The sequence below is a fragment of the Buteo buteo genome, chromosome 8 (genome assembly GCF_964188355.1).
Source record: "Buteo buteo chromosome 8, bButBut1.hap1.1, whole genome shotgun sequence".
NCBI classification, from domain to species: domain Eukaryota; kingdom Metazoa; phylum Chordata; class Aves; order Accipitriformes; family Accipitridae; genus Buteo; species Buteo buteo.
The window spans coordinates 36,320,913-36,464,150 of record NC_134178.1 but is presented as its reverse complement, the minus strand read 5'-3'; the positions used below and the strand labels follow the sequence as shown (position 1 = coordinate 36,464,150).

The 143,238-nt window shown below is 42.2% G+C and overlaps 4 protein-coding genes across 15 annotated transcripts; 1 reads left to right on the top strand and 3 right to left on the bottom strand.

Moving 5' to 3' along the window:
- Nucleotides 1-19,879: 19,879 nt before the first annotated feature.
- Nucleotides 19,880-44,221, bottom strand: CD47 (CD47 molecule). Of its 7 annotated transcripts, XM_075034123.1 has the most exons (12): nt 44,089-44,221; nt 40,069-40,419; nt 38,674-38,721; nt 35,706-35,795; nt 32,347-32,448; nt 31,869-31,961; nt 31,221-31,316; nt 29,343-29,435; nt 27,866-27,897; nt 25,600-25,624; nt 24,905-24,932; nt 19,880-22,280 (listed from the first exon to the last, which is right to left on the bottom strand). In XM_075034123.1, the coding sequence occupies exons 1-11, from the start codon at nt 44,132-44,134 to the stop codon at nt 24,907-24,909; spliced, it is 1,002 nt and encodes a 333-aa protein (XP_074890224.1). In that variant the 5' UTR covers nt 44,135-44,221; the 3' UTR covers nt 19,880-22,280; nt 24,905-24,906. The 7 variants fall into 7 exon arrangements, with proteins under 7 accessions (XP_074890224.1, XP_074890223.1, XP_074890228.1 ...); XM_075034122.1 differs by lacking the exon at nt 24,905-24,932; XM_075034127.1 differs by lacking the exon at nt 25,600-25,624.
- Nucleotides 44,222-60,936: 16,715 nt separating this feature from the next.
- Nucleotides 60,937-80,416, bottom strand: IFT57 (intraflagellar transport 57). Of its 2 annotated transcripts, none has more exons than XM_075034120.1 (11): nt 80,184-80,416; nt 77,489-77,651; nt 76,270-76,388; nt 75,233-75,323; nt 71,885-71,953; nt 71,218-71,340; nt 66,831-66,902; nt 66,100-66,231; nt 65,101-65,163; nt 63,260-63,326; nt 60,937-62,025 (listed from the first exon to the last, which is right to left on the bottom strand). In XM_075034120.1, the coding sequence occupies exons 1-11, from the start codon at nt 80,414-80,416 to the stop codon at nt 61,847-61,849; spliced, it is 1,311 nt and encodes a 436-aa protein (XP_074890221.1). In that variant the 3' UTR covers nt 60,937-61,846. The 2 variants fall into 2 exon arrangements, with proteins under 2 accessions (XP_074890221.1, XP_074890222.1); XM_075034121.1 differs by lacking the exon at nt 80,184-80,416 and adding an exon at nt 78,790-80,146 and having other exon boundaries at nt 60,939-62,025.
- Nucleotides 80,417-80,739: 323 nt separating this feature from the next.
- HHLA2 (HHLA2 member of B7 family) lies at nt 80,740-94,285 on the top strand. Of its 5 annotated transcripts, XM_075034115.1 has the most exons (8): nt 81,958-82,102; nt 82,941-83,105; nt 84,484-84,580; nt 85,737-86,057; nt 86,537-86,797; nt 88,260-88,550; nt 91,161-91,246; nt 92,561-94,285. In XM_075034115.1, the coding sequence occupies exons 3-8, from the start codon at nt 84,517-84,519 to the stop codon at nt 92,588-92,590; spliced, it is 1,053 nt and encodes a 350-aa protein (XP_074890216.1). In that variant the 5' UTR covers nt 81,958-82,102; nt 82,941-83,105; nt 84,484-84,516; the 3' UTR covers nt 92,591-94,285. The 5 variants fall into 5 exon arrangements, with proteins under 5 accessions (XP_074890215.1, XP_074890219.1, XP_074890218.1 ...); XM_075034114.1 differs by lacking the exons at nt 81,958-82,102; nt 82,941-83,105 and adding an exon at nt 80,740-81,084; XM_075034117.1 differs by lacking the exon at nt 82,941-83,105 and having other exon boundaries at nt 81,942-82,102.
- On the bottom strand, nt 93,445-142,365 carry MYH15 (myosin heavy chain 15). Its single transcript, XM_075034110.1, has 43 exons — nt 142,343-142,365; nt 139,317-139,462; nt 138,123-138,226; nt 137,446-137,589; nt 135,557-135,713; nt 134,104-134,131; nt 133,131-133,224; nt 131,723-131,743; nt 131,041-131,133; nt 129,671-129,734; nt 129,478-129,576; nt 127,436-127,539; nt 126,863-127,001; nt 126,154-126,272; nt 124,933-125,082; nt 123,753-123,923; nt 122,517-122,696; nt 121,102-121,234; nt 119,190-119,257; nt 117,664-117,751; nt 117,317-117,434; nt 116,904-117,027; nt 116,090-116,226; nt 115,458-115,713; nt 114,797-115,039; nt 114,010-114,186; nt 113,381-113,526; nt 112,697-112,787; nt 111,315-111,704; nt 110,205-110,331; nt 108,985-109,103; nt 108,315-108,511; nt 106,952-107,301; nt 106,252-106,376; nt 103,823-103,938; nt 101,611-101,803; nt 100,702-100,905; nt 99,540-99,665; nt 97,962-98,132; nt 97,357-97,461; nt 96,122-96,217; nt 95,489-95,626; nt 93,445-93,578 (listed from the first exon to the last, which is right to left on the bottom strand). The coding sequence occupies exons 2-43, from the start codon at nt 139,405-139,407 to the stop codon at nt 93,561-93,563; spliced, it is 5,814 nt and encodes a 1,937-aa protein (XP_074890211.1). The 5' UTR covers nt 139,408-139,462; nt 142,343-142,365; the 3' UTR covers nt 93,445-93,560.
- Between the last annotated feature and the right edge of the window lie 873 nt (nt 142,366-143,238).

The following is a 143,238-nucleotide window of genomic DNA, read 5'->3' as shown; positions in this document are numbered from 1 at the left end:
ACCTGCTGCACGGGGGCTGGGTTGGACAAGACCCTTGAGCCACGAACCCACACCTGGGGCTCATTTCCAACCCGTGGCCACGCTGGCCAGGCCTCCTTTGAGCAGCAAAAAACACCGGCAGTGGTTGGTGGTGAAACGCTTGCACCAAACTCGTTGGTGGTTTCTCCTCCTTAATGGAAGGTCGCTACCGGCACCGGGAGCTCGTTTTCTGGCATGCAAGTGCTACCTTGCGTTGGACTTGCTCTGCGAAAAGCAAACGGCTTCCTTGTTGTCTGATAACCGAAGGGAACCTTTGGTTGTGGGTCACTGAGCAGCGGTGATAACCTCTGATTTAAAAATTAAATAAAAAATAAAGCTAGGCACTGCAAGCCATTTGGGGCAGAAATCCTCCTCCTCCTCCCCCCCCTTACTGCATCTCATCAGCTTCCTATTGTTCACTCAGGTAGATTTGAGGGCACACTTGGGCTGGCACTTAATTGCTTGTCTTAGGGACCAGAGTCTTTAATTAAAAGCCTGATATTGCAAGGCATGGAGAAGAATCCTAAGTGGCAGCAGCGCTCATGGATGTAAAATCTTAATGGCAGTGCTCCACCTTTCCTGGTCTTTTCTCCCTAGCTAAACGAGAATGGATTTTTTTCACTAATATGTCTCACTCCTTAAACTTTCTTGAGCTTTCTATGCTATAAATGGTTGATATCTAGTCTCCTTTTCTCCTGATGGCACACCATGAGATTTAAAATACCATGGATGCTTGGGAAAGGAAATTTGCCTGCAAACTTTCAGCAATTCTTTTTTATTCAGATAGAGTTGGGGAAGGGGAAACCAAACGCAAATATTGTCAGTGCCAGCCATCCCTTTGGAAGGGAAATCTCTAATTGTACCAGCCTGGGAAGAGGGGTTTTCTCCCAGGGTCTCCAGCAGTTATGAGCAGCAGGAGAGGGGGGACGGGCTCTGAAAATGCCCTACTGCGCTTTTGCTGCTTTTAGTTACTAAGTGAGATTTAAGTGTGCCAACCTCCCAGGACATGTAATGAGGAGGCACATTAGGCAGACCCGGGGTGCAGACCACAAGGAAGCAAACCTGGTACTCGGGCCTCTGGTTATAACCTTTTTTGCCCCCTATATGGCAGACAAAAAGAAGAAGTAGATCTGCGTAAGCTGAGTCGCTTGGGTTTGAAGCGATGTGAAAATCTTCTGTTTCTGAGGCATTTGTGATGCCGAACACTTAATTCCTTCTCTGGAAAGAGGTGGTCAGGAGGAGTTGCCGCTATAGACATGGAGGGCTGGTTTCCCAAAACCAGCTGTCGCAGGCTGAGGGGTGGCAAAGAGCTCCGATGGTAGAGGGGTGTCACCAGGGCTGGAGGAGAAAGCAGGTGTCAGAGTCCCTCGAAAGCGGGGTCCCCCAAAATCAGCTTTCTGAAAGGGCTGTAGGCTGGGAAGCAAAGCAAGCAGAGGGCCGCAGTAACCCACCAAAGTCTCTTTCAGATAACGGTAATAAAGCATCAGCTGTCAGAGGCTGGTGCAGGGTTGGTTATTTTTTTTTAGGATGTTGCAGAAGAAAGCTCAGTGTCTGGATTACCCCCGCTCTCGCTAACTGCTGTTCTCCAGAGCTTGGCAAACGCAGAGGCTTGGTCTTCGCGTTTGCATTTTCTGTGGCAGGGAGCTAGAAGCCAGCCCTCCCTCCGGACCACTCATACACACACGTGCACACACGCTGGTGCACACACACACACGTGCACACACGCAGCCTGGTACCGCTGCCCCGGCTCCCGGCAGCAATCCCGTCCACCGCGGCCGCTGCCTCATGGCCCGGGCCTTGCGGACATGCTCCCTCCTTTCCCAGCCTCCTCATGTGGAGCCTCGAGCGCCTTCAGGCCTCCCCTCGGCGGCGGTGGGCCTCCATCTCAGGAGCTTCCTGCATCCCCCTCTGCCGAAAAGCCCGCGGGCCGCTGGCCGGCGTTTCCCCGCAGGGCCGTGCCGTGGAGCCGGGCAAGGCCGGGTTTTCGCCAAGGCTGCCGCTGCTCCGGAGGGATATCGGGGCAGCCGGTGCCCCTCCCGGGAGGTGACAGGTCGTGGGGTGGACGTGTCCAGCGTGGGCCGGTCCTTCAGAGGACACGAGCCCCGTTTCCTTCCTGCAGCTCACCTTCTTGACGCTAATCGTTTAGAGCACTCAAACGAGGAGGCGAGGGTGGGTAACTCCCTTAGAGCGCCGTCGCTTTCAGGGGTTAGTTTTGGGAGAACTGCAAGGAGAGCTCAGCCTGCAAGACACAGGATTCAAAGTGAACTGAAAAGCCGAATCGCCTTGTCCTGGCGGTGTGCGCGTCTCTCCTTCGGTGGTGGTACGCTGTCAAGTGGTGCGTGGTCCAACGCCTCGATGGAGAAGGTCCGCAGCTGGTCACGGAGAGGGGGGCATGGCCGGCGGGAGCGCGGGCGCTGCCGCGGGTTAGCCTGGGGGGCGAGACGGTGAACCGGTGTGCCAGCTCCGGTGGAAAGATCGGTTTATCTCTACCAGCTTTGTTTATGGAGCATTTTTACCAGACGCGTTGCTACATAGAAATGTTGTCTCTTTTTTAGCTCCTTCCCATGAGTTGTTTGATTTGGCAGGCCACCAAGCCTCAGTAGCTGCTCTGCTTGTCCTTCCCAGTCTGGAGTTTGTCTGGGCATTTTAGCAAACAAGCAGCCTCCCGTCACTTACTTGCCATCTGTATTCAAGATGAGGAACTGCTGTGCCAAATGCTGGCGTCTCAGCAGCCCTGGTAAAAACAGTGTCACGGCACGGCGGCAGCAGCATGCAGGTGCTCATCTTTCCTTTCGGCTCTTCTGGTTTCCCTGTTTCTCACAAGGCAGTTTTGGAATCCACCATGTTCGCCATCATCCACCCCAGAGATGGTTGCCTTTGATCTGCCGTTTGCACAGGGCCGGCAGAACAGAGCTGCTTTCGATCTGGAGCCCATAAATCACTTGGCCGGGGGAATCTGGAGCCCCCCTACATGAAAACAGGGATATAGAAACCCAGACCTCTGTCAGTAGCCCTGTATTTATCGCCTGAATGTTTCATTGTCCGATGATGTGTCTCTGGTCGCTTCATTAGCTGTTGGGTCCTTTCAACAGGTGCCGTTAACGGTGATGGCAGGTTTGATGTAAAAGCTACAGCCACATGGCAGGAAGGCAGCACACCAGGCGGCTGTTGGAGGGGATTTAGTTTTCCCCAGTATTTTCTCATTCCTTTTGTTCCTGGGGGGGATGCTTTCACTGCCGTGCCCTAAATGCACTCACAGTCAGTGAGGTTTCGCCACATGAGAAACTGGCCTGGCCTGTACCCCAGTTTTGGTTTCTAAATCTCCAGATTATTTGTATAATTGAGTGACATCCAGGCAAGATCTTTTTAAAACCAGGTCCTTTAAAGGCTAATGGAAAATATTCATGTGTATTTATGTGTAACGTAATTATTCCCTTGTTTTGCATGTTACTGAAAGAAGTGGTGTATTCATAACACATGGACTTTTAAGGCAAATTTTAGTGCTAGAAAAGTCTGGATTAGTGATATATTTGTTTCATCCTTTGGGGGCTGGAGTATGGTTGATTCATCACTACAGCTTTAGCCAGGTGTTTAATGTCCTTTTCCTTTTCTTTTTCCCCCAGCTGGCTGGATGTCTAGTTCCTGTTTATTTTAATAGGAATTAGACATGCTTATCCCTCTGACATTTTTGCAAAATATCAACTTCAATATTTTTCTTAAATAAGCATGCAGAGCACAGGCATGCAGAGGCTCACAGTCAGCGGCTGCCCCACTGCTGCTGCCCCCCAGGGCACACAGCCACTACTACCACCCATTTCCAATGTGCTTTGCTTTCTTCTTCTTCTTCTTCTTCTGAAAGCACCGGGGCTGCCTACAACAGCTCTGGAAAAGCACCAGTGATGAAAATGATTTAAAGAATAAACTTGGAGGTAGGGGCAGATGCCCTGCAGCACAGCTGGGGATGTCTGCATGGGAGAAAAAAGGAAAAGGGAAGGGGAAAGGGGAAAATCACCGGTGGGAGTTGAGTAATCCTGCTGGAAGGTTTATGCCTTCAAAGGCCAGGACTGCAGAGCTGCAATGGGTGTGAATTCACATCCCTGCAGTGTGCCACCACCCCTCCTGCCTGCCCCCACTCCAACTCCTAGTCCCATTTTCTGCATGTTGGTGTTAGCACCGGCAAGGTTCGTCATCATGTAGAGCAGGACTCATCTCCTGATCGAGCCACTTACTTAATAGGGTATGAAAGACAACGCTGCTTCCTTTTTCCTGCTCCTTAGGTGATGCACTTGACGCCACAATTTTCTCCTAGGCCTTGTCAAAAAAGGTTCTGTGATGGAAAAGGTACTCTGATGGAACGCTCTTCTGCTTTGCTGTGCTACGCAAGTTTAATTCAATTTACATGGGCTGAGGAACCACATCCGCTACATGGAGCAACAAGTATATTCATGGTCTAACAAAGCCTTGCCAGTCTAATCGAAATAAAACCCAACAGGTTCTATTAATTCAGTTACCATGTTACTGAAATTCATAATCCCAATTATCTAACGACTGCTAATTTTTTATTATTTTACCCTTTCAGTGCATTGGTATGGCATTCTACATTCCTGTTTCTGTGCCAGGAGAAGGACATCGATGATGGGGTTTCTTCCTCCTTGGCCAAGAGCCCATTGGAGGCTATTTTTTTACACGTTTTAAGCAGTCTGGTTGAGCAGTCTTTCCTTTTTTTTTTTTTTTTTTCATTTGTTTGCATGTGTAGTTACGGAATGATCACTTGCATGGTAAGGGTCTGACAAATCCTTGCTGTCATTTCCTTGCACAAAGCAAAGCTAAAGCTAAAAGCAAGTTAGGCAACAGTCAGGCAATTTTCTCTTACAGCAAAACACAAGCTGAAATAATGTCAAGACTGCCCAAAACAAGTTTGTCCAAGGTGCCAGGCCTCGTGGCACTGAGCTACCGCCTGCTTGTGGGTGTATCTTATTGCAGAGATTTACCCCAGGACCTGGCTCTGTCCCTGCAGTCGGCTCTAGCTCCCCAAAATGTTTGACTTCAAGAGTGCCTCCAATGGCTCCTCTTTGTTAAGCAAAGTGTTTCTCAAAAGATATTTGATTCTGAGGCAGCTTTTCCTTTTATTTTTCCTTTTTATAACCAGCCACTGAAGGTAAACCACCTTCCATTACCCAGAGCGCTGGGGTGGGGAGCGTCCTTCCCACGTCAGTTTAAATTGCTGCAAGCCTGGGGAGATGCCGGATATTCTCAGGTCTCACCAGTGTTGCTCCAATTCTTGAGAGCTGTCAAACTGGCACCGCTCATTTTCATGTAAACCAGTTTATTTCACCCTCTTCTCTATTCCCCATACTTGTTTCAGCCAATGACGTGATCCAGGCTGAACATGAAAAGGCTTTGGCTGGCTGGTACAGGCATAGTTCAGCTACAGCGTTTGATGATAATGCAAATAATTACCAGCAGCCCTATGGAGGGAGCTGTGGCCCGCGTGGAGCCTCTCCCAAGTAAAATGCTCGAGGTGTAAGTGCGGCATAAAGAGGCCAAGCTCTTAGGCTTAGCTGTAGTTTCATTGGGTTTTGATGCGCAATTGAGATTTAGGGGTCATGCTTCTGAGAGCAGCATCAAACATCAGGTGTTACACTCCTAGAAGTACCGCAGAGTTGCTGGGAGAGGAAAGTGCTATTGAGCACCTTCCAGACGAGACTAAAATCAGCACAGAATCATTAAAAATTATGCAGCCCAATCCAAAGCTTTCTATTAATTTTAGTTATTTAGCAAATTCAATGGTTCTCAGACTCTCCGGAGACCCAGTGTGCCCATAGATCATCGGGCTCCTGCAGACCCAGGCAAGCACCAGTGCTTTTCAAGTAGTACATACTTGGATGAGTACACTCACATCGTGATTTCAGATCTGCTTACATCCATACAGTTTACACTGATGAGGTGCTGTTTCAAGCTAAGCCACAACAAGGCACTGTTAAATCTATGTAGTACAAAACTGAAACATAAACAAGCCCAGTCCAGATGTCCACACTAACAATTTTCAGGTTATCATAGGCAAGCACAGTGGAACCTGTCCAAAATACCCAGTAAGGGTGGGTTAATCCCACCCAAACCCAAGGGACCCTGCGCAACCACCAAGTCGCGCCAGATTTGCTGTTAAACTGGTGCACTCCCTAGTGCTTTGGCTCAATTCATCTCCTCCTGGGTCTGCTGGTTTGGAGGAGTTGTGTGATGTTGGATCAGCTGCTGTCGTGACCCCCTCCTCTGCTGCAAAGGGGGGGGGTGACAGTGATGCATGTGCATTAATTTTCTTCTGTCATTTAATAACCTGGCAGGTCTGGGCCAGGCATGCCAAACGCAAGATACGGGATCCTCCTTTGGACAGCTTCCAGCCACGCGTGCGCTGGGGATCTTCAGTGCATGGGCATGGGGACAGACAGACAGACTACACCTAGTTGTATGTAAACACCTTGAAATTTCAATACAGCATCAGCGACTCAGCTGTCTTATCTAGTCCATTGCAGCAAATTACTTGCTAATGAGTCATTTGAAAAATGACTTACCCACGACTGACCTCATTGCGCTGCTTCGCCTTGCTGGCTACCGGGGAGGGAGAGGAACCCTGGGGAGAGCCCGCCTCGGCTCAGGCACCCATCCCGGAGCACTGCTAAGCCACCAGAGCAGTGTCACCCACCTGTGGGTGCGAAGGAGAGCAAGTGCAGGTGAAAGTCCAACCTCACACACCTCAGCGGGGTGCGCATGTCCCTGGTTTTAAGTGCAGGCTGTGCTGCAGAAAGGGGAAGAAAAACACATCACGCAGAGCCAGCTTTGAGCTGTGTGGAAACCGGGGGCAAATGCTGGCCCATGACAAAAAAAACCCAGCATTTTCTCTGGCTTCTTCCCAGGAGCCTCACGCCTCCACGTGCCGGGGGCCGGTGGCTGGTGTGCAAGCGGGGAGCGAGGCACCGGCGGCTGGGGCTGCGTGCCCCGGGTAACGTGGGTTGAGCGAGAGCAGCGGTGGTGGTGTCTCTGCTAGGACCACGTCACTACAGGGTCTTCAGCTGCAAGTTTGCACTCTTTTCCTTCTGCATCCACGTGGCATTAACACACACAGGGGCTCAAGCACTGCTAAGGCAATATATGCGTAAGTCTCTGAAACAGATGCTTTTCCTTCAGCGGGTCTATTGCTTTGCAAAGAAAATGTTATTTCTAGCTAAAACTGCTTTATGCTCCTGTGGAAAGTTTTTATCAGATCAAATAGTTTTATCGGATCGAATATTTGCTATTCTGGTGCTGTGTGAGAATGGCAGGGGTGGTGGTGGAGACACAATGTGTACCACCACCACTAACCAGCACCAGTGGATTTTTTTTAAAAAACATCCTATTAAACAATATCCCAAGGCTGTAAAGGCCTGTAACCAGGCTGGCCACCATGGCGTGCCACATCCCAGGGACTGCTGGTCTCTGACACGTGCTGGGCATGGGCATGGCTATGGGTGACAAGAGGTTACCAACAGAAACCCTGTGTGCCCCAGCTTCCCCACCGGCCTTGGCCAAAACTGCTGCCAGGACCCTGGGCATTAGCCTGGCTCTGCAGCAAGTTTGGGGCTAGGAGCCCAGTTGGGCTGAGACCACCCACCCTACACGGCCATGTGTGGAGGGACACCAGGAAGGTGGCCAGCCCGGCGGCACCAGTCTTGCTTGCAGCGTGGTATGGGAGAGGATGCTGCCAAAAGTCTCACGCTGCCAACCACGAGGGGAAGCCACCCCGACACGTGCACTGTGGAGGCTGTTTCACTTGGGGTTTGATGGACGGGCAGAAAGGAGAAGGGGAAGGAACACCACCGATAGTGGGAACCAAGGGAAGGAGTTGAGGCTGAAGCCACCCAAACCCCTTGCAAGGAGGGGAGGAACTTGCCGTACTGAGGAAACATTGGTTGTGAATCTTGAACGATGTCCAAGTGCTGCAGGGAGCAGGCATGGGTCAATGTTTTGAGGAACCCACATCTCCACATGGTGTTCTTATACCCCGAGCAATCTGTAGGGAACTAAAGAGAAGTTGTTTGCAACTGCCCAGCAAGCCAAAAATGTTTCTTTTTAAACTTTAATCCATAGTTCTAATCCAGCTTGAAAATCTGTTCACAGACCATTTTAATATTTGGTGGTGCTGAACTTGGGTGAGGCACATGGTTTAATGCCAGCAGGTGCTCATGGAGGGAGGGTGAGCGAGCCAGCAAGAGGCCACCCTGCCTTCTTCTTCGTGTAATTAATCCTTAAACAGGAGAATAAAGAAATTGTATAACTATAAGGGAGAGATCATTCACTAAAATACTTGTCTAAAACAGATGGCTCTGGTGACTCAGATAAAATACTCCCCCTGCTACAAGCTAGCTGAAAAGCAACCATGGTTTGCCATTTACAAAAAAAAAAAATTACACACTGTGATGATGAGCCTATCAAGGAAAAATGGAGGAAAAAAGAGCACTCACAGATCCCATTTAAAAGATAAAAAAGGTTTATATCTGGACCACTTCTCTGGTCTAGCACCAGCTTGGTGGTACGCGTGCGCAAGGATGGGGTGTGGGACATGTCAGGAACTGATTTGTTACTTGCCCTTTTTCGGGATGGAGTTACATCATTTACAAACTCCCAGGGCACAGGGATTTCCATAAATACCTTCAGCTTCTTGGTTTTGGTCACTTCTGTGGCATCGTTGGTCTTTCCTTCATTTGGGGGAAGCTATAGGATATGGTTATTTTTGCCATAGCTTTTGTGCTTTAATTCCCCTCTTCTACCCTTGCAAATTCACCAAATTCTTTCCTTTTGTTGCTTTTGGCTTCTGGCCAGCCCCAAGCCTGTGCTGCTTCTGTTCCGCTGGCTACCTTTACAAATACCTGCTGCTCTGCCCTCTTCTTCTGAGACTTGATGCTTTCACACCTCTTAGAAAAGCTTATGTTATTCTGCAGCATTCACATTCTGCTGGAATCCTTCAAAATGTCGGTGTACCTTCCTTGCAGCTTACCAAACACGGTGTAGCTGCAGCAATATTAGGTAGACTTTGACTTAAATAAAATATAACTTACATCTACAGATACACTTTTAATTTACCAGTTTCAAGTAACTGCTTGCCCTTCATAGTGTAATTTTTACAGCTAACAGGGAGTAGCTACGGCTGGGGTGGCAGCGCAGATACTCCTCCCTCGCCCAAGCCTTTGCAGTACAGCTGCCAAGTAAGCCGGCACCGCGCGACTGCTGCAGGCATCCCACCTGGGCATCCCTCTTTGGGCCCACACCGGAGGTCGGGGAAACCCAAAACCACGTGTGCTGCCGGTGGGGTGATGCCAGCTCGTGCTGCCCAGCCTGCAAGCCCCTGGCCCTGATGGCAGGAAGCCTGGCTGATGCTCTAGACCCTGGCGGAGGAGGGCTTTCCACCTTTCCATGATGGCCAAGGAAAGCTCTCTGTATAGCTTGTTGTAGGTAGAAGCTCTCCTGGGGTGGAAACCACGGGTTTGGCCCTTAAAATATCTGGTTGGGCTGTTGAGTTTGCTTTCTCGGTTTCTGCTGAAGGTTTCCCCTCAGGACCACGCATTAGGGGCTTCTCAGCCTTTAGCGGAGTGGAGAGAAGGATTAGGCTTTTAATAAAGTCCATTAATAAAGCCTGCAAGCTGTTGGAGTGAAGCCAATGTACAGTGAAAAAGAAAAGATCTGATTAACCATCTCTTTACATGTTTTCCAAGCTGATGTACCATTGCTGGTTGCAAAATAAGGCTACCCTTGCCTGTATTCAGAGTATGGTGCATTCACCACTCCTGTATGGTGTAATGTACATAGTATACACATACATGTATTTATGTATGTATGTGCCTGTATCTAATAACCTACTTTATATACCACAGTACAATGGTATAAGTCCCTTTATCTCCTTATACTGGGGTAACTACTAGTCGCCATACAGAAACTCAGGAATGAGTACCGGGATCCTTGTGTCTGTGTGGCTAGAGCTGCAATTGGGGCTACACCACTGCCAGCGCATTGCTGAAGAAAAATAAAAGAGAAAAGCAGCTTTGAATCCTCCCAGCTCGAGTCCCGCAGGGCTGGGCTGGGAGCGGGCAGCCGTGGTGTGTTCTCAGCTGCGTCACCCTTGAGCAAGGGAGGAACACGCCAGCCTGCGGCGAGCGGTGCCGATGCCCTGGTGTGGTCAGAGCCAGTAACCCCGCTCCCTGCCGTGTTTCGCTGCTCTGAAACCTCCTGAAAACCGTGGTGTGGGGAGAGGGCTCAAGGTAGCATTAACATGTACATCAAGGCCGTCTTTCTACCTGCTGTACCCTAATAATGGTGCTGCGTAAGAGAGAGCACTGCATTTCCTGCACTTCAGCTCTCGGGTGAGTGAACAGGACTTATTTCGGTGTGTTTCGCTACTGGGTAAGGGAAAAATAAACTTTTAGTAATATTAATTCTTTTTCAATTTGTCAGTAGCACACCAGCAGGTAAAATGCCACCAGCATCCCCTGGCCCTAGGGAATAAAGATGAAGGTTTTCCTAGCACATGGCCCTTGGTAGGCTGGGAAAGCCATGTGTGGTGCTAAAGGCTGTTGTGGTCCTCGGTCTTACCTGGTTTGTGCTTGGCTGGGCCAAAGCAGGACCTATAAGCCTTCAACATCATTTTTCTCTTGTGTAAAAGCCAAAGACACACTTCAAGAAAGGTAGACATTGCCTTCTGCTAACTTTCCCATCCCACCTCCCAGCCCCAAAGTCTACATTATTTGGCAAAGTCATGAGATTTCAAAGCAGTTTAAGGACCTGCATATTTGTTAAAACAGCCTGTCCAAAAGCTGGTTTTTCTTTGCTTTAATAAGTTTAGAGGTTACAATACACCAGAACTTTTAAGCAGGTATTTTTAAACTGCATATTTTAATCAGCTCAATTTAAATTTTGGCTCTATTTTTCTGCTTCCCTAAAGAAAAGTTGGTATTTCAAAAGCTCAGGGCTTCGGTTCAAGTGATTCACCCTGCTGCAGATACCATCTGAATCAAAACATAGCATGGATCCAACAACCACACTCACTAAGAGAGAATTAAGTCACTAAAAACATTTTTTTAATTGGCCTTTATGAATAATCATGACATATTTCCCCAACTGCTCTCTTTTAGCGTTGTTTTAGTAGATATAATCCCCTGCGTAAGAGAACCCCTGCCAGTTTGAAAAGCATTATCCTCAAAGAAAACAGCCTCTGGAGGCCCCACCCTCCAAAACGCGTGGACCGGTTATTAAAATGTAATGCTGGCCGTCCTCCTCCTCACAGGAGGATGGCTGTGTGCCTTTTTGGCACAGGACATACACATGATTTCAGAGGTATTCCCAGGGAACAACAGTGGTTTGCTTCTCTTTTTGTGAATCCTGCAGGCTGTTCCCCAAAAAAGGAGCTGCTACAAACCACTGTCCTCATGATCCCTCATGATCCAGAACCCTAGTTGGCCTCACGCATGAATCCTCAAGTCCCCAGTCTTTTTCCCGTCAAATGCACACCTTGCCCATCCCAGGAATCACAAGTGGTTTTCTCTCTTTCCATGAAATTTCTTAGTTTCAGACCCTCCACTGTGTCCTTTCTCACATGCTTCTTTTCCCCAGCTGTAGTCACGTCTGTCCCGTCTTGACAGGAGGTCTTGCCTGCAGGTCTAGCTCTCACAACAGCAACAATCATCCTCGCAACCCGATCACTATTTTTACAGATCTCTCTGATCTCCTAGAGGCTGAGGTAAAGCAGTGGGGCTGTAGCGTGGCTTTGCAAAATGGAGAAGTCAATCAGTTCAGCTCCAAGTCCTCTGTCACCAGAGGTGTACACGTGTAGGGGACCATTCTGCTGCGTCGATGCATTGTTTGAGGAGCTCAGTCCGTCCAAACCTTCTGCTTTCATCTTAGACCTTTTCACCATAACAACCCTTGAAATGCAACCTCAGAGATTATGTGCTGGGTCAGCCAAAACTCATTAAGTGTCTTTAAAAATAACTACACTGGGATACTGCCTAGCTGGTGTGAGTGCGTATGTGCACATATATATGTTCTTGGTAAACAGGAGGTTGACATTTTCAAGTATTCAATGGCCAGGAGGGAAAACTTTTAACGAAAGCAGATTCCCATGTAGCTATGAGATACCAGGAACTGAGCCATTAAGATCACATCGCCAGCAAAAAGGCTCATGATTAAATTAAGAGTGGCTGTTCCTCTTTTGGGACATTCAGCTAGTGGCTGTCCCTGACAGTGGCAATCACCTGGCCTGGCCTTGTCCTTCCAAAAGGTAATCATCTATGTCTCGGCTATGAACATCAAAGACAAATTTGCCCGAGGGCGATTCATCCCCATCCCAAAACAAGTGATGGATCTTGCCTTGTAGATGTTCTTTTTCTCTTTTTTTGGCCATTGAGGAAGCGTAGGTGAGTGGCTGCACTCAGCTGTTCAGCTGCTAGATGACCTTGTGGGATGAAGTAAGTCCTCTCTCCCCCCATCAGATGTAATCTGGTAGAAGAGCAAGGGCTCTCCTCTGTGAAATGTGAATGGGGATGACCCTAGGCATCACACATGCCATATGACATCAGGAACAGTTAGAAACTGAGCGTTGTTAAAATTTAGGAAGAGGTTAAATAGTTGCACTACACTCAGTCTTGATAACCGGTTTTCCTTTTGCAAGGAAGAACGATAAGTAAGGTAGAGTAAATACAAAGAGCACACAGTTCCCATTATCACAAGCCTTGAGTTTTCAAAGATACCTGAGATTGGAATAAAAAAAAAAGAGAGAAAAAAGGTGTAAGTTATTTTAGTGTGTAGATTTTGCAGCATTTGATTTTCCCAGCCGTGGCCACGGGGGCTGCAGACCTACGGCTGTTACTGTTGGTCTGGGAGGGAAGACCGGGATTCCCATGTGTACTGGTTTTGGCTGGGATGGGGTTAATTTTCTTCATAGCAGCTTGCATGGGGCTACATTTTGGATTTGAGACCAAAACAGTGTTGATAACACAGGGATATTTTAGTTCTCACTGAGCAGTGCTTACCTTTTCTGCTTCTCACCGTACCCCACCAGCGAGCAGGCTGGGGGGGAGCACAAGAGGTTGGGAGGGGACACAGCTGGGACAGCTGACCCAAACTGGCCAAAGGGATATTCCAGACCATAGGACGTGACGCTCAGCATATAAATCTGTGGGAAGAAGAAGGAAGGGGGAGACATTCGGAGGGATGGCGTTTGTCTTCCCAAGTCACCGTTAACGCGTGATGGAGCCCTGCTCTCCTGGAGATGGCTGAACACCTGCCTGCCCATGGGAAGTGGTGAATGAATTCTTTGTTTTGCTTTGCTTGCGTGCATGGCTTTTGCTTTACCTGTTGGACTGTCTTTATCTCAGCCAACGAGTTTTCACACTTTTACCCTTCCGATTTTCTCCCCCATCCCACTGGGGGGAGTGAGCGAGCGGCTGGGGGGAGCTTAGCTGCCCGCTGGGGCTCACCCACAGCACCATGCAAACTCAGAGTCAGCACGTCCTTGGTGTGTCTGATGGGAGAACAAGCAGTATGGATTTCTGCCAGTCTCCTCGCCAGCTCTCCAAAAATCAACCACTTCATCAATCAGACAGGGTAATTTTTTAGAAGTTGGACAAATATTTAAAATTTGCTTCCCTGAGGCGCTGCTTCACTGATCTCACAAGTGGCTGTAGAGGAAATAACAGATAAAGACATATTGCCTCATTTTTTTCATCACTTTGAATCCTTCACACTCTGCAAGAACAGCAGTTCCCAACCATTATTTTTAAACAGTGTCACCAGTGCCGCTTTCCCCTCCCGTCGTTCCCACCACGTGCTCTTGCCGTGCCCGGCTCGGCGAGCCCACGGGTCCCGTCGGTGTGCGCTCCCGGCGCTGTACGTGGCAGCAGCTCCCCACTGGGACGGCTGGGAAGGAACCACCACGACAGGCAATTTTTTTCCTCAGTTGCTCTTTCTGAGCTATTAAAACATAAACATTAGCATTGGTGAAAGGTAGCTTTAAAATCATCCCGCCTGCCTCTGCGTCCCAGTGCGGAGCCAGCTTTTTGTCCTCTCTGCAAAGTGATTATTGCCCCTTTCGTCCCTTGTGTTGTCACGCCTTGCCACAGACTGGTTTTTTTTTTTAAACAACCTGTTAGTTCCAATCCTTCCACTAAGGCCATGTTCTTCTAGGCTTAAGGTCATTTTTCCCCTGGGCTCCCCCGGATCCCCTCCAACAGAGCCACAGCTCCCAAAATCCAGCTGGGGCCCTGATGCCTCTGAGCTGAAGGGAAGAGTGACAAGCGTCTTTTAGGCCATCCTCGTCTCCCTCCAGCCCAACACGACGCGTTTCTCAACAGCAGCGCAAGGTGACTTGTGATTCAATCAAATTCTTCGAATGCTACAGAGACACCTCTCCATTTGCACCATCTGGATTTTGGTGTGCAACCACTTGCTGTGGCACATCCCTTTTTGATCCTTTCCCTCCGTGTCCTCTGCTATAGCTACAGATGATCATTTCCAGGTGGTGGCACTTGTGCCGCTGTTTCCAGCCCGCTGAAGCTGGCCGTGTGTCGTCCATCTCCTCCTCCTGATTGGGAATGCACGGAAAATACTTATGTGGTTGTATATGTACCCAAACATGGACATGCATGTAGGTGTAGGCTCAGGTTAAATAATTTAACAGCTTCCGAGTTATTTATTTTACATTGATGTTCTGACACGTTGCTCTAAGAGCAGCTTCCAACTTGGTCTGCATTCTTATTCATTGCTTGTGGCTTCTCTCTCTCTCTCACCTATGGACTACACAATTCCTTTGAGACTCAAAAGCGCTGACAGGTCCCAAAATGGGAATCGGTTTAGGACTACAGCACTGGAAGGGACTACAGGTTCCCAGGCAGACAACCTACATTTCTTACCATAGCAAGCCCAAGCCTAAAATCAGTTATGTTTTTTTTTTTTTCCCCTCTTTATTTGCTTTTACACCAAAGTAAAAGTAACCTTCTGGTTTTGTTGGCACGGGCAATTTCAGTTTATCCATGCAGTGCCAACAGAGGCAGGCCTGCTATTAAATCGAAACCTGGTACTGGTGCCCTGTTCTAGGAGTTGGGGCTGGTTTAACCGGCACTTCAGAGGCTGTACCTCGCAGAATCCGGCCACCTTGGCCGAGGAACGGGGAAGCGGCTCCGTGCTGGCAGCGTTTGCCCCGTGAGCAGCCTACGGGGACCTGAGGGCTCCAGCAGCAGCTGCTCTGCGGGAGGATTAAAAGTGAGGAGACAAAATCTCAACCAGGAACCTGATCCGCCAGCCACCCTTCAGAGGCTTACGAGCATGTGCACGGGCCCCCAGGGGAAGTGGGGAAGCACACACACCCCCCCACACCCGAGCTATTTTAGGCTAGAATACAGGGAAATCTACTGAGGAGTAACTCTGCAGTAATGGAGCGTTTCGCACAGCACAGCTCTCAGAGTGAGTTTGGGTTTCCAGGCTGCCCGTACTTTGGTAAACTGTACTGCTAATTACAGCAGCTTCATGCTGATGTTAACCCCATTTCAAACCCCCAACCGGCTTGACATGGAAAAGATGCAGCTAAAGCCTCCCCCACCTCCTCCCTTTCGCCGGCGTCTGTTCTGTTCTTCAAGCCTTGTGAGCTCCCAGCGCTTCCTCTTTGCTGCTCACATGGGGCCAGATTTTGGACTGACAGACCCTGCTATGTACCGAGAAGGTAATTTTGTTCAGGTTTCCCAGCCTGAGGCTGCAATCTGGATTAAGAGCAGATTCAGGCACAGATCAGTCCCTCACCAAGTGCGTGTGATGAAGAGGTTTATTTACCAACAGTACAAAAACAAGTAGTGTCCTCTACCTTTTGGTGCAGGGCTTTTCTCTTGTGCTGCTTGTTTTTATTACCTTTTCCCTCCTGGCTTTTTTGACATGCATCATGCTATTAATTCACCTGCAGAGCCTGTCAAGAGCTCACACTGTCTCCACTGAAGTGTATGTAGTTCATTTAGCCGGCCCTGGGGGACAGGAACCACCTTCTCCTCCATCACCCTCCCTGTGACTGGCATAGTCATGACGTATCTCATCAAACATTAATCATACTTCCTTACTGATGCTATAGTGAGCTTCATTTCACGCTCAGTATGACATTTAAAGCTGTTGATGTTTTTGTGCTCTGGTGTACTGTCATTGCAAATACCAAAAGCAGCCTTGTGGTCCAGAATTATTTGGCAATTTTTTTTTTTTTTCCCCGATTGCCCATTACTATTTGGTTTATATCATTCGCTGGAGAGCTGGTATGAGGAAAAAAGGGTAGCGTAAAGGGCAACCTACCAAGGCTATGGTAGTAATCAAGGCATCACCTTTATTAAACACAGCTGTAAAGGTGATAGGGTAGCACATCTATGAGGCAAATCTCACACCTTGCTCCAAACAAACAAGGTGCACATCCACCCCTAGGAGCTCCCTTCCCCACCTCTTGCAGGCAGGGGAGGACGAGCTGTATTTCCACCTCTCCCCCCCAGCCTGAGAGAGGACCAGCCATGCCGCCGCTCTGGAAGCGGTGGAGGAGGCACCGGGGAGGTCAGACCAGGAGGGGGAAGGCAGCAGGGGCCCAGCACCCCCTGCCCAATCTTGTTCTCCTGGGATGAAGCTCTCCAGCGACTGCAGTATCAGATGAAAGGCCAGAGAAGGGGTACTGAAGAGAAAAAGCAATTGCCCTCCTCCTCTCAACTTATTTTATCCAAATTTCTCCACGCCATTTCATTAAATAGCAATATCACGGTTCTGTTCAGCTTTCTCAGTCTATCAAAAAAACAACTTGTTTTTTCCTACCTACATACCAGGTGAGGGAGGAGGAAGCAGGAGGGACATTTTAGGTTCCTACAGTTGTACCTGCTTATCTGTTTCTATGCCAGCTGAAACCTCACAGGCGTCCTAGAATAGAAACTGCCTCGCTCTGTCAAAGCCTGATTTAAGAATGCAAATGGTGCATCAAGTACATGTAACTCCAGCTATAGAGGGATTGTTTCCAAAAACCTCACTGTGCAGTGCAGGGTACAGAGGCATCTGCTTCCACGCTGTGCTCCTTTAATTTGTATCATTTCATTATAACCCTTAAATTCTCAGTGTTCTTTGATGCGGGACAAATCAAAGCTTCCAAGTTCTACCTAGGCTGACTCCCAGTACCTGCAGAGGTCTGTACACCACACAGCGCTTTTACTTCCGCTTCATGTTTAATAAGGCGAATTTTCTCTTTTCCACAGAGCTCAACTCGTAAGAGATGTCAGAGAATCCTAAATCACCTTTTGCTTCAGTGAAACTCTGTATTGACTGGTTACGCTTGAACTTAAATGAAATTAATTGTAATGGATAGACCTTAAAGATCCCTATTCTCCTTACTGTCGTCTTTTGAACTTTTCATTGTTTGTGCTTAGATGAACATTCTGGTCAACAGCAGAGTGAATTTCTGCTGTTTTTTCTGCATACACCTAATTTATTAAAGAATACAGCTTTCTTACACAGACACCCTCCCCCCCCAAACCCCCACAATACAACCAACTGCTCTTGCTCTGAAAGCAATTCCCGCTGCATTTATGAAAGAAAAAGAGGAAAGTTAAAGGAATGTAACCAAATAAAACTACCATTAAGCTGACCCTAAGGTAGAAGTTCTGAAAAATGTTGCCATCCTTCATTTTTTCCACAGGACTGGTAATCATTCTGAGTTTAACCTGTACCTATTTGTGCAGTCTTAAAAGAAAGGGGCGGGGGGGAATACTAACTAGCTAGAGCAATCAGTTTCAAAATCTTTCATTATCTGCAAGTACATAAATTGTGAATGACAGGTAAAATTCAGTACGTTAAACAGTTTCTAATTCAAGTTGAAGGTGCGCCAGGCCTCACTCTGCACCAGTTAGTTACTATGCCCAAGGGACATCACGGAGGCAGCATGCCGAGTTCATGTAACAACTGTATGTCCCCAAGCACCTCCGCTCGGTCAGCAGGTTGGTAACACGCAGAAGCTAGCACTATATAAATCGTCTTACAACTCCTGAAGGGTCCCAAACGTACCACTGTTAGAGTCAAGCTGGAGAAACTGTTCACACTCTTCCAGCAAATCTGCAGTTCCTAAGCTCTTTAAAAAACTTCTCCCACCAAACGTGTATTCATGACAGAATCTCTTTTCCCTTCATTGCACCCACTCTCCAGCCCAATAATTTCAAAAGCCTTTCTGTAGTCTTCAAAAACAAGCAAACAAGCACAAGAACAGAAGGAAACCAAAACTTGTTTCAACACTGCAGTTCTCCTCCCCCAAAGCAGATGATCCCCATCTCCATGCTACTTACGTTTGTGTATTAAAGTTTCTTGCCAATTCATGGATCCACTGAAGTATTGCCTGGTTCTGCCCTTTTCTCATACTCTGTGACTATGCCTTCCCCTTATGGTATATCCCAGCTGCGGCAGACGAGGGGCCCCGCGAGAGCTAATCCTCTGCTGATACACAGGTGCAGGCACCGCAGCGCCTTGTGCAGGGTTTGGCATGCACCCCCCCGGCCACGCCGTACCCTCACCAGGTTGCAGGAGCACGGAATGGCAGGCAACCAACAAAACAGGAGACACAGCCCGGCTCACGCGCTTCTTTCATCATGGAAGTTTTGCAGGAGTCCTTGAGAACACGGGAATGAAGATGTACTTAACTCCGGGATAGTACTGGCTGTATCTATGACAAAGGCACAGAACACTAAGCACAAAAGAATTACTGGAGAAAAAAAATTAAATTCTTCTGTGAAGCGGAAAGAACTAGAGGATGTCCACTCTGCTATTAGGCAGGTAACTACAGTAGTAAACATTCAACTATGGAGCTCTGATAAAGCACTGAAGCTCTTCCAGAAGGCTTCTGGAGTGGACAGGTCAGGTTTGGGTTGTTTTTCCTGGTTTACCTGATTGGAACAGTCTGAATTACAGGTATTGGATGCGATTGCATTGAGATACTCTCCAACCACTTACATTTAGATTAGCACCATTTTTCTCACCCCAAAGTTCAAGCACGCAGTTTTCCTGAGCTTTAGGACCAGGATCACTGTGAGCTTACAGTTCACCTGCAGTTAGGTCCCTGCACAGCAAAATCTAAAACTTTCACGTTTCATAGCTCAAACTGTGGTTCATGGCTCTTTAGAGAGGAAAGTGTGTGTGTAGGGAAACCACAAAAGATTTCAGAAGAGATCTTGAAGGAACAGCCATGGTTCAAATCACCCTGAACAAGCAGAGAACTGCTAATAATTGTAACTGTTCCCATCAGCTCAGCTCCACTGAAGGGGATGTGCGAGCACAAACAGTTCCGGACAGGACTTACAACCTTCTCCCGTTTCTCTACTCTCAAACAAATGTCAAACACAACTTCAGAAAAACTGGGACTTAGCAGTAGTGCTTTAGCAGTAACACACAGAAATGTCATTTCAGCGCTGCGAAGACTGACTGAAGTATGCGCTGCTCTGCTGTGCTTTTAAAGTTACATTAGGAGCTTGTTATTCCTCAAATCATATTGCCTCCCACAGCATACCTGGGTGACAACATTCGATGGCTGAAGTCGTCCAGCCCAATTCAAGTTGTTAGAGGGCAATCCACGTACTTTCTTCCCCAACTAGATGACTTTTTTAAGGAGAAACACCAAGATCTCCCAACCAAAACCATCTGCAGCAGCCTAAGCAACAGAGCTTGTTCCTGTATATCCAGTAAGTAATCTGGGGGGAGACAGAGGGTGTAAAAGCAGGGAGAAGAGCTTATGACTATGAATTTATGGAAGGAGTTACAGAAGTTCAATGTGATAGCGACAAGAAAAACCTCTCACAAAAACAACTTAAAATGACTTTATTTTTTAAGTATATTAGCACAATATTTACAAAATTGTTTCATGTTTCATAAATAAAAACATTTTCTTGGGTAAAGACTATAGATCTATAGATATTTAAAATGTCTATATATTTATATACACACACACACGTAAACACACAAATGGAAGCATACAGTTATGAACAACTTTGGTTTTAAATTACTGGTGGGAAAGGGCTGCGTGTATCAATGACTTTTTAAAGTCTTGCTTTTAAATTTGTACCCACAAGAAATCCAGAGCAGAGCCCGTAACACAACAACAGGAGGGTGGGTTTCTCCCATTTCTGGGAAATTGCTTCTGAAGCCTGTACAGGGCCACCGAGCTCCTCAGGTTTCAGCAATGCCTAGTAACAGCTCAGCCTCATCCCACAGTGACACAAACGGGTTCTACTGCAGTTTGCTTTACAGAAGTTAACATAAAGCTATCATACATAATGGTTTTTATAAGGCAGAATACCTCAAGAGAATTCCCATTGGTTTGTTTTTTATTCCTCAAGTGCTCAACTTTCAACTTGCCAGAGGGAATCACTAGTTATAAATAGTGAGTTCTGCATGGTACTTAAATCAGGTAAATTCTTACACTGAATTGTTAATGGAGAGTAATCTCCTATCTTTAGGTAGAGATTGCTGTGATTACAGAAAAACCTGTATCAAAAGATTCATATCAAATATTATATGAATACTGCCACTGACAAACTTTAAGGTATGAAAGTAAATGTAAACCATACATGCTTCTTAAATGCTTTATCACATGAATAACCCTCTTCATTGTGGCCAGTTCCACTGATTTTAGTGAGGGCTGGACCATGGGTTGCTTTAAGTGGTTCAATCCTGCAGCCCTAGCAAGAGGACTGTTTATGAGAGTAAATATTGTAAAATCGGATACCTCAATTATATTTTGTTGAATTCTTGATGCAAGGTGTCTGCATCAAGGCTTGGAGCTCAACATGCAGAGACCTGAATCTCTGCAACATGCACCCACAACACGGATATGAACTCTAGTTTACAACATCCAACTCTGAGACTTGCCAAATGACTCGGAATCTTTAAAAACATGGATTTTATTACATTACTGTTTGGCAACAGCTTTCCAAACAAAGTTTTAAATTGTTACAAGGAGAAAACCATGTGTGCCTTTGAAATACATTACCTTAGTATGAATAGGAGACAGTGTCAAGATTTCTACAAAGTATACATAAAAGTCCAAGAGAAGCCAACTATATTGGACCAACTCTCAAAACAGTTGTAAAACGTGGTAAAATCTCATGGAATGTGCAAGTCCTAGAAAATTGATTTTTAACTGTACCACTTATATATATACACAGAAACAGAGCCTCCTCGCTTCTCATCAGCTCCTCCTACTTACTTTCTATTTTATGTATTTGTGATGTAATGGCAGCATCACAAACTCGGGTCAGAAATTAAATAGCTCCTTCTTCCATTCAAGAAAACAGATTTTAAAACTCTGTCAAAAATACACTAAATAGGACAGCTCCTATTTTTATGAAGCATCCATGAGTTTTACAAATTCACTGAGTTAAGAAAACCTGAAATTGCTTCCAGTACCACACACTGTACAACATGAACATACAAAAGAACCACATTCAGCATGAAAATTACTAGCTGCTGTGCTCCAGAATTCCAGTGCTGAATTAGGCTCCAACAGCTAAGCAGTTTCTCATTAAAGAATATGGAAGAGGCATGGAGAGCTTGCTCACTGGACTAAAATATCAGCCACCAGAGCATACATGGCTCCTGCCCATGGAGAGGAATAGTACTGTTTCATGGAATTAGGAGAACTCGATTAATAACTCAAGGAGAGCTGGGAGTAAACTTTGTACTTATGCAACTTCGTGTATAAGCATTTTTTTTTTATAAAAGTTTTGCTGAATGTCAGAAAAGATGTATTTGTACAATCTCTACTTCCTGCTTGTATCATAGACATATGACCATACCTTGCCCATGCACACAAATAACGAAAACAACTCTGAATGGTATTGCAATCTTTGGGCTGAGCAGGCCCATTATCGAAGCAGTGACTAATGATAGTTTTTGAAAATAATACCACTAAGGATTACTGCAGGGAGACCCTGTAGTGGGCAAACAGTGCTTTTTATATTCTCACCCTCAACCATCCCATATATACCATAACAGAAGAAAATAAAGATCATATGTGGGCAAACACACATGTTCCTCGCTACAGCTGCTGTGACTATAAAATTACATCATTTATATCAAAAGCACTTTTGCCACACATGCAAAACAACTAGTTTCCTGAATTTCTTCTCGTTGAGTAGTGCATCTTCAAGGCCACGGTGTATCAACAACGGTGTACTTTTCACACATCACATAGCTCTGCAGGTCTGGGAATTAAAAAAAAAAAAAAAAAAGAAAAAGAAGAAAAGATTGTTTGGGAAGAGCAGCCTACCTAAGTTACAGCTTAAAAAAATGACTTTTTTTTTTTTATTTCAAACTTTGAAAGCATGCTTAGTGCTGAACTAACTGAAAAGAGCAGTACTAGCAGCAAGCGATGTTTCAGCCTCTCCGCAACAGAAAAGTTGTGTCTTGGAGCTCCAGCTCATGAATTGGAATAAGCTGTAGCAGCTCCCAGACTTAGCTGTCTGACCCATCCTGCCTTTAGTTCTAATGCTGGTTTACTTTCACATGCTACGTTGTAAGCTGGTGTGCTTCAGCCTGACTCATCCCCCCTTCAGTGTGTGTGTGTGAACTTTCAAGGTGCTTTGGGTTTGTGTGGCAGGGTTTTGGTAGCAGGGGATGGGCTGCAGGGGTGGCTTCTGTGAGAAGCTGCTAGAAGCTTCCCCAGCTCCAATTTGGACCTGCCTCTAGCCAAGGCCAACCCCTATCAGCGATGGTGGTTGTGCCTCTGCGATGACATATTTAAGATAAGGTAGAAAGCAGGTAGAGCTCAAATGGTTCCTGCCTCCAGCTTGCAAGTCGGAGCCCTTGCTTTCGATCTGTAAAACCTTCTGTTATTTTTAGGAGCCATCTTTCAGGACAGAAAAAGCAGACAGACTTCTAACCCTACCCTAAAAGTCAAAATGAAATGGGTAATTAGCAGTTTCTGTGCTTTTGGAAGCTCGACCTCAGCATTAGAAGAGGTAGGTTTTTGTAAGCCTAAATGAGACCCAAGGAAACAGTCAACTTATTTAAAATTGGATCTCGAAGCAAAACTCTTGCTGGTTCTTCAGCAGTATGTGGTAACTGTATTGATCCCATCCTTATCTCCCTTCTGGTCGGTTCTGAATGCAACAGACTGGCAAATATCTGTTTGTTTCCTGATCTCAAACCACTGCCTTTGAAGAACAAGCAACAGCCACTTCTGAAGCAGGACCTACCTTCCACTCCTCCTACTTCAGATTATACTAACTGGTGTACATTTTATCAATGCGTTTAGGAGACACCAATGCAGTTGTCCTTTGTACTGCCAAAGTGCTTGTGTTCCTATTGGTTTAGAAAACAATCCTTTGGCATATTTGGATGAATCATGCAGTAGTCTTAAGTAACATAAACCTAGCAGTACATGGTGTTTGTAAGGAAGCCTGTTTTTAAAATCAGCTGATACACCTTCTTCCAATCAGGGCTAACTAGTACCTCATTTATTGTCACATTGTCAATTCATGCCTTCTAGAAGTGGCATGATATAAAGATATTTCAAGTAAATTAACAGATTTAGAGAGACCTTACTCTTTATCCTGACTAGCAAAATGTTGTCATTTGATGCAGGAGTACTGGGCTAAGCGTCTAGTGACACCTCATGACAAGCTTGCTCAGCTTCCAGGAAGAAACTAAGTACCAATAGCATCAACAACTGCTCTTTTATCCTACTCCCATGAAAAGGAAGTACAGCTTCTGAACAGAAAAAAGCAATAAAAGACTTTTTTCATTTTCAAACCTGAGCATCTAATCTAAAATACAAGCTCTTCACTGAGAGCAATCTGGCCAGGCAAACTCTGTTACTCTTCTGACAGATATGAGCTGCAGGAACCAAGAATCTTCACAAACTTAGCTACCTGCTTTAGGTACCAGTTTGGGAATTTTGGGCCAAGTTAATACAGTCTTTCTCATTTCATGGCTTATTATAAATCAGGAGGAGTCTATTTACATGTAGTAGGTGTTGCAGTCTTACAGGCCATTATAAAATCAAAAATGACTAATCCCAGCATTGAGGACATTTCAAATCAGAAGAGATCTTAAGTTAGGCCAGGACACCGCAACATAAATCTTTGTTTACAGTATTTGGTAGATCTTTAAACATCAAGCATAACCAATGGGCAGAAGAAGCCACAGTGCACATTAGATCTTAAAAGTTCAAAATTCAGGTTTGTCAAAAATATGTTGAAGTTATTTAAGCAGTTCTTAAATTTATTAAGATATGTTTCAGTTCTGTTCATTTTTAAACACTATCTGGCCCTGAAAAATAATAAATGGATGAAATCTGATTGGAATACAAACAATCTAACAAAACCCAGAGAATTTAAATAACATCTAAAGGGGAAGAGGGGGAGAGAAAGTCTACTTTTAAACCACTTTCCTGTGAACTTCCATGGGAGATCACCAATTAAATATGTAGAGAAGGCTGTTATATTAACAACAACCTCCCCTCCCCCCCAAACAAATACAACAACCCACCACCAAGGAAACAGTCCATGCATCTTAAATACTATATAAACATAAAGCAAGCATACAAACTATTTGACTTTCCACATTTGATCAGAAACATACTATTTAATAGTTCCCTGTCACTGACTCATCCTCTTCACTGTTTAGAAATACACATTCTTCCCCTATGTATGATACAGAAATTATGTATTCTTTCTTTTCAGTGAAATATAATTTGAATAAGAACAGCATCTGCACTGAAACCTGTCCTCCAAGTTTCATCATATTAGCACTAGGTAACTCTAAACATCAAATCCCCAGCCACATGTTAATTAAAATAAATAACTGGACATACATTTGGACTTACCATCATTCTAACATCACTCCTTTTGCATCTTTAAAAGCCAAACAAATAGATTAGTAATGAGCAAAGCAGCAAGAAATGCTTCAGAAATAATATTCAGATTAATTCTAAAATTCCAGTTAGAACTTGCTACTAGCCAGCATGCCAATTAGTGAACAGAATAGCAAAAAAAAAAAAAAAAAAAAAAAAAAAAATCAGAGTCATCCCTTTCTTACCATAGATTTCCCCCATCTTAAGCGCTACCAGAATTTCCCAACACCATGGAAGAGTTTCCCCAACCCAAAGAAATATCAAGAGAATAGAGTGCCAAGGATTGATTTTGCTATAATCCTAAGTATTCCATCAAGATAAATGCTTATGAAGAAGAATTAACAACAAGACCTGTCCCTCTTTTCCTCTTAAAAGTTGGACGTTTTGCAAAGCAAAGAGGGTGGATATAATATCCTGAGATACTAGATTTGTCCTAAAAACAGTCAAACGATGCCACTGGCTAGCAAGCACAGTAGCGTAGAACAGGGAATCTGGAGCTGCAGGCATAATTTCATCAAGAGATCAAACTCTTACTGACTCACAGAGCCACGTAAGTTGACATACCGATCTGCCATCTCAGTGCTGTTGTATTGAGAACTAGAATTATTTTTTGACCTTTTTCCATAATTAATCCCTTAATTAGAAGATAAGCCTTGAATATCACCTACCATTTAGTGGTTCTTCTACAGCTTTCTGCAAAACATTTAAAAATATATATATGTATAAAAAGCCTTCATGTTTACTTTTGGCTCGCCACAGTTAAATTACTCTAATTGACATATACAGTAAGTAGTGATTCTACAAAAATGAAGAAAGCTGAATGTTAATAAAATTAATGACTAGAGTTCTGAAAAAAATTAAATAATCAATAACTGCATTCTCCAGATTATGTTTTCCCCACTGTAATTTTTTCCTCAGATGAAATACCTCTAGGTGGCAGCAAAAGGCATGCAGATACTACTTTTAAGTTCTAAAACCTAACTGGTTATTTATGTGATTTGATCAATGGTTAGTAATAAAACAGCATGACTAAAAAAAAAAAATAGTAGCCAAGTAGCCAAGCAATCAAGTGTAATCTCCTCAAAAGGAAATACACCACAATTGTGCGTTTAGTCTGGTAGACAATCAGCAGAAACAACACACGCAATCTACAGAAATGTTAAAAAAACCCAGTAATTGGTTAAGATGGCAGAATTCAAGATATGCACCTTTTCCCTCTCACGCTCGAAAATATTAAGTATCATTTTGTAAGCGTGCCCCAGTGTCAAAATGAAGCACTTGACTGATACTGAGTTTTCCATAGTCTTTAGATTACACAGAATCAAAGTGTATTTTCAAAATCACTTCACACCTATATATTGCCTCAAAGTACAGCAACATATGCTTTCCTTGATGGAAACAAGCAACATACTATAAACACACTTAGTTTTTCACTAGGTAACTTCCGTAAGTTCATGAGCACAAATTATTGTCACCTGAATTCCTCTGTATCTAACCCTCCACTAACTGCAGCCACAAAAACCGTTATTTGTAGTGGCCAAGATTTCCAATGACCGCTAAGTTTTAAAAATTTCTTTAGATTTCATTCCTGTCTCCAATTCAGAGAGTAACATGGTGTTCACTACTACATAACTCTGGCTATTTCTTAATTTGTCAAATCCTTGCTGCAGTGTAAAACCACCTTGTGAAGAGAACAGCTCATAAGGAGAATGGAGTTCCACAAAGGATGTTATTTAGCACATGGCTTTCTATTTCAAAGCTTATTTACAACCAAAAACTAAGTTTTAAAAAAATATATCTCCTCTTGCCCTGTTTGCTTCCGTTCTACAAGTAAACATAAGCATATCAGATAAAGGCAAGATTGCTTTTTGAAAGAAGCGTATCTGTAATACTTTTTCTTTTTTAAAAAACTCCATGCACTTATATTCCTTCCCTAAGCAACACCAATCCTCTGAAATACTATTCCTAAAAATGAAAAACAGATAAGAAAAAGCAAAGAAAAAAAAAAAATCTCTGTTGTCCTATATTCAGTCAGCTCTCACACCCCACTGTTAGAAACCATCTTTCTTCAACAGCTGGGTCTCAGGCTGTAGACTGAAAAGGAGAGTATTTGCCATGCTCCCCTGTTACAAGGAAATTTTACTGGTATTATACAGTTGTGCCTCTTTACTTGTTTCTGCAGAACTCCAGAAATCAGGCAGTCTGTAGTCACGGATCACCAGAAAGCACTGCATAAATCTATGAAAATTACTGTTTTAGGAATGACTACTCTTGAATTCAAAAAAACTGACTGAAAAACCTTCCTTAAAACAACAAAGTGCTTTTCCATTTGTTCTGTGTTACCTAAAGACAGACACTCTGCTTTCAGATGGTCTCATGAAATTAAGGGACATTACAGGAAAGTAAGAAAAGAAAAAAAAAGATCCAAGGCTATAGCATCCATATAGCTGGGAATTCAAAAGACTATTAAAGGGGTTTGGTGTAAAAGATCATAGGAAAAGAAAAAATGAAGCCTTTGTTATAAGCCACCTAGATGAAAAAATTCAACCGTATTTTGCACTGACCTTAATGAAAAAGTATTTTTATTAAGGTGAGCAAAAGGTCTTTATAAATTCCTGTGAAAGAGTGCACTGTAAAAGAACACCAAAGTTCCCTTCACATCCACCACCTTTTTGTGACAGCCCTTGAAATTCCCATTTGGGCACAACAGTCAGAGCAGCCGCTAGGTAAGGCTGCCACTTACAGTACTGTAGACACACTCAATAGGGACAATGAAGACCACCAACTCACTCAACATTAGACATCTGTTACACAGCCAGAACTTTTGCTTGCTACCAACCTGGTCTGAATTCGAACTAGTGAAGAAAGGTTCAGTATCTCACTACAATCCCCTGAGCCATCTAGTCACCCCAAATTTATTAATTTTAAGCTTACCCCTGGACGAGGATGATCTTTCATTCTGGAACCTAAAATAATTACAAAGAAGTGACCAGGCAGATGAATAAATGTCATCATCAACTGAATAAAAATACCTATTGATAAAACTTGGAACAGAGTATCAACACACAAAATTGAAGCTTCCCCTAACCAAAACTACTTAATATGATGATCTGCAAATTCTTAAAGCCTCAAAGCACTCTTCTGTTTAGGAATTGAATAATCTTATCATGTACAGTGTGTGAATTGTCTCACACATTCAGTTCTAAAAATGAATTACACTACACACTATTCTTTGTGCTTATTTTGGTGTGCTGGATTCTACCCCAACAGTCACATTTGACTTCTTCAGCCAGCAAAATCAAACTACAAACGCAATATTTATGCAGACCATTAGCACACAGCATTGAAAGTCAATAAAAATTACTTTTGTTGTTGTTGAAAGGCTTGCTTCACCTCACATTTTTGACTCATCTTCACCTATCTCAGGTATCAAATATTAGGCATTCTGCCTTAATTTCTTCTTTAATAGAAATCCTCCCTGTTTCAGGGTCTATTATTTCTGATCACACTCACACTCAGTGTGCATATACTAAACCTGGAAGACTGCACAGTTCAGTGCAGACCAAGGACTGCGCTAACTGTACACATAAGCTTGAGTCTGGAAGCAATATATCCTCAATTGCATGGTTCTGCGTCCAAACTAACAAGCTGTTTGAAGAGCCTTGATGCACAGTTTTAAATAAATAAAGTCACTCTGCTCTCAGACCCAAGCTGTAAAGTCCACATGATGTTATGCTGTGGTGTGCCACCATTCCAATCACACAGCATTGCTATGTTTTTTGCTTATTTAGCAGGCCTGACTGGCTTTTACACCTTTAAATCTATCTTTTTGAGATCTGGGGAACAGAGCAGTTTCTGAAACAGTATTGCTATTCTTTGCTCCTAGCTTTTAAAATAAAGCACAAGCAGGATTCACTAAAACGAAAGGTGTGCATTCAAATCATTCCTATTTTAATGCACCTCCAACCAGTGGAAATCACTAGGCGTATTTTGCTTTTTTAAATTCATATTTTGTCTGTACCATCCCATAACCCACTCTATAGAATCTCTGAAATCCTTTTGCTCTCTTCGTTCTAAGCTTCAGCTAGTCAACTGTGTAAATGCAGAGCCTAAACAGCAACATCTGTCCTACAGCTGAAACACTCTTACTTAAGAAACCTGGTTGTGTCCATCTCAAGACAGTTTATTATGATAAACCGTAAATTTCTTTACTCAAGATTCCCTACAGGCTCTACGAAACAAAGCCAATATATACAGACAACTTTTCAGTGATTTTTAAACTATGTAATTGTGAAATCACACCTTATGTTCAAATAAGCTGTGTCTGCCTCTGAATAGTACAATAGAGAAAATTGCTCTTCTGAATATTTAAGTGCTAAAAAAAAAAAGCAGAATATTAGGTGCTACTTACCCATAACAAATACGTAAGCCAGACTAAGCAAATGTGCAATAGCCATAATAGCTAAGCCAGCAATCACAACAGACCCATGTAACGGAGGACAGGCTGTTAAAGACACAATAAAAGAAACTGCATCACCCAACACAAGTAAAAGCACAAACTTTTATTTTTGGATGTAACTGAATACTAAAATAAATAAGCCTGATAAAAACACACATGATTAATCTTTCAAAGCTATCCCAGAACTACTTCTGCATCTTTTTCTGTATAGATTCTTTAATGATACAGAGGCATTTACTGATTTTATCCTGCTTAAGTGTACTATTCTACTACAGTTTAGCTATTCTACTGGCATTCACCGCAACTGACAACATTCTTTCATTAATTGTATTTTAAATTTAAACTTGTATCTTCAGTCCCAATTGTTTTGAACTATAATTGCATTAGACCACAGAATACAATACTGTTACTGATAGAACAGAGTAAAAAAAGGGAAGAAGGGAGCAGAATATGAGGGTAGTTCTGAGGCAAATCCGCCAGAGATAACAGGAATGTTCCATGTTTACAGGGATATCACAGAGTGGGAACAGGCTATTACAACCTAACCACAGTTCACTACAGAAACTCCTTGTTGTCCGATTCTTGTTTCCACGGATTTGAAGTCATTGCAACTGTCTGTGAGCTCAACCTAGGATGAGCTATTTCTACTGACACTTAAGGGTCATTGAGCTAAACTTCCAGAGATACAGACAACATCTACCTTATGTGACCTGTGCAAAGGTCACCCTGAAAAACTAGGGAGCCTTTCATTTGAGAACATTATAAAAACATGCTCCATTTTGCATTACTCTAGAGGATTAATGCTTTACCAGAAGTCTCCCACCAGTTTATTTTACTATTACATTTGACAACACTTACGTGCCCCTTAGAAATACTTCTGTAAATACTAAACAATAAGCACAAAACTCAAATCACTGAAGGTCTGTCATTTCACTCAGATTAGACAAACCTTTAGAAACCACTTCAAGGAGAAACAGTTTTTCTTAAATCCCCAACCAAATAAACGATTAAAATTAAGACTGTCTCTATGAAACAATAAATCAGGGGTATAAAGTGCTTCTAATGAACACGAGTACGTATTCTACTACTAAATATACTGCCAAGGATGCCTAGTCCTAAATTCACCCTTCTCTCTGCTGTGGGGTTTTCTAGCGGGTGGAGGAGAAGGGAAGCAGAGGACAAAGGGAGGGTTAGAGGCAGGGATACGGGGTATCACTGCATGTAGTGTTTAGTTGGTGTTCCCTGACAACACTGACTGTTTCTCAATGCTGAAACAGAATGCCAGCCACAACCAGACTTAAAACAGTCCAAGAACATGTCAAGTTTACTGTCTCCATGTTTGCCTTCTTAGGCTGTTTCAATGGTATTCGTTTCTCAGCAACTTGGTTATCAGTTGCATCCAAGTGGAGATTAACAAGGAATTTCTGATTTATTCATTGAACTTGAAAAAATTATTATGACTCTTAGTTTCTAAATACCCTAGGCCTCAGTAAGAACAACAGTAATAAAGGTCAGTGTTGGTTTTAGGTGACTCTTTAGAGCACTAACTGTTGCAAAATTAAAACAATTTTTTTTTTTAAGTAACTGTTCATAGAACACATGCTGGATATAGTCATACTAATGAAAATGATATGTAATACTGCCTTTGGGCTATTCTTCTTTCACCAGATAAAAGAGCATTAACACAGTAGTCCTAAAGTACATTTACAGAAGTTATTTCCTAACACTCAATGTAGTGAAGCCACTTTCACAGCATTTTAGTGTTACAAACAAACAAACATCAGGTACTGACAAAAGTAAAGACACTTTTACAGAAGATAAATTGCTTACCTGAGACACACAGTGCAAAACCAACCACAGCAATTACATAACCAAGAATTTGCAAACCTATCAGAGCAAACGTTGCTTGCTGTAGACTCTCGAAAACTGGGAAAGACAGAAAGAGAAACAAAATTGTAGTTTTTAAAGTTTAACTACAGAGACACAAAAGCTAGATCATTCACATAAAGCTAGAAATCAGATTCTCCTGAATTCCAAGCTCAGCCAGCCAGTGTGATATCAAAACTCAAAAGTGACTGCAAGTCATTCAGGGCTCTTGTACATACACACACACAAAAAATTTACGTACATAAATAAAATTATAAATAAACCATGAGTAGAAAAAAATGAAACACACACATTCTGAGAGTTACTTATTCATCCCAGTTCCAAGACCCAAGAAGAAAGAGCAGGAATCACTCGGACATCCTACCCTATATCTTGTTTTTCAACCAGGTAAATTATACTTCTTCTCTGAAGCAACTCAGCCAAACACACACAGGTTAAACATTTTGTTTTGAGATACTAAGAAGGTCAGGAAGCCAGGGCCCTATCATAGCACCTATTTATAAAAATGAAAACAGTATATAGATTATGGGGGGGTGGAGCTCAGTTTTTCTATCAGTGTGTTCTCAAGCTAGCGAAGAAATAAATACTCACCAACTCCAAACATTAAGTATTGAAGTGGTACCAAAATCACAGCAGGGACTACGATTAGGCCAAGACCAGCTTGATTCTGTGCAGTATAGCCACCTGCAAACATTTGTATGGAAATCAGTAAAACAGAAATCCTTGATTGGAACAAAGCAACAGAAGTAAATTATTAGTTATCACCAAGCTTTTAGGGTCCAGAAAAAAATCCCACTGAAGCACCAGAAGTCTCTCCCTAGCCCCTAATATTCATCCAAGGTAGCAGGACAGAAAATAGAAATAAATTTGGAGTCTGTATCTCCCTATGATCACCTGTAGGCCTGACAACCACAATGCTGTTTCTGTTGTATTCTGTAATTTCTTTTTTCCATTTTAAAATTAGCAGATGGCAATTAATAGGTGGTACTAACTTCGATACTACTGCATGGAAGAGATTCATTTGTGCTCTTATTCCCTTAAACTAGGAAGGCAATTTTAATACACTTACCTTGGACAAAAAGAACAGTGCCTACAACAGCAGCAACTGTGAAGATGAAACTTGCTACAAGAATGCCCGTTTTCTTCTGAGGTACAATTTCATATTTTAATGCTTAAATACAAAAACAAAGAGAGACAAAGAGGAAAACAATCAGACATACAGATTCTTTCACTAAAATACACAGATTTTATGATTAGGACTGTTGTCCTAAATGAAGGAACAAACTACTTAAAAATTAGAACTAGGTATACTACCAAGATTTCAGTTGTTTTCATTGTTTGACATGGTTAATATAGCTTACTCAAAAAAATGAAACCTGGCATGGTGTTCTAGTCAAAATTCTTAATTCCACCTTCTACACATTTCAGGTGATATGTTATCAAAATTACTTTGGGACACAGTACACGTTAATTCAAGTGGATGCACTACTGACATTTAAATAACATTACAGTGAATTTGTTACCCAGGTGAAGTGTCAGACAGGGATTTAGAAATCCCAAGTTTAATTCTCTTCTCCGTGACACTGTGTGAGCTCAGATGTATCACCTCGGTCCCCAAGGGAACAGGGTGATGTTCCCATCTCACCAGAATGCTTTGAGGATGAGTAGATAAGGGATGACCTGCATGTTCAGATGCCACAGACAAGACTAATTTTCAGTAAAACTGCACTGCTAAATAGTTGCCATCTCCGAAACGGTTGATTCCAGTGGAGGGTTTCAAAGCAACAGCACTTTAGTAGTCTTTGGAAAAGAAGGAACAATACAAATACAACATCATAATAAGCTGTGTTTGTTACTGCCTTATGCACTGCTAAAACTAAGACACAAAAAAAGGCAGCTCTTGCTCCAAGCTTGAAAATTCATATCCCAACAACCTTGGTATATGTTGAAATTGGTAATCACAAACAGAGAACAAACAAATACTGTAAGTAACTTCAAAAAGAAGAACAAGGAGCACGTACAGAATTAACATTCCACTTACATGCACTGCATTAGCACACCAAAAAAAATCATGAGAATACAGTAAATATTCTACAAGGTACGTATGACAAAATCTTTAATAGTACCTTATCTATGGAAGGGTTACAGAATACTCTCTCTCATAATTAAAACTCTTTCATTATATTCACATTGCCTAACACAACAGGACCTCAGTCATACTCTCAAGTACTACTGTCATTTAAACCAAAAACTTATTTGGAATAGTAGTAATAGTAAAAACTTCCTGCATATCTGTACTGGAAATTCACATATTTTTCACATTGTAAGTATGCTAAATAAGGAAAGCAAGACACAAACGCAAAAATAAGCAACTGATACGCTATACTTAAATCCTAAAAGCCAATCCTGTAAGAAAAAAACACCCTACCCCAAACCAAGAAAAAAAAAGCCAACAAAAAAATACACAAACAACCCTCCCCCGCAAAAAAAACCAAACCCACCACCCTCCCATAAAACACAAAACCAAGAAAACATATAGTGCCAAGTGTTACACAGAAAAATCAAGCACAGTTTAACAAACTATTTGAAGGTATACTGTAGCATTGTGGGATTCACAGGTTAACTAAACCAGTGCAAATTAAAGGAAAAAAAAAAACCAACAAAACCAGTAAGTACACCCACATTTATTAAGTTAGAGGTAGCACAATTACTTTTCCCCACAGAGGTCACAGTCCTCACAATAAAGTGCGGAGATGCAAAAAAATCCAAGCAGGCTCGACTTACTCCTGTAAAATGACAGTGCTTCTCCATGGATGTATCCATGCATATTTCAGGACAATTATTACTTTCCTATCAAAATGCTAAAAATGTTAAAAGTTCTGCTACAAATGCAAGGCAATGACAATTCCTGGACACATCAGACTCCTAAACCATTATAAACAATAATGAAAATCAGGAATCTAACAGTATGGAAATAAAATAATTAAAAAAATATGTATTCGTTTTCAACCTCTGACCTCAGCTGGACCTTTGAAGAGTCACGTACCATTTTCCGAGGTTCATGAAAAAGTAATAAGAAAAACATATAGAGATGGTTGAATATGTATGTGACTATTATAAATCACTCTGAGTGCGATTTCCTTCCATTTCTTACAGACTCGACTCTTAAGCAGAATTTTTTTTTATTTTTATTTTTTAGAAGTCTACAAATTGAAAAAGGCTGAAAAAAACTCAAAGACTGATGTAACAAATTCCACCACAGGGAACCTTCTGAAAGACTAGGACATAAAACACACTCTACATAGCATAGATGTTAGACACCAGCGTATAAAGAACATCTAAGGGTGTCTGACACTGGTAAATGTATTGCCTCTAAAAACATTTAACAGAATAATTGACGTCAGTGTTAAATTCTAACTCAGCCAGTGCTAAAAGACCAATGAAGAATTTTACACTAAGAGAGCACCATCCTTCTCTAATATTGATTTTGTGACCATAAAATGAAACATCTTTCTCTTTCTAATGATTCAATAATGTCATGGCGAACCAACAGTGAAGAAAAGCTTCCTTGTTCTAACCAATGACAGCAGGCATTATCAATTATACCCCACAAAAATTACACACATGCAAAAAAGCTCATCATTTGCAACAGTACTGGCACCAGAAACATCACCACATGGTAGACTAGCTGTTAACACAGACCCTTTAGGCTGCACATCATACCTTTGTCTATGAAGAAATACAGCTGCTAAAAATCTTAACCCCAGAAAGCAACCCCTGGCCTCCAAGCAAATAGAGCAGACTGGCCCAGATCCTACTGCTTAGGGCTAAACCCCCTATGACAGCGTGCCTGCATTTACACTGCATGACTGTAGCATTATATGGCACACTGAAGCCCCAAAACACACATCTTTTTGATGAGGTCATGTTTTCAGTTCAAAGGTCCCAAACTCTGCAAATGCTATGGCAGACTAGTGTTTTTGTAGCTGGATGCCAAAAATGTGTATGTCCTGAAAGAGTGCAGGGCTCACTGAAAAGGAAATGGAAGACGATGCAGCACAGAAGAGCGTAGCGTGTTGTGCTCTTATTGACCAAGCCTGTAAATAACAGTGCTTATTAGGAACTATCTTGAGAACTATATAGGAGTTAACTCTCTCATGGTGGTAACTGTTTCATGCCAAAAGCAAGCCCAGAAATGAAAGTATGTAACAGTGTGGATGATCAGGAGAGGATTCCAGAGCAAACCAAACACCAAGTTATTTGACAAAGCAGATGTACCACCTCTCTGTGTATTATTATCTGGATCAATTCTACCACACATCTTTTAGATATAAGGACCATCTTTCATCTTACACAGATGCCTTTGCACACACAAGTGATTTTTAGAACAAATCAATCATTAAAAAGACTTAAAGAGTCAATACTTACCAATAACACTTAACTGAGCCGAACACAAAATAATAACTAAGAACAGCAACGCTATGATGATAGCCCTTTCCACTAGAAGAAACCATGATCCTAGAGAATAAACAAAGAAAAATGGCAGAAAGAAAACAAAAACTGAGGTTATTAGCTTTACATTTATTGCTCCTTTTAGGCTATGCTCTAGATTACTCAATACTGTACGTAATAGTTAACATTAAGAGTATAATAGGTTAAGAAAGCTATGATTTATACCTATGTATTTTTCACTCTGATCTTAAATGTGACAATCTTTTTTCAGTATTTCTAGTTACCCTGACATTTTCCAAACTGGAGGTCTTAACCTCCACTGGAGCAGAGGATATGTTTACGGTATTGTCTGATAGTACAAGCTAGTTAGCTTGTGGAACTACAAACAGCACAGTAGATCAGAAAAACAGTGTATTTAGGCTAAGCAGGAAAGATAGGAAAAGTTCCATTTAGTGCCTCCCCAGCTATCCTATTCTACCTCCAACTGCTGTGATCCCTGAAGAAATCCAGATGTGTGATAAGGAATACAGGAACTAACTTAAATGAGAAGGAAACAGTACTTTGTTAATTTCAGAAATCACACATTTTCCTTCAGGTCTTCCCACCATCATCCATTTAGTCTTTTTTCCCTGCCTGCATCTTGGATGCCTTAGGCTGTTCAGTCACTCGTGCTGTAAGACCATGTAAGCCACCTTCCAACATAAAATTCTGACAATATCTCCACTGAACTAGAAAATGCAGTTGATTCTTGCATCTCTGCTTGTAACTTCATTTAGACTCGCTCAGTGGAATCCAAAGCCTCCATTTCTTACATTATACTTGCCACCATCCCTCTGCTTGCACGCTTGCTTCCGAAGAAATTTCTAATCTTCATTTAGATGCATACTCCTTGCACTTACTCTCCATATTTAAAAGCTGCATCTGCAGCTCCAGAAGCATGGCATTAAGTAGCAATACCTCACAACTTTCAAAGTCAAGTAAATACCTTGAGGACAATTTTAAATTCACAAATTCCCCTCTTCCCTCTCTCCTCCCTGGGCAAGGGGTGACAGAAGAAGCTACTGTGGTTATAACATAAATACAAAGGAAATCACAACATACACTTGTCCTGGTTTTGGCTAGGATAGAGTTCTTTTTCGCTAAGACTAAAGACTTTCTCTAAGACTAAATTACTAAGAATAATAATTTTCTTCTTAGTAGCTGGTACAGTGTGTTTTGGATTTAGTGTGAGAATAATGTTGGTAACACACTGATGTTTTAGCTGTTGCTAAGTAGTGCTTATCCTAAGGTGAGGATTTTTCAGTTTCCCACGCTCTGCCAGCAAGCAGGTACACAGGAAGCTGGGAGGGAGCATGGCCAGGACAGCTGACCCAAACTAGCCAAAGGTATATTCCATACCATAGAATGTCATGCTCAGTTTATAACTGGGTGGAGTTGGCTGGGAGGGGCAGATGGCGAGCGACTGCATTGTGGATCACTTGTCTTTTTTGGGGTTTGTTTTTTTTTGTTGTTTGAATATTCCTTTTTAAATTATTATTATTGGTGGTGGTGTTATATTTTATTTTACTGTAGTTATTAAATTGTTATTATCTCAACCCACAAGTTTTACTTTTTTTTTTTTCTTTCTCTGATTCTCCTCCCCATCCCACTAGGAAGGGGGAGGAGTGAGTGAGCAGTTGCGTGGTGCTTAGTTGCTAGCTGGGGTTAAACAATGACAATACTAAAGGCAGAGAAATGGAGGAGTATCTGCCAGCTTCCTTATCGCCAAAATGAGCCTAAATTAATTAATTGTTTAAAGGAAGGCTTTTTGCTTCATTTGCATTTTCAAAAAAGCAACTCATATTGAACAGTAACTTCAATGCACAGTTGCCATTCTCCAGATAAGCCAAATCCTACAGGCAAATCACAGCAATGCTCTCCAATGTCACTGAGAATTATTAATGAACTGAAAGTATCTGCAAGCAGAGACTCTAAAGCAGCTTCACTTCCTCTGTAGCATTTCCAGATGACACTACCAGGCATTACAAATAGAAAAAAAGCAGCCATAAAGCCTGGTATCTGCTAGGACTTCAGCATGCAACATGGAACCACATACGGTCCAGTCTCAAGAGTCTGAAAACACTTCCTGTATGGAAATGCTTGCAATGCTGCTGGTACATGGAACGCGCAAATAAGGGAAACAGCTGAACACATTTTCCTGGTAACACATTTCCCTTACTCTGGTGCTTTATAGCAATAAAGTAAACTACTGGTGAAAAGTACTATTTTGAGAGCCAATATAAGGAAGTCAGTTCCAAACTAACAGGAGAGACTTCCAGACAAGGGAGAGGGAAAAAAGAGGAAAGAGGGGAGGGAGAGGGAAAAAAGAGGAAAGAGGGGAGGGAGAGGGAAAAAAGAGGAAAGAGGGGAGGGAGAGGGAAAAAAGAGGAAAAGAAAAGAAAAAGGGGAAACTTTACAATCACTCTCCTGTGAAGATAACTGATCAGGAAAGAGTGTGCCCCAAGATGAGGGCACTGGCACAGAAATTTTGCTCACTCTGCTACCCACTTCCTAGGTGAATCCAGGAATTCTGTAAAGTGAGATGGAGAATAGTTGGCTCTTGTAAGACTATCTTTGCAAAAGCATCAACTGGAACATATTGGAAGTGACAGCATGAATTCATTGCTCAGAAACGACAGAGTGAAGACTGGTACAGGATTTCCATTATTCACCAACCCTTTTCAAAACCAACTTGCCACACTTTCTTCTATTAGCTTATTATCTCAAGAGTCTCTTTAGAACACTGAGGAACAAACAACAAAAAAATATGCACAAAAATTTAAAGAGAGAACAAGTGACTGTTTTACCTTCAGCTAAACCCTCAAACATTATGACTAAGTTTTACATTTTCTAGCATATACCCTCAAACCTAATGTGACCTCTCAACTATAAGTTCTTCACCAACCACATTTTTCCTTTGGTGTTGGGGTATTTTCCTCGCCGCAACTGACAACTAGAAAATGAAATTAGAAAAATTACATCAGTTTCCTGCTTTGTAGTCTTTATACCACTTTCAAAATTCTAAACACATAGAAAGTAAAAATAAAACAGTAAAACTTGCAAATGGTACTTGATTCTATTACATCCTCCTCTTCTAGAGCTTAACACTGAATGGCAAACACAGTCCAAAAATGTTGAGTAAGGAAGAAGCTATAAGAGAAGGAAGAAAACTGCCTATACCTCTTCCCCTGTTTTTGCAGTGTTCTAAGAACCGAATGATTTTGCAACACCCTCACTCTTTCAGTGGCTGCGCCCCTCTGAATCCATTTCAAGATCACACTGTTTTGCAGTGTATATAGTTAACCTAATAATTAGACGTAACTGTGAATTACACAGATGTTTGCAGCAGGACACAAGTAACATCTGTTTGAGCTTCATAATGTTAATGACAAATTCAAAAACTAATAAGAAAAACATTCTAGGACAATTCTACAGTGCACAGGTAAGACTCCATGTGCTACGCACATGTAACATATTCAGTGCTTCTGAGAAGCTTTCCAGAAGCAAGAAGCAAGCCTCCTGTGCAGAACAGATAAACAATACACACATACGTTCAGTGAAACTGTCCCTTCTGCAGAATACTAGACAGACTACACATGTACAGCAGATCCCATTATTCAATAGCTGAGGCGCTAGAGCACATGGGCTGCGTCTGACAAGATAAGGTAAAATGGCTCACTAAATGAGAAATTCATCACTTAGTCACCATTATTTTAAACACTGTCTTCTGAGGACAACATTTAATGCTAGTTACCGTCTAGTAGTAGCATTTTCAACCTCACTGGAAAACTGCATGCCTTCAGATCAAGTTTTAGAGCTCTTATACATAACTTCCATTAGTTCTATCTGTAATTTTTCCAGCATAGCTAAAGACTGCAAGATGCAATTCTTCACAGAAAAGATCTCTGCAGTCACTGTGATGGATGTATACATCTCAGTATTACAAAGATATTAGGAATATGTTTCAGTGTGTAATGCAAAAACATGAGGATGCTGAAAATATCACCAACTATATAATCTAAAAGATGTGGGAAAGCACAGATTTTAATATATTAGACAAGTGATCTTCAGACATTATTACAGAATGAAAAAATGTGTTCAGATCTTTCCCACAGAAGCACTCCCCTATAACTTAATCCAAAATAACTCATATTAGCATTCAAGTCAGAAGGCATGGGTGCTATATTTTTTGTATTTTCAATTTAAAGTAATACATTGTCATACTCATGATTTTTCTTTCCCATAAGATTTTGCTTGTTTTCTCTCCCAACAGGTTCTAAAACAATGGCAGACAACTCACCTGAGTGCTTTCTAAGCTCAAATCTTGTTTCTCCTTCTCTGTTTGATTCTGTTACTTCACAACTGTAATTTCCAACATCTGCTTCTGCGCTGTTAAGCGTTAGAGAGGCAATACCTTTGGGTAAATCCGCCCGAGATAACAAGTTAGCTGATGGAACCGCTGGATCTCTGAAAAACTCCTGTCTTGCTCCATCAAAAGAAAAAATTACTTTTCCTTGTTTTTTCCATGTAACAAACATGACATTTGCATTGTTCTCCTTTAGATTAGTCACATAGCAAGGTAACACGACAGTTTTATTACAGTCAGTTTTTTCAACAACATCTGTCACACTAAATATCAACTGGGCAGAACCTATAAAAAAAATGAAAATTAACACATTCAGAATTATTTCTTAATACATGAGAGAAGAAAGAAAAAAGAATTACAACATATGACTTGGGAAAACAAAGCAAACTCTCCCACGAAAACGCAAAACAGAACCATGCTTTAAGGGAGTAACGAAGGAAAAAAGGCATTATTATTATTCTATCACAGCCCCTCTACACAGACTTAGCCATTCTCACATCCATTTAATGTACGGATACCATAACCTGTCATAAATTAAAAGTAATACAACTTTGGGCTGCCACTTCCTTGCGATACTTCCCCTAAAATGCCATATGCGGAAATACTGCATTAAGGCTTGGTTTCTGGAAAGCATACACTAACATTAATCACAGGCTGTCCCACTGATGTTCATATTTTTGCTGCTGATCACACAGGTATCTTAAAACAGAGGTCCAGGCATCAGCTCCACACAAGTATCCTTTACAGTTTGTTAAGGACACAGGGAAAAAATTCTACTTTTATACTTTTCAGAGAAGGCAGGCAGGGCAGCTTAGTCAAAGGTTTGTTATGTGTTCCTTCTTATCTCTGAAGGTGGAGCCAAATGCCCATAGGTTTCGATAGTTTCTTGCAAATTCTCTTTTCCTTTCCAATGAAGGAGGTGCACACACAATACTATATATTAAATAAGACTATTACTTACTTTGTATTTGAGTGTATACACAAGAGAATTGAAAATGGATAATTTGTAACAATAAACAACCTGTGTTGTAAATCATTGTGATTAATGCTAATAACAATTATCATTCAATGCAGGTAATGAAAAAATGACCATAAAGCAGGACTATCTTATCACTGCTGGTTTTTACCATTTCCCTCCCACATTGCACCACAGTTTTAAAACAGACAGTAGTACCGACTGACCACTGTTTCAAGAAAGACCTAAATCCTACACTGAGATTTTACTGGAAATGAAGATGTATTCATCAGTTCCTGAGAACAACGAAAATTATAATATCAGTATTTAAATTACACCAGGAACCAGAAGAGGTTAATTAAACTAGCTTGACTGCAAAATACGAAGGCTTTGAATCTTTTATTTTCTTTATCTTTCCTTGTTGTGTGAAATTGTAACTTAGTTTAATAGCTGTCATAATAGTCATTGCTCTTCCAAGTCCCAGTGGAATTACTCATTCAAAATGCTTGACTATATCACCTGAGGAAACCAAATATGGGAAAAGATATGTACTGTAAAACAAGACCACAACCCATAACTGTAAGCACACAGACTTACAAACTGGAGTAGCTCCAGTGACTTCAGAGGAACCACTGGTATTCACATGTATAAACCAGTTTGGAATTGTGATATGTATTTGATTACTAAATTCAGTTAGGGGAAATGGAGGGGGGGGGGGAAATCAATAAAAGTTGTGTCACTTTTTGCAGTAGCCCATTTTTTTCAAAGCAAGAGTCTCAGATCAAATTTAAAAAGCACTGATCTTTGAAACATTGCTTTAATATTCTCACACAAGTCACTGGATTACTACTGAATATCAAAAGCTTATAATAAGCTGACTCTATATGTATTATGCATGACAGCACTTTACAATGAAGAAAGAATTATACTCTGGTTTACTCATTGTGTTGCATTTTTAAACTGTACCTCAAAAAATAAAAGTAACAAAAGCAGAACAAAAGGAAACTGTACCCAAACCTGAAACTATGCCCTAATAAAAAATAAATGCACACAATTAAAAGCTGTAATGCTTCAGTAGTTCTTCATGAAATAAATTTCACATGTTTTATTTTAACCCTACCTCACAATAAAAGGTTTCTGAGTGTGTGGTTGTTGGGGTTTGGGTTTTTTCCTCCTTTAGAGCTAGCACATTTACATTTCGTAGGAAGAATTATTCACCACTGTCTCCATTTCACTGAGAAAGGTAATCTTCAACTAAAGGAAGCAACTATACTTCCAAATATTTACCAAAGCAAATAAAACCACCGTCTTGAAGGAATTAAAATAAATTGATCACAATTTTCTCCCTAGTATTAGCATAGACTGGTAGGGAGCTGTAAATTACTGATTCCAGCGGTTTGCTGTTGTGTAGTCTATGAGAGCTGGCATATTTTGCCTGAAGCCAATTACGAAGTACTCATGTGAACTGCTCCACCAGCAGAGTGCTGGGGAAATAACAAGCAGGCTGCAGACAGGCACCAGCAGAAGCACACAGAGAAATACTTGGGTTTTGTCCTCTGCAAATCTGATTGCTTTAGTAGAAGAGGCAGCATAGCTGCTATCTCGCTAAAGGGAACCTGACTGCTTACTACAGGTATTTCCACTATCAACTTCCGACATTCTTCTTGTGGCATGAGGAAGTCATAAGAACCCTTTGGCAATAGTTCCCAGCTTCTGCAGGCAGCAGACTACTAGGTGGGCTCCTAGCCTCCAACTTTTTCATGCATTATCAGCTCAGAGGTGTCACATTAAGGTGACAATTTTAGAGCCTTATACTAAGCATTTTGGGGGGCCTCCTTCTAAAGGATATGCAGTTGCGAAGCTGCCACAGAAAGGTTGTTTCAAATGATATATGCAGTGCAAATTTGGGAATAGAGCACATTATGGTAAAATTGGCTAAACTTGGTAGTTGCACCTGATGGACACCTGCATTTCTCACTGACTACAAAACATGCTAGGGCACTCAGCATTTAAGGCAGTCTACTGCTAACTCAGGTCAGACATGAAGTTAGGTACCAGCTTTGAATACGCAGGTTTAGATGTGCTGCTTACTGACAGAACAATCTATCATTTGCACCTCAGTGAAAGCGCTGTAATTTTTTTAATGCTCCCTCCCCCCACTAAGCTTCTTCTCGAGGCACAGAAAAACAAGAAGTTAGATTGCGAGATGTCACTTACACATCAGCAACACCCAAACTTTTTCTAACATCAAGAAATGCCGTCAACCCTAGAAACTGAACACCAAACCATCATTTTGACCACCGCTGTTTCTCCGAGGCAGAGCATTAAGCTAAGCTGCTCTAACGCTACGAGGCACAAGAAGACGAGGAGCTTTGCGCTGCTCACGGCGTCCCTCCTCTCCCCCGCAACTTCTGCAAGAAGCAACCCACCCCCAAACCCGGGGAGGACGAGGAAAGCGGCAAGGCGGAGGGCTGGAAGACGCCCGCCCCAGCGGGTGGCGAGCTACAGCTAAACAGACCGCAGTCCCCCACGCCCCTGCTGCCACGGCGGCCGCTCGGCGGTCACCGGCCACGGCCGGGAGCTCCGGGCAGGGGCGGTGCGAGCCTCCACACCGAGCGGAGGGAGCTGCCACCCCCCAACCGCGGCGGCGGCAGGGCGGGCTGGTGCCGCTCCGCTCCGCGGGACCGGCCGCCTCGCGCCCCGGCCCGCCCCGCCCCGCGTCCCCCCCCCCCCCCGCCGCCGCCGCCGCCAGGGCGACACCCGCCCCTCCCTTCCCCGCGCGCCCAACGGCTGCGCGGGCCAGGAAAGGCGGCGGCTCCGGCCTCCTTCCCTCACAGCCCCCTCGCCCCCCGGGGCCTCGCCTCCACCGGAGCCCCTTGGGAGGCGGGGGGGGGGGGGGCGGATGGTATCTCGGGCCCAGCTGCCGCGGGCCCAGCCGCAGGGGCCGGACAGACGCGGGGAACGGAGAGAGAAAGAGAGAGGGGGCGGCGAGAACTCACCGGCGCCCACGGCGCTGAGCAGCACCCAAGCGGCCAGCGGCCACATGGCGGAGCGGCGGCGGGGAGCGCGGCCAAGGCAGCCCGACGGCCTCCAGAGCTGGTCGCCGCAACGGGCGGCTCGGCGGAGGGAGGGAGGGGCGGGGCAGGGCGGGGCGCCCGGGGGCGGAGGGGGCGTCCCGCCGCCGCTGATTGGCTGCTGGCCCTGCTCCTCGCCCCCGCCGCGCCGTGACGGCGAGGCCCGCCTGCCGGCGGCCGTTAACCGCCTGGCTCCCTGCCCCCGCGCCCGGCCGTTCCCGGCAGCGCGGGGTGTCGCCGCGGGCCGGGGCGCAGGGGACGAGCTCGGCGCCAGGGGCGGGGAGCTGGCCCCGCTTTCCTTTCCCCCCTCCCGGGGAGACCAGAGCGGCCGGCGGGAATGGCTTCCGCAGAGCTCGGGTTTGGGGTTTTTCAGTGGTTCTGAGGGCACGCGTTCCGTGGCCGCTGGGGTCGCGGTGTTCCGCGTCCCTCCGCACGCACAGAGCCGAAGGTCGTGGTTTTGAGTCACGGCTGAATAAAATGGCTGACTAACATGGCCGGGGCTGCCAGGAGGAAGGTGCCGAGTCCAATAAAAGGGGAAGCGTTGACCGGGCGGCTCCCCTATCGCCTCAGTGATGTCGAGCGCGGACAAAACCCGCTTCGCGGCGGGGGGGGAACGACACACTGTCCCCTCCCGCCGGCAACCGAAGCCCGCCCTTCGCTCCGCGTTGTGTGGCGGCTGCCCGAACGGGGGGGGACGGGGGACGGGAAGGGGAGAGGCGGCAGGATGAGGCGGCGGGCGCTTTCGCTTTCTGTCCCCGTTTCCCGTTAGTCGCCTGACACCGCAGTTAAGTAATGCAAGTAATCCGGGGGAGGAGAACGGAGGGCTTCCTCCTTCCTCCTCCTTAAAACCCCTCTGGAAAACCTGCCCCTGCCGGGGGCACGTTCGCTTCTGGCCGAAGTTGAGCCCCGCGCCATCCCGCTGCCCTCCCCGGCCCCGCAGCGCCGGGCCGTTCGCGAAACTGCAAGAGCGATAACGCTCCCCGTGCGACGGTCTTCAAGATAGCGCAAAACGCGGAAGAATTTTTCGGGGATCTGTTGTTGCCCTTCACTTAAAAGCCAGGGTAAATGCTCTCTCTACCTCCTTCCTACCTCTGCAGTAATACACATTTGACTATCTCAGCCATGTTTCAACAAATGGGTTTTTTCTCTAGAAGTAGCCCTCTTTAGGACTTTATTTAATGGTAGAATTGTCTCAAAATTTTCGATCTATAAATACTAGCAGAATAAATGCATACTTTGTTCTCAGGCGTATGTGTTGGTGAAGCATTAAAAAAAGGACTTGAATATATTTGGAGAATGCGCGCACATGCATATAAATGTTTTTAAAAAGCTCCCCCTCCAAAAAAAAAAAAAAAAAGTCCCAAAGTTCAACAGAGGACAAAAGCCAAGGCAGAATCAAAATTATGCAAGAAACTGAATTTCTGTATTTTTAATGTCTCATGTGGTTTTATTACATTTATTTTGGTTTTGCTGCCACATTAATGCTGGCTTGGGTGGTTCCCCCCCATGAGACTCCAATTCTCTTAAATTCTTCCCCAGCCCTCCTTAAGTGATTAATGGATACCAATGCCTTGACTACTGCGTTTGTTTTCTCCAGATACTCTAAAGCACTCAGACACCCTCCGGCATTCAAGTTTAGTAAAAAGCCTTGAGCAGTGGGAGCCATCTGACTGAAGAAACGATGGATGGGGCTGGCACGAAGCAGCTGATCCTGCTCCTGCCAGACTGACTCAGATGATGTTCTCTGGAGGCCAGAAGAAACGGGCTGGAGCGGAGAGTAGTAGGGAAGACATGTCTGCTTCAGTTGTAGCTCATGCATCTGTGCTCAGACTGAGTGCCAGCGCATTGAGAGCCGCAGGCAGGCGTTGGGGGACAGGGTCAGCTCTGTGGGGAGCTGCACAGCGTGTTGTCTGTCAGAAAACTAGGGATGCTCTCCTGCTGCAAAGAGGAGAAGGCTACAGCTGCAGCAGGCATTTGTCACTGTTGCCAAGGTAGCACGTAACACACCCACACTAGCCTAAAAGCAAAACAGCGCACATGGGGAATTTCACACAGACAGGAGTCTTGCGTGAGAGAGAGCGTTGCTTCGTGTCAGGTGCTGCCTCCTATACTACTGAACCAGCTTTCACAAATCCCCGGAAGATAGCTCTGTGCATGCCGGTTCCCTGATTTTTTTGGAGGTAGCTGTGCCATCCACCTAGGTGTGCATCTGCAATACTTCGTCTTGTAATGCCCTGCCTTCTGCCGTCGAGAAAGGTCTGCAATGCCTCGGCTTGCTAACAGTGTCAGGAAGCAGGATTGTGCAGCACAAGGCAGTTCTGATGCTTCTGATGCCTACCGAGAGAAAGGTTAGGCAGTTCCACTTTCCTTTCTGAGCCAGGTACACAAAGCAAACCCTGCTGTAATAGAAGAGCTGTGTGCTTTTAACCACGTTTCCTAACATCCCTGTGACCATTTTCCTCTCTTTTTGCCCTGTGGTACTGCATGTCCCTCCGCCCAGTGCACGCATGCTCTAGAAGCTTGCCCAGAAACACATCTCAGAAGCTGTGAAAAGGACAGACCCATCTCTGACTTGCATGTTGGGTCCAAGTGCTCCAAAAGCAATAGGTCATGTATTTTGAAAACTCTGCACGAGTCCCTCATTTATGACTTCCAAGGCACACTTTCAGTCTTTAAATTAGGCAACTGTTTTATAACAACTACTAGGCACTGATCTGCCATTTTATACTGGTTTACTGCTCTTCGGGGTGCCATTGATCACTATCTGGGGTCAGCAAGTGAAGCTGTGACAGGCATGAATCATATACACGAGCCAATGTACAGAAGGCAGCGACTGCTGTGGCTGGCAGAAAAATGCTTAAGAGTGACATAAAAGCCTGTGTCCCTAAAGCAAAGGGTGTCTGTAGCTGTGATTTGTCAAACTGACTGTGAGAGCTGTCTCCCTCAGCAAGAAATGCAGTGGCCAAACCTCCATCTGTGTTCCTGGACTCACTCGACGTACATAACACTTGCAGAAACCATCCGTACCCGATGTTACAGTGCAGCAGCAACATGATTGGTAATACCTTGTTCTCCCTCAAACACCGCAAAGCATTCACAAAGGAGCCTGTTACTCCTTTCTTTTTTGATCTGGAAACCAAGGCATGCTGAGGTTAAATGAACTGACTAAGGTTGCATAATTAGCCAGTGGCAGAGCTGAGAATAGACTCCATATCCATTTCTCCAGGCCTAAGATCTAACTCTCAGACCTGTCTCGGGTGCATAGGCAGGCTACCAAAACTATACATCACAGTTCTATAGAATATTACATTTTTAGAACAGGCTCAACCCTGAACTTACTATAGCAACAATATTTTCTTCTTAAGAGAGTTCCTGCCTGGGCAAGAGGGTAAAGATGGGATTCAAGTGACATCTGTAAATATTAATGGACTTCTAAGCACTAGCATATTAAAAACGTTCCCAAAGACCAAAACCTGAATTAACTTTGAGTAATAGCTCCTGGAGACCTAGTCAAAAATAAAGCAATGCTGTGAGAAAGTGCTAACCTTTCACAGTTGTTTGATAAAGGTTAAAATGCAGTCATTTTTCCTCCATTTCAAAACTATTTTAGGGACATATACCGCTTCTTTCATGCTCCTCCCTCCCCTTCCTCTCTTTCTACTCCTGTTGTGTATCTGAATGGATTTTTTTGCATTTCCACTTTTATTTTGCATTCTCTATTCACCTGCCGCTGTAGCTGCTGGGATTCATCACGCAACTTATCCTTTCAGTGACTTAGCGGCCACTGAAAACCCAGCCTGTGAAACACTCTCCTGCCACGAGGGCTCCTGAACTCAGCGAGAGATTTGCACTTGAGGTTACCAAAGACCCGCTACGGGCCACTTCCTGAGACAGCTAGATAGAGCAACTTTCTTGGGTGTTATCTGCAGCTGCCCTCCGCTTAAATGAGACTCCTGGAGAACTGGAGCACATTATCAACAAGCTTAAAGAAACTATATGTTACGGTATTTAGGTGGTGAAGATGGTGATCAGCTTTCACCGTAGGCGTTTTGCCCCTTCCAGGGAAGTTCTCTAATGGTGAAACAGTATGTATCATTCCAGGGAACAGTTCAGTTAAGCAAAACCTGTAATTTTCTACTTGGTTCTCAAGGGCAGTTCCAGAAACCTCTCATTTCAGTCAAGATGCGCTCAGAGAGAGGGTCAATTCTTCTAAAATATTTAAGAGGAACAGTTCATAGCTTTAAAGCTGTTTAAAGACATGACTTCCCATGCAGTGTAAGTCAGAACCCCTTTTGGTGTCAGAGAGAATTAGGTTCTACCTATCTTCAGATATCTTGGCTCAGTCACCTAAAAGCATTTACAAACCTGGCCTTAGCAGCTTTCCTTAGTACATTGGCAGGTCTCTGAGCACAGAGAACACGTTGTCCCCCACGTTACAAGTATTTGTTAGCAATGCACTATTACGTTCAGTTAGTTACAGCATGGAGCATATTCTACCCATGCCTTGCACTTAGCCAATCCGTCCTCCCTGGAGGCACCTACCAGCCCAGCCCATCTACCACGCAGGTTTTGCAACCTGCAAGTACAGGCCCAGGGCAAAATAGCGCCAGTGCCTGCATCAAAACAAGATCTTTTCCCTCCATCGCAGCCGGCCCGCAGAAGGTCCACGCCTGCTCCCCCTCTGCACCGCGGCAGCTGCAGCCGCAGCGACGTCCCCTATGAAATAATACCCAGGGCCGGAGGCGGTCGGCCTCGTGAGCCGTTCGGAGACACCCGTGCCGGCTGACTCTCCAGTGCCTGCGGACTGAGTGGCTGGCTGCCTTCGGCCAGGACGGGCCGAGGATCAGCTGAGGGCCCCCAGATTTCCTTGGCATGGCACGCTCTCGGAGTGGTCTTGCGCTCTGTCCTCTCCCTCCTCCTCCTCCCTAGCCCCAACCCAGTCTGCTGCTGTCTTTCACAAAATCCTTAGAAATATCATTATCATGGAGCTGTCTGCCTCTAGCGTTTTTTTTCTTTGGAAATAATTATAATTTGCTGTGGCAGTTAAAAACTTATCGGCGTAGACAGATGACAGACAGCACAATCACTTAAGCTTCCCTCTGAGAAAATAAAGCTAAACCCATTTATCAGCCTAGTTGGGAACAAAGGGCCTTCCTCTGAAAAGCCGGGCTGTGAAAACACAGAGAGAAGAGTGTTACGCTCACAGATTAAATCTGTGGTAGGTAACCAAGTACAAGCAGTCCATTTGCAGCAGGATGGTACTGTGGTAATTAGGATAATATCACTTCTTTCATCTGAGGAATACCTAGCTAGGGATATATCACCCCATTCAGAGGCAGTGACTGTGCTCCCAAGAGGTTAATTAAGTGGCTGGAAGCCACGCAGGCCTGAAGAGTGACTGCACCACAGACACAGAAATCTGTACGCGTATCCCCATGGTGTCTATAAGGGCGACTTGCACTGGGATCCGAAGCTGGACATGAATCACTCCAGGAATATGGAATAAGTCATTAATTGCCCTCTCCCAGAGAGCAGAAAAGTTTTGATTCCTAGGTGTATCTCTGAGGCACGAAGTCTCCTGGAGCCATCTTTTGTGTGACAGCTCCCATTCCTTCCTGGGGAGGGCCCTGCGCCCTCTCCACTCCGCATCCCAGCGAAGCCCGGACAAGGACTGTGCAGCCTTGTCCTCCCTCCGTCTTGGTTTAGCTGCTACATATAGATAGGGAACCGACAGCTCTCATTCTCCAGCGGGGCTGGATAATCCAGCCACCCTGCCACCGTCCAAATACTCATTTTTTCCAAATGGTTTTAACATCTGGCCTCCCTTTGGGCCGAATGGGTTTCTAATGGCACAGGGGTTAGGGGCAGTTGGGGAGGTGAGTGGGAGGGCTTCTCTTGGTACTAATTTAAAACGTTTAAGCAATTCATACCATTCCTGAGATATTTTTAAGAAAACGAAGCTGGGTGAGGAGAATGGTTGTCCTGTGGAAGTTGTTGACTACCCAATACATGCGAACAGATAGCCTCAAATTCCGTGGGATATGCTTGGATCTAATGGTATTTGCACAGGCACAAAGAGAAATACTGTCAACATGCAACCAGTTGTTGTATGGGTGAGGGCCGAGAAGGGGACAGAGAGGGGGGAGGATGGGAGAGAAAAGGACAGAGGAATACCAGAAACAGAACTGCACAAAATGTTTTCTGTAGCTCTAGTTCCCAGAATTACAAATAAGCCACAAACAAATTCATTAATTGACATGCCTCGTGTGCAGCCACATTAATGTCACCACTATTTCACTTGGTCCAGTGCATGCATTTCACTGACAAACTCTTCTGCCTTTGGATGAAATTGTGGATGGTTTCTACTTTTTTTTTTTTTAAATAGTCTTCTTGGCTCCCAACAGCTTTGCCTGGTTAGATTTCCCCTTCTAGCTAAAAAAAGAAATTAGACTGATCTCTCTTGGCAGCTGTGAAATGGTTGCATATTGTGTATGTTTTCTTGATAAGCTTGCATGAGGTGGAATTTGGTTTTCTTTTCATGGCTACACCACTTTTAGCACAATGTCCCCACAAGATTAGCAAGTGTTTCATTTTTTTAGAGAATTTTTATGTGCATGTAATGTCATGTATGCCATTTCTATACAGCATTACGAATAGTGCATAAAGCTGCTTGAACAGGGAAACGGAACGGATTGAGGAATGTTTCTGCAGTGAATGCTTGATATGATTTGTGATGGTGTGTAATTTGCTAATCACAAAGCTTCGGTTGATGGCAAAAATTCCATGAGATGCAGGTGTTAATTCTTACCACTTTATAGAGCCAAATTCAGGTGCTGTATAATATATGAAACTGCCTGTGCTGGATCTGCCCTAAGAGCAATTTAGCCCCATGTCATGTAATGACAGTGCCCAGATGTGGACGCCTGGGGAAAAGGGCAGATGCAGTTCTTACTTTCTTGCTTCCTCAGCCTCCAGTCTTTTTTAGCTCAGACTCCCTGAGCTCCTGGTTTCTGGGTATTTTAGAGCCCACAATGGAGAGAGAGAGAAGAGAGGAGGTGAAATTTCCACTGAAGACAACACATATTACACTGAAAAGCCCCGTGGGTGAATGTGATTGCTCTATCTTCTTCCATGGTTATGTGCATGAGCTTCAGTCTAGCCTGTGTTTCAGGGTAATGCTATTATTAAGAATAAAATCAATGAATGACAAAGGAGATGTTCCAAGACAACAGGGAAAAGGCCAAAATGAGTATAAAAGGGTAATAATATTATATGACATCTTTATTATTATAATATTATGAGATAAAGTGGCTGGTATTCTGCCATTCTCTTGCCTGATGTTTAACTTAGCCATGAAGGTCTTTTTCAAAATTATATTCAAGAGAGTCTGGAGGGGGGCAGGGGGCAAGGAATCTATTCTCTCTTGAAATTAAAAGCTTTTGTGAGGTAGAGGTGGGATCATTTAATTCTTTGTCTGATGTGACTTCTCAAGATCAAATTCAAATGTAAGAAACACTAAGTACTGGAATAATTAGCAGAGTATTTTGGTTTTAGTTATTATGTACTGTTGGCCTGCCTGTTTGGTGAAACTCTTCAGTCCTGGTAGGAGCCATTAATAGCTAATGGGGAATCACAGACTCCGGCCTTGTAGGCTGCAGCTGGACCACCAGAAGCTGGTTTAACTGGGGATTGCCAACGAAAAACTCACCCATGCCTTCCCTTCCTCTGTTTCCTACTTTATGTCTTTCCAAGGGGCTGCTGAGCTGACTGCGTGGGATGGGCAGGCAGAGGGGGCTCCTACAGGGTTAGTTTTCAGGCTGATCTGTGAGCTGTTCCAACTTATCACGCTGCTGTACATTGGCAACTCGTGCAGGAGAAGTGGCAGAAAGGTGCAGATCAGGAAACGAAACGGGCAACTGAACCTACCCACAGCAGCTTCCTGTTAGATCAGTTTAAGCTAGCACTAAAGCTGAAGTCCCAGGGCTGCATGTTTGGTTTTTCCTATTGTGACTGCTGGCAGAGTGCTACATCTCCAGGCAGGCTTCATGCCAACACTTACCTGTACAGCTGAGCGGCTGTTCAAGCTGGGGCTTCCGAGGCTTTCAGAGCCAGCGTAGGCAGTCCACGAGGCATTGCCTTCCTCAGCTTGGTGGATCTCTGTGGAGCCAGGAGTCTTCTCAGGCAGACTGGCCCAGGCCCAGGGCACGGAGACATATGGTTGGTCTGTGGCTGTGGGGCAGGATGCCAGGGATGCAGGCAGCACTCCAGCTGAACCCTAGCTTGAACTCTGCAACTGGCTTGTTTCAAGAAAAGCATTTTGGTCTCGTCATGTGGGCATTTTTCCACCTGAATTTGGTTACACCGGAGTATTTTCAACCAGCTTGTTGTAACAAGTGTTTGGTTTGGAGTAGGGACAAAGAAGAAACAAGGAAGAAGTTATTTGCTGAGTTATATGCGGCAAGTTTAAATTCAGCTTATGGCTGTCCTCAAGGAGCATGTCTCCAGTGGATGTTTTTCCAACTAAATTTTATTTAAATGTAACTGCCTTTAAACCCACCTGAGGTGAAATTGTGGGTTCTGCCCTTTGACACAAAATTTGAACTTGCAAACAGGAAAAGGAAGGAAGTGTTCAACAGGAACTCCAATGGAATTACCACCAGTGAACTGAAAAAAACTGTAAAACAGCTTTAGTTTTGTTTGAAATTTCCCTATTGCTTGGAAAAATTATACTGGATGTACAACATTCAAGAATGAAATCCTGTTTATCTACTGAATAACAGCAGATAAATGCAGTTCATCTTTAAAGAGGGAGGGAAAAAAAATAAAGCAAGAGGGAAAACATAGTGCCCTGGAAGGGGTTACTGGAAGAATTTTTTTACCCTTTCCCCTCAAGGTAGTAGTGAAACAATGACAATATTATTGAGTTGTAGCTGTTACAAGCAGGGTCTTGCTAGGCTCTTGCAGCAGTTAACGCTGTGCTTAACTGTTTCTCTGTGGCTACCGCAGATCTCCCTGCGTAACAGCTGGAACAGCTCCAGCTATTCAGAGACCAAAACTGGAAGAGCTGCTAACAAAGGAGGTCTATGTGAAAACCAGCATTATTCCAGCATATTCAGCACACTGGGCTCTGCCTTCCTCCTCCTCCTCTACTCCTTCCGTTTACAATTTCCTTTGCTCATGTATCTGTTTCTGAAGTTACTTAGCCTCTGTCCTCACCTAACCTTTTGACTTCCCCCTGTTTTTTCACCTCTCCTTAATTCCTTTGATTTCTCCTTGTGGCTTTTGGACACCAAAGGTAGTCCTGGTAAACGTAAGATTTGTTTGTTTGTTTGAGGTGTTTGTGTGCGAGTGTATGCTGGGCAGAATGTACTGTGACTTACGTTAGCTTCTGTTAAGGCTGTGATGAACTCCAATTTCGTACCAGTCTATTCTCCCCACCCTCCATGCCTCTTTCTCCTTCCTTTAAGCGAGCTGCTCCTTTTTCCTGTCAACTGCGCTCTTCTCTTGCTGTTCGCTCTCATAGCAAATATACTTGTTCCAGTGCTTTTGCTTCCTTGCTGCCTTCCTCTGCAATTGCAGCTGCCTTCTGCCCCTTTACACCACAGAAACAGCCTCAGCCAGCTACTGATGACTTTTCCCATGCTGCAGCCTTCCTATTTCCTTTCCAGGATTGTTTCTCTACATAGGCAGGTCCAATTGTTTCCTCCTGTTCACCAGCTTTTGTCCTCCCAAGTCCATCCTCCATGGGAGCGATCACAACTACCATCTCCTTAACACTGCCTTTCTTCACTCTGCATGCAGGTAGTTGCAGATGCCCACAGGGTCTCCGTTCCGTTTTCAGCTCTCTCCAAGGCAGAGGCACTGAGTACGTGGTCTGTGATTCGGGCTGGCCACTGAGAGCAGTGCCCTTCTTTGCCTGAAGCAACTTTTCATAGAATCCCGTGGTCACTTCCTCCTGACAGGGTGACATGTACACCCAAGAATATGATTTCTGGGGAAGAGCAAGGTCTGGCTCTGCAATATGAGTGATGTAACTGCCCTAGCTGGTCATGTGGTGGGAATGGAGATCATCAGGAAAGCTTAAACAGCATTGGTTCCTGGGTGTCCTGGTAAGCATAATGCAAAACAGTCACTCAAAATAGCAATTGTCACTTGAAAAATATGACTCATTTTGACAGTCTTGGCTGTTTTAACTGTATAAACCATTTGTAGGGCTCTAATGACTCAGTGTGAAAACTTGCCTGCACAGCTTGTGAAAGGTGAGGTCAGTGCTAGAATTAGCCCCAAACACAGTTCACCATGGTACTTCTAGGGAGGTGGTCCTGAATGAAAGGGGACCCTGAGCGCTGGCAGCTGTATTCCAACACAGGGTGAAAAGCACCAAGAAGTGACTTCCAGTACTAACCTGACCAGCCGCTGAGAACAGATCCCTTTTTGTCTGGCTTTTGTTTTCAAATGGCCAATAAGAACAGATCAGCACTGGCACCATTGTCTGTAATAAATGTGTTTTCACTCAGTGGAAGACTGTGGCGTGTTGTAAACAATCATGGCCCTGAGTAAAGCATAATCGATCACAGAAGTGCCACAAAGGATACATTTGCCAAGGCATGGTTTAAAGATCAGGATCTGTATAATGGAGCTAGCACACTTAAGACAGTGAAAAGGAGGTATCACCATTCTCTGGGACGAAATATAAAACAGAGTGTCATCAAAAGACTTCATAGCCCTTCACTGCTGTTGCATTTTCTGCATCACAGCAAAGCTCTATCTTCTGGTTGTCAGAAGGTCCCTCACTGATAAACTGGTATTTTGTATTCTGAGTAACTAAAAAATAAATGCCGTGTTTCTTCTCAGATGCAGGCTTAGTTTACTGTTGTGCAGTGAAAGATCTTTCTGTATGCTATGGGTCCTGTTCATTGCTATATTCTCGAAGCTTTATGTTGGGGTTACTTTGCTAAAATCAGGAATGGCAAATTGGGGTGTTCAGATATCCCACAACATGTGGCCACAAGATAAAAATCGGCATCCTACAGGGAATATTATAGCTTTCTAAAGGCTACATCCTGTGGCCATCTCTTCTCACATTTCTCCTTTTCTTCCACCCCTGGACAGAACTTTTTTTTTTTCTCCCACATATGAAAGGTTCCCTCCTCCTAGCCAAACCTTACACTGATAAAAGTCAAGTTAAGCTGCTTTGAAACTCTGAGTATCAATACAGCTTTTCAAGGTGCAGGTAAGAAGGAAGCTTCTTTGCAGAAGCAGGTGGTTGAAATATAAGGGGTTTTGAAAGCTGCAACACAAAGATGTCTCTCCCCCAGACAAAGAGATAAGCAGATCCATTCTGAGGATTTAGGCATACCAGTTACAGCATATGAAGAGAGAAGTGGTGAATATCTGGAAAAAAACAGGTGAGGCAGGAAAGCTAATCCTGACTCAGAAGAACATTTAGCCTGACCCCAAAAACAAGCCAAGAGATCAAGTCTACCAGAAGAAGACTTAAATTTGTAAGCAGCTTGTGTGTTTTATTTTCTGCTTTTTGTTTGATTCATTCTGGGCACAGGAGTTACCACCTGGCTTCATCACCACTTTCTCCTCCCCCTGATTAGAGCAATCAGTGAGACACTGAGTTTTGATTAGCTGCTTTTAGCAGACGGGTGACAAGCACCATGGTGTTCACCTTCCTTCTGTATGTAGCTGTAACAGCAAATTCAGTCTGCCCAGCCTTCTACGGTCTCCTACAGGGTTTTCTTAAATACTCTGTAGAGAAGCTATGGTTTCTATGACAGGATAGGTGAGGCCAGCTTCCTGCTTCTGATCTCCTCTTGACGCCCACACTGAATTGTTGTCAGCAGGCCTCCCGGCAGTGGCTGCTTACATGTGGTACTCTACAGAGACACACTAGGTAGTTTCCACCCAGGTGAGCAGAAGCTCAGACTGACTGCATCAGTTATATTCAGATCATGTTGTCAAACTTTCAAGTATTTGGAGGGAAACATCATCACAGAAGAGTATGCTGTGCACCTGAGAGGGATGAGGATTAACTAGAAGCAATGAAGGGAATATAACTAGGTGAAGGCACATTTTCTGTATTTAAGCAAAGATAACATGGAAGAGCTTTTTAAAGGAAGCTTTTTCATTCTATCCGTTTGAATGTTACCTGTATATCAATCCTGTTCACAGCTGAGAGAAAATCTGACTTTCAATTGTTTATCTTCTCTAACTCAGTTACCTGCAGTTCTGTTTTTCAATAGAGATCTCACAAACCCAAACATAGTATTAGGTACATTCTTAGTCTAACAGAGATGTCAGAGTACTGGAGTACTTATAGCAAAAAACCTCTCGAAACCTGCCACACCTAAAGCATACCTTTCTGCCCCAGGAGCAAAGTCTTCTCAGAACAATATTTTTTTATTCTTTATTGCTAGTGTGATACAGCTGAAGATGGTGAAAAACTCCAAGTATGTTCTACTTGAGCTCATAATATGGGCACGCTACAGAAGGCTGTAATGAAATGGCTGCTAGACAGATTAGTACAAAATTAGTGAATGACATCCTTAAGATCACAGAGTTTTCATTGTTTTTACTGTTGTTTGATAGCATTTGCCAAACTCGGCAGAAATCCCTCCTGCCACCATACTGGGAATTTGAGCACTTCCTATAACAAAGGAAACAATGATCAACAGATGCTGTCAAACCTCTTGAAACCTTCTGCACCATTTTTTGGCATTGCATTCCAGCAAAATTTCACAAACAGCCTGTCTCCCTTGGTCTGACTGCTGGCTTGTATTCTTTCCCAAATGGATTCTTTGAAAGGAGGTAACATGCTCATGGACCAGGCATGCTGAGAGAAGGATAGAGAGAACTCTTGAAAACCTTACAAGAGCCCCCCTCCCAAGATACAGTGAGAAACTTCAGCCCTAAAACTAGATGGATGGGAAACTTTTGGTCCAGGGGTTGCCTACAATCCACAGTTTAATTCTTCATGTTACTACTGAATAACACTAAGATGTCATTTAAAGTACTGGCATCCTTTGAAAGCCACAGAAACAGGAAAGTGTTTTGAATGAACAATTGCAATTAGTGAGTCATCAAGAGGAATATTATTAGAAAGAATTATTCTGTACTTCTGACATTAAAATATTCATCTTTGTTGATTTTTACCACAGGTAGCTAAGACGTATGAGTGGCTAGCATGTCTCAGCCACTTCTGGGATGGAGTGCTGAGATACAACCACTCTTAATTACTTAAGACCAGGAATGAAAAAGAACAGAGTGAAACTAGCCAGTAAGTGAAAGAGTAGCATTATTCAAATTGTTATTTACTCTTAGTAAAAAGCTCTCAACCCTGCTCATACCAGTGTTGCCTGGGAATAATTGCAAAATGGTAGGGCTGTTACTAGGAGGCTGAAAGACAGACATTTCCAGCAACACCAAGCCCTGGAGCAATAGGTTAAGTATCAGCTAAGACCTGAGAAAGCCCTGGCAATGGTGAAGGGAGAAATACATTGAGAGGAGGAAATGGCAGATGAAAATAACTTTTGCAATCTCAGAACCTCCTGTGGAAATTCCCTACCTATGTAGAAAAGCTGGCACTCATATCCTCTGTTTACTTAAGCTCAGAGGCACTGATGTCGCAGGCCAGGCTTTTCCCAGGTTTTATTTCTAGCCTTTGTCAGAACATCCAACCATTTCCTAAAACATTAATACATCAACGAGAAAGTGGCAAGTGACGCTGCTGAAACTGGGACGGGTTATTCACAGACGTGTTGTTACGCTGCCGAAGGCTACTGCTAGTTTCGGCCAAATGACAGGCAGGAGTACGCACACTGTGTGCACGCGTGCACGTGCAGCTGCCTTGTGGAGGCACACTGCAGCACTGACGTTCGGGGAGCTGGCCGACAGCCAGCGTGAAAAGAAACAGCATCACACTAATTTCTTCTTTTTTTTTAATTAACATTTGTCAAACTTGGAGAGAAGCCCAGGCTGCAAAATTTGGATGCAAAATTCAAAGAGCTCAGAAGCTGGAAATGTTCACATACAGGCTCTTCATTTATGCCTAGTCTTTTTTATAGGTCATGCAGAGATGACTTAATTGCTCTTACTGTAACTTACAATTAGCAATACAGTGATTTTTTTTTGTATGTCATAGTTGCATAATAGTAGGTGGGCATTTGTTTTCCTTTTCAAGAAAGAATTTTCCCTGAAGTTCCTCTTTTTTGGGGAGGGGATGAGGGGAAGGCCTTTAATGCCGTCAGCAGAAAAGGGTGAGAATATTTTGACCAGATCTGGGAGTTGTTTGTAACAGTTGGTGGTTTCTCAAACTCACGTGAACTTCTGGTTCACCTTCCTGCACAGCACTCACCGATGCAAGTTCAAACGATTAACCTGAATCGTTACCGAAATACTGACTTTTTGGTGTATGACTGAAAGTCACTTTTGAACTTTTGCAATTTCAATATTAAGTCACTAGCTCCACAGAAGGGTCTCTATGCAAGAATTGGATTAAGAGGTAAAAATCCAGCCCTTACTTTGCACTTTTTACCAGCACAGCACATAATATTCAGCAAATCATGGTGTCTGCTGACATTAGAAGAGAATGGGGATTGGAATATTGTATTTATTAAAGATGGTAATGCATGTAACATCACTCTCAAACATCCTAAATGGCCTGTAAACAGCACCTCTAATAGGGTGCCGAGGTACCAAGCACTAAGGCAACTTCCAGTTCCTACCAGGGCACTTGCATCCTTTACATCCTAGCCTAGAGATAAGATAGCCCAGGGAAATAACACGTTGAGTCATATGACAAAGTTCAGAGGGATTTCAGAGCTGCAGAAACCCTAAGAAGTAATAAGTTGCTAGTGTTCCTTTTCTGGAGCTTTGGGGAGTACATGCAGGAGAGTGAGCTGGCTACTGATGAGCCTTCCTCAGCCACACGTTTCCAAGAGCCAAGTCCCAGCTTTCCCTGGAGACACGTGTGAGAGTGAACTATTGCAGTCCTCATGGCAAGGACAAAACCCATGGCTTCTCTAACCAGATTCAGCAAATGAAACTCCTTGTTTGTCCTTCTGTGCTACTTCTGGATCTGTCTACAGCTAGCTTCTATTTGGCTTCTAGATGACATATAACAGTGACACCGTGCCTCCACGCTGATGTATTTCAGAGGACTGAAAATGTTAAGAGACCTTGGAAGAGGAGAGCTGTATATAAAAGTTAACTCTTAGGAATAAGTCCTTCTGCCCCAAATATTCTTCAGAAGAGAGACTGTTTTATAGCACAGCACAGCTTCACATGCATCCTACTAACTTAGGGACACCTTCGTTTTGTTGGTTGTCAGTTCTGACATTGCTAGATAATGAGCAATGTATGAAATAATGTGAATCAAGTGATTTAATTTTAATGTGGCTTCTGCTTCCTGCATTGATCCAGCAGTGGAATAATTACACAGATAATTGCTTTTTTAGAACAGTCTTTCAGGCTGCTTGTGACAGACCTCATTGCTCTCCACATGCTTTTAAGGAAGGTGGTGTGGCCACTTGCTGGATCAGTAAGACTGCTTTCAAAGCAGGGTCAAGTGGTTTTACTTGTCTAAATGGGCAAATGCCATTCTTTGCCAGATGACAATTAAGGGCCACGTATCACTCTTGAGACAACAACAGAAGTGTCCTGCTTAGATTAATGCAGTTTCAGACAGCACCGTGAAAAATAATGTAGATTAATTGCGTATAATTAGCACACTGTTTTAGAATTACTTTCGCATAAAGGAGGCTAGCTTTTCTTCCGGAGATTTTTCTACCACATTAGAGGGTTTTTGTCCATGCTTGTCTCAACAGATTCACTTCTAATAGAATAAGAGGCTCGATTCATAAGGGAAGGTTTTTGATTAAATGTGTTTGTTATATTAGCATGAAGGAGGAGTTTTGGGGGGAAAATATTTACATAAACAGCATTTATACAGCACAATGTTTGCAATCCAAAAGCGTCAGTGAGCTGCTTTGCAGGCAATGCAGAAGGGGATTGCTTTATCTTAAGTTGAAGTAAACTCACTGTTAAAGTAAATATGCAGTAGCAACACCACCTAACAAAGGGAACATGAATAATAACTTTTCTAATTTAAGCTGAATGTGGGAGGATATAGGTAGGCAGCAAAAGAAGTTGGAAACCGATTTCCAGTGTGATTCACAGAGATTTTCAGCAGTTGCTTGCACAGGTAAATTATTACAGTTGACATTTACATATAGCTTTTCACTTATTAAAATCTGATGGGTTTAGGGCTTTTTCTTTTTGGCAAATGAAATACTGAAGCACAACAAAGTTAAGAAACTGGCTCATGGTACTAGTGTGTCAAGTGTCTTGACTTTCAGACACAGAACTCATCCACTGATTCTGCAAAATACTGCTTATCTTTAAGTGAGAGAAATTAATTGTAAGATGAATGGAATTGCCTACAGAAGTTAGGGGAGGATTTTAATATCACTGGAATTGTACCAATATTGTCCATAGCTTATGAACAATGGTAACCAAAAGGATGTACTAATACTTTAATAAGGTTATTTCTTTGTTCCACACTCCTTCATTACCAATAACATCTAGAATCACTCCCTACCTACACATTTACCAAGACAAAGGGAGCTCCCCATTGCCATTACATTTCCAACCCTTTCCTCCTACATTTTTCTTCTCATTCTGTATTACACAACTAGACTTGGCAACATTTTTCCTTAACAGAGATCAAAATTAGGTGTTCTGACACAAGAATGGAAAACAAGAATAATCCTAATTATGTCCACAGAGCTCTATGACATACTACAAATGAAAGCAGCATTTGACCCAATGCTAATATAAAGTGACTCTGAAACAGTGATGACACATGGAAAAAAAATTAGAAAGCCAACAGTAATTTCCAAACCGTACTTTCTACATTCTTTGGTCTTATATAGATTTTGTTATCATTGCTTCTGTCAGAGGCAATGAAAAAATAATTACAAAAAACATCCATAACAGTCTATCTAGAGGACCACTCAAAACAAAACAAAACAAAAAACCAAAGCGAGGAGTAAGGTGATTGTCCTTTCACAAATTTGTGTATGGCTGCTCTAGGAGCATGCCAATATTATTAAAACATTAGTTTGTTGCTTAGCTCATAAACTTCAATTCAAAGCAACAGTTTACTTTTACTTGCAGCTGATACCAATTTTGACCCAGCCTTTTAGAAAAGGTAATGCTTTATTATTTCACTGTCATCAATTAAATACTTTATACTAAATCTATGTAAATGGCAATAATAGACATTTTAAATTCCTTTCAAGTCCTTTGCAAGCAATTTTTTCTTTCAGCACTGTAGAATATCAAGATTACACACTGTCAGTATCATTCTGTAGACTTTCACACTACATAACGTTCTCCAATGAAGTAGAGACATGTTCACTAATAAGAATTTATTAGTATATTTGGAAGGGATCTGCAGTAAATCTTTACAGCACAAAACTAAACATGGCTCCATGTTGAGTCCAAAGTGTGCATGTTACTTCTTAGAAACACATGACAAGCATCTTGTGAAAAAAAAACAAAAAAGAAAAACAGAACTCCACGGTCTCCCAACAAAAAGGAAACCTCAAAATGAACAAAAAAGCAAATTGTAGAAAACTGTATTTTGGGCAAACTAAGTCAGCTCCAAACAATTTTAATAGGTACCTACTGTGGCTTCTGGAATCATTGTTGCATGCATATCTCTAGTCATATTGGATTTCTCTTTCAGCTTTGACTGGAGTAATGTGTGTTCCATTACACCAATTTGTATGTCCATCTGAACGGTTTCTTGCTTCAGTTTTGTTAAGGCTTGTTTAATTTTCACTAGAGGAGCTGTTCAAAAAAAAAAAAAAGGTAACAGTACAACTGTCAGCTGCTTAACACAAAAGCACTATTTCCTATAATTCACTCCTTAAAATTGAAGAGTTGAATGAACAAAAGGGCATTCTACTCTAAAGACTTGATTGTACTGATACATCATTTTTAATAAGCAAGACACTTTAAAGATAGAAATAGGCAATGACAATTTTGCTGTCTTCTTGACATCTAAGATCTGCATAAAGATGTGCATCAACATTAAGATAGGTTTGTCAATGATGCGTTTGCTCAGTTGAAAGCCTCATCCTGATAGCTGACTTGGGGTTTGGTAGAGAACACAAGACACCTTCAGCAGGATGTCATCTTACCCGTGAACAGCTACTAAAATGTTTTGTGCTCCATACTTTGTTTCTGATCCCTCGCTTCCCACTAATATCACACTAGGGATGCTGCTGCTGCATCATATTGCCCCTTACAATTCTGGGGTCTAGATGCTATCCTGACCCTTGGCCGTGCCATAATACAGAAAAGGTGTTGTGAGGCAGGTGAGTAGCTCCTTCACAGTGAAGCAAGGGTGCACAAAATTTCCTTAAACAGTAACGCTTACAACTAGTCAGGTAAATTAGCTGTAATGGATACAGTTAAATATGGATACAGCTTGCATATTTAGCCCTCCTGTAACATGCATCAACTTATTTCTGCATTCATACTCTTCATACATTTGCAACAGAATGCATTTATCAGGAAAAATCTCAAACCACCAAATTCCGAGTCCGAGACAAACTAATTCAAATAGGTATGCAGTTTTAAATATTAAAAAAGTGCAAACATCAAAACACCAAAATGAATTTTCTTACTGACTCCAGGTAGCCTTAGTCAGGGAATCTAACAGCTACTGCCAGTAACTATTTCAGAGTAAAAGGGCTTGAACTTGTAATGTGTGAATTTCTTCCAGTGAGTTGATAACATTAAACCAGAGACTCCCCCCCCCCCCCCCTTTTCTTTTAGATTTTAATAAATAATTTACCAAAGGGGGAAATTCTGGAATCTCTACCTTCTGCAGACTTACATAACCTTTTCAAAGAGGTTTAGACTCCTGATTTTCTTAAGACACCTTTTAAAATTTTAATACTGATATTTTAGACTAGTCACTCATTCTGGTCTTGTTTTATTTTTCTTTAATAAAGGATGAGTTATGTACCTGTAACTGAGAAAACAGGTGTTTGGTTTGACGCAAAACCATACTTACCACCATCGGTCATACTGCTTCCTTTCTCTTCCGTTTCCTGCTTTACTCTCTCTAATACTTCTGTAATCTTAAAATAGATATTTTTTTCTTAATTAAACAAGATGAATGTCAAGTTAAAAAAAGAAAACAAAAAAACCTCTCTGCTGAATAACTGCATTAGTTAAAAAAAAATGAACTAATCTTAATTGTTGCATACAGAGGAACAATTTTTTTCAAACATTAAGAAAAATTTAACTGTAAATAAATTAATGTAAAAATTACAGGAAAAAGAACAACAAGTTGGCCAGACAGCATGGTGTTACTGAGAATCTGTGCATCCCAAAACAATAAAAACAACAGTGTAAGTGTTGCAGTGTGATGCTGGATGGAAGATAGGAACCAATGTCCCCGCAGACCAAGATTCACCACATGACCATGCCAGCTGCCCTTCTGGAAGTGTTAGGACTTCAGCAGGTGATGGTGGAAACCTGAGAAACAGCACTCCAGCAAAAGAAGGTGCAGCAGTCAAGCCTGCTGGCACTGGTGGGTATGTAAAACATGTGTATGAAGAATAAAAGTGCATTTCAGCACTATCTATCAACCAGTTTCCCTTTGTAGACAATGAATAGAAAGCAAATATATGATTCTAAGGTACAGCCTAGGTAATAATTCAGTATTTTTGTCTATAATATAAAAATGGCCCTTCATTAAGGCTTCAATAAGCCTTTTCAGTAACAAAGAAGAAAAATTCCTGCATTGTTATTGTGTACCTACAATGGTACTAGTATCGCCAAGTGGGCTGAGATTTGATTGCATGCTTGAAAGCAGATCAGTAGTAATATCTGATGTGTCTAGTTTATCTCAGATACGCACCACTGCATCTACATAGCTTGAAGGCTGGCAGCTAGTAAGATGTTCATCGTTACTAATCAGTCAATAACTTCCAAAGCACAAACACATTATAAATCTGAAGTCATTGTAAAGTACTCTCTTTTTCAAACTTACTTACTTGAGAGTGAAGTAGAAGGAAGCTCTAATTTGGCAGAATCCATACACGCAGAAATCTTTGCTAGAAAACTCTCTTTAAACTGCTGTATTACCTATTGCAGTTGGACTAGATGATCATTGTAGGTCCCTTCCAACTAAACTATTCTATTCTAAAACATTTCAAAATTGTTTTACAATTTCCAGCATGTTCTTATGGTGTGATCTATTTTATGTAACTATTTCAGACACTTTATTGTCTATTAAGTAAAGTGGGTTTTTCAAACCGAAGCAACAGAGACATTAAAAAAATAATTTCTGAATTGACAAAGGGTTGAAATATTTAGAAATCAGGCAGTAATTCTAAACGAAATGCCACGAAACAGTCAACATGCTGAGGCAGTTAGGAGTCTGGGTATTTTTCTGTAAATTTGTCAGAGCACAGATTTAAAGACAAAAAAAACCAGAAGAAAAACGGTTTTAGGTATTAAGATAATTTGACTGGTATGGAAAAGTTGATATTTAGTCAAATACTGCTTTTAAGTGCTTGGAAGATGAAAATTTCAAATTGTTAATTTTAACTAAAAATAAGAGTTAAGCTTTTCTTCTTCCAAAGAATTTATGGACATGATTTGATTAATCATCAGAACATTTACCATCTTTTACAAACCGGGGAAATTAAGAGCTCAATAGTTTGCCCAAATTCACAGGTTAAAAATCAATGGCAGCCTGGGTTTAAAATTTAGGGACTGGACTAGATCACCTCCACTAAACAAACAGATTAACATGAGAACGAATCAGAAAGAACGGGGCTCATAAAACTGCAAACACTAAATGCCAACTCTCTGAAGATTGTTTTACGTGAAGATGTGTTGTACCTCAGAAAGCACTCTAATCCTTTCAGTTACTCCTCCACTTCCCTCTTGGTACTTCTCTTTAGCCTGGAAAGAAACATATTTTTTGCTGTAAAGACAAAGCTGAAGAGATGTATGCAGATAGCTCAGAGAGAACACCAAAAATTGCTCTCACAAGTCCCAATTCCAGAAACTCTCCTACAAAGTCCCAATGATGTTTACAGTGCTACACATATGAGGACAGGCTTGAAACATCAGCCCCTCTAATAACTATCATTCAAAAATTTAAAGTGGTTTTAGAAATTGTAATAGCCCTAATACATACACAATAAGAAGTATGTTTTCTAACCATTTACATGAGGAAATAAACATAAAGAAGATTTGCCAGAATGCAGACAAAATTGAATCCTGAAACCCAGAATACTTCATCAACAGTAAATTACTATCTTGAAGTTTCTTAAAAGTTTAACAGTAAGGAAAACAGAAAACACAGACATCAAATCCCGTTAGCCTTATTTTAATGTTATGTCCACAAATAGGAGGGCTAGCCAAATGGCAGCTTATACAGGCCTCCTAACTAGGGGATCAAAAAGCTTCTCAAACAGCACTCTACTGGCATAAAACTAAATGAAGCAAAGAAGTAATTGGAGGGCTTTGTGCACATTAGCATGAGTAATCAATATAGGAGATGAGTGCTGGACTGAGACTGTAGTTTTTTCCAGTCATCACAGATGTGTGAACTTCACATGGAAAGCAGAACTAGCAATTTACTAGCTACTCAAGATTGGCAACAGATTTACATAATATTCAGGCAAAATCCATTTACTTTCCCTTGTAGATGAGTTGAATAAAAACTGCTAGTTTAGCTTAAAAACTATATAATTTGACAGCCAATCAGCATTTCCCCTGCTTTATATCCAACAGCAGAATTCACGGATAACTCCTCCGTGTCTTCTTTGCCTTCATCCTCACTTAATAGCAAGTTAATACTAGAGAAGGCAACAACAAAAGATCAGTGCTTACCTCACTCAGCAAGGCTTGTGCTGAACGGTACTCTTGAACCAAGTGCTCCAACTGATTGTTGATGTACTTTTCCCTGCTATTGATCTTTTCCAATGTTCTGCTGATTTCATTATGGAGTTTGTCAAGGTAACCCTAGAAAATCATATTCTGTGAGTTGACAGTATACAGATAGTATGCAAAGAGTATTAAAATGGTGCTGTAATTAAGAAAGGATACTGAAGCCTACAAGTAAGAGAGAAAAATAGTACAGAAATGCTGCAAGAAAAAATTACTCCTAATGTTTTCTGGTTTGCCCACCTCCAAAACACACATTTCAAGCTTTACTGCTTCCATCACTCTCCCCCTTCAATTAATTACAAATGTCAATGTCAGTAATTTACTCTAACAACAGGATTTGACAGTATTTTGGTTTTTTTATCAGCACTTATTTTCAGATTGTATTATTGTATTATTCTATTTTGCCCTCTGTAGTCAGGTTGTACTTAGGGTAATGCATATGTTAATGAACCCTAATATCCCTGTTAATCCTCACATATACAACTCTTTACCACAAGATATTTTGCCAGTCCCACTGTCCCTAATCATCATTATCATGTGTTTCCCTTTTTAGTTTTACAGCATTAGCACAAAATAAAATGAAAAAAAAAAATCAATTTAGTTCTTAACGTATATCAAATAAAAAATAAAAATGCTGACAGATCAGGGAAATATTCTGTGCATACAAGACATACCCTAGTTTCTTTCAAAGAAGATTCAATTCCATCCTTATGCTGATGCATTTGATCTACATGAATCCTCCAATCCTAAAAAAGATGCCACAAAGTAAAACAGAAGTAAGTACAACTTTTAACTTTCTCTGGTTACTAAACAAAGGCTGGTATGCAAGGCAGGGTCAGTTCTTTTTTATACTATTACCGTGTATCATTCTGCCACTGCCATGTTCATATCCAGAGGCACTTGCTTAATGTGACACAATTTATAAATCTCCTATATGTCACATGTGACACTTGGATCCATAAACACACACTAACATCCTCACTGATGCCATAGTAGCTATGCTTTTTAGTCTGTTTGATCTTCATGGAACTATTTCTGCTAGAAACCACTCTAGGCACAAATACTGAAAATATTGATTATAGCTGCACTAGCTCAGCTTATTGTTAGACAAAATGAGTGCTTCAAATGCCCAACACCTACCAGTTCCAGACTATCAGATCTTCTCTTTCTACTCAGTCCCTTACTATTATCAGGAGAAGAATAGAAAGAAATGAAAGAGGCAGAAATACTTAAGCTTATTTTTGATAGTGGGAGAAAACTAGAAGGGGGAAAATTATTTGCAGCTTCTAGTTCATAGGAAATATACACGGACTTAGGGATGAGGGATGAGAAAAGGTGCTGTTTTAACTTGATAGGAGGCTTCTTTTACTTAGAAATCAGTTCCAGTTCCCAAGCTTTATCACAAATTTTTCCTTATCAATGCAAACTTTTTCCATCTCCTGGACCAAAGCACAGCTGCAGCCAGACTGAGTTCAAAATGAAGCAGAGTAGCAGCACTGCAGAATTACTGCTATTTCAGTATTGTGTTTCTGAACATGCTAAAAAATATTTTTAAGAATTTTAAGCTTTTGGCACTGTAGTGGTCTAGGTGTTAAAAAAAGAGTGATGTTAATAAATCTTTATCACTTGAAATCAAACCTTAGGAGACTTCCTTGTAAAATAGGCACTGTAAGGATACGTGGAAGGTGACAGTGTTTGCTTCAGCAAGATTATCTGATCAGGGACCTTGTCAAAAAGGATGCTATGCAAAACATAGAGAGGCACAAAACTGAGTGACAAACAACAATGGAAGCAGTAACAAGAAACAAACCTGGCCAGTTACACTAATGGATAAAGGCATGTGGAGTGTGAGAATGTTTGTATCAGTACAATTAACTGATTGAGGACCTTGTCAAAATGGGATGGTAAGGAAAAAGGGGAGAGGAAAAAACAAAACCTATGGAGACACAGACCTGTCAGACAAACACAAAGGGAGACAAGAAACAAAGCTCATCAGTCACACTAACTGATGGGCTATCAAGAAACTGCAAGCATCACTTCAAAGAAGGTGAACCTGGCTCTTGCAACTGGTAAGAATGCAAGCTTTGGGGTTCTGGATATTCAGGAGGAGGATTGGTGCAACTATGCAAACTGATGAAGGAATGTGCAGGGGGAGGACTGGGGAGGAGAAAAGTGGGGAGCAGAGAGGGGTATAACAGGGGCTGCTGGTCATGTGTAAACTGTTGCCACTCAGTCCACTTGTCTGACTGAGCCCTGGGCCTGATCACTGCAGTCTGTCCTACCTCCTTATTAAATTCTTTTTTAATTATCTTTCTGTGCAATCTCACTCTCTGTCCCACGTGTGTATGAGTGCTGCAAGGACTAAGTGCCCGCTGCTAGTGAGAGGGGATATGGGGCCAGCAACTGGAATCAAACCACGGCTGCACATGTCCCAGGCCTGTGGTGTCTGCAGCCAGAGAGAGTGGGGGTCTCAGTGCCAGCCACAGGAGCAGGTGAGGGTCTCAGCCACCACAGCAGGACTGGCATGTGTCTCAAAATCCAGCTACTGGGAAGGACCGGTATGAGTAAAGCAAGTGAGGGGCTCAGTGTCAGCAGCGGGAGCAGGACTGCAGGTCACAAGCCCATGTTGCTGGTGCCAGCTGCTGCGGTGGGGACAGGCAAGTGTTTGCATCTTCCCTAAACCCGCTGTGCACGTGTAAAATTCAATGGCAGACTTAAAACTGAACCAGCCGTTGAGTAGTAGGCCCTAGACCCAGGCCTGGGTATATGCTAGTATTCAGGGGGACCCACAAATATAGACTGCCCTTAAGACAAGTGCACGAGTGTGTGCATCCGTTTGCTGGACTAACCAGCCAGTAGAAGAGCACTGAAACAGTTAAGAGGGCCTAGGATCCAGGCAGAGGGATCAGACAGACAGACAGAAGGACCATGCCAATAGTTGAGGGATCTATGATGTGCATGTGCTTGTGAAACTAGAGAAGGGGGTGTGCGCTTTCACTACTGAACTTCAGTCTTAATTAGCTGAAGGGAGGAAGGGGGCCTGGCTGTCTAGACTTATATTTTATGGGAGTCCTACAAGTGCTGTTGAAGACAGGGCCTTGCTTATGGCAGTTTGTGTAGCTGGCCATGTCAGGGCCCTTTGTGTGTCTGTGTGATACATGCTTAACTTTGCTACTGGTTGAATCTGCAAACAGGAAAGAAGCAGCAGCTGCATCCATCAGGCTGGGATGGGGACCCACAGGTCCCCAGGCACACGGGGCTGGGCTGCAGCACCTGAGCAAGAGGAATTCCCGATTCCCAGGATACAGCCACTTATACTGTACAGGTACAAAACAAATCCTGGCTTAAAACAGCTGCACACTTAAACATGTGCCATCCTTCAATCACAGGCAGTTCCACTGATTTGAAGTGAGGCCATCCCCCTGCTTAGGGCATGCACATAACTACCAAAGGACCGGTGCTTCTGTCGCACTATGTCAGAAGAGCACAGCGGAGCATCTCCAACAGCCGTTCAGCCCATGAAGTTCACCCGCTGTCTACAACTGTGCTGCCACCCACTATTCTCTTCTAGAACAAATGAAGGCTAGTAGAGAAATGTGCTTATGTTGGGTTTTAAGTTTGCAGCAGACTCAAGATCTTTTGTTGGTCTGGTGACAGTTGTTCACAATTTGCCAAACTCTGGAGTTTAAATAAAAACAACACCACACATCCCCCCCCCGCCCTCGCCCCCACCTCCCACCCCTGCCCAGGACTTTACAAATAAGTTCTAGTTTCTAATGCCATTGATTAAACTATTAACCTGCTCCTGGTACTATGTTTGCATGTACAGCTTGGGAAACAGAATATGATGCTTTTCTTGTAGAATGAAAGAAGGCCAAACACTTCTCTCCAGTCATTTCTGAAAGTATGAAAGCACAGAAGCTGGAAAAAGAAGAATCCTCTTTTATGTTCATTTTGACATATTCCTTAAAGCCAAGAGATGGTGGATTAAACTGTAAGCTAGTAGACTTCAGTTCCTACAGTGGCTTTAATTTTCCATGTATGTCTTTATTAAGCTTTAATTTCTTACTGTGAGAATCAAGCATCGTGTTCTCTGTAACAGATGAACTTGCCGAGGATCACAGAAAGGTGGCTCAAACCAGGCAATTCTTCACATAGAAGAATGCAGTATAGTGTAAGACACGCAAGCAATTTAGCAGACAGTTGAGAGCTTAGCCTATTCTTGGCAAGATAATTATCTTTCATTGAATTCCGTATCACTGCTGCAGAATGCTCCAACACCCCAACTAGCCAGGTCACTACAAATGAGCAATTTCAATACTGCACTGATCTGTGTATGCTATACAAGCTCCTAGAAAGAATGCTTATGGCAATGCCAGGAATAGGTCCTCGGTTTGGACTTGCCAGAGATAGAAGTCTACTTCTATGCTGCTCGTTCTAGAGTCTTTGAAATAGATTATGGAGAGAAATACACATTTCTAAGAAATGACGAATTTCACCTTGAGGTAATTACCTGGATAGGTAAGTAAAATCGGTTGAAAAATTACTTCTTTTTGCTAAACATAAGGAGAGCCCATGATGACTAGATCAGAGGTACAGACATACTTTATTATCATGCAAAGTTCAGCAAGATGAATTCCATACAATCAACCTTTCATGGGGTTGACAAATGGAACAGTTGAAAGATAAGAAGTTTATCAGCTCTCTTCCAGGAAGATGTTTTAATACCTGCTAAACTGAGGGTATAATTTTTCAGAAGTGTGAATACATTGGAAATGTTTAACTATTTAAGAAGTTTCCACTGAATAAAAATATGGCAATAAATCTATAGAAATAAGGTGCCCTGTAAGTAGCAGAAAAAATTATTCTTATATGATGTTGGGAAAAAAACCTGAAAATTATTGCTTCTAGGGTCAAAGTAAGTGACAAAGGTTCAGACAAGATAGCACTGGAGAGCTCATTATTCACAATTCTTGGCATGGCAAAAGAAAAAAATTGTAAATGGAAAGTAAACAGCACTTTAGTCACTATGTGTACATATGCAAATCCATTCTTGCATACCTTATTGTCAGTCCTGACTGTAACTTTCAGCTGTGGAAGCACACGTTCCACTTCCAGATTCCACTCTGCTGCATCTGTCGTGGACTGTAAAATCTCTTCTTGCTTTGCAGTGTCATTCATGTCCTATGTAAAAATCACAAAGTTTATATACAAAATATCATCGTTACACACAGTGAGAACTTTAGAAATCATGTTACAATGGCTCACAGTGTTCATATTCAGAACAATACTTATATCTAAGAATGATCTAGACTACAGATTTAACAGATCAATGGATTTCTTTGAATTCATAAATATTAGGAATTAAATATCTTCTCATCATATTTAAAATTGAAAATAATTACATTTATATAATAAGAAATTATAATACCTTGCAGTAATGGGGGGTGGGTGTGAGTGTATCAAAATATATTCAAGAAACTAATAACATGTTTCCTTAAAAGCCTCTGCAAAAATTTCTTGCAAATGTGTCCAGCAACCATCCAGCGATACCAGTTTAGAAACTGGCTGCATATTTTTCTTTTAAAATAAGCTGATTCATTTCAGTTGGAATGTTTTTTTTCAAGTTTAGACTATACAAGGATTTTCAGACTTAAATCCAACAGAAATAAATTGCTGCTATAGATGTAAAAATCTCTCAAGAGAGGACTGATGGGTAACAACTTACCGATCTGTACGTTTGTGCCTTTAGAACATTCAGGTCAATAAAATCTTCTTCACTGTCTGACTCTTCTTCCTTAACGGAAGTTGAAAAGTAAGACTTCAGTAAGTACTGCACATTCTTTCTCCATAATTTTATTTTGCAGGAGCACAGGACAAGGAGTATTAAATTCCATATTTCTGAACAAAACAAGACATGGAGAGTTTATGATAATGGAGCTTGTATTTGCTTAAAATTTTATGAGGAGACACAATATCTGGGACAAGCTGAAAGATGAAAGCTACCCCACATTTCCCTCAGGGTGCCACAGTATTTAAAAACTAAACCAACCAACCAAAAAATCCCCCACAACCTAAGCCCTCTCACATCAAGTGGGCCATTATCAGTAGTTGTATGGTAACTGTAATTTCTTATGTGTTTCCTAAAGATTTGCATTAAAAATAAAACCAAACCAAAACAAAACCCAAAACACAACCAGACTTGAACATAGTTTTCAAGATGTTTGCACTACATGCAGAATGATGCCACATTTTAAGTGTGCAGAATGATATAATTCAAATTGAGGCAATTGATTTGTTTTCTTGCTCATGACACTACACACTGGGCTGATGGTTTTAGTTCTCTATTATAGTCTCAGAATTGCAATCATCAGTGACCATGATCAGCTCAGAGCCCATCACTACATAAGTAAAGATGCTTTTTCTGTCCATTACCCTCCATTTTTCTATACTGAATTTCACCTGCCATTTTATCACCCATACACTTCACTCTTATACACCTTGTCCTTCTGTAGCTCTTCTGTCAGCCACCTTCTCCACCAAAGTCAAATTTCATCATCCACCTCCTGTCTAGAAAAATCATGAAAGCTGCAATAACACAGGTCTTAGTGTAAAACCTTTCAAGACTCAGTTAATGAAAACCTGGGAGCTTATTCCTCTACCTTACCTAGTTTTTAACTAACAGGGACCACTTTATTTTCTTCTGGCATGTTTGGCCCCTAGTCTCCTTGCAAGAAATTAACGGTGACTAGATTGGGACCACCTTTTGCTAAATGGACAATATATATTTGTGAAGCACTTATAAGAACATACTACAACACTACCATAACAACAACAACAATACTAGTTATCGGAACTGAGAAACCAAACTGTGCAGATTTCCTTGCACACCCAGCCTCACTGGCTACTGTTGGCTACCTAATATGGACTACACAGTTCCCCAAGATCTACAGAACTAGGCTTGTCTCTGTCAGCCTCATCAACCTTATTCAGAAGAATCAAAACCAAAGAACAATCAATGAATGTAATCATTAGCATTTAACTACTAGAAATACTGCTAAATTCAATTATGGATACAGCTAATACATCCAGGACATATCAATATATTGGCAGCAACAATAGACTGGAGACAAAAAAATTACATCGGCATATAATTAATCCCTGTAGAACCATTAGGGGCTCTAAAAAGTGATTATCCACTTGGTATAAACCTAGCTCAATGGTTTTATTAACACACAAACTTGGGACAGCTAATAGAACATGTTAGTTGTGAAAATCATGGCCTAAGATACTACCTGAGAGCAAATCCAGAGGTTCTTTGAAGGGTTTCAACTGTGCTTTAGTTAACTGTTTTGTCCCCACTTCCCAACTTAAACAGCTTAGACCTTAACAAGACACGGAAAAGAGCAGACAGCTGACTATTCTCATATTCAAAGCTTTTCGCCAACAGCTTGCATTTCTGAGGCTGGTCAAACATGCAATACAGAATGTCTCTTATTCTTCTCAGAATTATTCAAGACTTTTTTTGTGGAGACTTCAAAGATGATAAAAATGCGACCAGACATCCACATCACAATATTTGCATATTGCATGAAATTTAAGAATAGAAGTTTGGAATTTTTCTTGGCTAATAAAAATGAGAAAAATAATGCAATACTTCGGAAAACTGAGAAGAGGAAGAAGAGAAGCAAACTCTTCAACTGTTACGTTCTTGTGGACTATTGTGGCATATAAATTGGGACTATAATCAGAACCATATGATAACATTACTGGCATTCTATTTCCAACTTTCAAGACCTTTGAAAAATGTGAACACAAAAATGGGATAGTTGTGGCATTTTCTATCCAGTATTGCTGGGCCTTAACACTCCAGAAAAATGTTTTCTCCTCAACTAATTTACTGACACAGCAAGTGAGTACTTCCAGGCTCACAGCTTTCAATATTTTAGTTTTGATCTACATTTATTTTGCACAGAATCATCAGCTTTTGGAGAAATCGGATGTGAAACTAACTTCTTTCTGTAATTTTCACTTTAATTGTCTTCAGCTAACTTCTCTCTCCAGAAAAATCTTGTTTAAGTCAGCAGTAAAAAACCTCACTTCAGGGAGACTGACAAAGGCCTGTGAAAATGACAATGTCTTGTGATCACATTATGCTACCAGTTTACAGTGAGACTCCATCTCTCATAAAAATAAATCTTCTGAGAAAGTCAATCAGCAAGAAACAACTTCCGTTCAACATCCATCCATCAGCAAGTCCCAAAAGCAGATTTGAATCTACAGGTGTATTTCATAGTCTGTTTCATAGACATGACAACTTCACTGCAATTATTATGGATAAAAAGCAGGAATAAATAAAACAGTTGATCCTCAAACATTGCCAGCTTGTTGGTAAAAGGATTTCAAAGCACACAGAAAGACTGACTCTGCAGTCAGAATGGATGATGGGATATTACCATTCCATTCATGGAATATATAGCGATGAGCTGCCATGACCTTTGTCTACAGAAACAATCCTGCAAACCTTTATTTAGCTCTTTCTTGGTGTTTTTAAACAAATGCTGTTTCCAGTTGTTCTCTTCTATCTACTCTGTTCCCAAATTTTCAGACCAACTAAGTACCAAAGTTAGTGTTTCCTATTTGCAGTGAAATCTGAGTTATAATAGTGAGCATTCCATTAATTAAGCGCTGGGCAAATTTTAACCTAGTATTAGCCAATTCTGTAAACAGGGATTAAAGTTTCATTTAACATCAACAGCTTGTATCAGCAGAAAACAAACAATTGTGAATCTATGTAATTTTAATATATGGTTAGATTCCACTTCACTTTACATTAACTATAAATGCATGTAAGAACATATGCTCTGTCCTGAAGAGTTAACAACCTTATCTGAAACGAAACAAAAAACTATACAGAGAAGCTGACGATGCAGGAATGGAGATGCAGGAAAAAAGGGTGATTGAACAGCTAATAGAAAAGACTTCTCAAACAAAGCCAAACAAAATAAGCAGTGAGTAAAAATTTCCTCATAGTTGACCAATACTAATATAATAAAAAACAGGCCGGTAAACCTACCGCAACATCCTGTTCCAGTTTATTAAGTGTTAATTCGGCATCATCTTCTGTTATTTCTTCTTCTTCTAGCTCTTCTGTTGGATATGCTGGCCTGAAATTAGTTCAAAGAACAGCAGAGCTTTTAAACACAGAAAATTAGGAATGCCTCTGTAAGTTGCTCCTAAGCAAACAAAACATTTAATGAGAATTATGGATGATGTGGAACATGACTAGACAGTGATTAGTGTCTCACATACATAAACAAATAAAATTAACACTCAGTCTTAAAAGTCTTTGTTTATCTTGGATGGTCTTAAAAGTAAGGGTTAGTTATTATGCTAAGCCGTACAGTACATTCATACTACAAAGACATCTTGGGAGTAAATTTTGATTTGTTTTCTCTTTTGGTCTAACCTCTTAACATTCAAGTGCAAGTCACCACAGACTTATTTTCAGCCTACAGTAGAATTTGTGTACTAAACAGAAATAACAGTAAAATATTTCCAAGATAGAAATTACTTCCATTTCAAAACCCATCAGAAGGAAGGAATGAAATAAAGAACACTTTTTAAGAAATTTTCACATACTTGAAGTTATCTGTCATCTAATTTCTCCTAGATTTCCTTCGGATTAAATACTCAAAGTTACTGTAGCCTACTTGTAACATGATCACATACTGTGCGTACCTCCAACTGAAGAGGTCAAGAATTTAGCTATTGACTGATAGGACCTAAAAGGACATGAAATGTTTCAAGTCAGCTGTCAGATTAACAAGCAGTTATGCACAGGAAAATGACCAAAAATGGGTCATCAGTCAAATCTTTATTAATTAGCTAAGTCTATTAATGGCCCAAACTCATCCTTTCTGGTAATAGATTAAACTGTGTGAAATGGCGTTAGGAATTAATTGGTCCCACTGCTTCAAGCCTAGTTGAATTCTGCATCTCATGAAACATCAAGTAAAACATTTTTAGTCAAGTTTTGTCTTTACACTTACAACTTGCATTAGTTTGCTGGAAAACAACGCATAAGGGAGGATGCTTAAAAGTGTACTATACCTCTTCCAGCTAAAGCCAGTGTATTTCAAAGCTTCTTCAGCTAAACAATCAAGAACATAGCACACTTGCTCTCCGTAACCTGCCTTTAATTTTGAGGGAGGAAAATCCACAGGTCTTCCCTAAAATAAAGAGACAAGCTGTTTACTAATGGCTACCCATCAATCTGAGTTTCCTCTCAGGGAGGTAACAAGATTTTTTACACTAAAACCAAAATGTCCATTGTGTATGAAGATTTTACTAATGTTAATTCATATTCTTCCCCTATGCAGCTCCAGTCAGGCAACGGAAGGGAAAACAGAACAACCCAAGGAACAGATGCAGTGTTGAAATCTTAAAGCACCTGGTAAGAGGATACTCATAGGGAGCAGAAGAGTCAGAAACTGTTAAGGGAGCTAGATGGCCAAGCACACAAGTGACATCCTGGCAAGGTAATAACAGCTATGGAGAAACTCAGGAACTGAGACTTAACCACCGGCTTTTCAACACTGCCTTGTTTATTCCAGACTTTATTTATAAAATATTCTATTTTTATTTACTGATGTCCTGCAGAGTAAACATCTTAGTTTGTTATGGTTTAACTCCTTTAGAGAACAGTGTTCTTAACATCATTCACAGCTGCACCACAGTATAATCTTCCTAAGATCATACTTCCCCTAAGTTGATATATTCTCCTGACCCTTAGGAGGGGGTGGGGGGTGTTAATATTGAAAAAAATCCCTATAGTTCCTGGCAGGTTATACAGCTCTTTACTCCTTAACAAAAAAAAAAAAAAAAAAAAGAAGAAAACATAAACACAATTCTAAACCATTTCCTTCACTATGAATTATATACCATTGACTTTGGCAGGATCAGGATCATAAGCACTGTGCAAACTTTCCAGATAAAATCTTTGTAAATTACACTACTATAAATGAGCAACATATGTGGCACTACAAGAAGTAAGCCCAATTTAATCCATTTTACAGATTGTGGAACAAAACTAATTGGAATCATAATACTGTAAGACCATTTTTGTAGTGCCAAAAAATTAGCAAGTAGGTATAGACCGTATAAACTTCCAATTAACTAATTAACATAGTACAAACTTATTAATCGGAAAAGTCTGTCCAATCCTTGGGAACATAATCAGACAGGAGAGGAAGTGTGTCATTACTGTTATTTCTGAAGGTGATGCATGCGCTTGAAATACACTTAGGAAAACATCATGTTCAACACTTACAAACGATCGCAATTCTGAGAGTACATTTGATATTATTGCATTGGGGTCATCATATTCTTGTGGCTGTTCGAAAGGATGTCCCGCTTTAGAGATCAGCCAAGCAGCAAGTGTGCAAAACATAAAGAACTGCTCACCAGGATTAGTGGGCAGTGCAAAGTAGTGCCTGTTTAAAATGGAGAAAAAATGGTAAATATTTTGAACTCCTGAAGCTCTTACAGCATTATAGGCCAGCACAGGCTAGAAAGTAGTTTCCTTCACTGACTTTCTCAAGGAGTGATCCATCTGAACTAAATTCAGGATGTCTAGTTTCACACATAACCACAGCAGATTACGTTTTCTACATGCAGCTCATCTGTTTCCTGCTTTGAGTAAGCTCTTAATCAACATTAGACTTCCAAGGAATCAAATGGAAACTGGGTACTCCTCTGCCCTGCCAGCAGGATTATACAGCTTCAGTTAAACAACACCAAATTAACATTTCCACATAAACCCAAGTTACTCCTCTTATTTACCTGAGCAGTCTCAAATCATGACGAGCTCAATTCTGTTCCCATTTAATTTTAGGGATGCAGAATCCATCCCATCACTTCACAAAATACCACCACTGACTAATTAAGAGCCTATACAATGGATTAATTCAAATGTCCCTTGCATAACATAAAATACTTAAAAGCTCAAAAGAATCAAAAGTCAAAGATCTGCAATTGCCAACAACTTGTAGGCAACAAATAAGCTAAGATTTTGCTAAATCTTAGGCATTGTTCACAGGGCAAGTGATTTACAGTGCAAGACAAAACTTAAATTTGAAAATCATCCTCTGAATAGATTAGCAAAAGTGATTGATAACTACTGTCAACATCACACAGCTAACAGCCTACTTCAAAAACAAAATTAAAATGATCCATTGCTAAAGCTTTATACCTTTACCCATGATGCTAGAAGCCAGGGTGGATTTGTCTCATCTTTTATCTACTTTAGAACACATTGAAAAATGCTTTAGAAGTGCATATTGCTCCCCTTTAAAGGGAGTTTAGACAAATAGCACAGAGAAAGGTATCTGTATTTGGGTATATGATTATGCCTCTTTAAAAATAAGTAAATAAATAAATGAACTTTGCACCAAGTTGTAGCGTTCGCTACATATCAAGGTGCCATGCTTAGATCACTGGTCGGCCCGGACCAGGGAAATAGATAACACACACAGTGTGAGCGCCAACTTCTGCCTTTTATTGCGCAGTTAATTCCTTTTATACTAACAAGGGGAGGTGGGGTTACAGGTACATCACAAGGCTGCGACTAACCCTCTAAGTTTCCGTGACATCGCGAGATCTTCCGAACGCCGACCCCTACACCAAGTGACCGCATGAAAACTTGAATGGCACTTCCTTGAGGAGGGGAGAACAGATTTACTGAAGCCTCATTGCTTAAAGAGATGTGTCCTTTTTCTGCATATTGGCCTCATCCATGCCATTATACCACAGTAACCTCACCTCCTGTTCCCTTCTTAACATCCGCAAATACTCTTCCCGATAACAGCAATACATGCAGTTCCTTTTGCTCCAAAGTTCCCCAAACCTCTTTGCCTTCCCATATTCCTCAAGAGCAGCAAGAGGCTGGTGTACCTAAACCAGCGCGTCAGCTCAGCTCAGGAGTGTGTTTTTTAAGTGATCCTTCCACCCATCCTCACCTGCTGTGCTTTGGGTTGCTTTAGAGAGCAAGGTACACAAACTGAATCTATTTTGGATCACACTAAACTGAAAGATGTGGTCCTAATGAGAATTCAGTCCCTAAAATCAGACCACAGTTAATCCCCCCAAAACATAAATCGTGTGCACACTGGATACTCAGAACCAAACTCTTCCCCTGACAGACATGGCTGCTTGCTAAGGTGGGCAAATATAATATAATATTTCCTTGCTCCAAATACATTGATGGTCAGAGAGCTGGCTAAAACTAGCTTATAGCCACTGTGCTCATACTCGAGCCTCTTTCCCAACAAGAGAATAATTTGGACTACATTCTTCCCCACCTACCAAACTGTTGCTTACAGAAAGTGTGACATGCTGCTGTGGAGCCTGCTTAAAACTGACAGACGGATTTGAAGGCTGTTTGGGCATGTGGATGTTGGGAGCACATTGGTCCCGTTTCCCAAGTTTCCTGTCTCCCCACCATAATTAAAAAAAAAAAAAGTATGAAACAAATATGTATTAGATATGACTCAAACTAGACTTAAAAACAGTGGGTCCAAGCCCCCTTACAAATACACACACCCCACAAACAGTTACCCTGAATACACGAAATTCAGCTGGAGTAGAATTCTTTTTTTGCACAGATACACTGGCATGCAAATATTCAGTATATACCAGGGGCAGGGAAGGTCAAGTGACCATTTACTTATCATATCTCAGCCTTTAGAGGGACTTCCCGTTTGAAAGCTTCAGAAGCATACGGGAAGCGGTGAAGTTGACTGTTTTTCACTCGACCCGGGCATCTTGTCACTCGAGAACCAGCCTTCCTTCCCTCACCCCTGACCACAGCGGCCTAATCGCCCCCCGAAGTTCCCTCCTGCTGACGCTGGCCTTTGCACCCAGCCGCGCACACCCGCCGGACGCCTCCCACGCCCCCCGCGGCCCCTCACGCGTGGAGCCTTCCGCGCCCCCGGGCTCCGCCGCCAGCCGGAGCGGGCGAGGGGCACCTGGAGAGCGGCCGCATGTTGTGGCGGCGCAGCGCCTCCTCCTCGTAGCTCAGCAGCTTCAGCTTGTCCAGCAGGTCCTCCATCAGCACGAACATGTGATACGCCGCGCCCGGGCCCCGCTCCGTCGCCACCGCCCCTTCATCGTCCCGGTCCCGGTCCCGGTCCCGGTCCCGGTCCCGGTCCGCCGCCGCCCCGCGCCGAACCCCCCCGCCGCCCGCGGTCTCCTCCGCCATCTTGGAGCCCCGCCACCGCCGCCCGTAACCGAGGCAACCCTCCCCACCAATCCCCGCCTGCCTCGGCCTCGAAGCCCGCCTCCTGACCCAATCACAGGAGCCCGGGGAGCCGAGAAGCCGCGCCTCTCCGGCGCCAACCACCAATGGCGGCGAGGCATGCCGGGTTCAACATCCAATCACAGCTCCAGAGCGGCGTGACAGAACAGGGACCGCCCCACTCCGGGTCTCCATACTACTCTCGGCGGCGGAGGGGGAGGGCTTGTAAAGCATCGGCCTTCATCACTTCCGCTTAGTAACCATGGAGACGAGAGGCCGCAGCGCGGGCGAGAAGATGGCGCTGTCATTGTGCCCTCGGGCTAAGCATGGGCGGGCAGCAGCGGCTCTTTCCACAATGCTTGCAGCGGAAAAGGCCTCACGGTGTGGGGCGCGGCCTGCAGTTACCCTTCAACACGCGCGAGCTGTATTTCTTAAAGCTTTGCTGCTCTCCTCTGCCTGGGGGGTGGCTCGACCTTGGGCTGTGCCTGCGCCTTTCCTCAGTTAAACATTAACCTAGTACTGAGCTGTGAACGCGCTACACCGTGCAGGCTGAGAGGAGGCAGCAACTGTACCTGCTGATAGAAAAGCTCGTGGCCTGAGGTGCGGTACTTTACAGGTGGATGTGTGAAAAAGTAAGTCCTGCGAGCAGAGGAGTTGTAGCTGGAGGTCAGCTGCTATTGCCAGCTGGAACTGCTGTGCGGTGGTGGGGAAGAGAGCGGGTGGGAAAGCTGGTTCTCCCAGGAATGCAGGAGGCACACCTCACCTGCCTACTGCTAACACCAGCTGGGGTCTTTGAGGATGGACGCCGCTTCCCTTCACTTCTTCCTGCATTTTGTTTGTTTTTTTGTAAGCCCTCTTCCCTAAAATGCTTGAGTCGTTCTATAAGTTTCTTCTACTGGAAACCAAATAGCACACACGAGGCTTGAATTGTCCAATGAAAATGAAGTACTAGTTAAATATTGTTAGAAAATAATTACCTAACCTAGCAGACAGCCCAAGGCATCTGCTGTTCTTGTTTCAGATTACCAACTTTCTGAGAAGAGCATCGTGATAATTTGTATCTTATGTTCTTTTTGTCCTGTGCCTGTACAGAATTTACCTTGCTCCCTCTGTCAAGTTCCTATGCTCTGCCTCAGTAAGAGAATTGCCGGTCTCTACTGCAGCTGCGGTGCTCATGCTCTCTTAATGCCTGAGCACAATCCCCAAGTGGCATCACCAGTGCTGTAGAAATTGCATTTCTGACGATAACTGATTTCTTCTGTTACTCAGTTACAGCTTGCAGGTGTTATCATTGAAGAGTTTGTTCAACAAAGCCAGGCAAAATAAATGGTTAAGAGAAAAAGCTTTTTAAGCCCAAAGAGGGAGAAGTGAATCCAAAAGGTGTGGAAGCTTCACACGTATAGAAACGTGGTCCATGCTACATAAACAACTGCTTTAGTTTATGGGACATGAACAGACTTGCACATTAAATACTTGAGTTCTGGTATGTGTAGGTGTGGCTGTGAAAGGAGCAGGAAAGAGGCAAAGTTCCACGGCTTCAGGAGAGCTGTATATGCGTTTTATTTTTTTTATATATATAAACCCTGCATGCAAGAAACACCTGAAACAACAAGAGTCTGAATTTTTTGGCTACTTGTGAAATCAGAAGAGGTAAAAAACCCCCCAACATTCTAATAACAGCTCTATGGTGTTATAAGTGTATGATGTGGGGGAAATGGGCAATGTGGTATGTCTATATTGAGGTAAACCATAGTATTTTTGGTCTACTTCCTCAGACAATTTTTAATGTTTAGAATGTGGGAACCTTCTTCCTTTGGGAGTACTTCTCAACAACTGAAGTATGGAGTTAGCATTTAAGTCATAAGAGTTTCATTGGGGGGAGGTGGAGAATTAATTCTCTTTTCTACTGCGGAAAATGCTTCCTGAAGATTCAGTAGGGAAATTCTGGAAAGCTAGTATCATTGTGGCTAGTACGAGATTTTAGCAGTATGTGATTAACATGGACTTTTTAGAACTTTACACATTTGTTTTTCTCGTTTGCTTGTTGGTAAAACTTGAAATCCTCAAGCATTTCCAGTCCTCATAAGCGTGCATGCACTTGAAATGTGTGTATGGATTGTCCGGCTTGTAGTTCACAAACAAGTTTCACCATGTCTAGTGCACACAGGTGACTCATGGGGGGTTACAAGAGCGACCCAGCCTTGGATTGCCTTGAGGCTCTGTCTCTCTGCAGAGACAACTCATGGGGAGCTGTGTAGACAGCTTAGCCCTGGGTTGGCTGATAAACCCTAAACTAAACAGAGCAGTGGCTGCACCTTTCAAAGAACCAAAACCTGAACTGAGCCTTGAAATCCCGTAACAAATAGTATGCCCTGAGTCTCAATCCAACCACTATTCAGTTGCCTGAGGTAACTGGTAGCAAGGTAAAAAAAAAAAAAAGCTGGAGGGTTTCAGCTTCAGTTTCAAACAACTACCTTGTGTATTCAAGCAATCACAGACCAGCAAAAGAAAGAGGAAGCTCCACTCAGATATGTCGTAATCCACTCAGACATAGTCATACACACCATTCCACAAGTCAGGGGATCCTTCCCTCGCTTGATCGGGACACTGGTCGAGGCAGCTTCCCTGGGAGTGAGAGCCCTTAACTGGAGGGGTAAGCGAATGTTGTTTATGCTTTAAGTTTGTAAACGCGTGTGTGATTGTGGTTGTCTGTGAATCGCTTGTGGTCATAATAGTGTACTACTCTTGCTTTTAAAATTGCAATAGTGCATTCCTCCATTGTATCTGTAAAACCTGCAATAGTAGCGTGTTATGTCTGTAAGTGAAGTTCAATTAAATCATTTGCTTGAACCTTGCAGTTAAGTCTGCAAGTGAAGTTCAAGTTGTTTGCTTGAACCTTGCAGTTAAGTGTTTTTCCACCACAATGTGCTGTTGTTAAGTTACCTTGAAAAGGAATTAATCAGAATCCTTTTTACTAAGGAATAAATATCTTTTGTTTTACAGGATTAGGAGAATATTGCAATATGCATAGCTGTTCTCAAAGTGGGTCATAGAGGAAAGTTCACTCAGCAGAGATTGATCCCGATGCCTGTATGCTAGGGGAGTGCTCTGGTCAGGGTTCATATTGAATGCAGAGTTCAGAGATGATGTAGGTCGGACATGTGGTTTGGTTACTGACTAACAGAAGAGAGAGAAAGCACGTGCCTTTTGATGTTCATTTCCTATAGTGGCCAAAGCAAGTGCAGTGTTGCCCCTACCACTACCTGAGCTGTTCAGTATGTCTTGGAAGATGCATTTCAGTGCCTTGCCTTGCTCTCAGAAACCCTGGCTGAGCCTGTGGTGGTTCAGGAGGAAATAAGTCTCCTGGAAACTAGAGCATCAGTAACTGATGTAGCTACAGCGATCTTAATTCTAGTTGTGCGCTGTCTGTATAATTTCGTATTGATGTTTCACTACAAAGCCTTAGGGCTTGATTTCTTGGTTGTGCCATTTAGGCCTGTAACAAACAGGAAAAGCATGTTTCTTCAGTACTTTGCAGTGTGACACTAACTATCAGCATACATATGCCTGTAAGACCCCAGACCTTCTGAAAAGAAGACTGGCCAGAGCCTACACTCCTCAGGTGTTTCTACAGACCAACAAACATTTTTCTCAGCACACTATGCTGGGAAGATCCAAAGCTAAGAACATGAAATTGTACTTGGCTGTTTTTTCCTTAGTGGCCTGTTCATGAATGATTAAGATTAATGTTCCCTAGCCCTGTAAGAATACTGTGGGTAAACACTTTCTATTTATTAAAAATGAACAGCAAGTATCAATCTGCAAGGGATTATATGTAATGAGAGGACCTCAACTGTTATGAAATATATAGCATTACAGGCCAAAAATCTGGGCCAAGGCTGTGCGAACAAAAAACATCATACAAAAGCCTGCAGTCCTGAATAAATTGTACGAAGGAAATAATTATTTAATTAGAGTCCATATTTTACCTGCATTTAAACAGGTTTTCTCCCCTCCTTTTATGTTGTCAGTTTGACATGAGTCTACCATGAACCAAAGAAGACATGAAGGGACAGAAAATACCATCTCTTCTCATCTATTTATTTTGCATAGGTGCTACACTTTGGGGTAGGTTTTAGCTCTATTTTTTATGAAAAACAATAAAGACGACAATTATTACTCATTTTTTTAATAGGGGGGAATGAATTAATTCAAACACTGTTTATTAATGGTAAAGAATCAATTTGGGGTAATGTAAAACACTTTTGAAGCAAAAGATGTCTGTTTGGAAGATGGCTGCACAGATGGCCGTGGCCATTGAGCACCCTGAGCACCTAAATGGTTACCTGCCAGCGTTTCTGCCCATGGCTTGGCTGCTGGAGCGCATTGTGTGACTGCTTAGCAGGCAGTAGTTGTCAGTTCATACTGAAAATGGTTTGAAGTACATTGGTTGACTTTGCACTGAGAAGACTGAGTAAAAGTCATTCGGATTGCCCTGCCAGATGAGCTGGAGAGGGCATAAAAATTTCCCAGATGACAGCTGCAGCCGGACGCTCGCTACCAGCCTAACAGGTTGTCTGGCCTTGGCCAAGAGGGTCCATACGACAATGCTGAATTATTGCAGTCAGTTTTTTAAAAAGATTAATTTAAAATTGTTCTTTTATGCCAGAAAGGCCTAAATTAAATGTTAACAGCAATTAGATGCTACGACTTGTGTGAATTAATTTTGAGGAATCCACACCTTAATTACCTCTGGGGGCTGGGACAGAGTTCCCTGATGCTGTCTGTAGTAGTGAAGGTGTTTCCAGAAGTTCTGTCCTTCCTGTCAGTTGCACCATCACATCCTTTTTTCCTGTGATGGTACAACTGCTTGGCACTATGTGAGGTTATTGGTAACCTGGGTCATTGCAACACGGCACTATGAATGTTTGAGCGAGTAGCAAGCTGCAGCTCAAAAGGTTTTGAGGTTGAAGGTGTGCTTTTGGAAACACATTCGAAGCTCGGGTGGTAAGGTGGCGGTGTACTGATTTGAATATGTAGGTGCTTACTCAGGATATCTGCTTAAACTGATTGTAAGTTCAAAGACTAGAGCTCTGCATTATAGTATTGATTAAACTGAATGAAGACCCTTGCTGTCCCAGAGACATGCCCCAGAAAGCTGTGAAAGAGCCGTTGGCATGCTTGGTAGGAATGTGCTGCCTGCCACAACATTTTTTGTCAGGGATAAGGAGGGGCAGATATATGCTTGTAGACTAACTTTTTTGTTTGTACTTATGGGCTTTAGGTTTTACAGAACAGGAAACGGTAACGGGGCTGTTTTCCAAGGATTGCATCCTCCCTTGTCCTTTCCCAGCTGGGAATGATGAAGTAATTTATTGGAAGAAAGGGGAAAAAAACGTGCACAGCTACTACTACCAGAGGGATCAGCTGGAAAGGCAAGACTCATATTACAGACACAGAACACACCTTTTCCACGAGAAAATTCCTAGTGGAAACGCCTCCTTGAAACTTAGTAACCTGACCTTGACTGATGAGGGCCGTTATAATTGCTATGTGGGAACAAGGCAAACTAAAACAGAGGTGGAAGTCATGCTGCATGTAAGAGGTCGGTAAGACATCAGAACTGCTTGGGTTGCGCCAGTGGAAATGGGATTACACCAACAGATTTTCTTGTGTTATTTCTCATATGGAATCAAAATCCTCCAACCCCATAGAGCACCTTTTGAGCCTGATGGTTTTATCAAGCAATTCATTCTCTCTGATGAAATGTTGTAACATGAGTTGAAAAATTACAGTGCAGGACTTGTTCTCATAACCTACTGCACTGAGATTTCTAAGGGGTAATTAGGCAGTATACTTGAGTTTTAAAACATTGTTTGGCTTCTCAGAACAGTACTGACCCTGGCATTGACAGTAAATAGTGCTATGCTTTCTTCTCACATCAAACACAGATTAAATTTTGTTCTCAGTTATGTTTATGCTCCCCAATGTTATTTCAAAAGACCAATCACTTCAAGTTAAAAAGGATTTTGAAAGTATTAGGATTGATTTTTTAATTTTTATATATATATTTTTAATTTACAGTTTCCTCTTATTATGCACTGGAATACCAAAAAACAGACACAGAAAGGATGCTGAAGTGCTATGCCTTTCTCGCTTACCCAGCACCACGTATATCTTGGGTACAAGGCAATACATCCATCCAAGAAACATATCAGGAGGAAACCAAGGATGGAGTTCTCTATTCTCTTAGAAGTGATCAGAACATTATAAACACAGCTTATCCTTACTACTGTCATATTCATCTCCCTCATGAAGAGTGGGCTGCTGAATGGAAGATGCGAGGTAGGAATGAATGGAATTCTCTTCCTGCATCATTACTGAATTTAACAGCTGGTTTCAGAGCCGAATTAAATACAGTATTTCTGCAGTGGGGCAACATGGATATGGGATGGTGCAACAGGATGCACCTTCCTCTTTGAAACTTGTCTGTTACAATTACAAGGCAGCATATGTCCAAGAAGTAGGGATGAGAGGGGATAGCACACACTTTATAAGTTAGCTGTACTCTGAAGATTTCTTCCATATCAGTTTCACATTTCAAGAGGTGCCTAATAATCAAACTTCACACTCTATCAAGAAAAGAATGAACTTGGACAAAATACATGGAAACCTTAGTGAACTTGTGGGCCCTGATGGTCTGCTGAAATGTAGCCAGACACTTTCAGTTCCTAATCCATTGCATATGCTTCAGAAGTAGAGTGCAGTTTTTGATTTACATACAATAGCTTACAATATGGAAGGTGTCAAGTATGGCATCATTGTAGGTAACAAGTGCACTATAAGTGTCTATTTTGTTAATCTATCCTTCTGATCCACAAGAGAAAAAGGTACATTTCATTACACTTGTTTGAATTTCTCTGCATCCATCTATCCTCTCACTGCAACATTTTGAAAATGTACTGATTTTCTTTTCCTTATGTAATAGCAGTGTGGGATACAGTTTTGTTTTGTTTTGTCCTCATGGTTTTCAGCCCCACACCTCTGTTCATTCAGCCCCCCCCACAAAAACCAAGCATGGTGGTACCATGTCAAAATAATATATTAGTTTCCCCTCCAGCAGACTGCCAGCCACCATAGCCTCCTCTGATTTTCATTCCTCTCAGCAAATCCCTGCTGTCAAATTGATAGTTGTGCTATGATATTAATTTGTCTTATATTAGTATTTTATACATTAGCTATTAGTTCAACTTACCTGCTCTCTCCTTCCCCTTCCTTTTTTTTTTTTAAAAGCTATTCACTAATTGTAAGTGTTCCACACAGACATGTAAAGTACTTAAGTCCACCATAGCTGAAAGTTATTTCTAACTAAATACAGTCTTTTCTTCTTTTAATTAAATTATGTTGTAACAGTTTTACACTTTTGCTTTAAATGTGCAGGTATCTGATTAGTTGCATTTTCTCTCTGCTCCCAACATGTGGAATTTCATGCTACTTTACCCAGTAACTTAGACTAGGCTGAATTACTTTTATTAATGAGCCCCCCCAGTTAGAGGAGAAATAGGCAAATGAAAACAAAATTTTCATAATTATGGCTAATACCAATTAGATGTTTTTATGTTTTTTAATGTAAGATAGGTTTGCTTTTAAATTCTTCAGATGCTTCTAGAAGCATACTGTGATGTTTGAATATATCCAAATAGTGAAATATGTTTTTGTATTTGTCCACAGTATTATTGGACTTCAGAAAAAAAATCAGAAAATGTCTAAATAACCTTCACAGTATTTCTTCAATTATCTGTTTCAGACCAACTGTCTAACATGGAAGGAAGTAGCACTGCAATTCCTTGTGAATACAGCAATAACACTGCAAACACTGAAGGTTTCAGCGTTGTCTGGACCTTCAACAGAAATGCAGTGATTTCAGTCCTGGCCTCCTTCAATGGTACATCTCATTCTTACCAGCCTCGAGTTCAGATTAACCAAAATGACTTTTCACTGATGTTGCGTGATCTTACTGCAAATGACAGTGGAGAATATCTGTGTAACATTTCCACACCTCACTACACAAAACTTACTGTGACAACTTTGCAAGTTGGTAAGTTGCTGCTCTTTCTATTTTGGAGGATGGGGACCAGTGAGGGGAACACAGGGCCAAAGGGTCAATCAGAAATCTGTAAAATATTGAGAAAAATCACCTTCTATAATTAGTACAGGTGGGTAGAAGAGATATTTTATTATTTTTGTCCCAAGAAAAAAAAAGTTACCTAAGATGTATTTATTTAAAGACTTGAATTTTCTTTCTTTCAATTTGCAGCTTGTTGTGGCAAAGGTCTCAAAATCGGTGGCTGCCCTCAGTTGCCACTGACTGCCCCCAGAGCTAAGGGTACAGGGAAACTCTCAAAATCATGTCCCAAATGCTCCGCTAACAGCAAATATGGTCTTTAAATGTAGCAGGGAGATGAAGAGAAGCCCAAAGATGTGGTATAAATTTGCCTGCAGAAGAAACCTTGTTGATGAGAACACACAGTTGTTATTTTTAAAGCCTTAATTCTACATAGCAGGTCTTTTTTAGACCTGGGGATATATATGTTTATATGCATGCCTGCGTTTTTATGAACTGTAGTAAATTTCCAGCTCTGAACTCTTAGTTACAGTTATTTCATTGTCTCCAGTTTCAAGGAGGCTTACTGATTAACTTTTCTATCTATTGAAAACCCTTACCAAAGGTTAGAAAAATTTACACCAGCTTTCTACAATTATAATGCAAACAAATTACAGATTTGTTCAAAAATAGTATGCTGTTTGGGATGCAGCCTCCTTAAATCTCAGTCCAAAGAGAGGAGAAAAAAACCCATTCAAACAGTATCACATAGGCATTATATACAATTAAATACAATCACCTAAAAGACTGAGAACTAATATAGGACACCTCATTTGTTTTCTTTTTTTTTTAAGAAGAAGAGAACTTGAAACAGCCAGTAGGACATAAAAATCAGGGGCGACATAGCAGAAATGGGGCTAGAATAAGTGATAACAACTGCATATTTTTGTCTTCCTTTCTCCACCCTCCCCCATGATAGCTTAATTTCAGTCTGAAATCTTGATGTAGGGTTATTTTAAATGCTATATGCAAACCTGAAGGAGGAGATTTAGATTAAAGAAAACAGTTAAGTCAGATAAACACACTTCCTTGCAGCTCAAATTCCAGCATGATCTTCCTTATCCTGTAAACCTAATATTGTGCCTCTGAAGTGGACAGTATTGAACACCTCCAAGTAGTTACACACTTAACTGATGGTCCTAATTTATGTGCACAAGTCCATCAGTCTCCCTGTACATTTACTGGAGACACACGCACCTGTTCAGTCCAAATGTGATCTGGATCAGCCTCTGCAAATGTCTTTCTCTAGCTACTCTCTGCAGATGGATCTTACGGTAGCCATAGGTGATACAAATTGCCTCTTTAGTGGCTAAATTACTGTGCCGCTCACAGAATTTTCCTACTCGTAGACCAGAAATACATTATACGGAACAGAGATGACACTTACCAGAGACATTAGCATCTTTGTGGCAGCACAGGCTGAAAGAAGATAAGCAGATAGAGACAGCAGGGCATAAGGGAACGAGCTAGATCAGTGTGTTGGATAGTGGTCATAGCACAGCAGCTGCTCAACCATCAGAAAGGTTTCCAAGTGACACTGAAAAGAAGACTTTTAAGGGGAAAAGTGAGATGAATTTGCAGTCATTTCAGAGGCTTCTCCAGTGTAAAGAAAGGTCACAGCTTAAAGCTGCCCTACCAAAGGAACTGACAAGATGTAACCATAGGTCTACGTGTGGGGACAGATCCAAGCTAAAGGCAATGACTAGATTAAATGCTCTGTTTTGGCAGTTCTCATTTTTGAACTGTTTGCCAGACATCCATAGGTTGTTCCCAGAGGAGTGTAGAATTTTTGAAATTCTTTGGATGAGGTGCAGCAGTGGAAAGGAATCCTGAAGTAGAATAACTGTACTTAACGGAATGAGTCCTCCTGGTCTGAGTGTTCTCACATTGAGATTGGCTGGGGTAACGAGACACTTGGTGCCATGCAGAGGTTTCTGCTAGACGGGCTCTTATCTCCTGTGGAAACTGTTGTTAAAACCCACCTCAGGATCTGCTGCTTCTTGTGCCCACCTGGATTATATGGTTGCATCATGAAGTTGGGAAATGTTTTAGATGAAAGTTGCAAAGGTTTTGTAACAAATCATGAAATCTATGGTCCGGGCCGGATAACACTTATGGAGTTGTTCTGCTGGAAGTCAGCAGCACCGTTAATGGCACCAAGCACTGTACCTGGGGGCAGTGTTTACCATACTGGGCACTTGATTGTTTTTAAATGGGACTTGTATTAAGAAGTTGTCAAATAATATTACATGAGCACACATGGAATTTTGGATCAGCATAATTAAGTAAAATAATCTGCTTTTAGCTATTGACACTTAAGTCATTAAAGTATCGCTTTAAAGTCTTATAGTATGGGTCAAGTAACTTGAACATTCATGTATTAGTAGCATTAAGAAAAACCTGAGACATTCTCCCTAAATCCTAGCTTTTAGATTATAAATAAGAGAAAAAACATAGCTTTGATATACTTATTGAACAGTAGTGAACATTAATTTGTGATATAAAGCACTTCTGTTAAACTTTTTGGAATTTGTATTTTTAAAGAAAATGCAGATAATACTGGGAAAATTGTGCTAGGAGTGATCGCTGCAGTGGTGGGAGTAGGAGGCTGTTTCTTGCTCTGGTTCAAGGTATGTACAATCACTAGGGAATATATTTTTAAAGGCACTCTTAAGCTTAAATCCAGACCTTGAATGTTTAACCAAAACATAAATTTGATTTTCATGGGTTAAATATACAATGAAGGAAAATGTAGGATGATAAGTCTCAGCATAAATAAATTGTCCTTGTTCTTGCTATTTTCTATGTCCAGAAGGCCCTCCTTGGTACATCTATGCAATAGTATTTTGTTTGTAACAATGTTAACATGCCCTTCTTTTGACCAGATGCTCTCCTGTGCCCTACACAAAGATGAAAAAGTTGGTTACCCTTCACAAATACTTTCTGATAACTTGCTTCAAAAACAAACTGGTTAATTTTTCTCGTTTGTGTTTAAGACCCAAAAAACCCCAAACCAAAGCATGAAGTCCCTCAAGCAATACACATACCTAGTCTTCATTAGGGCCCAAATTACTATTTCAATTATATCCAATGGCAAAGCTCACCAAAACTTCAGTGTGAAAAATTATACTAATTGCTTTGTTTAGGAGACTGTTTTAGCCATATGATCCCTGATCTCATCTCTCTACACATCTCTCCCATTTACTGGAGTATAGCATCTTCTAGTGAATGCATTTTATTCTCGTGCATTTGTAATAGGCTGGCTTTCTTAGAATATTCTGTCTCCTTCCTCTGCATTTGTGGTGAGTATCCTTGAAAAAAGAACTTCAGCTCTTAGTCCTTAGGGTACATGTTTCTGTGTCTGACAGAAATATCCATGGGCATATCCATGGAGAGATATAACTTCAAACTCCCTGGGCCTTAAGATTTTGTCACAGCCTGAATTTGGTAAGCTTCAGGAGATATTTTACAATGGTTACTGTGAGGTTTGACAAGAACACACCAGAAAGAAACTCTAAAATGATTGAGTCTCAGTCTTTTTTCATTTTTCTCTCACTTAAAGATTCACTTGTGTGCTTCTTACTAGTCAATGTTAATGCTAACATGCTTTAGAGATGATAACATACTTTTGATATGCAGCTGCTTAATTTAGAGAATTTAAGCAAGATTCATTTATCTTGGGACCTGTTGAGACTTTTACCATATCATAATCAGAGGAAGTGGAACAGTTTACAGGTTAACTCAGCTTTGGTTACATTGATGGAGGACTAGATGAAGAAACAGGAATGTTTCTGCACTGTTATGTGGATGTTTATTTTACTCAGCTAATGTTAAAATGGAAAATACGGACTTATCTTTATAGTGTGTGTGTGTCTTGTTCTGTTCCCACTAGAGGATTAATTTTACAAATCAGTAGTTCTTACAAACATTTTTGTTTTGACTAGAAATGCAGAAGAAGAAAAGAAATCATATGAGCACCCTGACATACCAGAAGAAAATCCCTCTCTGCACACACAGATGCTACTGAGATTGCTGCTGAAAAGGACAAAGAGTTCCTTCACCTTCCCCATTGAGTTATACTAAGAGCCACATGGAAATGTGATTGTCTGAGCAACAGTAACAAACAACTGAACTGGTAGGGGAAAAAAAAAAAAAAAAAAAAAGTCAATTGACACTTGTATGTGAGGAGTTGGCATGAAGAATTGGAACTTGGATGTCCTAAAGGGACAATGAAAAAGTTTCCACAGAAGATTCAGTTTTGAGGGATTTTCTTTTTTTTTTTCAGTATGAGGGAAAGAGGAGGCTTACTGTCTTGCACTTAATTTAGTGTTTTAATTTCAAGCAAAGACAACTTCCCTGTTTAAAAGTGGAAAAGATCTAAGAGAACACCCTATTTCTGAGCCACAGGCAGTCCTGATGGGACATGTCCCTCCACAGCATCTCCTATGTCTCTCCTGCAGCAAAAGTCTTTTGGCTTGTAGTAGTGGGAGCTTCTGAACTGACTGTTCATACGAAAAAGTTTACTTTCTGCTTTCCTACAAAACTCATACAGACTGACTGGCAGGACAGATGGAAGCTGGGTTATCCCAGCTTTAAGGGCTGTCTCCCTGCACAGGTTTAATCTGTGCTGCTTTAACAATCTGCACATGAAATACATGAGACTGTGAAGCATGACTGGATTTGCCCTTGGTTTTGATTTTGTCAGAGATCTGCCAATTAGGATTTGTTCCAATATAATGAAGTGGGCTGTTGGCAAGATGTAATCTTTTATTGATCCCTGAGGCTTGGCAAAAAGAAAAAAGAAATGAATGGAATACACTATACAGTCTTTTTGAATTTTCACTTGATGTTTATTTCTGTAAGTGCTTATTTTTTTCTACATCTGCTTTCAGTTGTGCCTGATTATATCAAGCATCTTCTCATATCTGTCACCTTCAGCTGTACTTATTCCTCTTCATGAACCTGAAATGCAATTGAGATAGATAGTATACAACTATTAAAAATGTTGTATTGGTGCTGGGGAGGTTTTAGAGTAAGTTCACAAGCAAATGACAAAAGCTTCTCCTCCCTGCTCTTACCAGTTTGTATCTGAAATAGACTAGCACCGATCTAGCCAACCTTTGCCATCTTACTTTAACAATACAGGTTTCTTGTCCTCGTGCTAGAGTATATATCCCTTTGATAGCAGATGACTTCTATGCAATTCTGTTTCAACAGATGGTGGTGTTCTGAATCACACACACTTCCCAGAGTTTCCAGGAACATGGGTGCTGGTAGCAGTAGTCAAGGTATTTCTAATGCTACATGATTAAAGTAGTCTCTCCAGTGCCTTTCTCTCCCCAAAGGAGATGGGTCATCACTTTTGGGACAACATTCGCTGCCTGAACATGTCTCCTGGCAGCTACTGCCATTACTGCCACAAGTCCCTTTTTGTGGAGATGACACCTCTGCGTGTACCGTTGAGCTCATCTTTTGACAGCGCGCCACTCTGCTATGAACCAGAGCTGGAACAGGTGTTAGCAAACTAGCATCTGACTAATAAAAAAAGGCATCCACTTTTCTATGGCTGTTGCATATTTAAGGCAGAAAGAGGGTACTAGTAAGATACAGGGAATAAACAGCACTCTTAACAGTATTTAAAAAAATAAATTACTCTTATGGTTTACCTATTTCAGTGTCTGTGATGCCATGGCTTTGTGAACTTACATGGGTTTTCATTTTTTTTTTTTAGGGCTGGAATAATTTAAAGAAAAATATGTGGAAATTTTTTACTTTTAAAAGCCACAAAACTTCTTTTAAGCTTCAGTTACAGTACTGCTTCCATCATACATAAATGTGTGAGAGACCAGATCTTCATGCAGTTTTAATGTAGCTCTGCTCTAGACAGTGGAGCTACAGTCATTTATAGCAGTAAAAGGTGGCTTTATTAGTCCAATATGAAAGCAGAAACTGGAGTGTTTCCTTGCACAGAATGGTGGATACAGAAGAGAGAAGGAGGGTGTTGGGATCAAGTATGATAAAAATACCAAAATTATACAGAATTCCCCCCCCCCCCCAACTCTTTCTTAACTCAGGAGCTGTCACCCCCATAAAACTTCTATGATATTAAGCATGGCATTTTATGTTTCATTTGCAAATGAAATAAATAGATAAAGCAATGACCCAGCTCCTCTTACTATCATTCCCACAAATAACAACCCCACTCTTTGCTTGCCTTGTGGAAACCAGGGCAAGTTATGTAAGCAAAGGCTTGCTTTCAGTTCCAGACCAAGTTCTTGGGCACCTTTTAGTTTCATCAATATTATTGTACTACCTTTCTGCTCAAGTGAAAAACACCACAAATATATTTCTAATTACTAATGAGTTCCCAGCACCTAAGTGGCTAATCAGTAGTATTTTCTTTTTATCCAGCTCTTCAAATCAATAGAAGTTCATTGAAAGAGCAATGTTAAAATATCTGGCAACTGCTAGTGCAGTAATCCCTGGGCTGTATTACATACATAGAAATCTACATCATCAGAGGGACAAAAAGATGGAGCTTTTTAATATTCCTTAAAAAAAAAACAACAAAAAAAACCCCATCAAAAAACCAAAACCCCAGATCACCAGGTCTGCAAACTTCTGGCTGCTGAGCACAGAGGTTAAATGACAACATCAAGAGGACAGAGAATCCATTTTGCCTAAGCATCAGATTGCTGTCCTAAAGGCTTGCCTTAATGTTAATGTAAAGGGCAGACTGAAACTAAAAAATTTAGTAAACAAGAATTTTTTCTAGTCCATGCTACTTTAAGAGATGTAACAGATATTCCTGCATACATAGCATCCACTACTGTGTATTAAAGTCACATTTACCCCATACGGTATAACTGTACCTTTTTCATGCCAATATCTCTTGACTTGCTCCTCAGCTTATTAACTTGAGATTCAGCTATTTCAGCCCTTTCTTCGGCATCATCCAGATCATGTTGCTGTTTTCTATACTTTGAAAGGTACAGATTGGCTTGGGCTTCCTGGCGAGAGAAAACAGAGCAGCTGATTTCCTCCTGTCCATGTGAAACAAAGCTTTCCATTTCAAGCAGGATGGAAAGTGCTCAGCATGACTAGGTAACAGCTGTATGGGAACCACTTGCCTCCTGGAGAACTGAGATTGTTGTTTTATAGAGTTGATGTTTCCAGTGGCACTCTACATGTTAAGTGAACTGGGAGGCTCTCAATATGCCTTCTGAGGGACAAAGAGGAAAGTCTTTCCTGTTCCTTCCCTTCCCCCCTTCCCTTGCAAATTATACTGCAGTCTTAAGATAAAATTGAATACCTTTTCTTAAATACAATCAACACGTATGCTACATATTTTAATCTATATTATAAATACATTTATACATACAGGTTTTATATGAATATAAATGCAAATATTAACACACACACAAAAATGTGTATTTGTACTAAAAGCTTTGTGGGTTTAGGACAATAAATTTCTCAAAGGTAAAAAGTCCCACATAGTTACTTACAGCTTCCTCTGCTTGGTGCTTGTAGCTCTTCACTTTTAATTGTAGCTTGTCAATCAGGTCCTGCATCCTGGCCAGATTCTTCTTATCTTCTTCTGACTGCATCAAAACACCATTAATTGGATTGCCAGTGTAAAAAGGCCTAAAGCATCTCCCACAATGAAATAGGTATGGCTGCCATATATATAATTTTAGAAACAAATAGTTCAAAAAACAAACAAGCAATATTGTGATCACCCTGTGTATAGATGAGAAAAATTTCTATAGGTTGATTGAAGATGTATGTAAGCCTGGAGGTTGAGGACTAAAAGAAAGTAGCCTCCCCATTTATATATATGTAAATATATATACATATACACATACATCTGTATGTGCACACACTTTCAGAAGTATACACATAAACACACACAGAGTTCCTTGCTCAGGGATGAGGAGCACGCTTGTCATTACACAGTGTGTCATTGTTGAGTGAAACAGACCTATATGTAGTTTCCATACTTATAAATCTTGTTTGGAGGCATTTCTGGTAAAAGGAGCCAGGTTTAAGCTGTCGCAGTCCATAAGCAGAAGGATGAGCTAATTCTGTCTGCCTGTGCTGGAGCACTGTATTCTAAGAAAACAACCTTCAGCCTCCGCATACAAAAGTTAGAGTAAAACAACAGGTAGGAGGCTAAATAATCTCCTAAAGCAGATGGATGGGATTATCTTCTTAAGAATGCTGTTGAAAGCAAAAGGATCAGTGCTCTGTGCTGAAGACCTTTTTCAAAAGGCAAGCAGCAATGGTAGCTGTTAGCAAACCTGTGGGAGGTTCACAACTAGACCTCACTGCTCAGCAATAGGTGACAGAGCCCTGGGACTGGGTAACACTACACTGAGTGATGCATTAGAGTCAACTGAATCCTTCTGGCTCTTTTTTGCAACACCAGCACAGCTGAGAGACAGCTGGCCTTTGTCTTCTCTTGCAGTGTGAATAGTCATCTAAGCCTGCTCCATATTAATACTGTGCTAAAACTGTCCAAATCCCAGCAACAGAGGCTTTCTAACATTAGTCACAATGAGTCAAGCGAGACGATGGTAGCCCTAGGGAGATGTTCCTCCTATCCCTAAAGCTTCCTACAATCAGAAAGCTCTGGGTAATGCCGTCCTTCATCCTTCACTGAAACACTGAGGCAACTTATGACACTGGGAGAACACATTTATTTCCAGGGACCTAGTGGTTACTAGAGTCCTCAGCATACCTGATAAGTCAGCTCTTTTATGCGCCTCTCAAACTTGCGGGCTCCTTTTTGGGCATCTGAATTGCGACGGAGTTCAGTCTCAAGTTCATTCTCCAGTTCACGAACCTGCAAAAAAAGGAAAACCCCATGCCATTATGCTGCTACATCTATATAAAGCAGCAGACAATCTGATTCAGTTAAAGAGATGCTAATTTCCTCAGCATCTCCATAGAGTCAAATTTCAGACACAGATCTGTTCTGCTTTTTCATAAATGTATTTTAGCTGCACCAGCGGTCAAAGGTGCAGACATATGCAAAGGCCAAAAAAGTTTAACTGAAGCAAGCATTGGAGAGGCTTTTGCTGGTTTTAGGTGTTGGGGTTTTTTTTAATTCTTTCTTTAGTTAAGGGCTTGGTCATCTGCTGTGCTACAACAGCTCATTGTAGCTGGATGATGAAGGGCAAGCTTGCCTCCCAGAACTGATCACCTGCATTTTGTGAAACAGAGAGAAGTGTTCATAGTATCCCTTATTGGCCTCTGTGAACTTATCAGGCAGCCCTAAGGCACCTATGTGGTTCCCGTTCTGTAAGCAGTAGACAGTGGTCTGAAGCTGGATCACAAACTTACCCTGGATTCCAGTTTCTGGATCTGCTTCTTGCCACCTTTCAGGGCTATTTGTTCTGCTTCATCCAGTCGCTTCTGGAGGTCTTTAATGGTTTGCTCCATGTTCTTCTTCATTCTCTCTAAGTGAGCACTAGTATCCTGCTCCTTTTTAAGCTCCTCAGCCATCATTGCTGCCTGAAAAACAACTACATTTTACAGCAGCTCTCTTATGCTATTGGATTATGTCTCAGAAGAAATCATGGAAGATCGGTGTTGGATTAACCCCTATTTGGATCATTTCACTGTACCCAAAGCTCCAGAGAATATCCTGTGTGTGTGTATCTTGCCTGGACAGAGAAAATGCAAGGACAGAATAGCTTTGGAGGCCTTTTTTTCCTCCCTATTCTAAATGCTGTGATTTTGGACGCACCCCCCCCCCCCCCTTTTTTTTTTTTTTTTTTTAGTATCTGTGCTATATCATGTCGTCATTTATAAAGCCTACAAGTAAGCCTGTGCCATTCACTACAGACGTTTTACGTAGAACTTATTCAAAATCTAATCTTGGTGCTTGAAGCTCTTGAAAGGTAGTAGCTTAAAACAAATGGCAGACAAATTTCCCCGCACAGCCATAGACAAGAGCTGCCTGAGTTGCTGTAACAGCAGAGCACTTTCTGCAGTCTGTGCTGGGATAGAAAGCTCAGTCTCAACATCTTACGTAGTCTCTGGCCGTTCTGTAAGACAGGTAACAAGGGTGCCAATTAGTAAATTCCTGCTTTGATGTTTGTGCCTGCCACCAAGAGCCATTTACAGATTTTGTACCCATCACTGAGCAGTCATCAGAAGACAGCAGTCATTGCAATCCAGGCTGGAGCTGAATCAAGGACAATCAGCATCTTCTCTCTGGCAGGCAGTAATAGTGCTGTCAGCTGAGAAGCAGTAAAGACCATGGTACAGGAATAGCTTTGTCCAGGCACTGCAGACACATAACTCACAGAAACCTCCAGTCCTAGCTTTCATTTTACCTGTTGGTACGATGCAGTACATCAGCTGAACTCTGAAGACATGGATTTCTCCAGGTCTGTGGGAAATTAAACTATACCTACCCAAATTATGTCTTGCCTAGAGGAAGAATGTATTCTGCGTCTCCTCCTGGGATCTTAGTCCTCCTGTTTTTCGAATAGGCACCTAGATCTAGGATACCCTGTTTGGGATTGAGTAATTTTGTTTCTCACATCAGATTCTATGTACACCAGGAGGCCAGTTAGCACTAGTCTGAATTGGTTTAGCTTATGCAGGTGTATGATTTACCCTATTCAAAGGTGACATGACCTGAAACTTTGAGGATTGGTGGAAACTGCATTCCTGGGGCAAAAAGAAGCCCAACAAAACAACCAAAACCAAACCCCAAACATCAGGAAGAAGTCCTTCCTCTCTTTTTACCTCTAGCCTGTTGGTTTTTTTTTTGTAGCTTCATCAGTTATCTCCAGATAACTGTAGAGTGCTTTGTAGCAAGCACAGAAATGGCAACTTGGGAAATACTTTCTTCGTTCTCTGAAGATATTGCAGTACTGAAAAGAAGTGAGCAGGAGCCAGCCTACTTACATCTGTGATTGCTTTTTTGGCTTTTTCCTCTGCGTTCCGGCACTCCTGGATTGATTCCTCCACTTCATTCTGCATCTGGGAAATGTCACCCTCCAGCTTCTTCTTTTGATTGATCAGGCTTGTGTTCTTTTATTAAGTTTTCCCCAAAAGAACAGTGGAAAAGGAGGAAAAGTGATGATTAGAGACATAATTTCTTTAAATACCATAGCGCACCAAGGCTTACTGATTTTTGCATCTTCTGGATTACGGCAGTATTTGGGAAGGGAGACCCAGGTATGTGGTAAGGGCTGGCCTTTACTACATAGCTTAGCTTCAGACTGAGGAAATATTAAAAATACTCTCAAAGCTGTAAATATTCAGCTTTTGATTCAGATAAAATAATAAGCCAGAGGCTGAAATAGAAGAATGAATAAGGCAGTTCATCCTGGAAAACTAAAGATCCATAATCAGTTAGTCAATGACGTGATTAAAACAGAAGCCTCATGTCATCAATGTGCTGGAGGAAACATTGCAAAACATTGCCAGCCTGTAGCACATTTTCATTTCGTTCTAACCATTATTTGGTGAAAAGAAGATCTGGTTTTGTAGCAAAACTGCTGGCGCGTCAGGACATGCCCCTCCATGACCCTGTAAAAACTGCAGTGTCCATCATGACAAAGTCCAAAGGCCTATCTTAATGAAGACCTGTGATGTGGCAGAGAGCACTTTGCTGCGGGGTGGTTTCCTGACCTGCACAATACACCTATTTTTAGACCCAGCCTCTACAGTCTTCATTGCTGAGTAACATCAGCGACCTGTGCAAAAACATCACCTGTGTCGCTTTTCCAAAGAAATGCCTTGCCATCCCAGCCATGGCTTAACTAAAGCAGGAAACTGGTTTTACAGCACGGAAGAAGGAAAGAAATCAAATTTACTCTTGTTATCTTGCATCATTGCTTTTTCTGGAAACTGTTTAAAGCAGTTGGCTGAATCATCAATTCCAGCTAACTTGAAGGGAGTGAGGTGGCATATCTAGAGAGTGACTTACTTCCTCTCCTCATTTTCTCTCTTGAAGGAGGGCAGGGTGTGTCTGACTTATGATGGTCATGGACAAAAACTGTCAGTGCTTAATAGGCAAGGCTCAGTTTAACCCAGAGAGGGAGAAAGCACAGAAAAAGCCAACCTGAGTGTGAAGCAGGTTCACACGTTCAGTGGCTTCCAGCAATTCATGCTCTGCCAGCTTCCTTGCCCGCTCTGTCTGGTCCAGCAAAGCCCTCAGCTCATCCAGCTCTGACTGGAGAAGATTGTTCCTCCTGTCAGAGACTGCCAGCTGCTCCTTCAGATCTTCATTCACGTGTCCCGAGTCATCCAGTTGCACCTGAAGCTCCTATAACAAAACAGATGATTTTTTACCAGTGCAACTCCATTTCAAGCCACTGCGCTTACATAAGAGGACCTCAGATTGCAGAAGTTGCCACGGGGCCCACCCCAGGAATTTCAGTGCTGCTTTATTGGAGAAGGGCTTCCTCCACACTGTAAGCTGAATAGCTTTTGTGTTATGTGGTGCAACAGGGGAAAAACCTGTGTGTTCAAATCTGTAAGAGCTCGCAGTTCTGCCCAAGGCAGAACTAGCTGCTTAGGCATGGGAGAGGTGGTGACTTAAGAAGTGTCTTAGCAAAGCACTTTTTTTTTTTTAAGCTATTACAAATGTTGAAGCAAACAACAAAGCTAAATATACACACGCTTCCTGTACTCCAGCCAACTGACTTGCTCTCCACATTTAAAGGACTTGCAAGCTCACAAGAAAATCATAGATTTGCAGTTCCTCACGCTGTAGCCTTCTGCCCCTGCAGGAGGCTGTAGCCAGCAAGGGTTTTATGACTGGATGTCATCCAGCTTGTGTGCAAGTCTTGGAAGAAATCCATATTTCAGTATTCTCTTACACCAGATGTGATCACTAAGGGCTTTCCCTGCACATCCTTGGGAGTAGTTTCTCTCTTAATTATCATCACCATTGCTGTTTTGCTCTGTGCTAATGAAACCTAGCCCGCACCCACCATTGGGTGCTTGGGACCGGCAGCTCTTGGAATACCTTTATTTGTGTCTGCAAGACACGTGCTGACTTTGTTGCTTCTGCAGCATGCCTGTTAGCATGGCTGAGCTGGATTTCCATCTCGTTGAGGTCCCCTTCCATCTTCTTCTTGAGCCGGATGGCCTCATTTCTGCTCCGGGCTTCAGAATCAAGGGTAGACTGCAGTGAATCTATGGCACGTTGCTGATTTCTCCTGAAAAGGACGTGAAAGGTGAATGGAGTCATTTTCCTCTCTGCACAGGAACATCAAACTACATGCAATGGTACTCTACTTTCTGGAAGTGTCCCATTTCCAGAAATAGAAGTATATTTCTGAATGACATACATAGCACAGGTTTCTAGTGCCTCACTGCTGTCTAACTGGCTGGTGTGCTTCACACCCTCAGCTGACCCCTGATCTGTAAGCACCTATAGCATCCTTCTCCCACATTTCCTTTGGCAATATTGGAGCAAGGAGTTCTCTCAGATCTCTTGTAAACTCAAGCAAGTACAGGTTTGAACCTAACAAGAAGCACTTCAAGCTTAGCAGTCACTTACCAAGATATTTACTAAATCATTCACTGGGATGCTTTACATCTCAGCCTTTTTATGAAGGCAGTACTGGAAGGGATTAATCAAACTGAAGGTACGCAGCTACATTCTAAGCTCATTACTCTAGGTGCTCTTCATAGTAAATGGCGTGTGTAAGCTACAATTTATTGTGTCTTAAAGTAGATGTTGAAACACATTTCTTATGCACAATTATAAGGGGAATAATTCAGGAATAGAAATCTGTGTTATGGACATATAAAGTTAGAAAAGATTAAGCCCACCCTAATTAACAGCCTGGTCCCCCTGTGAAAGGCAGCTTAGTGTCACTTTAAAGATTGCAAAACAGATACAGACAGGTGCTTAATTTTCTTGACTCTGTAACACTCAAGTCCTATGCTGAAAGTTTTACTCTCTTACAACCAGAAGGTAACTCAAAGCACAGAATATGACTCACACAGGGAAATATTTATCTCGCTGCTGGCCAAGTTTTGCTGAAAGTGTAGGAGTTCTGGGAAATCATTGAGTCAACAAGGAAAACCTTGAGGGCCTTATTGCTTCAGCAAGATACTGAACTGTGCCCTAGACTCCCGGGGAACAACACAGCATGTCTGCTGAACAACTCAGCAGCAAAACACTCATAACAAAGCTGAGGCATAAAACATTGGTTAGGATAGCTTGTCCTGAGATCTCTGTAATCCAGACATCTGCAGGACGATCAGAAGATTGTACCTGAAAGGGCCGAAACATTATTTGTTTTTGAAACAATTAACATACCAATCCTTGTACCTACACTGGCCAAGGTGGGACTTGGACTTCCCCTTCCCTACCCTTTAGCCTACCAACAAACAATGACATGGTTCTTGGATTAATAGCATTGCAACACTGACTAATTCAAGGCCAGAGTTTTCTGAAGGATTGCATACACATTGTTGAAAATCTGCCCCAGCATAGCATCATTTTAAGAGTGTAACTCTTCAGACTAGAGTTAGTGCTGAGGGGGAGAGGAGAGACAAAAGACATCATCCTTCTGTCACCTAACTGCTTTCCATTTTCTCTGTTTATCCCTTTCACCTGCAACCTCCTTCCTTTTATATTCATATTTTCTCTACCTCTGCAATTCTCACTGCTTACCCAAATGCTGTACACGTAATGGCAAGCTCCTCACATCCTCCTACAATCAGTGTAGCTATAACAGCATAAATCAACTAAATGCAGAGGTAAAGATTGCCTTCAGTTAACGTAGGTTTGAGTACCACTGAGGCAGTACTCCTGATTTCACCTGTGGTTCCCCCTGGGAGGCAGCCATCCTAGAGGATTAGGAGAAGACCACTCTCTAGACCTACTTGTCTCCGTACTGTAAACATACAGACTTAGCAGCCCTTGGTCTGCTGTGACTTTGGTTGTGCCAGTCAGTTGTGTTACGGCTGCTATGTGACGTGTGATGGGCTTCTGTGTCTGCTGGCAGAGACTGAACTGACAGGAATATCTGAACTAAGAAATAGTAATGTGGTAGGACCTCTCTTTGGCAAATAATCTGAGCTGGTCTGGGTTCTGGTATGAACTGTATCTGCTTGGGCTGGCATAACTACCTGTGGTGCATTTGACTCGCTTAGGTCTTGAGACTATTTCTGGTCTTTTGAGATTTTCCCCTTAAAAACCCATGCTGCTTCCTGTACATTACCTTATATTTTCCATTTCTTCCTCTTTTTCTGTCAGTTTTCTTTCAAGCTCTGCTTTAAGCTGAGAAAGTTCAAGCTGAAAACGAAGGGTCTTACTTTCTTCATGCTCCAAAGCTCCCTGAAATAGTAAACACCAAGACCAGGAGTTGCTATTTTTTTTAAAACCACAAACTGCTGCACAAAGATGATCCCTTCACACTTTTCTTCCCATTCCCAATAGCACTGTTTCCTCCCTACCTCTTTCTCTAGGCAAGGACATGAGCAGCTTACATGGCAAAACAATGACTTTATTTGCCTTCTAATGCAACTTGGCAGCTGGAAAACTGAGCAGCAAGCTCCTCAGAGGACAAATTGTCAAACAGGCCATGACTCACAAAAAAAACCCCAAAACCTTAGGCCCTGCCTGTGTGGTTTTGATATCAATAGACGTTCCCCGCTCCACACCCCTGTACAGACACCCTCCGGAAATTCGTGGGCTTGTAAGGGATAGGCAAAAGCTAAAGCAAGATTGTTGTTGGAAGGGTGAAGGGGCCCACACATCCCCCAGCTCACAAAGATCTCTCCAAATCATGAAGTGTTGAAAGCCTCCCAATTATACAGTCTTATTAGGGAATATGACTTCAAGGAGAGAAATAACAGACATCAGCTCTATATGAAAAAATGCAAAAATACTCTGTCTGATCTTTCCAATTAGTATGAAGACAAGTCTATGAAACAAGGGAGATTTGTTCCTATGTCTTTATTCTTACATTTCTCTTATATATTGAAGCCAAGAACTAAGCTGACAGCCCATAGTGAAATAACAGGGCCTCTGACTTCCAGGTCTTGCATAAACCAGGCTCAGTGGCATTCTGTCTCCTTACTGCTCACATCAAACAGGGAAGAAAAGCACAGAACTGAACATCATACATTTTGGAAGTGCTCTCTGAAAGGCAGAATTGCACAGGCTTAGCTATGCTTCCCATGGGAGATGATGGAAACAGAATGGAGGTTCTGAAGGCAGAGCTGTACAAAATCCTTGCTAATCTCTGGCCGTCATGCAGCAGCTACAGGTCAGTCGAACACACACTTCATGCCAAGGAGCCACAACATATTAATGGGAACAGCACGCAGGAGTACCGTGTCACCAGTGGTGACTGCCAGAGACCCAAACTCACAAGGAAGGGAGAAAATCTGCATTAAACCATTTCTTTCATAATTAGAATAAGATACATCACCACTTTACTTTTGTTAGTTCCTAATATCACTGAGCTTTAGGAAGCCATTCCACACAGTCCAGGAAAGTAAAGTGTGCCCCTTAGATCCCACGAGAACGGATGTATTCTTTCTAGCAAGAGTTTATTGACAGAGCATATAATCACTCTCCACATCTCAGAGCTGTGGAAGAAAGGCATGGTCTTTCCTCTGCTCTGATCACGACACCTGTTTGTTTGGCTGCAAAATCCCTGCAAAGTATAAAGCATCCTGTAACAGACAAAAGAAGTTGCACTGCATTTAAGGTTCTAATGGATCCCTGTCACTGGGTGATGTTCGTTTTAGCAGATATTATTTAGAGCACAATTCAAAAGAAATGTAACCTTCACTAAAAATCCCTTGGTATGTGCTGTATTGCTTCTAGCCAGCAATACCTACACACATTTTTAGCTTTGCAATGCACCAAACTTTAAAAAAAACCTGACAACTGGGCCCTCTAAGTGAATAACCAGGATTTCCAGTTGGCTTGTTCCATATTGTTGGTTTGTTTCAGGAAACTGGGATAAGGCATCCCTCTTGAGTACGTGCATACTTATCACTGTAGAAATGAATGCAGTGATGCTAAATGCCTTTCCCAAACTCCTTTTGGGAGTAAAAGATTTTCTAAATGGCCTGTTTTCATTTGGTTTCTGAGACTGCTACCATTTTTTTTAAGCAGGCTGCAGTACCCAACACAATAACTGAGACCTTAATAAATTTAAAGTCAGCAGGAGGTTTGTTTTCTTATTCTCAAAAACAGGAAATGGTGAATTTGCTGTTGGAAACCAGACACTAGAAATATCTGATAAAATAGTATAAGACCATAATTCTCAGCAGTTCCTGTTTCCTGAAAGACTGAAGTATTCTGTGCCAAAGTGAGCAAGGACTGGATTTTCAGGAGGTAGGCAGAAGATTTTGAGCTTCCTGAAAGTGGGGGGGAAACCCCCGACAACAAAAAAACCCCAAACCTACAAGGCATCTCCTTTGAAAGAATCTCCACTGTTGACTTAAAACTGACATCTCCAAAAGTCACCAGTCACTCTTGGAAACACTGGCTAGCAAGGCCGGAGGAGCTGGGTGCAGAGAGGTCGCCCTTGTTAACAATCAACACATTGGCTGTGTTGCCAAGAGGAGGAAAAAGGAATGAAAATTGTGATAAAGACACCCTTTCCTCTTCCTCTGAGCTTTCTTTCCTTACCTCTGCCTCTTCCAGAGCCAGCTGAACTTCTGACTTCTCTTGTTCAACCTGTTTCTTGATTTTTTCTACTTCATGGAGGGTCTTGTTTCCTTCACTAATCTGATTGGTCAGATCAGAAATCTCCTCTGAAACAAAAAAGGATGGATGGATTTAGTGATCAGAGTGTCCCGAACAGCCTGCAATTCATGGAGCGTGGATACAGGACCCGTGCCTCAAACCGCTACCTCAAGGGCTCGTCTTTACACAAGCGCTGCCTTACTTTCAATTACCGCAACTTTTTTTACCTGACCAACCTGAAGGCACAGACTTTCCTTGTAAACGCTTTTTGAAGTGGTTATAGTGGTTTAGTTTTTATCTGTGATCTGCAGGCTAGCAACACTGTGCTCTGCTTTGGGAGCTGCGTATGCTTCATCCGCTGCACCCCTGTCATCTTTCTTGTTCCTCCCCCGAGACTGGCACCTCTGCCAGTGGGCTTCATTGACAGGTGAGCAAAGGCAAGCCTGCTCTCCTCTGGCAGTACCAGCTTCCATGTTCAGAACCTTCACTGCCAGCATCAGTCAGTGTCTCCAAACACATTGGAAAGCTAGTCTCACGGATGACACAAACGCCTTTCCCCACAGCTGCTGTGGGGCACCTGCATCCCTCCAGCTGTCCACTGGTATGGATTTCGCACTGGGTGCGGGGCCTGCATGAAGCGTACCTTGGAGGTTCTTGTTTTCCCTTTTCAAGGTCTCCAGATGGTCCAGCGTCTCCTCGTAAGCATTCTTCAGCTTGAAGAGCTCGGTGCTGAGGCCACGGGCCTCCTTCTGGGAAGCCTCCAGCTCAGCCTGTGACTCTTCATACTTCTGCTTCCAGTCGTTGATGATCTTGTCAAACCCACGCTGCTTCTTGTCCAGGGAGGCAGCTGCCGAGTTGGCCTTCTCCAGGTCAATCATCATGTCTTCCAGCTCGTTCTGCAGCCTGTGCTTCGTCTTTTCCAGAGAAGAGCACTTGGCATTGGCTGCCTCGATTGCTTCCTCAGCTTCCTGCAGGCGAGCGGCAAGCTTCTTCCTACCAGGTGGGAAGAGACAGTGAAACGACCAAGTGCCACCACTGCCATGTTATCCACAAAAACTGACACCAAAGCGCTGTCTCAAGAAATCAGTTTTGAAAGGGAAAATTGGAGGGGAAAGGCGAAGGGCGAGGGAAATCAAGCCTCTAGAGAGAAGGGACTATGATAGACAAATTATGAATGCTGATATGTGGCAGATAGTTTTGTGCATGTGTGTGAATATTTGAAATTGAACTTTTGAACACTCACGCAGCAGCTTGCTACTTGCTAGCTGTAACCAGCACGGGCTCCTTGTAAATTTTGATAAGACCTAGTCTAAATGAAAGTTTCATTTTCCTCCAATTAAGAGATATGAGGCAGAGCCACCAATTAGGAGGCTGGTCACACCTTGGCCTTTTGTTCATAGGATATTTAGATGGGGAAAACAGGGGGCTGGGAGTCCTGGCAAGAAGAGGTCCTGGAAAGAAAGGAGGGCCCAGAAAGAAGAACGTGAAGATGCTAGGTGGAGAAAATATACTGGAAGTGGGGGAAGCTCCTGCAGATCAGAGATGCATGGGGTCAGATGCTAGAGATGCTCAGAGACCTTGCCCAGTAAATCCAGAGACTGGTAACTGGGAGTGGCTGCACAGCATGAGCCAACATGACTTTTCTGCCCTACCTTCCCAGGGCAGCCATCATCTCCCTGCTGGGAAGGGAAGTGAAAACTGAGGGAACATAGCACTGGGCCAGGGCACAGCAAGTGAGTGTGAGGGATAACCAAGTAGGGTAATCTAATCTTGTTAGTTCTTAAATAAACCCCAGTATCCACATCCACCAGCCCATGGACAAGGACTCAACAGAAACATTGACCTGCTCAAGCAATGAAAAGAACAGAAGGACAGCCACAAATGACATCAATGAGCCAGAGGGATTTTTCCAACTAGGTTGCCCTATTTCCTTAGCACTACAACCAGTCCCAGGGAACACAGTCCTGCCAGCCAAGGGCACGATGAAGCCCATGTAACCCACTTACTTGGCATCTTCCAGCTCCTCAGTTCTCTGAATGGCATCAGTCTCATACTTTGTTCTCCACTGTGCCACTTCTGCATTTCCCTTGGAGAGAGCCCGCTGCAGCTCTGCCTTGGCTTCTTGCTCCTCCTCATACTGCTCCCGCAAGAGATCACAGTCGTGCCTGGCTGCTTGCAGGGCATGAGCCAGGGCATTTTTGGACTGCAGGGATAGAAAGGTCACAGTATTACAGGGTTACCTACAGCAAAACCCCAACAAACAGCCCCTAAAAATTCAAATGGACGCTTAAGCCTTTTTTTCTTTTCACCCCTGGCCTTGACAGTGCAGGTCAAATGAGGTAAGAAGTGTTTGAAGTCTGGTGACATGCTGAGGAAGCTATCAAGATTGAAGATAATTTAACACCTTTGGAGAAGCATCCAAACTTTTAAGATGCAAGATCTGAGATTTTGGCTATCCTACTGGGTAAGTTTTACTTAACAGTTATGGATGCTGATTATTTTCCTGAACTCTTCTCTTGTGACTTGCCTTAGTCAGGGGCAGGAACTTATATCAGTACAATTACTAGGAAGACTTCTCACTCCTTTGTCTCATTTCAGCTTTTATCCAGGCTACAAATGAACATGAACAGTTTTCCCCATTCCATTTCAATGAATGGAACACAGTCAAAGCATTACCTTGGTTTCCTCTTCTAGCTGTCTCCTAAGTTCGTCAATCTGTTGTGTAAATGATGTTTTCCCCCGGGACAGCTGACTTATCAGTGACTCCTTCTCTTCAAGTTGTCTTATAAATTCACCTGCCACAGGATTTAACAAAAAATAAAGTAAGATGATGAAATGGCAAAGTCCCAACCAAAAATCAAAGTCCCATCTGTCCAATTCTGCTGAGGAAAAGAACTAATGGTGATTGTGGCTGACCTTTTGTGAAGCTTCTTCCAAAGTTGTAACCATCAGACACTTCACCAGGACAGTTTTCCTTAGGTGTTTGTTTGGGTTTTTTTTTGGTGGGTTTTGTGTTTCGGTTTGGTTTGGGTTGGTTGGTTTTGTACTGCCAATACCTTGATTTTCAATTTTAGTTCAGCTCACGGATCAGACTAGACTGATGCTTATTTTCACATGCAGTTGTAGCTGGTTTTGTTTATACTTTTCTTCACTACTTCACATTGCTTTTCTACAGACTTCTTTTCAGAGGGCTGCAAAGCACCCTGAGAACCTCACAACAACCAGCATACAGAGCAGAGGGATACATAAGGAAAACTTCATTTATCACAAGAAGGGCGTCACTGCAGGGTGGAAACTGCAGACTTATACGAGTATGTAGAACTAACAAGAAAACACAGGAAATGAAAAATATGTCTTTGAAAATACACAGACCAGTGGTACCTGGTGAAGATGCAGAGGTTAAATAGTACTACTCTGGCTAATAAGGTAGCAAGCACTTAGAGGATATGAGGTATTTTTGGTCAGATGGGAGCATCTTCTAGAGCACAACGCCCAAGGTCACGCTGAGGAAGATGGTATTCACACAGACAGCAGCAGTATGCCAACTCCTTCATCTTCCCTCTAGCATTGCAGAATAGACATACGTGTCCTTGTTCCTGAAACTGGGTACCTAGCCAGCACATCCATTTCAGCTCATGAAATGGTATCACAGTATGCTGGTAAATGTTTATAGGGTGTTTTTTAAAAGCCAGTCCAAGGCAAGGTCCCCCCATCAACGTTATAAGAATACTGAAGATAGGAATGTCAAGAGACACAATGCTGCTGCTCCATTCAGCCATCCTAATCCATCCACCTTCAGAGCAGACACCATTGCATAATACATCTCACCAATGCAGTGCTGAGACACGCCTGATAAGTGTCTGGAAACAGTCTATCTGGGCTGAACATGCACATACCATTCTCACTCTGGAGTTTTGTCTTCTGAGTAGTGAGGTCATTCGTGAGGCGAGTCATTTCCTCCAGTTTTATTTTTGCCTCATTCAGATGGTCTTCGTAAGTGCGACAAAGTTTCTCTGCATTGGCCTATAGGAATCAGGAGAAAAGACAAAGCAAGTTGTAGCTTCCAGGCAACCATTTGGAAGCTGTAGCCTTCCAAATGTATCTTTTTTTGATGTGCCTTTCAGAGAAATGGCAGACAGCAAAGACACAAATACCACGGCAGTAAAGCAGGGAATAGTTGCCCTGTGTCCACAGCCCCAGGCCAGGGGACTCCCCATCAGACCACTTTCACCAGCTGTTTTCCCTGAACTGCATTCTGAACGGAAGCACCAGTGTAAAAAGGCTCTGCAAGAACTTCAAAAGCAATCACATGCCCATGAAGTTCAGGCATAGCCTCCTCATAATTGCTAGATGGGAAAATCATCTCCAATGAAAATCATTCTACTGATTCTGCTTTAATTGCCATTTATCATAAATTGAGTTTGATGATAGCTTTCTAACTCTCAGAATACGGCAATTTCTTTTCTTTACTTGCACTGAAAGAACTCTTTAGAGTGCTCTGAAAGCTACTAAGACTATCTACTTGGGAAACAAAATCCACAATTCAGCCATTAGGAAGTAAAAATACACATAGTGGTCATGCAAGCCTTTGCTTTGCACCCATTGCTAATGGGTCAAAACTGAACCAAGGGGCAGGACCGGAGAGGACTCTGCTTAGGATGGGAGATATCCTGCCTTGGATGGCATCACCCCAGTCATCACCAGCCTGGGGAAGCATAATTTAAGTGACACAGTTTTATGCTCTGAGATGTATGAATAAACAGTATGCCTGGAAGTGGGGATGCACTATGTGTTTTAGACAGGCCATCTTAATTGCCCATCCCATCTCCAGGTAAGATGGGTGACACCACCAGCTGGGGAAGGGGGACACTGTGCACATAAGCACCTTCAGATGGCAAGACACCACCTTCTAAAACACTCCAGCCCTACCAGGTGTCCTGGGAAACCTTCAGACCAGCCTTAGCTACACATGGCCTTTGGGGTTCGGAAAGCCTCAGGACCCTTACTTTTCCCTTGACCATCTGCTCCATGTTGGATGACAGGTCATCCACTTCCATCTTCAGCTCGCTTTTCTCCTTTTCCAGTTTCTGCTTGACCCGCTGCAGGTTGTCCAGTTGCTCCCCCATCTCAGCCGCACTGTCTGCGTGCTTCTTCCTCAGGGCAGCGGCCGTGGCTTCATAGTGCAGCGTGGCCTCCTCCAGGTCCCGCCGCAGCTTCAGGAACTCCGCCTCACGCTTCTTGTTCATCTCCAGCTGGGCAGCTGTGGCTCCCCCAGCCTCCTCAAGCCGCTCACTTAATTCCTCCAGCTCTCGGGCCAAATCTGACCTCTGCTTTTCCACCTTGGCTCGAGCAGCTCTTTCTGCTTCCAGCTCCTCTTCTAGTTCTTCTATACGAGCCTACCAAAGAGACATGAGCACCTTTGAGTCACCTTCATGATGATTCCCATCAGAAGACCACGAAGCACCTTACAAATTGTTAACCCCCCTGCCCGCCCACACTTTACTACACAGGTGGAAGCACAGCAGTTAAAGGACTTTCCCATTTGTGCCAGTAAATCAGATCAGGAGCTAGAGTAAGGATGATGAGCCACATCCTTCTCACAGTAGATTGCTCTACGAGCCCTAGTTCAAGACATTTAGGTCAAGTGCACTGACCTTATACTCAGGTACTTGACATTCAGCTGAAGTACATGAGAGAAGTTACTTGATAGTAGGAGTAGCAACAAGAAATTGTCATTGAAGGGGACTCTCTGTTCCCATTTTAAGAGCTCTGTGACTGGAGTAACTTCTCTCTAGGAGTGTTAAGACAGGATTTCAAATACAACAGTGTGTAGAATTGCACTAATAATGAATATTCATTGGGAGCAATCTTTTTTATGAAAAAGTTATATTGATCAATCTATGCTTCATGTCCAAGTTATGCAAATTTTCTTTATTTACAAAAAAGTAGAGCTGATATTTTGGGTCAAGACATTTTGTTTGGACTGTGCTGACTTTATTTGGCCTTTTCATCTCTGTTGAAAATTTCCTGTGCATTTGAGCCCTTCTCCAAATTTCAAATCCATGCTTATCACTGCTGAACTCCTCCTCAGCATCCACCCTCAGTTCCATGGTTTGGAACAATATTATTTGCTTAAAACAAAACACCAGAGCCTTTCTGCTTTGCCTGAAACCACTAGCATTCTGTGGTCGTATGTCCTGCTGCTGGGAAAGAACCACTGTAGAGCGCATCCTGAGGGGAAAAGGGTTCAGTCTGGGAAGCTATGGAGTTGCACCACTTTGGGTCTCAAGGTCGAGCTGCAGCTAGCCATGAAAAGTCTCTGCAAAGCCCTTCAGTGAGGCACAAAGAGGAACTCATCCTAAGATAAATGAGAAAGAAGCAAGCTAACCTGAAGCTCCTTGATCTTCTTCTGCAGCTGCATCACTATAGCTTGTTCGTCTTCTATCTTGGAATTCAGCTGGCTCATTTCAAATTCTTTCCTGCCACAGAAAGGAAAATCCCACTGTGATAATTTTCCCTGTAGCTTCAAGTTAGGCTTTTGCAATTTTTAAAGAGTTGTTCAATAGAACTTCTAACATATCTAAAAATGAATCCAATCCTCATGTATTGCAATTTGCATGAAAACACATCTTCCTCTGAGCAGCGGTTTCCAAGTGAAGACTCTGCATGCATTTGTGCAATTATATTTCTGATTCTTTGTGTCATACAAAAGTAACGTTATTTTAAGACTCAATGGAAAAATATATTTAACAGAATCAGATCTTTCAACAATACTGTCATAGCTAGTTAGGATGAATAACTTTTTAGAGACTTCCTCCAGCTTTCTCCTCTAAGCAATGGAAAACACAAATATTTATTTTTTCCTTAAATGCCGAAAAGCATAATGAATTCTAATGTTTCAGGTATACCGTGCACAAGTAAGAGTGATTTTCCCTCCCTCCTTGCCTACACACTCTCTCCCCCCTGGAATTTCCTTTTAGCCACCATCAGAGCAGGATGACACACCTGAAGGCTCTGAAATGACAGTGGTAACTGTGCTGCTTTATTTTGTACAGCAGAATCAATCTCTTACTTTTTTAGCTTTTCTTCCATCTGCAGCTTATCATTCTCCAAGTCCATGACACTCTCTTGGGTCAGCTTCAAATCCCCTTCCAGTTTGCGTTTTGCCCTTTCTAGATCCATCCTCACTTTCTTCTCTTGTTCAAGTGAGCCCTCAAGCTTTAGGAACAAAGTCACTTATTAAGTATATTGAACACAGATGGTTTACAACAGTTGCAAAGCAGAAGTACTTAAGTACAAGCATCCTATTTTACATTTTTTATTTTCTAGCAGCCAGTGGGCATATGGGCTAAAGAAATATAACATAAGGGTTAGTCCACGCTTTACATTTGTGCAAGCATTACAGTTCTCTTAGTAGCAAAGTTCTGTTTGACTTCATGCCAGTTACACTGCAAATGCAAACTGAGTGGATTTTCCCTCTTTATCGCACTCCTTTCAAAGGCTGAACTACGCAGATAAATTTTTAATAACGTTCCTGTAATTATACCTTTTACAGACAGTACGAGGACTGCATTTCTAAATCCTCAATCATTTCTAAAAGGACAGGAATACATTTCAAAACTTTGCGACGTTTCAGACTCATGAAAACTGTAAGTGGTGGACAAGCAAGCCTGGGGAAACATGAAGGCAGAGCTGGCTTACATCATCCACTTGCTGTTCCAGTTTCACTTTAGCTTTGCTCAGTGTGTTGACCTTGTCCTCCTCTGCTTGTAGGTCATCCAGAACTTGCTGATGAGCTTCCTGCAAAGACTTTTTCTCCTTAGTAAGTTTGCTGATATTCTCATCAAGAGTTGCCATTTCTTCTGTGAGATTTTTGACCTGTGTGAGAAAGGAAGATGTATTTGTAAGACTTTGAAGAAAGGGATTATCATAACCTGGCTCATATGACTGCCTGTTCTGAACTTGTATGCAGGAAGACGATGGAAAGAAAGGGATCTCTCTCCCCCCAGCCCCCTGTGGCTTTTTGACTGAAATTGCCATCAAGGGAGCCAATGTGTGCCAGTTCTTGTGGGTTTAGTATATTCTTTCAAAGGTACTACATTCTTTTCAGCGTCACTCTGTGGTGGACTCCAGCTTCTGATTCTCTCTGGGAGAAGTAGGAGATGAGCGTTACATTTACAGGCTCTAAGAAGATGAGCTGGAAGGACTCATGGTTACAGAAAACTGACAGCAGAAAACTGTTTATTTAAAAATGCCCAAACTAGACATAATTCTTTAGCTGAATTGCAGCAAAACTCATTTCAGAAAAAGGGAAACTTAGGCTTAGAGTTAAAACTTTTTCCCTCATAAGGTCAAATAAGTCTGTATATACTGATCCTTCAGTTTGGCCTGTGTAACAGACAGTGTAAAAGCATCAGAAGACCAGTAGCTCTTGTCAAAAAGGTAATCCATGCCCTCTTTTGAATACATGGTGAAGTTCTAAAGGTACCTTGTTTTCAGTAGCATGCTTCTCTTTCTCTACTTTTGCAAGTGTTATTTCAAGATCATCAATATCCTTCTTGAGCTCAGAGCACTCATCTTCCAATTTTCTTTTCTTAGAAGTCAGCTCAGAATTCATCTCTTCCTCATCCTCAACCCGCTCCGTCAGTTCTTTGACTTTGGCCTCCAACTGAATCTTGGATTTAATCAACAAGTCGCATCGTTCCTCGGCATCTGCCAGAGTGTCTTGCTCCTGGTGTGGCACAAGCAAGAGGACAGCAATGACTGCCTGGCCTTTTTTTTCCTCACTTGCCCCTATCCTGTATGTGGTTAGAGAACCCGATCCAACGCTACAGAGCAGCATAAGGAAAAATTCCTACTCCTAATTTTGGAAGACAAGACCAACAAGTAACTAATGGAGCAGGATGAGACAGTGGTGAGCACACGTAAGACTGCTTCCACATCTAATTGCCACAGACATTACCTTGGTCAGAACCTGTTAAGACTGCATTGCTAACCCACCTGGTTATATGCTAGAACATATCCGCTCTAATTTTTTGCAAGATTCTGACCAACAGCTTATTTTAATTGAATTGCACTAACACTCCAGTCTGTAAGCCTTTGGGTTTCAAAGAACATCAGTAAATATAGGAATATATATGTCTACTCACAGCTTGGAGCTGGAGAAGCAAATCATTTTTTTCCTGAACTAAAGAGACTTGCTTTTCTTCAAGTTCTTTTCTCCTGGCCTCAGATTTTTCCAGGGCCTCCTTCAGTTTCAAGAACTCTTCCTTCATATTGGCCATCTCCTTTTCAGTTTCTGCAGACTTCAGAAGAGGTTTGATCTTAAAGAAAAGCTTCATCCAGGGCCAGTTCTTCACAGCCATAAAAGCGCGAATGTTCCACTGAATTACAAGAAGGGCATCCCTGGTTTAAGAAGAAAAGAAACAAAATTCCCTAAAGCTTAGCCCGAATAGAGAAAGTGAGATTTTTATTTTCATTCTCAGTCAGCTTTATGGCTTTGTTCTCTGTAATATTAAGAAGTTGTACTAGGTTCCAAGATATAAAAGAAACTTCCTCCATATCTCTTGATTTTCAAGGTCATGAAAAATTTCCAAATCTGATTTTTACCAGAGCTGCAGGCAACTAATATACAGTTGCCATTATTTTTATCATACATCCACTTTAAACCTTTAATTTAGGGTTAGCTATAGCCTTAGGGACTGTAATAATGGCTCCATTCAACATATGATTAAATGGTAATAACTATTATCCAGTAAGATTTAAGGGAGTGCCTTCATACCTGCGCTCCACTATCTTCTGAAACTCAATCCGCATCAGTCTGCCACGTGCCCTTGCCTGGATCATCGTTAAGATTTTCGCAAGTCTCTCATCCCTCATTTCTTCTAGATGGCCCAAGAGACCAGCCTTGAAGAACACCTGGTACATGCACAGATATTATTTCACCATAACAAATAATTTTTCTTCCAGAGTTACGCAGACCTTACTGAAATCATTCAGAAAAATGGTATTTTTATTGACACGTTATAAAGTAAAAGAGTACAGACTACTACTTGCATCAGGGACTGCACTGTACAGTTCCAAAGTTGTTTTAAAACCGAGTCTCCTCTCCCCAGTTTTGAACAGGCCAAACATTTTTATTGCCACAGTACTTTTCAACTGTGGCAGGGTGCAAAGCAGGTCAGCTGAACCACAACTCCCAACTCCCAGATCCCTGCTAATGGGATCATGTCATAATTGCACACGGCCTCATTTCAAAAGCTGCAGTTGATCTTATGGTCCATATATGTTTGAGTGTACCTATATTATATTAAATAAGCTATTGTTTTACTGGGGGGCATGAAGCATCGGCTGCTGCTGTGTCCACTTGTAGCATTGCTGTAATAAAATCTTCGGGGGACCTTGAGCCAGAGAAATAAAACTCCTTTAGCACAGCTTAAAAATTAACATCACTGTGCTGCTGTATTGCTGGTTTCTTGTATTATTAACTCTTCATTAATCGCCACCACCAGAAATTGCACAATCTCCTATTCTGCAAATTAGATATTAGATCTTTTCTCCTCTTTACATAAGCAGTGATGATCTTTTCTGGTTACCTTGGTGTGTCCAAAACGGTATTGGTTATGGTCAACATCTAAAGATGCCAGCAGTTTTTCAGCAGCTTTTCTGCTATCCACAAACTTATCCTCTGGGATCGCGCCTGGATTCAGAATGCGGTACCTGTTAATAACAAATGAGCAATGGGTAAAATTGGCCTAGATTCTGCTTCCCCCACCCCTTCCCCCAAAACGTAAAAAAAAAAAAAAGAAAAAAAAAATCACCTAGGGTAATTTCCTGTTTTGCATCTACACAGACACAATCAAGAGCAGAATTCTGCCTTCCATGTTCAGGCAAACTGAATGGAAAATATACTTGAATAGAATAAAATACCTCAAATGAAAATGAGAATACATGCTTTGCTTATTTTGACTGATGGGTTAGGATAGGAGACAACACAGCTCTGCATTACCTTTGTTTAAAGTCAGCATAAAGCACCCTGTTTGGGAAGCCCTTACGGCAAATGCGGATGCCTTCCAGGACACCATTACAGCGGAGCTGGTGCAAGACAAGGAAAGCATCCATTTCACCTACAGGGGAAAATCAAGGCTAATTAAATGGAGTTTCTCCATAAGGATTAATCTTCATTTCACCGAGGGAATTGGAAAATGTGAGGTGTCATGTCCTGAAAGAGCAACACCATTGGATAAGGTGAACAAGACAGACAGTATTTAAGTACAATCTGGTGACTTGGACGTAAGTATTGGAATGACATAGTTCAAATATACTAAAATTTTAAGACTGTTGTGTTTGCCATACCTGGAGTTTTTGATTCATTGGGTATAATGCATCGTACAAAGTGAGGAGCTGTAGATCTTAGGTTAGTCATCAGCTTATTTAAATTTTCCTAGAACAGACGTATGAAGAACACAATTAGCTTCAACGGTTTCGTGGAATTCCCATCACTTATTTTGTTGGTTTGTTGGTTGTTAAGTCTACTAAGGTAATCTCTCTAAATAGCCTCCACAAAATTATAGGCTTACCAAAATTATTACAGTGAAATGTGTTCAAATAAACCAAAGTATGAATTAACTTTATTACAGGAATCCATATCCATTTAGCAAAGTCTTAGGAAGACACGCTTTACTTACAAACCCAGAAATGTCAGAAACAGAATGAACAACAAGCAAGATGCAGTATCATCCTGCGGAGCATTTCTGCAAAGCCAACTGCATTTTTGCCTAGTCACTTCTCCTCTCAGTGAGGATAGTTCACCTTTCCCATCTGTTCTTCATAAAAGCTAGGTTTTTGTCCTTCTGGCCAAGCATTTTCCCTTTATTGATCTTAATCAGACATCTCCCAGGCAGGCAACAAGCTAGCTCAGAAGATGCCAACTATTCAGTGCCTACCAGTGATCACCAAGCTCTGTGGAAAGTGTTTTGTCTAATAAGCAGAAAATAGAGACCATCAGAGGTGGAATATAATGTCATCAACACAACTGTTCAAACTGAAAATTTCTCATATGCCAGTCAGGATGATAAATGAGACCACCTGAGCTGGGTACTTAGCAGCTCCTTGTGTGCTGGAAAGTGGGCTTCTATTTGTGGATTATTAAATTACTGTCTGAGTGATCCTTCAGCTGTCTTTACACTTCTTCAGCTAGTAAGATACAGGTCTTGATTTCCCATGATTTCCCTTCATGAGGCGTACCTCCAAACAAGATAAAATGACATGACTAGTGGGAGATAACTACTTTCTTTCCCTACCTGAGGTTTACCTTCATTACAGCTTCCTCAATGTTACCCATAAGAAATGGTACTAATGTTAAATTACAGGCCCTGTTTTTCCCCAGGCATGATCCTAGCGACAGGTTCCACCAGGAGCACATGCCAGTCCCAGTAGAAAGGAATTACTCGGGAAAAAAGAGGCTATATGATACTCCATTCAACAACTTTTGTTTTCCATGACTGCTCTAACCCTAGGATCCAATTACAAACAGTAATCAGATAGGAACTAGCAAATTACTTGTAATCAGTTCCTGTTCCAAAGACACGCATGAAGCTATAAGCCACAAAATAAGTGATAAAGGTTGTTCACAACATTTTGTGATACTTTAGAATAGAAAACACTTAATCTCCTGAATGCTCAAAGAAGCTAAAATGGAGCAGCCGTCAACACACGCCTTTTTAATAACAGTGTATTCACTTAGCCAAGGTCAATAACCGAGGCCCCAAATCAAATTCTGATGTTCGATTTCAATTTTTTTTTGTCCATTACAATGCTTAACGTTCCTCTTCTATGTATTGTCTTAACTCAAACCATCAGATGGGGAGACGTAAACAAACCTTGTGCAATGAGGACACTGTTTGAAAAGAAGCACCTTTCTTGCGTTTCTTTTCTCCACCCTGGTCAGCTAAGGAAAAAAAAAGAAATAAATAAAAATACAATCTGCATCTCAGTAAGTGGTACAGGCAGGGTGTGGGAGACAGACAAACTGTTCTAATAGTGCAACTCCCTTTGAATGAAAGGCATAGCTAATGATTTCATGGCTCCAATTGCTCAAATATTACACAAAATATTCTGAACATCAAGTGTGATATATCACAAGTGTGCAGCTCTCTGTCCATACTTGGGATTTTTGTCAAAGACTACTGTAAGCTTTCTGGATTGCATTTGCATTTCAGATCTACACAGCATCACTTGTTATGCAGAAAGTCTATAAATATGAATAAGGCAGAAAAACAACTTTTAACAAAATAGAGTTGTTTGTAGTTCATTAAAAAGCCTATAGGGTGAGATGATGTAGAAAAAGAAAAAGCTAAAGGAAAGGAAAGCTTATGGAAAATTTGTACTGTACATTGTACTGCATAGACACCGATTCTCACATGTCTGCTGTGCAGACACTGAACTTGTGCAAGTAACGTTTGTCTAGAATAGAGGGAAATGAGTCTTTGTAATTTTAGATATAGCAGCTTTGCATCCCCTGAACTTTGCTTAAGGTTTCAGAGTCAAAATCACTCAGATCCTCCAAAGGAATGCTAGTTTCTCACATGACATTTACAAATTTTTCACAGGAGCCCAAAACATACGTACATGACCCCAAAATGTACAGCAATTGCTGCAGCTTTCTAAACACTGGACCATTAGATCGTTTCCAGGAGGTCTGGCATTCTGTCACCTGTCTACAATAGTCAACATAAGAGGAGAAGTGAAGAGTTCGATGTGCTTGATGCAATTACCCACAGCCTTTACCCCTTCTGAAAGCGACACTGCTGAGACTGGAAGAGGCTAATCTGCACAGGCTATTCTTTTTTCCTGACACTGAGGAAAAGCAAGGTAGTATTGTGACAGACGGGAATATCCACAGGCAAATAGGCAGTTAGTAACTTGCAAGAATTTGCTAGTGGCAGGATTTTTGTTATTTACATTCAGCTCCACCTCTTTTTCACATTACGAAGTCTGCAGCCTGCTTGCTTCTTCAGAAAAGTGTCTTATGATTCATGACAAGAACATCTACAGAAATGGGGTTACTAATAAATAGGCTGTAAGTGATTGCAACTTCAGGACATAAGAGCTACATCTTTGTAATGATTGCCAGTCTTATTTACTTAAGATCAATTTTCTGGATGCTTGCTACTTGTCTTCTCACAAATAAAACAGTTCTGTGTAATGCATACAGCTTAAATATGTTCTCAGACATACGGTAGTCTTGTCAAACAAAAAAACCAACAGCAACCAAAAAGGAAGATGTACTGGCAAAATCTTCTACTTTGGCCAATGTGGAATGATGTTCAGGTACCTCCAGTGTCTACTTGCCAACTAATCCAACAAAATATTCCAAAACAGTCTCAAACTTTGTTTTTCTTATATAATTCAGGGTGGCTAGCAAGGAGGACTACAGCGTGGGAAACAAGAGCTATTCTTGTTCATAGGCATTTATGTACAGAATTTTTTGTGCAAGACTTGCCTGCATATCTGAACAGTTGCATGCTCAAACTCCCACTGGAGTGTTCACAACACACAGATTTCCTTGCCAAAATTGCTCAGAGGTATTATGCATTCAAATTAGCTCTGTTAATGGCCTCCTTGGTATAACTGGCAAACTCCTACAGATGTTGTGCGCATCTAAATAATTAGTCACTGCCTCATTTAGCATTGAGTCAATTGCAGTTGAGAGAATTGTTTTGTTTCTTAAATTCATTCCCAAGCACACATCCCAGAGATGAAAGAAAACCCATGTGAGCTGATTCTGCTTACCGCTGTCAGCGCCAACATAGCTTTCAAACAAGCTTGCCAGGAGTTTGTTGGATGATTTTTGGAAAATACCTACTACAGTTTCATTAAGCGGGTCTTTGTTCTTCTCAAGCCACCCAATGATGTTATAGGGAACCTACAGCAAAGCATCGAAAACAAACCAGAGATTGCCAATGTTCCTCTTCAGAGCAGCCAGTAGTTCTTTATGGTTTGGCTTGAAGTCAATGACCTTTTGTGAAGTGCTGCTCTCAGACCAGTACCAGCCACCCAGTTTTTCATCACTTCCCCTCCATTTCTCTGCTTCCTAATTCCCAAACCTCTCCTCCTAATAATTACCATCTGAATCCCACACACTCCTTCCAAACTCTTTAGTCCCTACATCTTCTCATGGACACCATGAGAACACCATTACGACATGTAATCAGTGTTCCAGGAACCCTACTAGTAAGTGCTGAACTATAAAATGCACAAGCCATAATTTCACTTCACAACAGCATGCTACACTGGAATAAACAAGATTTTCTGACCGAAGCTTAATGACTCAAAGTCTAACTCCTGGACTTTGCCACAGCTCTGTTTAATGGGAGAATATATTCCATTATTAGTACCACAAGGGGATAGAAATTCTAATTTTCTTGGCTGAATACATTAGCAACTACAGATAAAGAGCAAGATGGGCATTATTTCTCTTAATAAATACAAAATTAGCTTAATGTTCAAGTATAATTTGAAATTAACAGCATCAGGTAGGTTCCAGCTCTGCTGTGCTGAGGCTTCATATCGACTCTAGTTTGATAAAAAAATTTCCTCTGTCCCTCTCAAATTCTTTCTGCCCACCTAGTCTGAAAACAGAGCTTTGAAACTGGGCAAGTTTTGGCTCAGGTATCATGGTACTGGACTGTATTCCTGTTCACGCCATCATCGGTGGACATGTGAACTAAACATTCACAGCAGAATTAACCACATTTGCCTTGGGTACTTTGACACACTGGTCCTAACGTGAATAAAAAGTATGTCAAAAATTTTATTTTTTTTTTAACATCCCCAAAGTTAGGCAGAAATTACTCAGTTCATTTGTCCAGGGAACCAAGATGCTGCTGCTATTTAATCACTAGTCTGAATCTGGTGATAGGAAAAGTGATAAAGGCAAGGCAAGGCATATTTGCAGCAAAAGCACTATTAGCCTTCCTCCGTTTGTTTTGTTTTATTTGTGTATCCAAGGTCCAGATGTCATGGGGTCTGGTGGCATCGTACTGTGTTGCAATACTGGTGCAGAGAGAATGGACGCCTGCTTTTACTCCTCACTGTTCCTTTCTTCCCCTCTTCATCCTTCCCACCCTCCCTTGTTGTGCACTATGGGCCAACCCCCACCTGGAAGACCTCTAAGACAAAGTCTACCTGCCAGCAGAGGAACTTACTGCACCGGCATAATGAAGAAGTTCAAAGTGAGCTTCGTATTTCCTTTTCTTATCGGGCCTGGGCTTCTGTAAGTTAGGTGATTTGCCGAGATGATTGTCGTAGAGTTTCGCTTTGAAAGTCATATCTGTAGCTTTCGGGAACATACATTCCTCTTCGAGAATAGACAGGATTCCCAATGGCTGTGGATTTAAGAACATCTTTGTTGGATAACGCTTAGGCTGCCTGTTTTCAGTAGCTGTGCAGCCTTAAGATGGAATTTTAAGCCTGCAAAATTTCTTCTCATCCTGAGGAGGAAGCCTTTGACTATTCTGCTAAAATAGTAACCACCCCTTTGACTATTCAGTATGTCAATTCTGCCTTAGCAGGCTTTATGATGACTTCCAGAAAGGGTTTGATTTATCTTTCAAGGCAGTTGGACCAACACCAATTTTATTATTCATGTCTCAGGAAAAGATGAACTAACTTCCTAGCACTGGACAGATTGTTTGAGGGACTAGGATCACGTGTAGATATCCTACCCCTGGAGAAGAAAGTGATCAAGTAGAAGAAAACTTAATAATCAGCTTTTCTACTCCAGCTGTTCCAAATGTCCTGCTAGCGCAAGGCTCAAAATTTCATATTTCCTCACAGATCAGCAGGGTTAGATGCCATGCCATAAGAGATGGCAGAAAGAGAGATACAGTAAGGGACAGCTGTCCCCACCAGGACCACATTATACTCACAAAGAAGAGAAAAGGAAAGGCATATCCCATGCTGGGGAAGCAGTGAGAGGGAAGCAATAGTTCCAGGCTAGGAAGAGCACGAAGGACTTTGCACATCCATATGTAATGTAAGAAACAGGAGCCTCATGGGGAGAGGTACAGGGTGTGGGACTGAAACAGAGCATTTGCCCTGAAAAGCTGACAAGTATGTTTGATGTTAAGCACATGTGGAAAAAAGTAAATGGAAGAACAGTAGGGACAGAGAAAGACAAAACTAAAAAACAAGGAAGATTCTACAGCTGTACAAAATTGTGGTTACTGTTGAATCTGTAAGGCAAACTTACAGACGTAAGGCCAAGTAGCCAAAAATGCCACAAATATTGATTTTTCATTGATTCCATATTGCATGTAGAAAGGCAATAAGCTTGTCCTGCTCTTTATCCTACTCTGTTCACTGGACCTTGAGGACATCTCCAAGGGAGTATCATGACTAAAACCAATTCAGTAAATACACCTTAGCACTCCTGTACATACCTTCTCAATTAGATCAATGCAGGCCTGCAGGTCCATGCCAAAATCAATGAATACCCATTCAATGCCTTCCTTCTTATACTCTTCTTGCTCCAGGACAAACATGTGATGATTGAAAAACTGTTGCAGTTTCTCATTAGTGTAATTGATGCAGAGCTGCTCAAAGCTGTTAAACTGCAGGAGATAAAGAAAGAAGCATTTGCACCACACTTAACTATGGTAAGGGCTTGGTGGAACAGCAAGAAGGAAACAGTCTACACGTAAAACCTCCTAAACAGTAACCAGTTGAGAAACTACTGAGCATAACACCGAAGGCAAAGGAGGAGGGAGTTCAGAGGCAGGCTGCTGGCTGCCTCAGGTGCTGTCCTCTGGAGTGTGAGGATGCCCAGATGTGTTCGGGTCTCTCCGGATGCACGTGCCTTTCCTGCAGCAGCTTGCCAAACCAGTTCTGTAAAGCAGAGCCGACGCGCTCTCTGCTCTGCGGCGTATTGTGAGCGACACGTAGCAGCAACAGCATTAAGCACTTATCTTCAGGAATGGATTCTGTGAAACAGGAGTTGTGACGTGCTTTTCTCACAAACACTTCTTCACAACAATGATAGAATCACAGAACGGCCCAGGTTGGAAGGGACCTCGAAAGTTCATCTGATCCAATCTTTCGTAGGAGAGGGAACCTAGATGAGATTGTCTAGCACCCTGTACCACCGCATCTTAAAAACCTCCAGTGATGGGGACTCTACCAAGTCCCTGCAGAGGTTCCAGTGAATGGTTGTTCTCACTGTGAAAAATTTCTTTCTTATATCAAGACGAATACATAACTCTTATATTGAGATAGAAAAAGGAAGAAATATCATACCCTATAAAAGATGCTTTCTCTCAAAGAGAAAGAGTGGAAACAATACACTCTCTTAAAACACAGCCCCAAGCATGTGAGATGTTGTCTTTGCTAAAGGTTGCTACCCTCTTCCTCCCCAGGAACTATCAGCATGTCCAGCTGCGCTAAAAGCTGAGTGCTTTCTACATCTATTCATGGAAAAACCTTATAAAACCATATACCCTATTTGCTTTACGGCTTTCTCATCACTTTGCCTTCTGTTCATTTAGAACAAGAAATACCCACCCAAGAGCTATTGCTTAGCATCTTTTATGTTCTTCCACCAAGTCCTCACACATTAATACTCACATCAAAGATTTCAAACCCGGCAATATCCAGGACTCCAATGAAGAACTGTCTTGGCAGCTTAGTGTCCAAGGTCTTGTTGATACGGACCACCAGCCATTTGAACATTCGATCGTACACTGCCTTAGATAAGGCTCCAACAGCATACAAAACCTAAAATACATGTTTCAAAATACCACTGTGTGGAACAGAATTCACTGTGGAACACAAGACTTTCAGTGCAGTAGCCTATTTCAATCCCTATTTACAGTTTAAATGAAGTTTCACAATGGTTCTTATAATCACCAAAGCGTACTTAATACGACACATGGCTTTTCCCATTACCTGTGCTGACTTTTCTCCAAATTGTTGTTATGTATATGTATGTATACTAACATGTACATAAATTGCTAGTGAAGTACATCTTGGGAAACAGCTGGACAGCAAGTTGCAAATGTTTTAATCCCTTACATTGCCGTGGAAGTTAGGTACCAGACAGCTCACAGGCCGGATGCCAACCATGATGTCCAGACCTACTGCCAGAATAGGGAAGGTCTGTGCTCAAGTTGTTTATTGCCATTTGCTTCTAATTTTTGAAGGATGCTATGGCATAAGCAGGTGATAGGAAAAGTCTGTCAAAAGTCTCTTCTTTAGCCGATGTGCAACTACACCGATAGGGTAGACCTCTCTCCAGCAGTTTTCTAGTTTCTGAGCCTGTACCACAGCCTGTCTTCAAACAACAATTTTCATTGTAACCAGAATGCTGCAGCATCTTCTACAATACTGCTACAGCTGCAGCAGTGCTAACCCAAGGACTTTTGTTTCCTAAATTAAGAGATACCTTTAAGTGGATATTGCCTTTAGCTGATTGAGGTCACACAGAGCTTAAAATTACATGAATAATGGATGAGTGATGAGTGAATAAATAATCCATGGCTCAACTCTTCTAGGTAACTACTCTCATCCAGAATTAAATATCAATCCCCATGTGGTTTTATTGCACCTGGTTTCCTTGAGTGGCTGCTACCAATGCATCAGAAAAACAATCCTATCAAAGGCAGTGCTGGCCACTATTCCTTTGTCAGTCTCTTTACCAGTTTCCCCCAAGTTTGGGGAGGTAAAATGAGAACAGGTACTACAGGTACACGTTAATATTTCTAGCAGCTGTCTGTCTCTCAGATGTTACAGATGAATCCTCAAGGCTGGTAGGACAGGTATCCAAATACCCTGAAAACTTCTCCTTACCTGTTCAACACTTTGACCTTTGGTCACATACTCGTTGCCAACTTTCACTCTAGGGTGCAATAAACCCTTAACCAAATCGGAGGAGTTGATTCCCATTAGGTAGGCAGCTTTGTCAGCACCTGATCAAGGGAAACAAGGTTTCAACTGGCTTTGAACTTCTACATGGAAATATGCCTAGCCAAGAAAAAATATTAAGTACATCCACTTCCAACGAGAAACTGGCTAAAGATGTGGCTCTTTTAATAATTTGTGTTAGGTGTGCCTGCACTGTCCCTTGTGGTAGAGAAGGTCATCTAGCTACCTTAGACCCCAGTTGCTGCAACGATCACACTTGAGAAATTCTTCAGGTATAGGGAGAAGAACATATCTCCACACTGGTTATAGACAGTTTCAGGTGCAAGAGGAAGTAAAGAAACAAGACATGAAGACACAAAAGAGAAAGCTAAGGCAACAACTTTTTACAACCATTTTGTTCAAATGGTTACAAAAAAGGAATTTCATTGGGTTACTCTGACTGTGTCTATTCACCTTCTGCTAAATAAGGTTCCCCACCGCTGAAGAAGCCACTGCTACAAATCAAGCACAGCACTCTTGGCTGATGAGAAGCTACGTTGTGCAAGATCAAAGCAAACAGGCTGCTTCTTCCTCAACGCAGTGCATGATACATGCCAGATGTTTGAAGGTAAGTAATTTTAGGTGTTATTCTTACTTTCAGTGCCATCAGCCTCTGCCTGCTCTTCTCTGGGTCTTTGTTTGAATTTCATGTTCCCGAAGTGCATGATGGCACCTGTGAGCTTGTAGGCACCAGACTTCTCATCTGGCACAAAGCCCAAGATGTCCATGGCTTGCTGTGAAAAAGAAACACAGATATTTTGTCACTTCCCTATTCAAAAGCAATGGCCTTTTGCAGCCCTGCAATCTCCCTTTGCATGGCAGGTATTACTAACCTGCCAAGGGGTGTTTTCTCACAAAGCAGCCACTGGAACACCCTGAAGACCCAGTGGCGGCTGGGGAGCAGGAGGAAAGCCCCCTTTATCTAGCACTTTATCTATCAAAATTATAAGAACATTGTGCCCATGGGCACTACATGGAGCATGGCCAGATTCAAAAGTATAATAGTTTATCAGGCCTCGTGCTTCATAGTATGAATGCAATTAAGACCCATTTCTGCTTTCACTTTAGTCCAATAGTTTCAGTGACAGAAGTTAGGCTCCTGCCAGCACTTTTCCTCCCTACATGCACCTAATCTATGAAGCACAAAGTCAAATCAATACAGGCTTACATCCGTTGCCATCAATTCTTCTCCGTCATCCAAGTTGTCCACTGTAACTACTCCTTGTGAGCAAAAGTGGTAGTCATATGGGTTGGTAGATACCAGCAGCATATCTGTAAAAGAACTGCAAGGTCAAAACTGCCATCCATTCAGGATACCCCCAAAAAATGGAGATGGAAAGATCAACTCTGACATAGAGTTGCCTCTGTGCAACTGTGTATAAAATTTTTTTTTTTGTTGTTGTTTTTGGGTTTTTATGGTTGTTTTTACAACTGCAGGGCAGCAACCAACTCTCATTCTACTATTCAAGTCTGAAGACCAAGATTTAGAGAAAGTGTAAATGAAAAGAATATGGAAATACTGCATACACACCTATTAAGCATGTTTTGCAGTATACCGAGTTCGTAATTTCCCTTATAGCCCTACTTTCTGCCTTGTGTGCCTGTGTAAAAATCCCATCTTACTACAGAGGAGAAAAAGATTTTGGTATGATCCAAGACAGGGGCAATGGGCATGGTTCCCCTCTTTTATAACAGACTCACAAAATAGCAACTGCCAGGACTCTTTGCAGAAGACACTTGGCTCTTGATGAACAGAAGTCTGAATATGGCTCTTTCTCTCCTCTTTCCTTTTCCTTCATATCAAACCCCCAAAATGTAGAATTGTTTTCTAGAAAGTTAGCTGGCTCCAAAACGATAGGGAGAGTCCTGCTTCTCTAAATCAACAGAAAGTTTCACCCACATTCAGCAGACCCAGATTTGGTCTAGATTTCAATCTATATACATACACGCACATACCTACATGTCTAAATATGTATGTATGTAAATACATATATGTCTATCAATATATGTGTATATAAAATCATATTCTTTGTAAGTCTGTCTTACTTTGCTGTGTAGTCACTATGTTACGTATTCATTTATCTACATTTATATTTTGCTATATTTTTACTTATCTATATTTAGATATGTATGTGTTTATATACAAACGCATAAATTTCTCATCTACAAAACAGAAGTCATCATTGGTTTCAGCCTCTTCAAGAGCCTGCAGACATGCTTCTGCTGGCCAGAAAGGTGCATGTTGTTGTAGAGTATACAGACAGTTTATGAGAAAGAGCATGTTTTCCCAGCACAGGGATTCACACAAGAATCTCACTGCAACGATTCCTTGAAATCTTTCCTGTAATCGTCATTAATTAGGCCACGTAAAAGCTAAGAGGATTAGGGACTTGACCACGCACTGTCAGGATAATAAGACTTCAAAACAGATTACGATTGCTATGACTTAATAGCAATTTAGTGCAGCAATAAAGTGACTCTTCAATGCATTTTATAAAATGTGTTTCTCCAGAGCACAGATTAAAGTCAGCAAACCACATCACTTAAGTAACTGGTGAAGGTTTTATTCAAAGCATTAGGAGATGGGAGCAGAGAGACCTCATCTGCTCTCTGCTCTTCAGCAGGTTTACGGGACTGCATTCAGCCAGGGAAAACTTCAAAGGGGTAGTAGCCACACAATCGGTGGCAGGCAGCTTTTGCATATCCTCCCTTGCTACAGAACATGCTAGGATGCCAGTTTTGGCACTTGGGGCAGAAAGAGGGAACTGGCTTTTCTTCATGGACCTATAAGCAAATCTCCTCATATGTGAAAATCTGGATAATTAAAATTTTATCACCATAAATGCTTTTGGAGGCATAGCATTTTCCAGATATTTCAAGACCTTGGATTACACAAATTCAGTGTGACTTTTTTTTGCCTTTATAATGCTCTGTTGTAAAAGTCCTCTGTGAGTCTCATTCCCTTAGTCTAATCTGTAAATCACTTCACATTATAGGGTACCTGCATCAGTATATCACAGAAAAATGGTGTCTGTTGCTGCCATTGGAACAGCATCTTTAAAAGAGCGTATTTGACAGTGGAAGTTCAGTTTTCTCAAGTGGAAGCGTAAGGGCCTTTCTGAATACAGGTGTGCCCCCTGCCCCCTCCTCAGCCACTGTCTATTCAGCTAAAGTTGGTTCTTAAAATCTGTAGACACATGTAATGCTTACCCAGTAATTCTGGTTTCTTTCCCGACAGGATTTGGTAGAAGATGTGATAGTCTCTTTCACCCGGTTGCTGGAAAATCACTCGGGATTTCTCCAATAAATCTAGTTGCACAAAGAAAAATTCAGTGAGAAAGGCTCTCCAAGCTTTCAGATGAGCAATTGTATTTTTTTAAAAAGGAGAGAGTTTGCTGCTTACAAATCTCAATATCAGCAGATGACAGCTTGCCTGTGGTTCCAAAGTGGATTCGGATAAATTTACCCTAATTCACACAGAAGAATATTCTAATTAGTGCATGTAGTATACGCAGAGGGAAACAAAGGATGCTGCTTGAAAGCAATCATTTGGCCCAAAGAATCAGCTTATGCTAACTCCTTGACTTTGCACAGGCAGATTTTCAATGAGAAATATCAAACAATGATATTACACCTTTCCAAGCCTTAATCTGTATATACAGCTATGTAATCAGCTCGTGGGAGAAGGACAACAATGCACTTATCTGCCAGGCTAAGATATGGGAATGCACGTAGCTTCCAGTTTCACGATGCAGGTTTAGTGTAATGCAGGACTTGGAGCAATAAGCATGAGACACACAGGCTCCTTTTTTGACTCCTCCTCATCTGCAGTCTTAACTCATATGCAACTACTTACGTCAGAAGGGTGCTGTGATTTTACACTGCTTTGCCCATTCAATTTGCATATTCATCCCCCCAAATTTCATAAAAACTGAGTAGTTTTCATTTAATTTATCATATTCAAAATGCATCAACTATTTTAAGTAATTAATTTCCATTCCAGCTGACAAACTCCTTGTACAATTTTGTAGCTTTCCACAGATGCTTACAACCTCTCACCCTCTCCACCCCTTCCAATTTCATTTTTAACTGGGTTTGTTGGGGAAGCATGGACCACAAGCCCAGGCTGTCATCCTCATGCCATTCCTTTTGGAACTCTGAGCCGAAGTCAACCAGATGTGGCAGAGAAAGAGCTCCCGAGGGAATTGCTCTCCTGCAAGCCTAATGGAAATGAGGAGAGGCCCAAGGTCATGTCAGCGCTGAGGGACAAGCAGGGGCAGCTTAGCCAAAAAGGTAGATGGTATGGATCAAAAGTAGGAGTTCTGCTGCATGTGTGGGTCTGCAGAGGGGGAAGATGTGGGGGGAAGCAGGGACTGTGGTGTATTTCTGACACTTAGTGACAAAGTACAGCTATTGTAGAGAGAGGGAATGTCTTAGGAAAACATATTAGGAAAATAAAGGTATGGAGCAGCGGCTGTCCTGGGAAAGACCTGTCATGGCTATTCAAAGAGCTTTATAAGGCTAGGATTTGCTTGTCTCCTGATCATGTACAGTTTAAACAATTATTCAGGGTAGATCTTTTTGTTTCTTTTTATCTTTAATCCTTCCTGTAGTTTTTCCTGGTTAGGCCCTGCTTTGTTATTGTTCCACTGTGTGGAAATCCAATCGTCTTAGTGGGCAAAATGAGAAGCAACTTATGGAGGGATTATTACAGAGATGTTATTAACTGGCCATTGTTGAAGGGGACATCATTACGTTATGTTACAGACTTACAAAACGTGAGGAGTTGTCGTTTCTCAGGGTTTTGGCGTTTCCAAAAGCTTCTAGGGCTGGGTTTGCTTGAATGATTTGATCCTCCAAGGTTCCCTAGAAATCAAGGTTGAAATACTATGGAGAAACCTACAGAACACAAACTCAGCTGTCAGCTGTAACTCAGCCATGCATTCACTTATAGAGAGAAGCCTCCATAGCAAAGTGATCTAGCTCCACCCTAGGGGTGACACAGTGTGAATGGTATAACAGCAAGACCGTCAGCCCTTCATGAGTGCTGAAAAGGCCTCGAACATTCTGCTGCTCTCTACTGTTTTGCTTTGTAGACTTGATATTTTATGCCATCTGCATACAAAAGAAATCACCACATCTTCCTATGTACTGTGAAGCACGTGGGGACATCCAAGTGGATGTGTGTAGGAGAGGGGCTATTGAAGAGAGTGGCATTAGGTTTGAAAGCGCTCAGAGCTTGTAATATTTGGGATTTTTGGAGATGAGAAAAGCATTCACTGTCACTCCCACAAAGTTCAGTTTGCTGAAGCAAACTACTTTAACTGCCTGGGCTCCAGGGATCCATCACCGGGGGAACCATGCAAAGTGAAACGCTGAGGTTTGTGACATGGACTGACAGAGCCCAGTACCATTTTCACGTTGGAAAGATAAAATAGCAAAGCTGATGACTTACCCCAGTTTTGGTAGCTGGTTGCTGTCAAAAGAGGAACACAATGGAGAGAAAAAAAAAAAAAGAGAGAGAATGTGAGTATTAACCAAAAGATAAAGATTAGCGAGGTTAGATGTCTAGTTGGCACCAACACACCAGCAGACTTTTTTGAAGCCTTCCTTCAAAAAAGCATGTGTGACTGTTACTGCAAAGTTCACCTTCATCATACATCACAAAACAGCCAAGTGCTGTTCCTACCCAGTTTGTTGTTTTAACCCCTGCTCCAGACATCTACCTGGTTTTGCTCTGGGGGTGTTCCACAACAAACCAAAAGGCTAACTAACTAGACAGAGAAAAGAGACTGGTGCCAGGTGGTAAGAATAAAAGGATGTTAATGCAAACAGACAAGTTTTAGACAATTAGATCATGCTGCACTCTTGGAATATTTGGGAAAAAAAAAAAAAAAGGGATGATAATGAAAGTAAAAGGTGACCTGAGCTGATAAATTACATGGAATATCTTCCAGCTGCAATATCTGTTATTTGCACAATTGTTCCATGGGCACACCAGGTTTCAGACACCATTATGAGCACCAACCTCATTGCACGCAGAAAGCTGGCTCTGGACCACTCAACCATTTGTTAAAAGGGCCTTGCAGGCCTCAGATGAATGTATGTTAAATTTTGGTGACACAAGAATCTGAGCCTTGCTGAAATTTTGGCCTTATAAGTACAGTTCATAGGAATCAGTTAATTCACCAAAAATGAGCATTGAGACTTCACGTGCAATGAAGTTCGTAGTGAATAAGCTCGTAGCAACACAAGATAAAAACCAGCACAAATACAGTATTCATTGTAACCTTAGAGAGCACTTATAAGCAGAGCAGCACTTATCCAAAGAGAAATACAGAAAAGCTGATTGAAAAAAACTTTTTGTCAAAACATTTCTTTTTTGTGAACAAATAAGCTTTCAACAAAACAGACATTTTGATGAGAAATGATAATCCTAGTCCTTTTGAAGACTATTTTCCATGTGAAAAAAATCAAATTTCTTAATCTTCATAGTCTCCCCATCTTTTGGCCAACTTTAACACAATCAGAAACATATTTAAACACACATGAAAAACTAAAACTCCTAGAAAAAAAGCAGCAGCAACAAGCAGCTGTTCAGAACCAGGAGCAGTTTTGCTGCTCCATCTGGAGCGTGGCAAGTTCAGGGGAACGTTGCCTTTCTACCTTCAGAACAGCATGCTCTGTTCTAAAGCAACACCGTGTAGAAGCATCAGTATCTTTTCCCAACAGTTTCTTTTCTTAACCGTGCCTGTTGAGGTTTAGCACGAGGTCTAGTGTTTGGGATGCAGACTTGTGAGGTTAGTTGTACACAACAGAAGAACCTGTGGAGTGTGAAACGAAACAGCCACCAGCAGACTTACGCTCTTTTTACCGGGTTCACCCAGGGCTGCCACTGTGGCAAAGTACTGGATGACACGTTTCGTGTTGACAGTCTTGCCAGCACCAGATTCTCCACTAAAGGAAGGAGGAAGATAACATAGGCATCGCTCAAACAGCTGTAACTCATCCTTTCGCCCTCCTGTCCTGCCAGCTCCTCCCTGCACACAGGCTGTTCTCAGAATCACTGACTCCGAGTTCTGCAGCCTGTTGTTTGGCAATTTCAGTGGAAATAACATTAAATTGACTGAATGAAGAGGTGAATGCCTATGATAGCAGCAATTAATTCTTCATGTGACTGGGCTCGGAAATCTAGTACAAACCCACGCTACACTAAGCTTTCTTTAAGGCTATGAAGTTTTATTACAAACACCCAGACTGAGGATGTGATGTTTACCCATATACAGCTAATGAGTTAGAAAACATACAGAAAAACTGCAGTAATTTGCCAGCACTACCCAGGAGCACATGTGAACTGCATAGAGACACCCAACTCTCCATCTTTCATGCTTGCCAGTAAATGATGTGCCTCTGCTTTTCTGCCTTGGTCATCTCCCTCCCTTTAGATGAGTCTGCACAACATTCTTAAATATAATTTGCAGCAAGAGCAACCACACTGAAAAGAAGGAGTCTTCCATGTCTGAAGAGGGCAGCCACAGCAAGGCTAACCCTGGAAGAAGCTTCTTTAACTGCCTGCTGAGTTGTTTTCATGCCTACTTGGTATGAACACCAGCTGGGGATCAGAAATGGGCCAGCCTCCATCAAATCCTTAGCTACTCTTTTCCCATGGGGCTCAAGGCAGCCATCAGATGGCCAAATTGCCAGTTACTTGGCCTGGAGGAAGTTCCAGGCAGTTTAGCTGAGCTCTTAAGGGTCAACTTGTATTTCAGTAGGATGTTTTTTCTTCAAAGTTTTTGGCAGCAACAGTCTTAAATCAGTCAAAAAAGAAGCACTTACGTGATCAGCATAGACTGATTCTCCCGATCTGTGGAGGGGGAAAAAAAAAAAAAAAAAGAAAAAAAAAAGAGACAAACTTAGTAGGCTGTACAAATTGCTTATTATAATTGCAAATGAGTACCAACTATTCCAGAATCAGTCCTGCAAGGACAGGAGAGAATCACATGAAGCAGAGATGGAAAGATAAAGACTAGTATCACCTAGTCCGACCTCCAGCAGTGCAAGTTCTAGCCCTGCCCTGAATCCTCCTCTCGTGTTTTGTTCAAGTCGGTATTAAAGACCTGTCAGTCGTGCATGTTCCTCCTGTGTCTGGGAAACTATATTAAAGAAAGTAATTTCCTGTCACCAGAATGTTTCTTCTCTTACTCCTGTGTACGTCTTTGCTCACATCTGACCCTTCTGCCCCTGCAGTGCTAGATCAACCCAAGAAATTTTGCTGTTTGTTCACACGCTGTTCCTTGCTATGCATATGTACTCTTCTTCAGTTGGCCATGCTGCTGGAATGAAGTTTTGTAGTGTCCCTGCTGTTAATGGCCTAACCAGAAATAAGCATTTATTAGAACACCTTGCAACCTTAATGTATTATTAACCAAGCTCAGCAAATGCTAAATCATAGCAGCTTCCCAAGCTGTTGAGCCTAAATTCCTCTTTTCTTTTTTAATTCCAGTCATCATGACAGGCTACATATTGGGCAGCCTGGCCATATTTCACCCTTCTCTGATAAAAGAGCATCTCTTTGCAGCCACACACACATCGCCTCTGCCCAGCACCTTCTGTCCCCTCGCAGCTGGGGCACTTTCCATTTTATTAAAACCAGGCGACATCAGGACGTGCTCCCACCCAGTGTCTTTGGGATTTACACTCCTGCCTCTCAGGACCTGGTGTGAGCACATCACTGCTGCCCTCTGCTGATAAACTCTTTCTTTCCAGTAACTTGAGGGTCAGGGTGAGAAAATTTCACAGGAAAATCTGGAGTTCATTGCCACAGGGTTGGTGCCCAGACCCACGGCAGTCAGTGCCAGCGATGTGTGCACAGCACCCTAGGTAGCTGCCCTTCACTAACCTTTGAATTCAGACATCTTAAAAGTGTTAGAATACTGAGCATAAACTGAGAGTTAGTTTATTTTTGAGGTTGGGAAAATACTTACAGACCTTTGGGGCATGGCCTCGTTTCTGTTACAAACCGATGGATTCACTCAGTTCAGACAGCTAAATTTGTGCACCTTACAGATAATCTGTATACAGAGCTTACTGTTACCAGAAGTCCCACAGGGACAGCCAGGGGAGTTTAAAAAAAAAAAAAAAATTGACACAGACTGCCAAGTTCCTGTTGCTTGTAGAGTATTTGCACATTTGTTGCACACTGCAAAAGGTCTCACAAACTTCCATCCAGTACCAATCATGTCGGCTAAATAAAGCAAACCCAAACTTGAAAGCAAACAGTGCCACTTACTACGCAGCATGTCGTGGTACGCGTTATCAGCAATGGAGAAGATGTGAGGAGGAGCCTCTGAGCGCCTCTTGCCTTTGTATGCAGCAACGACCTCTGGCTTGTATACAGGCAACCACTTGTAGGGATTTATAGTCACGCAGAATAAACCGGAATAGGTCTAGAGAGGAACACAAAACAAGAGTGAAAAAACTGCTCAAGGAATGAGAAAAAAAGCCTTAGTCAACCAAGCAGGACCTGGTGTTGCCAGCTTCTGAGCTGAGTTTGAATTCTGACTTGAATTTCAGCTGTTGATCTCAATTTCTAAAGCTACTGGCCTGCTAAGCGACTTTGATAAGTGAATTGACAACTGATATCAAAACTTCAGATATTAAAAAGTTTTCCGGAGGGGAAAAAGTATTTTCGAGATGACAACCAGAAACAGAAACAGCCCTTTCAGCAAAACGAAGGAGCAGCAAACAGACCTAAGTCTGATTTTCTGCCTTTCTACCCCACAAGAGTTTTTTCCTCTTGAAAACAATCATTATGAAGGAAAGAAAAGTTACAGCTTTCCTGTTCAAACTCCATTCTTAGGAGGAGAAACAATCTCCCATTATTAATTTGATGTGAGCACCTTGGGGCAATTTCTGGTGGGTGTTCAAAGAGAAAGCAACTTCATAGTGTTATTCCACAAAGCTGTGGAGCTTTTTTCAGCTTTTGGAGAAACACAGTTGGTAAAAATCTATCTTTATAGTCACTCTTTATGCTATCTACATCAATTAGCTAGAGCCTGGTCATTCTGAGGAAGAATGAGTTTTCAGTTGTAACCCCAGGGAATCGGTGTTAGCTGGTAACTTTTCAGGTACTTAGTCCAGATTGAAGCAAAAATCTTCAAAGAAACCCAGTTACTATATGGGCACAAACACTATGTGCACATAGATTAATGAGATCAATTACATTCTTAAAGTTTCAGGTGAAGTCTAGGTGTCTTCCCCTAAAAATAGCATTAGGACCTGCTCCAGAATGGCCTTGGCATGAGTCATCAGTCCTATTTTCTACAAGGAAAAGAAGAAACCCCAACCAGTAAATGGATTAAGGCAAGACGACAAATTTAATTATCTACCTATACTGATCTGCAAGCAAAGCTATGCTTTAGGCCATACATGTCCATACAGCGGTTGTTAGAGAAATGCAGAAAATGTTCAACAATCAGAATTTAAATGGGAAAAAGTTGGACTCGCTCCTCTGACGAACACCAAAAATCAGAACAGGGCTTGGCTAGAAAATCTATAAATTCTCCTGACTGATTTCAGACACAGTTGAATGCAAACTGAGAGCAAAAGTTTGGCCTCGTAAAATTAGATGCTACGGAAGCCTGTTCTGGTGCTGACAGAAATTATGTTAATGATGTCATGGGGAAGACACAGAGCAAAGGAAAAGGCCAGAGTGAAACAAGACAGATGTCAGCACTGAAAATGAAGGGAATAAAATTACTGAACTAAAGATAGAAAGGCTCATACTTAAAAGAAGTGACGCGTGTGCTCTAAGCTTGAGGCATTGTTTCTTAACAAGGAAATCCCCATGGCTGGTATAGACATGGATTAATAGTAGGAGAGGAAAAATAAACTAGGTCCCCCCAATGCCTTGATGGCTGAAAATATGTCCCATGACCCCCATCTCCTAGGCAAGCAAGCAAAACCAAAGAACTAGACACCATCTTATTCATTCAGTTTTGTCTGTCTGTATTCACACAAGCCAACTCTGAGCAAATTCTTTCCTGAAAAGATAAATGAGACCCTCAGTTTTGTGACTTATCAAAGTTGTAAACTGAATACGAAGAACACAACATGTTCAAACATTAAATCTGCACTTGAAACACAGATTTCTAAATATAACCTTGTAATGACCCTTACATAGATCATCCAGTTGCTGTAGCGCTTTCTCAGGTTGTACAACACAGACGCCTCATTCAGATGGGTCAGCATAGCCATGTCCTCAATCATGTCAAATTTGGGAGGGTTCATTGACTGCACGTCATCTTCTTTTATAGTCATGGTCTGCAAAGACAAGTAAGTACAGCAACACACTGGAAAACACTGGGATTTTCTGTTGCTTCACACACCTTACAGGAGAAGGTATTTTTTTCCCCTGCAGGGGGGAAGCCCTTCAGCTCAAACCCAGCCTATGTACGTAACACCATTTGTGTTCACAGATATCAGAAGCATGAGAGGAAGGCCGAGATGATAAAAGTAAGGAGCGTGGTGGCATGGCTGCGGAAGGAGCCATGGGATTTAGCTACAGCCTGGGCTTTTACCTCGGGGGGCCAAAGCAGAACTGGCTGGTTGCACACCTCTGCTCGCAGACCGCCCGCTGCTGCGTGGCGGCTGGCGGTCGCTTACCCACCACCGCACTGCTGGTTTGCCCTCGGTGGTTTTTCATGCGTCATTCTGACATGGCATCAGTTACCGGGGCTTCCCATTCGCAGCCCATTTCATGAAACAGGCAACTGAACTTAAAGCGGGACAGGTAATTTCTGGAGCTCGCTGCTCTGGCCTCGTTAGGCACGGATCAGACAAAACCAGTGCTGTACCCTTCCATCTGTTGTCTCCACAGTCACTTTGCCACCGCTGGTTTCTGTAATTTCAGCTTCCACGTAAGCCTTCTTTTCATCGGGAACCCAACATTTCTTCTTCCCTGTGAAATTAAGGAGACCGAGGGTTCACAGCCTTCGTCAAACAGTGACACCATGCCCGACCACGCGAGATTGCTGGGTCACTTTTTCCCCACACAAACGACGCAAAACCTCTGGGACCACAGTAGATCGGCAGTGCTGGGGAGCTGCCTGCCAAAGCAGAAGGCGTAGGGTTCCCAAATGTCTCACCTTTGAAACTACCCCTTGGCTTCCTCTAGATCCTTCCAGCACAAGGTGTCAAAATATTTCACAAATGCTGGCTAAGCCTCAGCCTCCACGGGAAATCCATAATCATTATCACCAGGGTGCAGATGGAGGAACTGAGATCCAAGCCTAAATTAAGGCGTTTGCTGAGAAGTCACACAGAAAATTGCGATCTGAGCATGGAATTCAGCCCACATTATTTGCCTGCCAGCTATCAGATTTAAGCTTATTCCTGCACATTCTTCTGAGGTTTGTCTTGAAAAACAGCAATGTTAATAACTCACGTTGACTGATGTATCCGGCTTTTTAGATTTTGGAGTAGCTGCACTAGACTATAGGTCTTTAGTTACAGCTACTATTCTGAATAGCAAAACGCTGTGGTTATTGTTGTATTTATATTTACTACTACACCTCAGAGCTCATACAAATCCATTTCGTGAAAAATAAATTATGGTAAACTAAAAGCTAACATCAGGTTGTCATACAGCCTGCAAATCAAACAGATGTACAGGTACAACATAACGAGACTTCTAGTCAGGTCGCAGAATCTCGTGTTACAGGAACATCAATGGGTGGTGTTTTTCTTTCAAATGGACAAAGAAGTGAGAGCAGTACTAATATGCCTTGCTTCTAAATCTAGTTACTTACTTACTTACCATAAATTGATAGATTATTTCTATTTAGCACTGCCTGGGGGTTTTTAATGGCTTTGCAGAAGAAAGAAACTAGAACTTGGTAGAACCAGCTACCTCAACCAGGAGCAGCAGCACAGCAACGACAACAGAGGCTTTGCATCCTGCTTTGCTCTGCATTCCCACAACTACACTTGGATGTAACCCTTAACCCTCTTAACTGGCCACTGGCAGCATAAAGGGTACTGCGACTCACCGTCGAAGGCAACGGTCTGGGCCATCATCAGCTCCTTCTCGCTCTTTCGGAGGAAGGGAGCAGCCTCCCCGAATTCCGACATGTCCATCATCTTGGCAAGGGTTCAAGGTGGCACAGCTCAAAGAGGAAAAAGAAATGGACCTGGTCTACCGAAGAAAGGGGGGGAAATAATCTATTTTGAGGCAATACAAAACACTCAGCGCAATGTGGCAGGTGGGTGATCACAGGGATGATTAATCTGAAATGCAAACACCTAACACAGATTTGGGGCTACACTGCACCCTTAGTTAAACCCTTCCCTGGCTCAGCTTATTTAAAGCCAGCCAGATCCTGTGTGGTTCAAAACCTCGACATGGATCACAGTTATCTCCGCGGGAGAATTTAATCTCTTCTTTGTGGCACAAATGGTGCTTAAGAGCAGGAGATAAAATGGGCCACTCGAAGCTGTGATTTTAAAAACCACTTAGCAGGGGCCTCTTCTGGCCCCTTTCAAATTTGCCTGGAGCAGGCATATGCTCTCCAGAACATCTCCCTGGGGCTGTGCTACTCAAGCATCGTCCCAGGCAGGTGTTTTCTGGGAGTCACGGAGCAAAACTTCACTGCTGCAAACCGAGAACTGCTGCAAGGCAGCGCGTTACACCCTTGGTGCGGCTCCAGGTACGTACGCTTGTGCTGGAGAAAGCCAGCACCGGAGCTGGAAACTGCTCTGCTACCTGCAGCACGCTCCTCTGATCACAGGAATTAGTGTGTTAGAAAACCCAGGACTAATGCTGCTCGGGGAGGTCCTGCGCTGGTGACCTTCTCAGGTTGCTGGTACCTCCGAACTGACCAGCTTGGGTATCCCCCTGCAGCAAGGCATGCCAGAGGGCAAGTGTATCTGCAGTATTGGTGCAACGGCTTCATGGTTTTTTAGATTGATGTGATCCTATTAATCCAGCTTAATACCTACACTTGTTTTCTCAAATGACAAGGCCACGGTGTTTAGGAGCCTTTTATCATGAAAGAGAGGGCAGGAGACAGGGATGTAAATGAGACTGATTTGCTGGGTTTGTACTGCCAAGCAATTAATTTGATTGTTACGTACTCTCTAAAGTGATTGTACAGATATGTTTTTGTTTCTTTTATACATACACACACGTATAAATACTTACACACACAGACATGTAAAATAGGGTGCTGTCCAGATAATGTCTAAAAGAAGTTCCACTGCTAAAAGGTGTAGACACAAGCATGCAATTTAAGAATTCCAAATTTTTTTCTTTAAAGTCAAGACACCATTTGATTCCTATTCAAAGCTGTACAAGTGACTCTCAGATATTATCGCTTCCCTTATTTTATTTACTGTGCGATATCCAGAGCAGCTGGATAAATTTTCAAGAGCCCTATCAAGACAGACACTGTAGTCTTTTAAAATTTAATTCAATTTCCTTCTAACAAAATCGTGGTAGGGATAAAAACTCTTAATTAACTAAGGCAGTTTTTTTTTCCAACACATTCCTCCTGGGGAATGTAAAGCCCTAAGACAGGAGAGCTGCCAAAAGTTTTACATTCAGCCCTCTCCCACTGCTGCAGTACAAGCTTGAGACCTTCTGTCTTGTTGCTGTAGAGCAAAAACTTTCTTCCTCAGAACTAGCCTTAACTTTTTTCCTTTTTAAAGATTAAGGGCCTACATAAGCACAACTATCGCCAATTATTTTAACATCATCTGAGCTGACCAAAATTCCCAACTGGAGGCACAACTGAAAACTAGCACGGCAAACTCTCTTTCCCATGGGGAGTGCGTCTTAGCTCTGGTGGAGCGATGAAGTTACATCAGTTCATACGTTTAACCAGAACAGCGTTAGAGCATGTAAGTGTCATTTCACATCAAATGTGCAAATGCCAGAGCAGCCACTCCAGTGTTAATCTGTAGGAGTCTGGACAGATTCTCACAAGTCCTAATATACAATAAAGTACTCTAAACTACTTCTGTGCAACCTAGCTCCATTTGCAGACCTCTTAGGGACAGTTACTCAGCTATCGGCTTCTTAACCCCCTTTTTTTTTTTCCCATATATATTCGGGGCAAACCACTAGGGCAAGCACGTTATGGTATAAAGCAGCACTACGGCAGCTGGGAGAGAATCCCTTTTTCTTCAGCAGTCTCTTGTGCTTGGAGTTACGACAGAGGTCAGAGCCCAGGCAGCACACACCTTGTGGCTGCAGAGAACTCACTGAAACAAATCCAGTGCCAGATACGAGAAATTGGAAATGTTGTTTACTTTATAGTCGTAGGATTATTTTTAAAAGGCAGTATAGTCAGGAAAGACAAGGCAGAGCTAAAGATGTTCGCTTTCCTTTCAGTCTGTTCTAGCTAACAACAAAAAGAGCCAGCCCTTGTGTATGAACTTTGGAACATCCTTGAAAACACCTACTCCCTGTAGAAAGCCAATATTATTACACAAAGTTAAGTGGCATGCTGAGGACCACCAGCAATTTGGTGGTGCATTCAGACGTGGAAAGGAGGGACCTCGTCTGTCTTTGCTGAGGCTGTGGGAAGAGCTGCTGTAGTGTTAATGGCTGGTCTGCAGTAGTAACGACAGCAGGCATCGCCTGCCCTTGAAAGGGAACCCCGTAAATTCTCCAAGGGTTCTAACTCGGGTTGGATTAAAGAACTCCTTGGACCAACGAGCTGCTTAAAACTCCAAACTGCATATGCCATCACCTCTCGCAGATGATAGAGAATACAGAAAATATGACTTGCAAGTAGTGGTTAATCAGTCCACCCAGACACATAATTACAAGGGACCTGACAACTTTCCAAAGTGGTTATTCTAGCTGCCTAAATGAGTGCGCTGATGTTAGAGAAGAAACATGTATTTGCCATGCTAGCAGTCAAGCAGCACCCTAGGATGACTGACACAGGCTGTATGTTTAGTGATATTACTGCTAAAACCACGTGAAAACCTTAGTCCCATCAAAACCACGGTACAGTGTTAGAGCACGACTGGCTACCCGCATTTAAAAGTGAGAGAGGTTGGTACTCACCCTGGAGAGCACACAGAAAGTGTCACCACTCCACTTGGTCCAGACTTTATATGCCCCTATCCCAAGGTCACTGGTGATAACTGTTTAAAGGCATCAGCAGTTTTCCTCCATGCCTATATTTGTCCGCCGGATCCCGGGTGAGGAGACAATGCCCCAGGAGGGGACACATGTGGCTGCGCCCTGGCGAAGGGGGGGGGGCAGGAATGTCAGCGGGGAGCGGCACGCTCCTCGTCGCCTGCCCCTCACCACACCATTCTTGCTCCATGACTTCATGGAAGAAGCTTTTCCTGCTTCTGTGTTTTCACAGGGGCAAGTATTGCTTTTCCAAGTGCCTCGGAACTTAATGACCATGGGCTTGGGGGGGTGGGGGTGGTGGAAACTAAGACTATTCAGACATAACTCACCTAGAATATGAAAATCAAAACTTCTCGCACAAAGGACAGGCGATTATAAAGGGAATTTGGTTACATGAGCCAAACTGCTTTCAAGCAACAAAGCTAGGATGTGAGTTCTCACATCCCAGTCAAGAGCTTTAAATCCCCTTCTCGGGGGGCATTTTAAACCCCAGAGGTTTAAAATCCAAGCCTATAGGCTAAGGTTTGGGATACACAAGTATCCCCAGTTTATGAACAAGGCAAGACAGTGAAGAGATTTAAGAATATACTGATTCTGCCTGAAAACTGAATCACAGATAATGAACAAAGTAGGCATCAATTTTAGTGAATGCTTTGCTTCAGGAAACTCATTTATGAGACCAAGTTTAGGCAATGTCTGGCCTTCTTATCGTACACTCATTTTTCCTGTAAAACAAGCACCATAAGTAACTCAGGTCTCATTTCACTTCAACCCATAAATAGCTAAGCAACTGACACATCCAGATTGATTTGCTTTTACCA

Bases quoted from the DNA above. Each gene is read 5' to 3' on its own strand.
- HHLA2 (XM_075034114.1), top strand. From the start codon at position 84,517: ATGAAGGGACAGAAAATACCATCTCTTCTCATCTATTTATTTTGCATA. The intron at 86,058-86,536 runs GTCGGTAAGACA...TTTAATTTACAG, and splicing joins AGTCATGCTGCATGTAAGAG to TTTCCTCTTATTATGCACTG. The intron at 86,798-88,259 runs GTAGGAATGAAT...TATCTGTTTCAG, and splicing joins TGCTGAATGGAAGATGCGAG to ACCAACTGTCTAACATGGAA.
- IFT57 (XM_075034120.1), bottom strand. From the start codon at position 80,416: ATGGCGGAGGAGACCGCGGGCGGCGGGGGGGTTCGGCGCGGGGCGGCG. The intron at 71,954-75,232 runs GTAGGTTTACCG...ACTTCCGTTAAG, and splicing joins AACTGGAACAGGATGTTGCG to GAAGAAGAGTCAGACAGTGA. The intron at 66,232-66,830 runs GTATGTCTTGTA...ATGATTTTCTAG, and splicing joins CTTCTTTGAAAGAAACTAGG to GGTTACCTTGACAAACTCCA.
- CD47 (XM_075034122.1), bottom strand. From the start codon at position 44,134: ATGTGGCCGCTGGCCGCTTGGGTGCTGCTCAGCGCCGTGGGCGCCG. The intron at 29,436-31,220 runs GTAAGCAATTTA...TGTCTTTAACAG, and splicing joins TTTTGCACTGTGTGTCTCAG to CCTGTCCTCCGTTACATGGG. The intron at 27,898-29,342 runs GTAAGTAGCACC...TAATTATTTTAG, and splicing joins GGCTTACGTATTTGTTATGG to GTTCCAGAATGAAAGATCAT.
- MYH15 (XM_075034110.1), bottom strand. From the start codon at position 139,407: ATGATGGACATGTCGGAATTCGGGGAGGCTGCTCCCTTCCTCCGAAAG. The intron at 126,273-126,862 runs GTAAGAATAACA...TCCCTTGATCAG, and splicing joins AGAGGCTGATGGCACTGAAA to GTGCTGACAAAGCTGCCTAC. The intron at 115,714-116,089 runs GTATGAAGGCAC...TTCTTAAACCAG, and splicing joins CAGAAGATAGTGGAGCGCAG to GGATGCCCTTCTTGTAATTC.